Here is a 144,179-nt window from a genome sequence, read left to right on the forward strand (position 1 = left end):
TACACCAGGACAAAGAGTGTTGAACTGCAATAAAATCAAGAGTGAGTAAACAAGAAACTAACATAAAAGCTTCTGACAGGATTGAGAACTGTTATAAGATCAACCTGTAACTTCCAAAGGTGGTACATATATAACAACCAAACAATACTATGATTATTATATTTGTTTTGTTATTTTCTGTTCTATATTACTTTTAAACTTCTCTTGTTGTTAGTTTAATTGCTGAAAAATTGAAAAACTTGCTTTTACTTTTGCTACATGAATTGTTTTAAAACTTGTAATGTTTGTACTTGTACGTATCTTGTTTCAACAGCAATTTGTAAACATCTGTGTCTCTTTAGTTACTGCAACCTGTGGAAAGAATTCCTCCTGAAGGAGTAGTTTAATGAAAAGTCCATATAGATTTTCATGTGATTGTGAAATCATGTTTATATACTTATGCTTTTAAGATGCTTTCTTATCTAGTGTCATCTAGGAAGGTGTGAACGCTGAGTTTCACAGAAGAAAAGTCCTGTGTTAGGACAGAAAGGGGGGTGAGAAGGTGGCTGCAGCACTGCAACAGCACTGGTTCTGTGAACTCTCCCATGGGACCCTGAGACCTGACTTGCATCTTGCCTGCAATCTTTGAAACAACCTGGTAACATCGTTGGTGGGATAATTATTTAAATCACTTAAATGATTTGCTTAGATTACTTCCTAGCTTTATTGTAATACAACTGCTTTGTTGGTGTTCACATATCCATGAGTGCACCTAACCCAATACATGAAGATGTTTTTATCCATGGAGGCAAGAGATACCTGCACTATCACTCCATGAGATAAAGATGATCGACTGCAGTCTGGGGCAGACTGTGGCAGGATGACCTGTCCCCCCAGTAAGGCCTGGAATCTGTCCAGAGAGTATAAGCTCTCTGTGGTGAGCTACTGGCACTGCCAAGGTGCTGTTTGCATCCAGACGCAGTCTACTTCAAGTAAGCTCCTGACTGACCTATTAAATCTGTGACTGGCAGTTAATCACTTTATGTGATAAAAGCACAAGCTCCTCTCTCACATGATCAAATTGCAGGAATTCCAAGATTCAAAATTCCTGTGAAATTATCATTGGACAGAGAGTCACACTTCATTGACTTCCTGGTTGCATAGAGAAAATTTATTTGTGAAATTGTTTAATGTTTTAAGATCTGCTTTGCAGGAACTGCAGAGATTCATCGTGTCATCTAAGCCTATGAGACTGGACACTCCTGCTCATCTGTTCCAGCCCAAAAACTGAGTCTATATTAAACAATAAGACTGAAACTCCTGCAAGCCAAATAGAAAGAACTGTTTTCAAATCCAGTGGACCATCTCCATCGTGGTCAGAGTTATTATCAAGAACCCTGAATTTTACCCCAGAAGAAAAACCTCTGTTCCTGAGACGAGTAGAGCAACAAAAACTATTACAAGAACTGTTAAAATAATATTTAAGGTTTTTTTCTCTTGTTTGTATTGCTTAGTACTACCAGTAACAATGAATTGAGATTAGAACCGAAATTTACATTTGGTTTTAGCAAAATGCACCCAACATTCTTCATGAAAGTGAGTGCTGAATTTGCACTATGAATTTGGTTGAAATTTGGCAACAAGTTAAATTATATTGGATAATTCTTAGAGATGTTTCATTAAGTTTACTTCTAGAAACTTACTTCATAGTTACCAAACTAAACCTGGATGGAACAACCATTCATGTTAGTGTTAAATCTGCATAATAGCTTATTATATGATTAGTGTTATAAGTATTAGTCATCTTACTGATATAGTGTTAAGTATAAGTAGTAGAGATTAAACAAGATCTTTGAGTGTTGTTCAATTTCTAAAGGGGGGACTGATGTCGTAAAGTCCATCTGTTTTTTCTTATTTTCCTAATATTTATAAGCTTTATAAGTAGCTATATAAGTAGAAGTAGATTTTAGAAGCAGTAACCCTTATCCCTCACCTTTTAGCACAGTAGTTTACACATTCCTCAACCCTCTTACCCCATTCTATGTTCCCTATATCAATTCTACCCCTGAATTCCAGTAGAAAATGTTTAGTCTTTTGTCAAGGCAAGGCCTATGCTGTTTACAGAACACTCATATCTTAACCTGAACCACAGAACACAGACGAGAACTGGGTGACCGTGTACCCTTTGTACTCTGAAGAAGGTGAAGATGATGAAGAAAAACCCCCAGACCCAATTCCCAGAGGGTGGACCAGGGGGTGGACTAGAACAAAAACTATGGGATGGACAAAACTTGGATTGGTTGGACAGTATTATAAATTGTAACACCTGAACACGACCTGAGCACGCGTCCTGTAATCTTATGCCTAGGCACAAATTAAACCCTTTTCTTATCTCATTTCCAATTAACTGCTCTGGAGTTTTTTTTCCTTAGCACTATTAGGCATCATGAGAACAACAAGGTAGACACCAAGGTCAGTGCAGAAGGAGGGGGAGGAGGTGCTCCAGGCCCTGGAACTGTGGCCCCTGCAGCCCATGGTGAAGACCAAGGTGGAGCAGCTGTCCCCCTGCAGCCCATGGAGGACCATCGGGGTGCAGAGACCCACCTGCAGCCCATGGAGAAGCCCATACTGGAGCAGGTGGATGCATGAAGGAGGCTGTGACCCCGTGGGAGGCCCAAGATGGAGCAGGGTCCTGCCAGAGACCTGCAACCCGTGGAGAGGGAAGCCCACATTGGAGCAGGTTTTTCCTGGGTAGGACTTGTGACCCCTGTGGGGGACCCACGTCGGTACAGCTCATTCGTGAAGGACTGCACCCCATGGAGGACTGACCCATGGGACAGCAGTTTGGGAAGAACTGCTGCCCGAGGGATGGACTCATGCTGGAGAGGTCCATCAAGGACTGTCTCCTGTGGGAGGGACCCCATGGGAGCAGGGGAAGGACTCCTCTATCTGAGCAGTGGCAGAAACAACAACTGACGGCAACCCCCATTCCCCATCCCCCTTCACTGTTGGGTGGGAAGAGGGAGAACGTGGAAGGAAGGAGGGGTGGGGGGAAGGTGTTTTTAAGACTGTTTTATTTCTCACTCTTTGGTTCTTATTCTGTTAGTAATTGTAGCTGTTTACTTTGACCGAATGCCAGGTGTCCACTGAGTCTGCGCAGATTCCCCTCCCCCAAGGGGAGACGAAAGAAAAAAAACGTGAAAAACCCAGGCTTATCAAGGAAGAAAGTTTATATTTACACGGAGGAAAAAAAGAAGAGAGTAATAACACTACAAACACACAGGTAAAGGAAACTAACAGTAAAAAATTTTACCTCCCCCACGGAGTGGCGTCTCGGACAGGCACAGCTGTCTATCGGACCATCCCGGAAGGAGAAGGGCCGAGCTAATTCTCCCTTCCCTCTTATAACCGGACTGACATAACATGGTATGGAATATCCTGTTCCTCCCAGAAAAAGGAAGTTTTATTTTACTACACAAACCCATTACAGTAATAAATTTAAGTACTATCCCCACTTTGAGTCTGTTTTGCCCGTGAAGGTAATCAGTAAGTGACCTTTCCCAGCTCTTATCTCTACTCTTGAATCCTTAGCTGTTTTTTTTTTCTCTCTCCTCTGTCCAGTTGCAGAGGGAGAGTGAGAGAGCGGCTTTAGTGGGTACCTGGTATCCAGCCAGGGTCAACCCACTACACTGCACTCTTTTTGCAAGGTATATAAAGCTGTGTATGAACCTATAAGTTAACATTTGCTCCATTCTGCTCAATATCATATTCAGCAATATTTTACTCATCTTTTCTCTATCATTCTTGTAGGAGGTGTGTCCAGGGGTGCAGGGGAGGCACCCGGGTCAGGAAAGCCCAGGGGACATGCGTCGGAATCGATAATCTCATTGGTCACAAGGTCACATGGTTTTAAGGGATAAAAAGAGCACCGAGTTTGAAATAAACACTCTCTGATCACCACCTCAGTGGGGAGCTGACTCCGTTTCTTTATTATATAAAGGCCCAATGCTGACACGTGGTACCCTAACACAGGGGCTTAGAACCTACATTAGGCTAGAATAGAACACCCTGTAACAGGGGAAGATCGGTAAATTCCGGTTATCGTACTCGTTTTAGAATACGGGAATTTTTCACCGAAAAAAACTTAGACGTCTTTAAGCCATTGTCTCAACCGATTCTGAGAAACGCAAGTTAGTACAGAGAGCTCGAAAAAATTAGCGAAAGTGCACAGGAACAGAGAAGAAGAAAAAAAAGAAGAAGAAACCGAAAAACTGAGACAGCAGCTGTGGAGAAAGCGGAGCGGGGTCGACTATCCATCTGAGCAGTGAGTGGAACTGAAAGGCAGCGTCAACAACCAACACCACAACCGGGGCTGCTCCCTGAGCGACTGTGAGCGAAAACTCGAGCGGCAGAGCTCGCCGAAACCGCCGTGAGCCCCTGCCACCTGCCGCTTGCCATGGCTAAGCCGTGCCCGCAAAAGTGGCGCTGCTGCTGCCCGAACACCTCAACCCACCCGCGAGACCCCGCGAACCCCGCACCAGCACACTTTTCTGCCAAGCAAAGAAGCACCACCACTCCATGCAGCCTGCGCGCCGCTAGGAGCAACCACCGCTACGGTCAGTGGAAGCCACCCGCCGCAGCCAACCACAGGACCTGGCGCCTAGCGCCAACTACCTACCAGCTCAACATAAGCCGCAGGGACTGCGGTCCCCCTCCACACCGCTTGCAGGTGCTGGGAAGCGCCCAAGCCACTGCCACCACCACCGACTGTGAGGGAACCTCATGCCCCGTCGCCGCTGCCAGTGCTGGAGCCGCCCTGGACCCCAACACCATGCCGAGAACGACCCAGTCTCCTGCAGCCACTGGTGAAGCAACAGCACAGACCTGGACAGCAGCGAACGCCGTTGGGGATGCCGAAAAGAAAAAAAAAACCGCGAGACAGCAGCCGAACCAGAAACTGAAAGTAAACTCAACAAACAAAAGACCCTCTGCACATGTGCACGTACAGCGGCAAGAGTAAGGTAAAAAAACCATGGGGAACTTGCTTTCTACAGAGATATCACAAGACACTGAAACATTAACTCTACTGCTAAGATCTTACCACATCCAAACTACAACTACCAGAATTAGTAACGTTTATTAGGTCTTATATCCCACACTGCCACTAATAGAAGTGTTACATAGACATATGAGAAAGACTGGGACACATCCTGAACCAAAGGACCAAGGCAGGCGATCGTTGAGCCGATAACATAATTCCAGCTTACACAGTGATAATATCTGCCTTCCACAAAGCACACGAGCGAATGGAACAATTATCCCACACTAACACACAACCCCCCACCCAGGCTGCTAGTCGCAGCCCAAATCCTACGCGTAGATACACAAACACACGGGGTTTACTGGGAGGGGAGGGATACATTTGTGAGTTAAACTACGGGTCAGACGCCGGCAACCACGGGAACATGGGGCGCGGGGAGGGAATGGAACCTGTAATGCGGGATCCCAGCCCACAGGATCAACGCAGGGGACCCCGTTGCAGTGAAGGGAGGGGGAACCCAACCTATTTACCACCTCACGCTGTGGATGAACAGCGACCACGTGCACGGACCTGGGTGCAACCATATTGAGCGCCAAACGGACCGAAGGTCGATCCATCTCTTCTGGCCCCAGTGCCGCCCTGCTCCAGCAGCAGGCGTGGGGGGGGGAAGGACCCCTCCCCCGAGCCACGTCCATCATCTGCTACCACCCCCGCACAGACAACTGGGTTTACTGGGGCCACGGGGGGGAGGCATGGGGGGATGAGGAGGAGGGACCAGGGATGGTTCCACCGGAAGGGAGCGAGGGGGCAAATGGGGGAAGGACAGTTGACAAGGTGGAACAGTGTCAGGAGGAGGCATTTCGAGTGGGAGAATTGCAGGTTATACATGCATGCCCAGTCATTTTTAGCCAATGTCAACCCCCTCAATTCCAACCTCTGCCATATGGGGTGACAAAGGAATTGAGGCAATTGGTAAGGGATACTGGCTTGTCCTTAACCAATACTTTCACGTATTTGGAAACATTGAGTTCCACGTATTTTTTCACCCCACATGACTGGAAGAACCTAATGAAATTAGTTCTTACTAACACTCAGTATACAGTCTGGTTAACTGACTACCGGGAGAATTGTGCTACATATGTAACCAACACCCAAGCAGGCATAACTGCAAACCAATTAACGGGGGAGGGAAATTACAGCACAGTAGATGCCCAGTCAACCTATCCCCGGGAAGTGTACGAAGTAATAGCCAAACAAGCCCTGAAAACCATGAAGAAATTACCCACTACAGACTGAGATAGCAACCTGTCATCCACAAAAGTGTTACAAGGTTCTACTGAACCATATTCACAATCCCTAGATCGACTGCAATCCGCTTTAAACAAACAAGTTGAGTACAATGAAACCAAAGAGATGCTTTATAGGCAACTGGCTTTTGAGAATGCGAACCCAGACTGTAAAAGAGCTTTGCAGGCCCTTCCTAAAAGGGAGAGCTGTAGCATTGCTGAGCTGGTTCGACCCTGCCTAGGAGTTGGCTCCGTGGAACACCAGTCTGCCTTGTTAACCACAGCCCTAAGCGCCCAACTAGGAGTGCAGGAAGGGGCCAGAACCAGAGTGAGTTGCTTCAGATGTGGTGCCCCTGACCACTTTCAAAGGGATTGCCCTTGGAGACCCTTAGCAGCAACATCCCACAAGTACCTAAGCAGTGGGGAATGGGCCGAGTTGTACCAAGGATGCCGTGGGCAGGGTTGGGACCATGCCATGGGCACTGCACTGCTTGCTGCCGTGCTGTTCACCATCCTCCTCTTCCTTGCCACCTGCTTTCGCAAGCAAGAGGGGAAGCAGCTTGAGGCAAGTCATAATGTGCCAACAACCAGTCCCAGGAATACCCCTGTATTCTGCGTCCCCAAGAAAAGTGAGAGGTGGAGAATGCTGCAGGACTTACGGGCAGTAAACGCAGTCATAGAGCCTATTTGAGCATTGCAACCTGGACTTCCCTCTCCTGCTATGCTTCCAGCAAAGTGACCACTAATAATAATTGACTTAAAAGACCTCTTTTTTACCATTTTCCTACACCCTGAGGATGCACCAAAGTTTGCCTTTTCCATCCCCGCCTTGAACAATGCACAGCCCATGCAGAGGTATTGCTGGATTGTCCTTCCTCGGGGGATGCAAAATAACCCAACGAGAAATCAAACAACCATCATACACCATTATATAGATGACATATTTATAACCACGGCCACAGAAAATGAACTGCAATCTGTTGTTACTGCTCTAATCAAAGCTGTCCAAGATGCAGGGTTATAGGTTGCTCCAGAGAAAATTCAGCAATCGCAACCCTGGACATACCTTGGATGGAAAATCCTGCAGCAGGAAATTTCTCCACAGTCACTGCAGCTCAAGGTAAAAGACAACTTTACACGAGCTGCAAAAACTTCTGGGAGCCATCAATTGGTTAAGGCCTATTTTGGGCATAACCACAGAGGAGCTACACCCTCTATTTGAGCTGCTTAAGGGGGACTCAAACCTAATGACTAACAGGTCTCTGACAACAGAGGCAAAGCAGGCGTTAGACATTTGTGCCAAGGCAATAGAGGCCAGGCAAGGCAGAAGGAGAAATCCTGAACTGCAAATCTGCCTTGCCGTTGTTCCCAGCAGGTACCAACCATTCGCAGTTTTGTTTCAGTGGGATCAGACTGAAAAAGACCCACTGCAAATTCTAGAGTGGCTGTTTCTGCCCCACACACCACCTAAAACTGTGTGGACTACTAATGAAATGTTTGCCAAGTTTGTCATTAAAGGCAGAGAATGACTACAAGAGCTGGATGGGAGAAATCCAGCAACCATCTACATCCCGGTTACAAAGGACAACCTCAACTGGATGCTAGTCGAGGATGCAGGATTCCAGGCTGCCTTGGCAAGCTTTGATGGTGACATTTTCATTCATTTTCCCAAACACAGACTGTGGGCAGAAATCAGTAATTTACCCTTAAAAGTCACAACCAGATGCAAACATGAACCAGTGAAAGGCCTTACGGTCTTCACAGATGCATCTGGGAGGACACGAAAAACTGCAGTGGCATGGGTAAACCCTGATACAGGACAACAGGAACGAGGTACAGACCATGAACCAGGGTTCTGTACAGGTTCTGGAACTGGCTGCCATACATATTGCCTTGGGAAAGTTTTCTGAACAACCTGTTAATATTGTTAGAGATTCCTGTTATGTTGCAGGGTTAGTGTCCCGTCTTGAAAGTTCATTTCTTCAAGATGTTACTAACTCTCACCTATTGTTTGAAATGCGTTCTGTATGGTTTCTTGTCAATTGCAGAAAGTTTGATTTTTACATAATGCACACAAGGTCATACACAGAAATGCCAGGACCAATAGCTGAAGGGAACTGGGAGGCTGACAAATCAACAATGTTCAACACCGTACCTAGAGTCTTAGAGCAAGTAAAATTGTCTTATTCAGTTTTCCACCAGAACACACGTTCACTGAAGAGACAATTTCAAATAACACTCAATTAGGCTCGAGATATAATCATGTCATGCCCCGACTGTCAGCAAATAGCACCCATGCCATCTCAGGAAGGCATTAACCCCAGAGGATTAATGGCAAATGAGATTTGGCAAACAGATATCACACACATAACCGAATTTGGTACATTAAAATACGTACACATCACAGTAGATACCCATTCACAATACATAACTGCCACAGCACACACTGGGGAAAAGACCAAGGATGTAATAAGACACTGACTCAGTTGTTTTGCTACCCTGAGTACCCCAAAGTAAATCAAGACTGACAATAAACCAGCTTTCATATCAAAAAAGGTAAGAAACTTCCTGTCAGATTGGGGAATTTCTCACACCACAGGTATTCCACACACCCACTGGACAAGTAATTGTAGAAAGGGTATATCGCACCCCAAAAGACATATTAACAAACAAAAAAAGGAGGAATCAGTCTGTAGCCCGCAAGAACATCTGTGGAAAGCCACTTATGTTATAAATTTTTTAAATTGTGACAGTGCTAAAAAAAGCAGACACGAAAGGCAGCACAGATCTCAAGCTTTCGCCTCTCCCAAACCACCAGTCAGGATAAGGGATCTGATCTCGAGAGAATGGATAAGACCAATGGATCTTGTGACTTGGAGACGAGGCTACGCATATGTGGCTACAGGAAAAGAACTGAAATGGATTCCTTCCAGGTATGTTAGTCCCTACCTAGGTACACAACCACAGCAGCAGGAACCAGAGTAACGCAGAAGTTATAAAAACAGTTATGTTTCAGTGGTAATGCTTACATTTCAGGTTTACATCTTGAGGATGACCAATGTGGCAAAATGTCATCATGGCTAGGCTTCGCGAACGAAGATTTGTGAAGGCACTATCCACATTTGCTGCAGGCACGCTGGTGGTTTATGAGGCCAATACGTGATAGACATATCCGATTGCAAAAGGCGCAGCAGAAAGACTCCTTAGATGGTGTATTTTGCAAGACACGGTTCTTTCTGCGTTGCCTTTTTTCCTCGAGAGTGATCCTGCGTGAGTTCTCAAAGGAGACAGCTGCGTTGTAGATGATGTGTCTCCAGGCCTCCCGATTGGAGGCCAGAGTAGACCAGTTATGGTGATCAATATGGCCAAGGCTGAGATGTTGTTTCAGGGAGTCCTTGAATCTTTTCTTCGGGGCTCCTCTCATGCGGCAGCCAGTGGCAAGTTCACCATAGAGCAGGATCTTAGGGAGGCGGTGGTCCTTCATCCTTGAGACGTACCCTGCCCATCGCAGCTGCGTTCTCAGTAACATGGCCTCAATACTTGTGACAGCTGCTTGCTCTAGTACAGATGTATTGGTCACAAAATCTGACCAGTGGATGTTAAGGATTGTACGGAGGCAGCGCTGATGGAAGCGTTCTAGGAGACGCAGGTGGTGGCGGTAGATGACCCATGATTCAGAGCCGTATAGGAGAGTAGACAAGACTATGGCTTTGTAAACACTGATCTTGGTGCTTTTCTTTAAGTGTTTATTACGCCATACTCTCTTGTGGAGTTTTCCAAAAGCATTATATGCCTTAGCTAACCTGTTGTCTATCTCTCCGTCGATCTTACCATCTGAGGAGATGAGGCTACCAAGGTAATTAAACTGTTGGACTGATTTGAGCTCTGATTGGCCAATGGTGATGTGGGGATGATGGAAGACTTCCTGAGGTGCAGGTTGATGGAGGACCTCTGTCTTCTTTAAGCTGACTTCCAGCCCAAAGAGCTCAGCAGCACCTGCAAAGCAGGATGTTAAACGCTGCAGAGCTGCTTCTGTGTGGGCAACAAGGGCAGCATCATCAGCATAAAGCAGCTCCCGGACAAGATGGTTTAAGGTCTTGGTGTGGGCCTTCAGTCGCCTGAGATTGAATAGACTTCCATCAGTACGGTATCGAATGTAGATGCCGTCCTGATCATCGAGGTCTGCTGTGGCCCTTTGGAGCATCATGCTAAAGAAGACGGTGAATAGGGTAGGAGCGAGAACGCAACCTTGTTTCACACCATTCTTAATTAAAAAGGGCTCAGAAAGTGTGTTGCCATATCTGACTTGGCAGTGCTGATCCTCATGGAGTGAGATGATCATTTTAAGGAACTTGGGGGGACAACCTAAACGTTCCAAAATCTGCCACAGACCTTTTCTGCTCACAGTATCAAAAGCCTTGGTGAGGTCGACAAAGGTTACATAGAGACCTTTATTCTGTTCCCTACACTTGCTTACCCAAAAGGCAAAATGTAGAGTCTATACAAAACCCATGAGTGTGTGTATGATGAATGAAATGACGACCGTCAGTGAATGTGTGTGTGAATGAATAAAAGAGTTGTTTGACTGGATAAGTGCCTTAAATACCAAACACCTCACAAAAATAACACTACCTCAGCCACATGGTCACATTAAGAGAATTTAGTTTGCTAAGTTTACCCTGTTTTTGAAATAAAGTTGAATTTCCCAGTTATTTAAACCCTCAGATTAATAAAGGTTATAAGTCTATGCACAGTTGGGCTAAGGTCCCTAAGTTAATAAAGTTATTTTTCCAAGTTGCACTACTCCTTAGAAATATAAGAAGGTTTTAAAAGGTTTACAATAGATGTATAAGTTCTTAAGAAACCAAAACAAGTGATGTGCTGGGTCATTGCGAGGCTATGGTAGTTTGTAATGTACTGTTCTGTTGTTTGCACTGTTGTTTTTTGCACTGTTTTCATGACCGTCTTAATTGAGAAGGGGGTGATGTAGGAGGAGTATCCAGGGGTGCAGGGGAGGCACCCAGGGCAGGGAAGCCCAGGGGACATGCGCCAGAATCGATAATCTCATTGGTCACAAGGTCACATGGTTTTAAGGGATAAAAAGAGTGCAGAGTTTGAAATAAACACTCTCTGATCACTACCTCCGTGGGGAGCAGACTCCATTTCTTTATTATATAAAGGCCCAACACAACAATTCTCACACCAGTATTTTGGTAGAGGTAACTGTTTCTTTTGTATCATCACCCAGTTAAGCCCAGAATCTTTGAAGTAACAGGATCAATTGATGTAGAACTATGACAGAAAAACAAAGGTGGTCTTTTGGTATTTGTACTTTGGTCATTGTTGTCTGCTGTACAGTTTCTGGTACCTTACTTGAACTAAATAAATCATTAACAAAATGTGTCAAGAGAACATATCATAGAATCATAGAATATCTCAAGTTGGAAGGAACCCATAAGGATCATCAAATCCAACTCCCTGCTCCTCTCAGGATTACCTAAAACCAAACCATATGGCAAAGAGCATTGTCCAGACACTCCTCAAATGCTGACAGGCATGATGTCATTTCCCCGGGGAGCTTGTTCCATTGACCAACCACCCTCTCAGTGAAGAACCTTTTCCTGATGTCCAATCTGAATTTCCCCTGATGCAGCTTCATTCCATTTCTTCCTGTCCTGTTACTGGTCACCTGATAGAGGTCACCCCTCAACCTTCTCTAAGTAGAACAAACCAAGTGACCTCAACCACTCCTCATAAATCTTGCCCTTGAGACCTTTCACCACCTTGGTTGCCCTCCTATGGACACACTCTAATAGTTTGATGTCCTTCTTATATTGAGGTGCCCAAAACTGCATACAGTACTTGAGGTGGGGCTGCACCAGTGCAGAGTAGAGCAGGACAATCACCTCCCTTGACCAGCTATACTGTGCTCCATGCATCCAAGGACACAATTGTCCCTTTTGGTTGCCCTGGTACACTGTTGACTCCTATTCAACTTGCCATCAACTCAAACCCCCAGCTCTCTTTTTGTGGGGCTTCTCTCCAGCCTCTCATCCCCCGATTGGTATGTATAAATAGGATTAGGTCATTCCAGGCAGAGAATGTAGCACTTGTTCTTTAAAAATTCCATATGGTTGGTGATTGCCCAGTTCTCTAGTCCATCCAGATCTCTCTGTAAGGCTTCTCTACCCTCGAGGGAATCCACAGTTCATCCTAATTTAGTATCATCATTAAACTCACCTAATGTACATTTGACTCTTGTATCCAGATCATTTAAAACATTAAAAAGCCCTAAAATTGAGCCCTGGGGAACTCCACTGGTGACTGACCACCAACCTGATGTAACCCCATTTACTATAACCCTTCAAGCCCACCTTGTCAGTCAATTGTTTACCTAATGTATTATGGACTTGTTTAGTTGTATGCTGGACATTTTTTTGTTGAGGATACTGTGAGACAGTATGAAAAGCTTTGCTAAAATCCAAGAATCCCACATCTACTGGCCTCCCTTGGTCAACCAGGTGGGTGACTTTGATATAAAAGAAAATTAAATGAGTTAAGCAGGACTTTCCCCTTGTGAGCCCATGCTGGTTATGACTGCACTGTCTCTCAAGTGTTTTTCAATAGCTCCCAGAATAACCTTCTCCATAATTTTACCAGGCACTGGAATGTCTGGTAAATGGACTGACAGTCCTGTAATTACCAGGGTCTTCCTTCTTACCCTTCTCGAAAAATGGGACAACATTTGCCAGCTTCCAGTCAACTGGGACCTCCCAAGACACTTGAAATATAATGGAGAGAGGTCCCATGATAACATTGACCAACTCTTTCAATACTCTGTCATGAATTCCATCAGGCCTCATAGACTTATGTGCATCCAGCTGGAGCAGCAAGTCTCAAACAAGTTCAGAACCAACTGGGAGCTTATCATCCCCTCAGTCACAGTCTTTCAATACAGGGCTTCGGGGGTCCCAGGATCCATCACTGATGATAAAGACAGAAGCAAAGAAGACATTAAACATCTCTGCTTTGTCTACGTCCCTATTTGTGAGGTGACGGACCTCATCAAGTAGCAGACCAATCTTATCTCCTTTTGCTGTTAACATATTTAAAAAAGTCCTTTTTGGTGTCCTTCATAGTACAGACCAGTCTTGAACTCTAATCAAACTTTGACTGCACAAATTTTCTTCCTACAGTGGTAAACAGCATTTCTGTAGTCCTCTTTTGTCACCTGTCCTTGCTTCCAAGACTCTGATGCCAATTTGTGCCCCAAAGAAGGTGCGGAGGAACTGCTCAGAGACAGAATTTTCAGTCTATAAGCAGGAGGTATTTATTTATGGTCGGGGAGCAGCCAGGTCGCCCTGGACAACCTGCTCCACTCGAGTAACTTGCAACTGAGCTTTTTATACACTTTTTGGCAAGCAATTACATCACATTTTATGAATATTCATTATATTGTAACATCTACTTTTAATATTCATAACAGGTGGAGTTTGAGGCATGGTCTCTAATTTGGGGAGAACTTCGGTGGTCTATCCTGTTCTTCATCGTCATGAACTCAGTGTCCTTTCACCATCATCTTCATAAACTTTTGAACCTTCCCTAATTTGGATAGTTTCCTTGTGCCTTTGGCAGGGATTTCCAGTGTCTGGCAGAAGTTCCTGATTTCTTGACTCATCTCTTTTCTTATCTCCCTTTGTTTCCCTTCTATATGTCCTTTTTTTGTGTGTGTGCTAGTATTTTTACTTCTTTCTGTCCATGCTTATGTTCTTTCATGTCAGAGTGTCCTGTATTCTAGTGAATTTATTGCCTTCGCTATTTCTTAATACTAAGTTCTCTATGCCTTTGCTTAAGGCCTGCATTTTGTGTTTAACTCTCTAATTCTTGTAGTGCTCTACTAAATTCGCTTTCCAGGTTTTACCTGGTTTCAACTCAGAGGACTTTATCACCTCTAAGCCAGTGGTCTCCAAACTTTTTTGTTTTCACACCCCATCAGTAAAGAATTTTTGAGCGTGCAACCCACATATATATATTTATTTATTTATTTAGAAATTATATACCACTTTATTAATATATTATGTACATTATGAAACATACAGAAATAGAGAAATTAAAAAAGGAAGAGGTAGACATAAAATAAACTTTTCAATTTTTAAAAAAAATTATTTATTAATGTACAGGAAACCTTTTTACTCTTCCTAAAATATAATGCTTACTAAAAATAATGGTTTTTAGTGAGAGCAATGTGATTAAATATGCTTCAATAATTTTTAAATCTTGGTTTAACACTTTGTGATGCAGCAATTCAAAGGTCTGGTTCTAAGTTCAGTTTATTTCAATACTTACTTTTAATGGCTGTCATAGCTGAAAAAGATACATAGATCCAAATGGAAGAAATGCATCATTAACTGTGCTTACTGAATTGTGACATTCATTTTTCAATCCTATCCACCAATTATGCAAAGGTTTTGTTGAAATTCAGCTAGTAAATTTCCATCTTCCCTGATGTCAATCACTTGAAAACTAATTGGAGAGTGTTCAAAACCCATTAAAACACTTAATTTTGATTTTTTTAAATGTTTTAAGAATTCCATTTTTAAGCTTTTTAAGTGTACAGATATGAGAGTTTTTATAGGTGACTGCTGCGGTCCGAAAGGGGGATGGGGCACAGCACGGGTTCGGGACACAAAGGTAGGGTACCGGTAGAATCCTCAATTCACACGTGCACACAGTTTTTTATCAGCTCGGGAGGGGAAAGGACCAGAACATAGGGTGGAGCATGAGACAAACAAGTGGGGGGACAAACCAGGATAGGGACACGGGCAAAAGGGGGAGGAGCACAGGAGGAACTGGGGAAGGAAAGGCAAATGATAACTGTCTCCTCTCTGCAGCTTCTTCAGCCTATCAGAGAGGGGAGCAGGGGAAACAGAGAGCAGGCAAACTCATGGCAAACCTGGGCATGTCCAGGTTGTGCACTGTGTAGTGTGAATACAATGAAACCACATAATAACAGTAAAGTCCATATAATAACTGTAAGGTCCATATAATAAAGTCCTATCAATTGTTGTATGTTTTTCTCCACGCCTGGAACTGTTCCCATCACATCTCACCCTTCCTTGTTTGTTCGATGCATGGACAGCATGCTGTGACACAAGAAATAGTTAATAACAATACAAACAGAGAAAGCAAAATTTCAAAGCAAGTTAAAAAGGGTTTATTTAAATGGACTTGCGGGAGGACAGATCCCCCCCTAAAAATTTGTTTCCAGTCCGAGATGCCACTGTTCCATGGTGTCTAAAAGACTAGTGATTGTGGTCTTCTGTGGACTACAAGATCCTGAAAAGTAAACAGAACATGTTAGAAATGGTCTTTCTGCTTGTACAGCTGGAAGGGAGACAAAAATACAAAAAAACCTGTTATGTTTGTTAAGTTCAGTTAGCAATGTTGGTAATACTGTAATTCCTTTCTCGTGTGCTGCTAGGTGTGAGATGACCAGATAGGTTTCATTAGGGTTTAATTCAGGGTCAGGGTCAGGGTCATGTGGTGAGGGCACAACTTGCATAATTTGTTCATTTGATTTAAGTTGAACTGCAGGGAATGGTAGGTTTAACATGACCCATTCTAATTGTTGTGGTTTCCTGGCACCTGCTGAAAGGATGGGTTGCGGAAGATGGAACGCAACTGCGGGGGTGTTTGTGTTATCACGCTACTGCTGGTGCTTGCTGTTTTGTTTCCTGACAGCTCACAGGTGCACTGTCTGAGGCCTGGCAGTGAATTAAAAGTCACTTTTCAAGTCAGGTGATTTTTTCTGGGGCAACAGCTCTCTGTATATGTTACTGAGGAACCTGCAGTCCCTAGTCCAGTGTCTGCCTTTGCCACATTGCTTGCACGGTGTCTTTGGAAGATGAGATTTCATGGTTAGCTGAGGGCAGTGTTTTTTTAATATGCCCTGCTTCACCACAGTGAAAACAGGTTTGTGGACTGGCTAAGGCTGCAGCTATCAACCTTGCTTTGTGAGAATCAGACCCCACATTCTTACAAGCTTCTATCATCTCCAGAAGTGTGGGATCTTTTAGTATTTTTAAGGCTTGTTGGCAATCCTTGTTAGCTTTTTCAATCACAAACTTATTAAACAGAATGTCTTGGCTTTCCTTTTGCTGTGTTGCAGAATGATTCAAATTTAGTAGTAGAATGGCTAAGGCTTAGTAGGAGAGTAGGCCTAGAGAGCAGCACTCCAAAGTAGTAGGTTAGCAGCCTTGTTCGTGAGAATGGAATGTACTGAAGAGGTAGGAACAATAATCAAAAGATTTAGCCAAGCATGTATATAACGATTTGTTACCTTAGATATAGTAAGGGTCTGCTGAACAGTTTCTATGGGGTTTCTATGGAGTAAGACAACTTAAACAGATTTATGATTAAAAGTAGATGATTACCAATTGTTATCAGTATGAAATATGAGTTTGTGCTTGTAACTAAGTGTAACTGCTTACAAGTAAGAACTGCACGTAGACATGTTTGTGTGAGAATATAAAAGCTGTATGAAAAATGAGGGTCTTCGGAATCCTGACTTGGGACGCTAGTCCTCAGGTTCCCGGGCCCTAGAATAAAGCACCCATAAACCGGCACTCTGTTGGTTTGTGTTTTCGTTACGGGCAACAGTTTTCTGGCGACCCGAGATGGGGCTCCGGGGGTAGCTGGGGCGGCTCACGAGCTGATCCACTCCATGCCGGCAACCAGGTGATTTCTGGGGAGACATCGACCCGTGCCCGACCCCGCGCCCGCCGGACAACCATCCAGGTAAGCCCGGAGGTGCTTTATTCTTTCAGGTTTGTTGGTTGGGAGCCTGCCCATAAGACGGGACCGTGAGTTTACCCGCTGGGTTGGGCAAAGGTTTTATTGGGAAGCCTAGGCGCTGGTCGTAAGACGGGGCGAAAGCCGCACTGAACCAGCACTTGTCACTCATAGTGAGACTTGACAAGTTGGTATAGGAAGGTATTGGTTTATACTGTTCGTATCGTACTGTTTACTGTTTGTATTGTACTGTTTGCTGTTCGTATTGTACTGTTTATTGTGTGATTGTACAGTGTGTGTGACTATGATGCCTTTTAAAACCTTTAAGGCACTATCTTGTGCAGAAAATGATATTCCTAGCGATTCTCCGCTTGGTTGCTTGTTAAAACATTGGAAGGAAGGAAATTTCGGACAGGAGTTAAGTAAGAGACAATTGATTGATTATTGTAATAAAGTATGGCCTCAATATGAAACAGAAGGAATGCAGTGGTCTAGGAATGGTACATTAACTTCGGAAATTATAACCCCCTTGATGCAAAATTTACGAGAGAATGAGAGGTGGAATGAAATACCGTATTTAGATTTGTTTTATTATTTGGAACGTAAGACTGAATGGCAAAAGGAATGTGGTATGTTGGTGTTAAAAGAATTGGATGATAAATGTATAGGATGTCAAGAACCAGAGGAAGATGTGTTTTTGTTAGTCTCCCCCAGCATAACTCCAAGTGCGCCCCCGGGAGATAGTCTCCCTTCACATGTGAGGGCACGATCACCCACCATGCCCCCGTTAGAATCGTCCTCGGATGAGGAAGTAACGAGAGGGCGAGAATGTGGTTTTGATAGAACTCCGCTAGCAGAACGGACTCGGAGGGGGCGAAAAGAAAGGGGAAGGAGTAGAGAAAAGAGACGGGGAGGGGGAAGGGAGACAGACGTTTCGCCCTCACCCCCTAGATTGATGACCCCTTTGCGGGAAGCAGTTGGAGCGAAGGGGGGAACAGTAAATGATTTCGTGCTGCAGGAAGATCCCGAGTGGGATCGGAATGTGTCTGGAGATTATAAAAGGTTAAGAATTTACCAGGAATTATTAGTAGAGGGAGAGTTGACAGAATTTAGAATAGATATTGGAGCTAGTTTTTCGGCAATGAATAAATTGATGGGGCCATTAAGTGATTCAACTGCATGGGTAGTAGGAGTTTCAGGACAAATAGAAGAGAAGACGTTTCTAAAACCCCTAGATATCAAATTTAGAGGAAAAGAGATACCGCAGGAAATAGAACAGGCTGTAGTGCCTTGGGTATGAGAAACAGGGGTCCCTGGAAAATCCAAAACTGCTACTCCAGTTAGAATAGAATTAAAAGAAGGAGCTCAACCTGTTAGAGTGCGACAATACCCAATTAGTTTAGAAGCTAGGAAAGGAATAGCTCCAATGATCACACAATTTTTAACTTTAGGAATATTAAAAGAATGTGAGTCAGAGTTTAATACTCCCATCTTTCCAGTAAGAAAACCTAAAGGTAAGTACAGATTAGTACAAGACTTGAGAGCAGTAAACCTCATTACAAAAGATATCCACCCAGTAGTAGCAAATCCCTATACTTTGTTAACATCTGTTTCTGAGAGATTTCAGTGGTTTACAGTGATTGATCTAAAGGATGCCTTCTTCTGCATACCACTGGCACAAGAAAGTTGGAAGATTTTTGCCTTTGAATGGGAAAACCCAGAGACTGGACGGAAGCGACAGCTTACTTGGACTCAGTTACCGCAAGGATTCAAATATTCACCTACGATATTTGGTAATCAGTTAGCAAAAGAACTTGAAGAATGGAAGACTACTCAGGTAAAAGAATCTCCTTTTTCACATATAATACCACAAAATGTAGATAACATCTTTTTGGGGGCTACAGAACAAGGATTCTGTCTACCCATTGAACTGTTAAACATGCTGGGGCAAGCAGGCTACCGGGTTTCAAAAGCAAAAGCTCAACTAGTAAAGCAGAAAGTTATTTATCTGGAGTGTGAAATTTTTCAAATAATCCAGCGTTTGAGCGCAAATCGTATACAAGCAATATGTGCTATCCCGGTGCCCCGAAATAATCAAGAATTAAGATCTTTTCTAGGAATGGTCGGATGGTGCAGGCTGTGGATTCCCAACTTTGGGCTGACTGCCAGACCATTATATGAAGCAGTAAAAGAGCCCAAGCTGACCTGGGGGACGAAGCAGGAGAAAGCATTCCAGGAACTGAAAAGAGCCCTCCAGGAAGCACCTGCCCTGGGACTACCAGACCTAACCAAAGAATTCCAGCTTTATGTCTGCGAGAGACAACGAACGGCTTTAGGAGTACTCACTCAGCGGTTGGGATCCTGGAAGAGACCGGTGGGGTATTTCTCCAAACGGCTAGACGCAGTAAGTGGGGGATGGCCGGGGTGCCTCAGAGCCGTGGCAGCGACGGTTATTCTAATTCAAGAAGCACGAAAATTGACTCTGGGGAAACACATGGTGGTGTATGTGCCCCACATGGTCATAACAGTTTTGGAACAAAAAGGGGGGCATTGGCTCTCATCTAGCCGCATGTTACAGTATCAGGCTTTGCTAAGAGAGCAAGATGATATTGAACTGAAAATCACTAACCATCTCAACCCAGCAGAATTCCTTAGGTCTACACAGGAAGAAGGTACCCTGGAACATGACTGTGTAGAGACCATTGAGCAAGTCTACGCGAGTAGAAGAGACTTGAAGGATGAGCCATTGACAGATCCTGACTGGGAGTTGTATACCGATGGATCTAGCTTTGTGGAGAATGGCACCAGGTATGCTGGGTATGCAGTGGTCACTCTACAACAAGTGACAGAAGCAAACGCACTACCCCCAGGTACGTCTGCGCAAAAGGCCGAAATATGGGCGTTGGTGAGAGCTTTAATACTAAGTCAAGGAAAGAGAGTTAATATATGGACTGACTCCAAATATGCTTTTGGAGTAGCTCATATTCATGGAGCACTTTGGAAAGAGAGAGGACTTCTTACTTCTCAAGGGACATCAATTAAACATCGAGAAGAAATTTTACAATTGCTAGAGGCAATACACAAGCCTTCGGCAGTGGCAATAATGCATGTCAGAGGACATCAAACTGATCCCGGACGAGAATTTCAAGGTAATCGACAGGCTGACCAAGCGGCTAAGCAAGCCACCAGAGAGGTATGGACTCAGATGGCTCTTTTACCTGTTCGGAATAATCCAGCAATAGCATATATGGAAGAAAAACCATATTATTCACAAGAAGATGAGAAATTAGCTCAAATAACAAAAGCAAGGAAAAATATTAAAGGGTGGTACATTACTCCCATAGGACAAGTAATCTTACCTGTCAGAATAATGAAAGCAGTACTCGAGACGGAACATAACAAGTGCCACTGGGGTGCAGAAGCAATGGTAAAATTTCTGAAAAATGAGGTTCTCTCAAACCAGATGTTAACACTAGCAAAAAGGGTAAATGCAATGTGTCCCATGTGTATTAAAAATAATAACCCAGTGGTCAGAAAATAGGTACAAATGGGAAAGTTACAGATAGGACAGTTACCAGGAGACTATTGGCAAATAGATTTTTCTGAGTTGCCTAAGGCCCAATCCTATAAGTATTTGTTAGTATATGTTTGTACCTTTTCAGGATGGCCAGAAACCAGGACTAATCAAGCAAAGGAAGTAGTTAAGACTCTTCTGAGAGAAATTATTCCGAGATTTGGGGTACCTCTAGGGTTATCATCTGATCAAGGGCCACACTTACCGCAGGGATAGTGCAAGAAATATCTGCTATATTAGGAATAACATGGAATCTCCATACACCATGGAGACCACAATCTAGTGGACAAGTAGAGAGGATGAATCAGACATTGAAGGGTCAATTAAAGAAAATTTGTCAAGAAGCAAAAATCCCGTGGCCCCAAGCGCTACCTCTTGCCTTGCTGAGAATCAGGATTAAACCCAGGGAGAGAATAGGAGTAAGTCCATACGAAATATTGTATGGCAAGCCCTATCATGCAGCTACCTATCAAGGGGATCCTCATGTGGTGGGGGATCAAGCAGTGTTTAACTATGTGTTATCCTTAAATAAAACTCTCACAGCCCTCAGAGGAGCGCTGCAGTGGAATCGACCTCTGCCCCTGGAGAATCCGGTTCATGACATTTCTCCAGGAGACCAAGTCTATGTGAAAAACTGGTCAGTGGAACCGTTAAAGGAAACATGGGACGGTCCTCGCCAGGTGATAATGACCACTTACACGGCGATGAAGGTCGAGGGAATCGACAATTGGATCCATTACACCCGAATCAAGAAGGTTCCAGTCTCGTGGTCGGTAGAACCTCACTCACCTACAAGGATGGTATTTTGAGCCAACCATTGAGGATCGTAGTATTTCTGGGGTTGATGAGTTTAGTAGAGACCACCGTGAGAATTGAGACCCCAGATCCTTATTTATTTGTACCAGAGCACACTGATGTGAATTTAACCTGTTTATTTTCTGATGACCAGGGAGCTGAATTAAGAGATGTTAACGTCAGATGGAGATGGAGAGATCAAGATCAAATCATGACAGAAGGAGTGACAACAGTTTGGGATGCTACACAACAAAAGGGTTACACCGTCCTGCAGGTACCCAAAGTGTCTAAAGCTATGGAAGGAACATATATGTGTGTAGTTTGGATTTGGGAAAGTTTTGATTATGAACATATAGAAATACGGACAATAAACACGACCCAGAAAACGGTGACCAAAGTGCGAGTTATGCCCACTAGGAAACAATTTGACATGTGGGATGGTCCTCCCTTAAAAATCAATTGTGCCTTCCAATTTGATAATTGTCAGAAATCAGTTAAAGTAAAGTGGTGGAAATTGAATATGACAAATCAATCTTGGGAATCACAAAATCAAGGAATTAGCTGGTGGTCAAATAGTAAGGGAGGTAAAGGGTAGCTGAATATTTCTGATCCCAGAATAGGAAAAACAGAGGGTACATTTCTTTGTGTGGTCTTATGTGGAAAAGAAAAAGATTATGGGATAAGGACAGCAGTAGCCGTACCACATCAAGCAGTAAGAGTTAGACCAGAACACAGTGTTTACCCGGCCCAGGAAGGGAGAGATCTGATTTTAAGTTGCAAAATTTCAGAAGGACAGTATTCTGAATATGGGTGGTGGTTTAAGGGACAGAACTTGAAAGTCGGGAAGAGACATCAGATTGAAAAGAGGGCAGATGCAATAGTTTTGAAAATCAAAGAAATACGAAGAGGAGAAGATGAGGGCCAATATACTTGCTGGATAAATAGAGATGACTGGTGGGATACTGGAATTACTGTCGTCTACATAAAGACTGAAAGAACAACCCGGCAAGTAAGTAACCTGCAGATTCCAGATCGAGAAGTAGAACAAGAAAACCTAGTCGTAGGCCTAATTCGTGATTTTGGGAAAGTACAGAATGTCACAAAAATCACTGCATGTCTCCCTATGCCTCATGCTGCAGGAGACCCAATCCCATGGGGAATAATTCCAGTGCCAGAAATTCCTAAAGTGTTTAAGAACACTACATGGAATTGCAGATTTGTAACCAAAACATGGAATGAAATGACAGATGCATGTTTATTAAAAGACAAAATGACTAAAAAACAATGTGAACAGATGCCCGGATTTTTCCGATGGGTAGTAGTTGGGACATGGGTAACAAGCGAAGACATTGGCCAATTAAAGGGATCTTGTTTAGTTACAGATTCGGTAACATACCCCTGTTCTAAAGTTCCAGTTCAAATAAAACGAGAAAAACAAGAAGAAGTATGTCAAAATATTACTAGCTCTACAACTATGGAAGAGTGGCAAACGATTTGGGGACCCAACCTACTAGAGACTTATAGTTATATTGGAAAAGTACAGTGGTGTATTCACTGGAAAGGGAAAAAGAATCAAACTTATTCTGCAGGTAATAGAGGAAATCATAATTGGAGGACAGAAACACGTACAAAGGAGAATTGGAATTGTATTAGAATATACACATGCGATACCCCAGACGATGAAATAGGCTTGATACCAGTCAAAACACTCTTGCAGTTAGGATGTGAATGTCGAGGATATAATCATACTATTAAAGGATCTGTGAAAAACATTGATTGTCGTACCACCACCGTTAAGAGTCCAGGAAATTTAGTGTGGGTAATGGGGCATGGCCAGTGGACCACCCACATGCCAATAGATGGTCCTGTTGTGCCTGTCACACTAGGGATACCTACTCTCTGTCCATTCTGGAAACAGGATAAGTTAACATCAGTAGAAATACAACCACGGGGAAAAAGAGAAATTAGTAAGGACATTGATGACTTGAAGTTGGGAGATTGGCATGAACCATCAGCAGGAGTTAAATTTGGATGGGTATTAGAATCTTTGTTTGCACCAATCTCAACATACCGAAACAGAGAGATGTTGTTTAAATTAATGGGACAAACTGAAAGGTTAGCAGCGGTCACTAAGAAAGGATTTAAAGATCTAAATTTACAATTACAAGCCACCACTAGGATGACAGTACAGAATCGAATGGCTTTAGATTTAATCCTATTAAAGGAACACGGAGTCTGTGGATACCTGCATGCAAAGGACGACCATTGTTGCGTGCACATCCCAAATGTCACTCAAGAAGTAGAGAAAGATATTAGTCAATTAGAATAAATTGACGAAAATGTTCATGAATTACAAAAGGAAGCAGAACACAATTGGATAGGAGAATTATTCAGCTCCCTAGGTCTTCATGTGTCAGGATGGATATCTTCTGTTATCCAGTACGGAATATTGATTGTAATAATTATTGTCATAGCCATGATTGTTTATAAGTGTCTTTTAGGAATGATTGTAAAAGAAGGTCAACATACGAGACGCATCATGAAAACCATAACAAGAAAAGAAGTAATCTCACCGCAAGATGGATCACCTCCTGTTCATCAAGAAACTGCAGCCTGAAGATTGCTACATTTGAGCATCCTTGCAGGAAAAGCCTGAAGAATGCTCAAAAGGGGGGACATGTTGCAGAATGATTCAAATTTAGTAGTAGAATGGCTAAGGCTTAGTAGGAGAGTAGGCCTAGAGAGCAGCACTCCAAAGTAGTAGGTTAGCAGCCTTGTTCGTGAGAATGGAATGTACTGAAGAGGTAGGAACAATAATCAAAAGATTTAGCCAAGCATGTATATAACGATTTGTTACCTTAGATATAGTAAGGGTCTGCTGAACAGTTTATATGGGGTTTCTATGGAGTAAGACAACTTAAACAGATTTATGATTAAAAGTAGATGATTACCAATTGTTATCAGTATGAAATATGAGTTTGTGCTTGTAACTAAGTGTAACTGCTTACAAGTAAGAACTGCACGTAGACATGTTTGTGTGAGAATATAAAAGCTGTATGAAAAATGAGGGTCTTCGGAATCCTGACTTGGGACGCTAGTCCTCAGGTTCCTAGAATAAAGCACCCATAAACCGGCACTCTGTTGGTTTGTGTTTTCGTTACGGGCAACAGCTGGACTTGGCATGCTATAGTTTCCTTTAGCTTGGTTATAAAGTCCACAAAAGGTTCTGTTGGGCCCTGATAAATTAGGGTGAAGGAGGGTGTTTGGACATATGCATCAGCAACCTTTTTAAAGGTTTTCATTGCCAGTTCTTTTGTAATGTCCAGATATTTTAAATCCACAAGAGACTGGTCCTGTCAGCTGGCTTAGTTGCCCTCTCCATACAACATGTCAATGGCACTACTTATTGGAATACCACGCCTTTCCATCTTTTCATTGACATATTTAACTATAAACCGTTTCCATTCTGCTTCAAAAACAGATGCTTGCACAGTCAATAACAGTCCATTAATTACTGCTTTGATATCATATGGTATTAAATGGTAGGCAAGGAAAAGCAATTCAAAAAGTCCAACAGTATAAGGTGAACCTAGACCGTACTGCACAATTGCTTTTTTGATGTCTTTCGACATAGGGTATGACACCGGATGCCATTCGGGAGCACGACCCTCCTCTAGATAAATTGGAAAGGTTTTTAAAAACTCGACGTCTTTAGCCTGCGCAACCTCTGTCCTAAAGGCTTTCCAAATACCGTTATAGGGCAGGGGTGTCTTTGCTGTCTGGCAGCTGCAGGGGTCTTCGGTAACAAAGGTTTCATGCGGGAAACCATCTCCCCAGATGTTATTGTTGGAAGAGGCCCTGGCCCCACACCGGGCCCCGCACCGGGCCTGGTTCCTGCCCCTGCCGCACCTGGAACTGCCCCTTAGTTTCTGTCTACCCCGGGAGGGTGATGACGTGGGGGTAGAGGCAGTGCTGGAGGGAGAGGGTGTTCCAGTGGGAGGGTCTGTGAGCGTGCCAGGGACGTGGGGGGCTAACGCGGACACGGGCTGGGGAATGGTGCTGGTTGGGCTCGCATGGGCGGGTTGGGGGGTGGGACCAACAGAGTGGGTGTGAAATCTTTGCATGTCGTTTCTCCACACGGTACCTGATCCCATATTTGCCCCCTGCGCTCCTCGGTTTCACCTGCGCGCACACGATCGCCTAGCTCACCGATGCCATGATGCAAAATCTGTTGGTATTCCGTGCTTTGTTTCTCCCTCACGCCATCGCGGGACCTTCGGGGTTTGTCCTTTTCTGGGGATTTGGGCTTGGATTTTTTGGATTTTTGCTCGGATTCTTGGAGATTTTCATTGGAACTGGTTATTTGGTGTTGTAGCATCATCAGAACCAACCTCCAGGCGATTAATGCTTCAATAGCAACTTTATCTCCCCTCTCTTTCGCTTTCCAGATATTGTTTCCAATTTTCTCCCAGTCTTTTAGAGACATGCTGTCGGAGACTGTTTCCTCTCCATTTTCAAGCCATTTAGCAAGGGGTTTTGCAGATTTTTTGTCTAAGGGGTGTCCGTTTTCCAAAATAAAGTCTTTAAACTTGCGGTACATGAATTTTTGAGGAGTAGATAGTGAGACACCCATATTTTTGGAGTTACTTAGGCTTCTAATAGTCTGCAGTTGGTTTTAAAAAATTTTTGTGAGGGTGGGAGATGGGATTAGAGGTTTTCCCGGTGCTCACCTTTTTCCAGTGCGGTGGTCATCTTGCCATGATCTGGGGTTCAACCGGGAAGGACCAGCAGGACGAAAACGCCTCTCTCAGAGTTGTCTGAGCCCTTGTGGCATGTGGGAGGTCTTTTAAGATAAAAACCTCTACCTTTTCCGCGTGTTGGACGCCAAGTGACACACTTGTATTGTTTTGGGCAACAAAATTGCATAATGATTTGGAAACATTTTCAGACATCCATTTTCAAAACACTTCCTCCATAGCACGAGTTTCTTTCAAAAAACAGTTATTATATGTCACCTTCACCTTGAGAGGACAGATTAGTGTGTTGATTTTTTCAAAAATATCTGCTGGGTAGTACACTACTGACAGCCATTTGTCATCACAGATAAGGTCAGCAAATTTGGAACACTTGTCTTCTAGTAAAATAAAAATGTTCAACAACTCCTTTATGCACTTCTCCATGAGATAACAAGCAAACCTCTGTGTGGTTCAAAAGATTTTTGTGGACACTCCTAATATCTTTACAAAGTATTGTAAATATTCTAGTATTTAACAGTCTTGCTTTTATAAAATTAACAGTATTGATGACATTTGTGCACTTCTGGTTCCAAATTTTGTTTTGCAATAGCTTGCCTATGAATGAGACAGTGAATGAATTTCAAGTGTGGTGCAATCAACTTTTGTAAGTGTCATAGGTTTACTCGTTCTAAAAAACCAAGCAGGGAATTTTTCTTTCCCCTGTTGAATGAGGTAGGGGGAAGGGGTTTGCCTAGAGTGATTGACACACACAAAAGAACTAACTAACAGGACTGCATTCCAAGCTGATGGCCCTCCTTAGACCATGGGGAGGGGTTATGAGATTTTTTTTTAATTCACTCCTTGGAAATGGAAGACACTTCACTTTTGCCTTAACTCAGGCAAGGTGTGTGTTGGAAAGGCTCCGAGGTTGTTTTCTTTTTGACCTGGTCATCTGGTTGTTTTCTGGTCCTGGTTTGCCTCTGCTTTTTCCTGCGCCCTGTTCTACCCCCAGCCCAGACCTGCTTGGATTTCATCGGAGAGGTTTGACCCATCTGCAGAGGAACTTTTTGAGGAGGAGGTCGCCCTTTCCCTCCTCTGCTCCAGTGTTTGGCAGCGGTTTGTGCCCATCAATGAAGGGGGGGAAATCCCTGCGACAACCAGTTTCATGGGAAGAACCCCTTTTTTCCCCTTTTCCCCTTCCCCTTCTTGGGGGGGGGGGAATCTCCATATTCCTGGTCCCACGTGGCAACCGCCAGAGCCCAACAGCCACAGCGCCCCCTGCTGACCAACACCGAGCACTGCAGGTTCTGCTCCTCCAGTGATCCAACAGCGCTCCCTGCTGGCCGTGGTTAGAATTGCACCAAAAGGCAGAAAGTACGGAACTGTTTCCTTTTTGAGAGGGGTTTTTGGGTACAGGATTATTGTTTCGTTGTTTTTGTGTTCTTTTGTTGTTCTGACAATACATCATCATGACTTGGCTTCGCGAACAAAGATTTGGGAAGGCACTATCCACTTTTGCTACAGGCACGCTGGTGGCTTATGAAACCAATACGTGACAGACATATCCGATTGCAAAAGGCAGAGCAGAAAGACTCCTTAGATGGTGTATTTTGCAAGACACGGTTCTTTCTGCGTTGCCTTTTTTCCTCGAGAGTGATCCTGCGTGTGTTCTCGAAGGAGACAGTTGTGTTATAGATGGTGTGTCTCCAGGTCTCCCGATTTGAGGCCAGAGTAGACCAGTTATGGTGATCAATATGGCCAAGACTGAGATGTTGTTTCAGGGAGTCCTTGAATCTTTTCTTCGGGGTTCCTCTCATGCGGCAGTCAGTGGCAAGTTCACCATAGAGCAGGATCTTAGGAAGGCGGTGGTCCTTCATCCTTGAGACATGCCCTGCCCATCGCAGTTGTGTTCTCATCAACATGGCCTCAATACTAGTGACAGCTGTTTGCTCTAGTACAGATGTATTGGTCACATAATCTGACCAGTGGATGTTAAGGATTGTATGGAGGCAACGCTGATGGAAACGTTCTAGGAGACGCAGGTGGTGGCGGTAGATGACCCATGATTCGGAACCATATAGGAGAGTAGACAACACTATGGCTTTGTAAACACCGATCTTGGTGCTTTTCTTCAAGTGTTTATTATGCCATGCTCTTTTGTGGAGTTTTCCAAAGGCACTATATGCCTTAGCTAACCTGTTGTCTATCTCTCCGTCGATCTTACCATCTGAGGAGATGAGGTTACCAAGGTAGTTAAACTGTTGGACTGATTTGAGCTCTGATTGGCCAATGGTGATGTGGGGATGATGGAAGACTTCCTGAGGTGCAGGTTGATGGAGGACCTCTGTCTTCTTTAAGCTGACTTCCAGCCCAAAGAGCTCAGCAGCATCTGCAAAGTAGGATGTTAAACGCTGCAGGGTTGCTTCTGTGTGGGCAACAAGGGAGGCGTCATCAGCATAAAGTAGCTCCCGGACAAGATGGTTTAAGGTCTTGGTGTGGGCCTTCAGTCGCCTTAGATTGAATAGACTTCCATCAGTACGGTATCGAATGTAGATACCGTCCTGATCATCGAGGTCTGCTGAGGCCCTTTGGAGCATCATGCTGAAGAAGACGGTGAATTGAAGGCTTTACCCACATGCAAAAAGTCCTGTAGCGACGGACGAGGGTCGAAACGGCAGGTAAAAGGTGCACTGGGAGCTGCAGACCCAACCCCGCATGCAGGCGGTTCAGGATATTGGTCATTTGAGACTGAACGGAGATGACCGTCTCTTGGGGCAGCACCCTGAACGACCAAGCAGCCTTTTCAAGGACAGCACTGCTTGCTCCACTCGGAGAGGGGCCTAGAAAAGGTGACCTAAACAAAGCTCATCTCCACTTTCACCCGGTTGGTTAACCGCAGACCAACGGGCATCTTCTTCCAATGCTGTCGCACAAAGAGCAAAAGACAGAGGCATGCATCTACCTCCAAAGGTGTACCTAAATTAACTCTAGTATGTTGGAATATCAGAACCATACTCGATTCTGCGGATAGCGGACGTCCTGAGCGTCGGTCTGCCCTAATTGCCCATGAGCTGGCTCGTCTCAACATCGACATCGCCGCTCTCAGTGAAGTTCGCCTTCATGAAGAAGGCAGCCTCAGAGAACATGGTGCCGGCTACACAGTCTTTTGGTCAGGCAAGCCCAGAACCGAAAAACACCTCTCAGGAGTCGGTTTCATGATCAAAAACTCCTTTGTTCCTAAACTCGAAAATCTGCCGACAGGTCACTCTGACCGCATTATCTCCCTACGCCTTCCACTAAACAACAAGCAACATGTTGTCATCTTTAGTATATATGCCCCAACTCTCCAAGCTGACCCTGCTGAAAAAGATAAATTTTATACCGATCTGTGCCTCCTTACCCAAAAGGTTCCTGCAGACGATAAGATCATTATCCTTGGTGATTTCAACGCCAGAGTAGGCAAGAATTTTGAAGCCTGGAAAGGAGTATTAGGTAAACATGGTGTTGGAAACTGCAACGATAATGGTCGACTTCTGCTAGAATTCTGTGCAGAGCAACAACTCACCGTCACTAATACTATCTTTCAGCAGAAAGATAGTCTGAAGACAACCTGGATGCACCCCCGTTCTAAGCATTGGCACCTCATTGATTATGTCTTGGTGCGACAGAGAGATGCCCGCGATGTCCACCATACCCGCGTGATGCCCAGCGCAGAATGCCAAACAGACCATCGGCTTGTTCTGACAATGCACATATATCCTTTAATGAAGGGCTGTTGTTTTTTTTCTTTCTCCGTACTTCCTCAACTGGAGCCTCTTAATTTCAGATTTACAATTGTTTAGAGGGAGGAGTTTGGTCTACCTCATAACTCATCCTCCTTAGCAAAACACTTCAGTCTCATTAAACTGAGATAGTAACTTTACCCTGGAATCCTTTTTTTATTCCAGTCAAAGCAACAACTCCATCAGTGGTTATACAGATTTTCCATAAAACATTCCTTTTATTAATGAAGTTATTTACTGTTGAGCATATATCTCCTCTGGTGTATTTTTCCTTTAGTGTTGTCATGGTTTTACCCCAGACAGCAACTAAGCACTACACAGATGCTCACTCACTATGCCCCATTGGGATGGGAGACAAAATTGTAAAAGTGAGAAAATTCATGGGTTGAGATAAAGGCAGTTCAATAGGTAAAGCAAAAACTGCAGACACAAGCAAAGCAAAATAAGGAATTCAGTTACTACTTCCCATGAGCAGGCAACTGTTCAGTCATCTCCAGGGAAACAGGGTTCTATCACACATAGTGGGGACTTGGGAAGACAAAATGTCATAACTGAACGTCTCCCTTTCTTCTTCTTTCCCAAGTTTTACATGTTGAGCACGATATCACATGGTATGGAATATCCCCTTGATCAGTTGGAATCAGTTATCCCAGTAGTGTCCTCTCCCAACTTCTTGTGCACCCCCAGTCTACTCACTGGTGGGGCATTGTGAAAAACAGAAAAGGTCTTGACACTGAGTGCACTGCTCATCAATAACAAAAACATCCATGTATTATCAACACTGTTTGCAGCACAAATCCAAAACACAGCCCCATACCAACCAATGTGAATAAAATTAACTCTATTCTAGCCAAAATCAGCACAGTGGCTCACAAAAAAAAGTAGTTCTTCATGTTTTTCATTATTGAAATGGAACCTATCAGTTGGGCCACATTAGTAACATCTCTACTTTGATCCAACCATATAGCAAACCTACCACTCAGTGTAATTTCTTCTAATATGTGTTTCTTCAAATCTTCAGCAATGTTTTCTGTGCATTGTTGCCTAAAGAGACGGCGGAGAAAAAGACTCCAGGTCAATTTAGTGTATAAGATAAAAAAGATAAAAGGAGCAGGTCCTTTAATCAGGCCACAGGCCCAGGGGAATACACATGACGTGCGGGCACCCAGGCAGTGGTTCTATGATTTTATAATAAGGTCCATCCAATCCCAGATCTATCCATGCCCGGTTCTGCCTCCCTACACGTCCCTTCAGGAATTGGGTCTGGGGTCTTTGGGACCCCTTCTTCCTCATCTTCATCTTCTTCACAGCACACACAGTCCTTGGAGTTCCTCCAAAGTTCTGGGCTTGAAGGTTGCTTTGTCTGTGTGATATCTCCTGGTCCAGGCCTAGGGTGCGATGTTCTTAAACAGAGGTGTTTTTCTACAATTCTACCTTGAAAAGAAGACTAAACACACTAACAGAATTCAGAGGGATTGATATGAAATCGGGTAACAGGGTTGGGTATATGTAAACTGCTATGTTAAGGGTAAGGGATGTAATACAACTACATTAAAATCTACATTTACTACACAACTACTTCTAAAATCTACAAAAGTTAAAAAATCCAAAAAACTCTTAGGCATCAGCATCTTCCAAAAGCATGTGTGACAAAGAACTGCATTCTAGTTTGTTGCCATATTGCTTTCTGTGTATTATTTCAGCCATTTTTTAGTGCAGCAGGAAGAGCAAATGTTTCCCCAGTGGTATGTGGCTTTTTGTCTTTTGCTATTAAGAAACCTCAAAATAGACTTCTAAATTTTAGTGAAATTTTCTAAAGTAATGGACTAAGTATCACATCACATGACTTTATAAATCACTGATTAAACCTGATTAGATTTTCATTGGTTTTAACTCATAATGTGGTTGATGAAGAGTTTGTACTAGGAGTAGGCGAAGTGTCAGCTCTGTTGTTTTCTTGTTGTTCACTTGTACTTGCATTATTAGTGTAATCTTCAATCTATGGTTTCTTTGCAGGAATCTTTTTAAACCACTTCTCCACTAACTAGGGTTAGTTTAGTTAAAACTAGAAAATATAATCCATAAATCCACTTAACCAGGCACACATAAACTGCAGTATGTTGCAACAGACTCAAAGTGAGTGAGTAAGGGCCCCATTGTCAACCCCTCCAAGTTGTGGAACACCCTCAGGATGCCTTGCATGCTGTATGTGACATGTGACCATCTGTCACATGGACCTACTGAGTGAGGACACTAGTGTTGAGCTTAATTTCTTTCTTATTTTCTAGATAAAAAATTGAATATAAATAGAAGTTCTAATATTTTCTTCATGCACCCTAATGGATCATCTTGTGCACCCCCTAGGGTGCATGCACCCCGTTTTGGAGACAGTCTAAGCTACTGTCAGGATTTAAGGAAAAATGTCTGTCATTCCAGATTTTATATTTGAATCTGGAGGACTCCAGTTGCCCCAGTTTGGGATCTTTGGGGATGTGCTGTGCTTCAGGTTTCCTTTGCAGACACTAGAACATGAAGGGGAAGGGCATAGTTGGTGCTTTCTGGTGACTCTCTCAATACAGTACCTAGAGTGCACGTGCTAGCCTAGGATCTGGAGTTCCTCACCAAGAGATAGATAAGAGGGGTCTAATATTCCCTTAAAGGGATGCACAAAATGGCACCTATGTGAGTCAAAGAATCCTGATCAGTCAATTTCTAATGCAGAAGTACTGATTATCCTTTACTACCTTATTGAAAAAAAAAAGTTGACAATTTATGCACCTATGACCTGCTCCCATAAATTATAGGTACAATGTTATGTCACACCTTACAGATTAATGTAATTATTGACTAGACAAAGACAGTGAGTGGAAACTGAATGTTCTGCATTTTGGCTGTCTGCATGTTAGAACACAAGATAGATATAGGAAACAGAAACATTTGAGCCTGTGATTTAACGAGATCCTGTCTTGGTTTTAAAGACAATGTATGCCAGGGAGGCAGTATCTCTGATGGAATAGAAACTCCTCCCTCACAGACTTATTGTAAATTTGAAAATATGAGACTTTCGAGCAACATGTAGAATCGAATAACAGTTTTTACTAAAAAACAGAGAACAAAGCAGAACAAAACAACAACCACACAATAACAGAAAAAATGTCACCCAAAAATCACTGTTACGCTTCCACGCTGCCAAGGCAACAATGCAGTCCTGGCACAGTCACATGGTACCAGGCAGTGAAAAAGGGGCAGCAACTCCAGACACTGCAGTGTGGGAAGGTATTGCGGTCTTGATCAGCAGAGATGACTGCTGCTCTGGAGCTGGTCGCGGGCATGGTCCATGCAGGCAACTGTAGCGACTGATTTCATGGACCCAGGTTGTATGGACAAACTGAATCGTTTATTGATTACAACCTTTGGTATATATAGGATTTGGGGAAGGGGCAGGCATGCCAGTACTTTTCCATTCCGTTCATAGCTGGGGTTCGGGGGCAGGGACACACAAGGGGTATTTTTCCATTAAACAGGTAAGCAAGCAGTTTTTCATTACAGTTACAACCACTGATGGGGCAAAACAAAACCATAAAGAGAGTTATCACAGGAGGTTTGCAAGTCTGTTTGTCTTGCTTATCACAGATGAGGCAAGACTTTAAGCAGTGAGTGCAAACAGTTCTTCCTTGCTTTTGCTCAAATCCCATGGTTTCTTGCTGAAATCTCTCATCATTTCTGCAGTGTCGTGAAGAATTTGCATTCCCACAGGCAGCAGCTGGGTGGCTCCAGCTGAGAAGCGAGGGATGCGGTAAACCAGCACAGGCAGTGGCTGGCTGGATCCTTCTTGGTTGAGGTCCCAGAACAAAGAACGCGTTCCCTAGCAGGAGCGAGCAAGGCGGCAGTGGGTGGGGGAAGTTCCCAGGTCCCATTTCAGGACAAAGAGAGGTGGTTGCTCCTTCTTGACTGCCATGCCAGAACAAAGAGAGGGCATTCCTGTCCTGCCAGCTGTTCTTATCCCCTCCAAACTTCCATGTCACTTCCCATGGGAACCCCCATCTCTTCTGCAACCGGCACTCCGGGGCATGCTTCATGGTGGCATGGGGAAATTCAACAAGAGAATCTAAACTACAACAACTCCTTTAGGTTTATTTCCTTCAGAAATTAGCATCTCTATTCATTGAAAATACAAAGTGTGAGGAATTGTGTGATGTTTCATGTAAATAAAGAACAAGAAATAGAGGGTTATTCAAACTGCCAAATGTAAATATACTAAATATACTTATGTAAATATGCTTATGTAATTTGCTTTTAACAAACATATACCACTAAGACCAAAGAAGACTTAAAAATATACTGCTTATATATGCAATAAGTAAACATGCATGTGTAAGGAAAGAAGTTATCCAAAGGATAAGAAAAGGAAAACTTGAACTTTTCCCCTCAACCACTGATAAGAACCTGCACGGGCCCGAGAAATGAAACTGACATCATAATCAAGAAGCGAAACTACTGTCACAACCAGAGAAATGAAACTGCTACTACAACTGAGAAATGAAACTGACATCACAACCAAGAAACGAAACTGGGCAGTGACTTTCCTGGAACAAATGTATAAAAGACTGCGAAACACTCTGTAGGGTGTGTGTATTGGTGAGTCTAAGGCCCCCTTTCGCACCCAGTTCTGCTTTGCTCATTCATTATCGAATAAATAGCCTTACTGGTTTCATTTATAACAAAACTTGGTGACCTGGCCTGACGTGATTGTCTCTGCCTTGGTGGGTCAAAACCAACCTGATGGGATGGCGCCCCCACTTTTAGTGGTCCCTTGGAAATGTTGAGACTGACTGAGGCAGAAGAAACCATAAGGTAAAGAATGAGCAAAAGACTTGAGCTCACTCCCGAAAAACTGCAGTTTTGATACCCGTAATTCTCATGCATGAAGATCCGGGCAAGAACATCGGACTGTAAGTATTGCCTTGGTTGGATGGTGTGTGAGGTCAGAGTGTGAGTGAGACGTAACTTAGTTATGAAGCGATTGCGTAGTCCTGTTTAACCTCTGTTCCGTTATCCCACGAGGGAAACAGCAGGTGAAGGGACGAAGCGAAAGAAGGGACCCCTTTTTGGGGGTATCGGGGCATGGTTACTAAAGCAGGTGGAGACCTCAGGAATTTATATGTGAATAAAAAGGAGTCATTTAACCAAGAGGAAAGTGATTATGCTTCATGTTGGAAGGGTCATATTTGACCAACACAGATATTGAGGCTCAAAGCGAATGATGAAGGGGAAAAGGAGGATAAGAAAAAGGAGTGGGACCCCCTTGACAACCTTCCCCCCCTACCGTATCCTCCAATACCCCCACCCCCAGTTCAGGTTCCCTTGAATCCCATTCCCCCACCTTCCCCTCCTCAATCCTCCACTCCATCCCCCAGAAGGAGACGAAGAACCGGTAGGAATATCAGGGAAGCTAGAGTCATGGTTCTAAAGGAAGAAGGAAATAGTGAGGGCGAAGAACCAGCCCAATTATTCTCTCTTAGGGAAGTACCTCTGGGAGGGAATCAAGGTGGAATTGGATTTGTAAATGCACCTCTGAGTGCTGAGGAGGTTAGATCATTTAAAAAGGAAATGGGGAAGTTATTAGAGGATCCTATAGGGGTGTCCAAAAAATTGGACCAGTTTTTGGGACCTAATATTTACACTTGGGAAGAACTACAGTCTATACTAGGAATACTGTTTACCACAGAAGAGAGGCAAATGGTTAGAGTAGCAGGAATGAGAATTTGGGGCCAGGAGCACTAGGCAGGGCCACCCGGAGATCAAAAGTGGCCGATGCAGCCCCCTAACTGGAATCATAACAATGCAGTAGATCGCCAGCAAATGACGGACATGCAGGCGATAATAATACAGGGAATTAAAGAGACAGTCCCCAGGGGGTAAAATATTAATAAAGCTTTTAGTGAACATCTGGGGAAAGAAGAGTCTCCCATGGATTGGCTTGAGAGACTTAGAAAAAATTTACAGATGTATTCCGAAATTGATCCCAATACAACAGCCGGAGAAGTTTTATTAAAAACACAATTTGTAGGAAAATCTTGGGGAGATATCAGGAAGAAATTAGAAAGACTGGAAGACTGGCAGGATCAAGGGTTATAGGAACTTTTGCGGGAAGTTCAGAAAGTATATGTGAGGAGAGACGAGGAGAAGGCCAAAGTGAAAGCTATTTGCCACAACTGTGAGGGAAACTCAAGGAAAGTCTGTAAAAGGAGAAATCAGACAGGAGTCTCAAAGCAGGAAACCACCAACTAGATCTCAGAAAAAGGGGGGTTACCAGGGCCAGAATAACCAGAACACTGGATGTTATTATTGTGGACAGCGGGGGCACTTAAAAAGAGATTGCCTGAAGAGGAAAAGAGATCTAGAAATGTTTAAAGAAGAAGAGCAAGAATAGGGATGTCAGGGGTTCTACATTTTGGGGACAAAGCCATCCGATGAGCCCTTGATAAAATTGAAAGTGGGTCCCCAGGGGGATGTTTATGAGTTTCTAGTAGATACAGGAGCTGAAAAATCAACTATCATGACGTTATCTAGGGGGTGTAAAATTGGACATGAGACAACCGAAGTTGTAGGGGCAAAAGGGGAGGGATTCCAAGTCCCGGTAATAAAAAGGGTATTATTAGAATCTGATGCGAAATTTGCAGTCGGAGATTTACATTTAATCCAAGAAGCAGGGTGTAATTTAATGGGGAGAGATTTAATGACTCCCTAGGGGTGGGGGTTGTCCCGAATGAAGGTAGAATGGAAGTTAAAATATTGAAAATAACGTTAGAAGATGAGCAAGAAATCTACCCTATGGTATGGGCAGCCCCAGGCAATACAGGAAAATTACGGATTAAACCTCTGAGTGTAACCATAACTAATCCAGAGTATCCTGTAAGGGTATGTCAATATCCCATTTCACTTGAGGGTCGCAAGGGACTAAAACCAGTAATCGAAGAATTGATACAACAAGGACTTTTAGAACTATGTATGTCTCCACATAACACTCCTATCCTCCCTGTAAAAAAGAAGGATGGGACCTATAGGTTAGTTCAGGACCTAAGGGCAGTTAACCAAAGGACAATCACTAGGTTTCCAGTAGTCGCAAACCCATATACATTGCTTAGTCAAATACTCCCTTAATTTGTTTGGTATAGTGTGGCAGATATGAAAGATGCACTTTGGACCTGCCCTCTGGAAGAAGGTAGTAGAGATATATTTGCCTTTGAATGGGAAGACCCTGATACAGGACGAAGGCAACAATATAGATGGACTGTGTTACCCCAGGGATTTACCGAGTCCCCAAATTTATTTGGGCAAGTCCTTGAAAATCTACTATTGGATTTTAAACGACCGGATGGAATAAAGTTAATCCAATATTTGGACAATTTATTAATAGCAGGTAAATCAAAAGAAGTTGTTAGAGAAGCAACGATATCTTTGCTCGATTTCTTGGGAGCCCGAGGGTTGCGGGTTTCGAAAAACAAATTACAGTTCACAGAACAAGAAATAAAATATCTTGGACACTGGTTAACTAAAGGAATGAAAAATTTAGATCCCGAAAGGGTGTCCGGAATTTTTTCTCTTTCTCCACCAAGGAGTAAGAAAGAAGTCAGGAAAATCCTCGGCTTACTTGGATATTGTAGGCAATGGATACCCAATTATACTCAGAAAGTAAAATTTTTGTATGAGAAGTTAACATTAGACACTCTCAAATGGACTTCAGAAGATGAAAAACGATTTAGTCAAATTAAAGAAGTACTTGTTGAAGCTCCTGTTTTGAGTTCGCCAGACCTAAAGAGACCATTTTTACTTTTTGTGAACACGGAAGATCAGGTAACCTATGGTGTATTAGCCCAGGATTGGGGTGGGGACAAGAAACCAGTAGGTTATTTTTCAAAATTATTGGACCCAGTTAGCAGAGGATGGTCTCTGTGTTTACAAGTTGTGACTGCTACCGCTATTCTCTTGGAAGAATAACTTTTGGTGCACCTCTAAATGTATATACCCCACATAATGTAAGAAGTATATTGAACCAGAAAGTAGAAAAGTGGTTAACTGATAGTCAAATTCTAAAATATGAAGCCATTTTGCTACATGCCCAGGAATTAGAACTGAAAACAACCACAAACTTGAATCTAGCCCAATTTCTATACAGAGTCCCAGATGAAGATCATATTATAACACATGACTGTATTGAATTAATTGATTTACAGACTAAGGTTAGAGACCTAGAGGAAGTAGAACTGGACAAAGGAGAACAATATTTTGTAGATGGGTCCTCCAGTGTTAGAGAAGGGAAAAGATACTCAGGGTATGCCATAATAAACGGAAAAACTATGGAGCCCATAGAAAGTGGAAAACTAAGTGCAGGATGGTCAGCTCAGGCTCGTGAGCTATATGCACTACATAGAGCATTGTTAAGGTTACAAGGGAGAAAGGGTACTATATATACGGATTCAAAATATGCTTATGGGATAGTCCATACTTTTGGAAAAATTTGGAAAGAGAGAGGGTTAATTAATACACAAGGTAAAAACCTAATCCACGGAGAGCTAGTTGCCCTAATATTGGATACCTTGAAGGACCCAGAAGAAATAGCAGTAGTACATGTAAGAGGACACCAGAAGGGCACAACGTTACAGGTGTGAGGAAATAATTTGACAGATAAAATAGCAATTGGTGAAAGAGAGGTAGTTTCAATAAAAACGTTAAAAGAAAATAAAGATGACCCTCAGATAATTTTTGCATTGTCAGAATTAGACGCCATAAAGGGGTTGGGTGCAAAGGAAGTAGAGGGAAAATGGGTCTTGGAAGATGGTGATGAAATAATACCCAAACCCTTAGCTAGGAGAATACTGCAAGGAATACATGAGAGGACCCATTGGGGAACTCGAGACTTATGCGACCAATTTTTAAAATCTTACGGTTGTATAGGCATCTTTGAAATTGCTAAACAGATCACCCATGGGTGTTTGACCTGCCAAAAGGTCAACAAGAAAGAAATGAGACAAGTGACGTCAGGAGGGAGAAAGCTAGCCTATCGACCCTTCGAACAAATTCAAGTAGACTACACTGAATTACCAAAGGTGAATTGATGGAAATATTTACTCGTAATAGTCAACTCAATGGGTGGAAGCCTTTCCGGCAGCAAGAGCAACTGCTCGGTTCGTGGCAAAAATTTTGCTGGAACATATTGTGTCTAGGTTTGGGGTGGTGGGGTCTATTGATTCCAATAGAGGCACGCACTTTACATCTAACATTCTAAAAGACCTGGCCCAAGCACTAGGAATAAGATGGAATTATCACACTCCGTGGCATCCTCAAAGTTCAGGACAGGTAGAACGAATGAATCAGATGTTAAAACAAAACCTGACAAAATTGATAATCGAAACAAAAATTGCCTTGTTAAATTGAAACAAAAGCCTTGTTAAATGTAAGAAACCAACCAAGGTCCAATATAGGGTTATCTGCCTATGAAATGCTATACGGAATGGCTTATTCTCAATGGAGTGTGTTCCAATGTTCTGAATACAGAAGACCTTACTGTGCAAACCTATATACAAACCATAGCACGAAGAGTAGATGAAATGAGAAAGCTAGGACAATTGGTACAATCAACCCCATTGGGATTTAATATCCATAAAGTTAAACCTGGAGATTGGGTATTAATAAAAACATGGAAGGAAGAAAGTCTGATTCCAAAATGGGAGGGACCTTTCCTAGTTCTTTTGGTTACAGAAACTGCTATCCAAACCTGTGGTGGGGGAAAACAGTTTTCCCCCTGAAGTTATAATATGGTAAAACCCCAGGGGGTGGTAACCCGTGAGGTTTTACCCAATGAGCGCTTCTGCAAAATATAAACATATCACAAGCAGGACGGAAGAGAAGGTAGTTGTAGTTGTTAAAGAAGTAGTCATGTTGTAGGGTCACGAGGAGAAAGGGCAGGAGCCCCCCTGGGGGGTTATGCCCCCCCCAGCCCCGACTGGGGGGCTGCAGGGACTTGGAACAGTGTAAAACTGGGCTAAGTACCTGTAGTTAGAAAGCTAAAGAAGTTTTCTCCACCATGAGTGAGCAGAGACAGAGCAGGAGCAGCGTCCAGAGACTGTGGCTGAGAGCCAAGAGATAACGGAGAAGTAGCAGAAACAAACATGCAGCCGAGCAAGAAGACACAGAGTTGTCTGAGAGCTGAGAGAGAGCCAGCAGCAGAGAGAGTAAACCTAAGCTCTACAAAGTTTGGGTAAGAACTGAACCCAAAACCCCCAAACTCCTTGGAGACCCCTCCTAGAAAGGAGGAAGATGATGAACTCTTACTTGAAAGAGTCTTGAAGTGCTACAGCACTGCAGAAAGGAGCTGAAAAACTCAGAGAAGGAATGTGGAGGGGGTGATCTTGCCCCCCCCCCCCCCCCGCTGCTTGAGACAGAGCACGGAGCTCTGCAAAGGGAATTTGAATCCCCTGAAGATATGGACCGTCACGAAGACCCCTAAGCTTCATGGTATGACTGTGGTGAAACGACCGTGTCCAGGTGAACGTAGCCCACAGAAGATAAGACCCTCGCTTGGAGATGAGTAACTGAGAGGGTTTGGATACCCCCTCGTGTGTACTGGCAGAGATCCAGTTACAACTGCTGCATGGAAGAGAGAGAGAGATAGACTGCTACTCTGAAGAGAATGCTGCTCTGAAAGTGGAAAGGATCTTTTCCTTCTTCCCTCCTGGACTTTTATTTGGAGGGGAGAAGAGATTTGATCCATTGTAAATACTTTTATGTCATGGTACAGATAGCTAAGATTGTATATAATGTATTGTAGTATTTATTTTGTACAGTCATTGTAATATATAATCCCTTTCCCCCATTTTGAGTCTTGTGTAGTGTCTGGAAACCCATCTCACACTGGGTTGAGATGTGGGAGGGGGCTTGGACTATTATAGTAGTAAAATTACATACACAAAAATTAGTTCCATTAGTTATTTCTTTACATGTGGCAATGTTGACATTATGACAATGAGTTTTTACACATGCACATCCTTTTCCTACATAATATACTTGAGATTGTGCTTTTGGAGCTGAGATCATTTCCAAGATACAGGTACTATCTGCTGTGTCTAAACATAAATCCTCATTTTCAGTTACAATGTTCTTGCAGATGAACCCTAATTGTTCTTGTAGGATGCACGCCTCTGTACTTACCATTTGCCACCTATTCAACTGATTAATATATTTTACCCATACATTATGGTTAATTGGTCTTACTACAACATCTTCGTATATTGCTTCTAAGGCTAATACTGGAAATATCTCTCCAATAGTGGCCCTTTTGATAGTAAGCACATAAGCTTCTATTTGTTCTTGTTGTTCATTGTAGTTAAAGTTTACTAACTGCCACCAGGCTTGGTAAGTTTTTTCAAACTGAGGGGTAGTATCATTTTTTGCTATTATTTCTTTTATTTCTTGTGGCAGTCCCCCCGACATCCCTTCCCTAATGATATCTGATACTACAGACTGTAGCCATAACTGTGACTGTATACACTGAAGGGCAATGTCTTGTAATTCTCCTTCAAAGGATGCAACTGACTCAAAGTTTTCTTGGGTGTGTCTGGACAGGGTGGTCAGTAAACCTGCCATCAGCTTTTGTGTGTCTGGTAGCATCAGTAGTGATGATCTTAATGGTACTTGGAACTGGTTTAAGTCTGTAATGATGGTACTTAATTTATTAACCAGTACCTCCTGATCTATAAAGTACTCCTAATCCTGACCTGAACCATCCTGCTAAATCTCGCTTGACCTTGGTGTTCAATGTCCGTGATTTTAGCCATGCTTCCCATCCTCGTAAGCTTTGTGCTATAAATTGAGAACAGTTCTATTGTACCTTTTAAATATCTGCTTGAATCGTAACCTCCAATTTCTTTAGTGAGTACACTGGGTCTAGTAATAGTTTCTGTTCATTACTTTGTTTTACCACATAAGGCCCTGCAAATGAAAAATTATGATAGCTTACCATACACACAGAGTACAAAACAGGTTGATGAAGGAGGAATGATAAATAGAAACACTAAATTATCAGAAAAATATGATTTTTTGGACATCTTCCATACACTCTTTACGTAATAGTATTGTTCTAATTCCTTCACTTGAACTACAAGTCTACATAGCATCTTGTTTGAACAAGACACACTTTGTGTGATCTTATTCTTCTTCTACGGTACTTTTATCTCATAAAGTTCTAGTTTTCCTGAGGTTTTATGTCTTATGGTTATAGTAAAATTCTTTACTCTAGCAGAGAGGGGATAATTACATGAGATATGCGAACCTAGGCTTGTTTCATTTCCTGTATATTGGATATCCATCTGTCCTGCCACTATACGCACCATAAAGCTTCCGAATTTATCTCCTGAGGGTTTCGCAGTTGGACTAACTCCTTTGCTAATTCCTGGAGAAGTACCTGATTTACTTGGTGCCCTGTCAACATTGGTCTCTGACTGAGCCACAGGCTCAGTAACTGATCGTTCGGTCCTGCAATTTACATCTAAAGATGCTACTATCATGCAGAATGATTTTTGAAATGTATTCCCTGTTTTTATTGTTCCTAAACAGATCAACACTAAATCAATAGAGGTTTTGATCTGCAACCAACAGAAATCCTGGTAGAGGTCACAAGATGCTGAGTATATGTACTGGTTTGTATCATATACATAAAAGGTTACCATCAAAAGAGTATCAACATGTTTTTGCTTAACATCAAACTTGCAGGCCATATCAATATTACTATTAACATTTGTACAAGTCCCCCGAAACTCGACAACAAGGACCCGCCTCCCAGAGAGGGAAAAAGGGAAAGAAAAAAAAACCAAGCAGCCAAAACTATAGCAAAAATATATATATATATATATGTATATACTTTACATATGAGACAGATACACAAAAGGAGAATACCACACACCAGGGGGGGGGGGGGGGGAAGGGGGGAAAAGGGAGAAGGACAAAAAGGGCAAGGACCGAACAAGTCAAACGGCCAGCCGAAGGCAAACAAGCAAAAATCTCACCACTTCCCTTCGAACAGGCAGGATGGCCAGACACGGTCCTCGGCTCTCCCCTCACGCGTGGCAGATAACGGCAGTCACTATAGGCCTCGGCTCCAGATAAGCCCGACCGAAACAGGGACCCACCGTTCTCGAACCTCGCCGGAGAGGAAGAGAGTGAGATCCCTCCCGCTGGCTTTATTTATACCTCAAGTTACGTAAAGGAATAGCATGGAATACTTCCGTGATCACTTTTCTAGTTCCTTCCTGGCTACAAGTTGGTCTCCAGGAAGGCCTAGAGTGAAACCACCACATTCTCCACCCCTTATTCCATACTATTTCTTTACGCAACACCTATGTTTCATGTTCGCCTACATCCCGTACATATATATATACACATATATATATATATATATATAGTTCTTGTTGTCTCGTCGTTGGAAAATCAATGCCGATGTCAGTTCAGTCCAGATCTTTGGTCTCCTCAGTCACAATTACAGTTCCGATTTATAGCTGTTTCATCACTGGACTGTTTCATCGCCAGATACCAGCATCAGTTTAGTTCAGGTCTCTCTCTCATCTGGTCACTGGCTTCCTGTAAAAACACAACTTAGGACCTACAATTAGTTTTTCCCCAAGGCTAAATTTCCTTGAGGCACACACTGGATGACTCCATCCTTCTTCATTACCCACCACGTATTTCCTGGTCCTTGAGCAAAGACAATCCCACGAATGGGTTTGTCTTGGCCTGAGGCAGGGGTAACCCAAACAACTTTCCCTAGCATTCCCCTCAAATGGATCGCTGGAACTTTATCTCCATCAACAATGTGAAGGGATTCTGCCTGTGCAGGGCCAGTTCGATTGACAGAACCCCTGGTGTTAACTAGCCAGGTAGCCTTGGCTAAGTTTTTGTCCCAGTTTTTATAAGTTCCTTCACCTAATGACTTTAGAGTGGCCTTCAATAGTCCATTATATCTCTCAATCTTCCCAGCAGCTGGTGCATGATAAGGAATGTGGTACACCCATTCGATACCATGTTCCCTCGCCCAAGTGGTGACTAATTCATTTTTGAAATGAGTCCCGTTGTCTGACTCAATACGTTCTGGGGTCCCGTGTCTCCACAGGACTTGCTTTTCAAGGCCCAGAATGGTATTCCGGACCGTTGCGTGGGGTACCGAAAAAGTCTCTAACCATCCCGTTGTTGCTTCCACCATGGTAAGTACATAGCACTTACCTTGGCGAGTCTGTGGCAGTTTGATATAATCAACCTGCCATGCCTCTCCATACCTATACTTATCCCATCGTCCACCATACCATAGGGACTTCAGTCTTTTCGCCTGCTTAATAGCGGCACAAGTCTCACAATCGTGGATAACTTCAGAAATTATATCCATGGTTAAATCCACCCCTCGGTCTCGTGCCCATCTGTGGGTGGTATCTCGGCCTTGATGACCGGAAGCATCATGGGCCCATCGAGCCAGAAACAGCTCTCCCTTCTGCTGCCAGTCTAGGTCTACTTGTGACACCCCTATCTGTGCAGCTCTGTCCGCTTCTCTGTTGTTATTATGTTCTTCATTAACTCGCTTCTTGGACACATGGGCATCTACATGGTGGACTCTCACATTCAGACTCTTCGCTCTGGCAGCGATGTCCTGCCACAAGTCAGCAGCCCAAATGGGTTTTCCTCCACGCCTCCAGTTCATCTTCTTCCATCGGTCTAACCATCCCCACAGAGCATTGGCTATCATCCACGAGTCTGTGTAGAGGTAGAGTCTCGGCCATCCTTCTCGTTCGGCGATGTCCAGGGCCAATTGGATGGCTTGGAGCTCTGCAAATTGACTCGACTCGCCTTGACCCTCGGCAGCTTCTGCCACTCGTCGGGTGGGACTCCAAACGGCTGCTTTCCACTTCCGGTTCCTTCCTACAATACGGCAAGAACCATCAGTGAAAAGGGCATAACACCTTTCTTCATCTGGCAGCTGATCAAATGGTGGAGCTTCTTCAGCTCGGCTCACTGGCTCTTCTTCTTCTTCTGCCAGACTGAAGTTCCCACCTTCAGACCAATTTGTGATAACCTCCAGAATTCCAGGGCGATTTGAACTTCCCAATCGTACACGCTGCATAATCAAGGCTATCCACTTGCTCCACGTAGCATCGGTGGCATGATGCGTAGGGGGCACCTTCCCTTTGAACATCCAGCTCAAGACTGGTAATCGGGGTACCAGGAAGAGCTGTGCTTCGGTACCAATTACTTCTGAAGCTGCTCGTATACCTTCATATGCCGCTAAGATTTCCTTTTCCACAGGGGTGTAATTGGCCTCAGAACCTCTGTAGCTTCGGCTCCAGAAACCCAGTGGTCGCCCTCGCGTCTCGCCAGGCACCTTTTGCCAGAGGCTCCAGGAGGGACCTTTATCTCCAGCTGCAGAGTAGAGTACATTCTTTACATCTGGTCCCTTTCTAACTGGTCCAAGAGCCACGGCATGTGCAATTTCTTGCTTGATCTACCTGAAAGCTTGTTGTTGCTCAGGACCCCACTGGAAATTGTTCTTTTTACGGGTCACAAAGTAAAGAGGGCTCACAATCTGACTGTATTCTGGGATATGCATCCTCCAGAAACCTATTGCTCCCAGAAAAGCTTGGGTTTCTTTCTTGTTTGTGGGGGGAGTCATTGCTACAATCTTGTTGATTATGTCTGTTGGTATCTGGCGTCGTCCATCTTGCCATTTCACCCCTAGGAATTGGATCTCTCGGGCAGGTCCCTTGACTTTGCTCTTCTTGATAGCGAAACCGGCCTCGAGGAGAATCTGGATGATCGTCTGTCCTTTTTTGAAAACTTCTTCTGCTGTATCCCCCCATACAATGATGTCATCGATGTACTGGATGTGTTCGGGAGCCTTACCCTTCTCTAGCGTGACCTGGATCAGTCCATGACAGATGGTTGGACTGTGTTTCCACCCCTGGGGCAGTCGATTCCAGGTGTATTGAACGCCCCTCCAGGTGAAAGCAAACTGTGACCTGCACTCTGCCGCTAAAGGAATGGAGAAAAACGCGTTGGCTATGTCGATGGTGGCGTACCACTTTGCTGTCTTGGACTCCAACTCGTATTGGAGCTCCAACATATCTGGCACGGCAGCACTCAACGGTGGCGTAACTTCATTTAAACCACGATAGTCCACAGTCAGTCTCCACTCTCCATCGGATTTACGCACAGGCCAGATGGGGCTGTTGAAGGGTGAATGGGTTCTACTGACCACCCCTTGGCTCTCCAACTTTTGGATCATTTTGTGGATAGGGATCACAGCATCTCGGTTTGTCCGATACTGTCGTCTGTGTACAGTTGTTGTGGCTATTGGCACTTCTTGATCTTTAACTCGCAGTAATCCTACAATGGAAGGGTCTTCTGAGAGGCCAGGAAGGGCAGACAATTGCTTGGACTCCTCTTCAATCACCGAGGCTATACCAAAAGCCCACCGGTACCCTTTCGGGTCCTTGAAGTATCCTCTTCTTAGGTAGTCCATACCAAGGATGCAAGGGGCTTCTGGCCCCGTGACAATGGGACGCTTTTCCCATTGGTCTCCCGTCAAGCTCATGTCCGCCTCTACTACTGACAATTCTTGAGACCCTCCGGTCACTCCAGAAATAGTAACAGTCTCGGTACTCTTATACTCCGAAGGCATTACAGTACACTGGGCTCCAGTATCTATCAAGGCCTGGTATCTCTGAGGATCCGATGTGCCAGGCCATCGAACCCACACAGCCCAGTAAACTCGGTTATCTTCTTGGTCCCTCTCCTTCTCCTGGCAGAAGGCAGGGCCCCTCTACTGGTCTTGATCAGAGCATTCGTCGTCAGAGTTTGACTTTGACTTCTTAGACTTTTTGCCGTTGTCAAAGTGGACCTCCATCTTCTCGTGTTTCGGCGATCGCAGTTTCTCTTTTAAGAAATCTCCGTCTACTACATAGACAACTTTCTTGTCAGTCTTCTTTCACTTCAACTCCCTCACTCTAGCTTCAAGCTTAGAAGTGGGTTCACCATCCCACTTCTTCATGTTTTCTCCTTTACTACGAAGGTATGCCCATAGTTGGTTACGTGACCAACGTTTAGAGTTCTCTTTCCTTCGACGTGTGAATGACAGGGACCGTGAGCGAGATCGAGACCAGGATCGAGGTCTAGGCCGAGGTCGTCTTTGTCGGTCCCACCGTGATCTTCCCATTGGCCTTTCTTGGTAATCTCTATACCTTCTATCCTCTCTGTCTCTAAGGTCGTCCTCATATCTGGAACATTCATAATCTCTCTCCATTCTTTCCCTATCGTAGGTGCGTCGGTAGAGGGGATTGAAGGAGTCTTCCATATTTTCCTCTATGGTTCTTATCCAAGCACACATAGCGTCCACGCTTGGTTCCTCCATCTTTGGATTATATACGGATATCAAGCAGGAAATATATGGTTTGGGGGCACCTTGAATTACCTTTTTCCACATTGGTTGCGTGCATGGAACATTCTCAGGAACTTGGATGTCATAATAATCTGGATCAGAATAGATGATCTCCAGCATGGCCAATTCCCGTAGGTATTGGATACCTTCTTCTGCAGTCCTCCACCTTCTTGAAGAACTCTTCAGGGACTCCTTAAATGGGTATTTCACTCTCACCGCGTGGAGGATTCGGAGCCAAAGGCTGGACGCCATTTTCTCCCTCCCCATTTCTTGCTCTATCACAGGGTCTCGAGCAATGGATCCCAATTGTCGTACTTCATCACCTTCAATTACATGACTATCAGCTCCCTTGTCCCAGCATCGCACCAGCCAGGTGAGGACTTCTTCACCAGGCAAGCGCATATAATCTCTCCGTAAATCTCGAAGCTCTCTTGTGGTCAGTGATTGTGTAATTACGCTTTCTCGCATTATTTCTTGTCAATCTCTCCCATGTAGAATCTTTTCCACCTCTCTCTTTACTCTTCCACTCCTACGTGGGACTGCTCCCACTTCCTCCCTATATCTCTCATGTGGAGGTGGAGACTGGGCATACCGTGGGGATAAGCTTCTATATTGTTCACGCCGTGGAGATGGATTTCTACGCCGTTCATACTGTGGGGATGGACTCCTACGCCGTTCACGCCGCGGAGATGGACTTCTACGTCGTTCATACCGTGGGGATGGACTTCTATGCCATTCACACCATGGGGATGGACTCCTGTGTCGTTCGCGATACCCCGCGGGTGGAGGTAGTGAGTAATCTTCCGCGTGCTGAGATAAGGGTCTTCTCCTCCAATCATTCATACCTCCAAGAGAAGGTTGGGTCTGGAGGGGTAGGGATAATTCCCCCTCCAATTGAGGGGGATGCTTTGACTCCTTCTTTGTGTCTTTTGTAATACTGAATGTGTAGTCAGGATATAAATCATCAAGCGACAATATACCACCGACCGTTTGTACTGTTGCTTTCTTTTCTCTTGATGCTATTCTGTATTCCTTTGGGCGTGCCCCTAGTTCTTTTGGACGTGCTCCTTCCCGTGTAGCCGTTTCTTCCTCTCTGGTAGCTGCTTCTTCTCTTCTAATCGCTCCTTCCTCAGTCACAACCACTTCTTCCTCTCTCGCAGTCGCGCCTTCATCACTTGTTGTTGCTCCTTCTCCCATTGCTGCCGCTCCTTCGTTCACAACATCCTCTGTTCCTTCTTCTTCTTCTTCTTCTTCTCTTTCTTCTGTGCGTTCTGGTTGGGGAGATGGGTCCGCAAGTTCCTTGATCTCCCTTACCCACGTCTTCTTCTTCTTCACAGGGGCAATGATGACCTTCCGGTTCTTAGCTTGAGTCCCGGTTCTAGTGGACTTAGTAGAGATGGTATTGACTTCAAGTTGTGTTTGGACCCCAACTTCTGTGGACCTAATAGGGACATCACTGGTTTCAAGTGGCGTGGTTTGGGTCTCTGTGTCGACCTTAACCCTCTGGAGGTGGTCTATGGCAGCTCGATAAGCATTAGCCAGGCCCCAGCACAAAGCAGAGAATTGCATATTCGGATCTTTGTAGGAAAAACACCCTTCTGCCAAACAGTGGGCCATCTCACCAGAATCAAACATTTGTTCTGGTGTGAACTCCCAATTAATGGGGGGTGACACATGTCCTACTAATCTACCGAAATCTTCCCAAGTTCCATGCCACCCGGGGACTGGTCTGTCTGCAGCCCTTTCCAAAGTTCCAGCGAGTCCCTTTGAGGTGTGATCTTTCCTACAAGAGGGAAAGCAACGGAACCCCATTCTTCCAAGTTTAAGGAGCACTTCCAGTACCTTTATCAATGACAGTACTGTTGCAATAAGATTTATATAGTAATTAGAGCCGATTTTAACCATGGGGATCTCCTTTACCAAACCTTCGATGTCAAAATTAAAGAATGGAAGCAATTCGTTCCATCCATCCTCAAGGTCTGGACGTCTCCCTATAGAGTAGCCTAGCACAGGTGTAAAGATGGCTAGAATTATAAGACAAATTAATGAAATAGCCATTGTTTTTTGTTATTATTTCTTCCTGATCCCAAAACAAACTTTTGTTTATATAAACAAAGTTTCCTTGGCTGCTTTCCCAGACTCTGGCAGTGTTCCCAGACCTGTTCCCAAAACAATAGATTGGTTTGCAAAACAACACCGAGCTTGGCTGTCTTCCCGGAAAATGTTTATCAAAACAAGCCAAACTTAACCAAAAGAACCATCCTCTGCTACCAAAAATGTTGTACAAGTTTCGAGCTGGCTTCCCGCCAAGTCCCCCAAAACTCGACAACAAGGACCCGCCTCCCAGAGAGGGAAAAAGGGAAAGAAAAAAAAACCAAGCAGCCAAAGCTATAGCAAAAATATATATATATATATATGTATATACTTTACATATGAGACAGATACACAAAAGGAGAATACCACACACCGGGGGGGGGGGGGGGAAGGGGGGGAAAGGGAGAAGGACAAAAAGGGCAAGGACCGAACAAGTCAAACGGCCAGCCGAAGGCAAACAAGCAAAAATCTCACCACTTCCCTTCGAACAGGCAGGATGGCCAGACACGGTCCTCGGCTCTCCCCTCACGCGTGGCAGATAACGGCAGTCACTATAGGCCTCGGCTCCAGATAAGCCCGACCGAAACAGGGACCCACCGTTCTCGAACCTCGCCGGAGAGGAAGAGAGCGAGATCCCTCCCGCTGGCTTTATTTATACCTCAAGTTACGTAAAGGAATAGCATGGAATACTTCCGTGATCACTTTTCTAGTTCCTTCCTGGCTACAAGTTGGTCTCCAGGAAGGCCTAGAGTGAAACCACCACAACATTGATTTTAAAACGCTGTATCATTGTATCCTGTTTCCAGTCCTTGTTTACTCGTCCATTTATACAAAGAGTGGTGTGCACGATTTTAATATTATTGGAAATATTCAAACTTGCAGGTCCTGAGTACCCTTTTGTCATAGGTTTACTTGTTCTAAAAAACCAAGTGGGAATTTCTTTTCCCCTGCATCATTATGAAAGAGGGATGTTGAATGAGGGAGGGGGAGGGTGATTCTTTTGGTTGGGGTGATTGACACACACAAAAGAACTAACTAGCAGGTCTGCATTCCAGACCGATGGCTAGAATTGCGCCAAAAGGCGAAAAGTACTTGTTATCGTTTACTTTGGCGGAACACCTGGTGTCCACCAAGACTCTACCCAACCCCCCCACCAGAAGAGGGAAGAGGGAAGGGGGGAAAGGAAAAAAACTTGCAAAACCAAGACTGCTGAGAAAGGCAGTTTAATATTTACACAGAGAAGAAAAAGAGAACTATGAGCACTATATACACAGGGAAAACTAACAATAAAGACTACTTACCCATGAAAGGTGATTTCCTCCTCCAAAAACAGCTGTCTATCCCGTGCAACTGTCCCGTAAGAGAAGAAAGAAGTTGTTTCCTTCTCGTCTCTATATCTAAGCTGATGGAACATGGTATGGAATACCTTATTGGTAAAATATACATCAGGTGACCTATCCTAGTTCCGTTTTCCTCCCAGGGAGGGTTACAAACCCACTACAATCTCCATCCCTTATTCCATACCATTTTACATCACACTCATATCCCATATTCGCCTATATCCCGAACTTATACAGGTCGTGTCTTCTACGACTGTCTTATCATTGAGCACCAGCACCAGTTTAGTTCGGATCTTTCTCGTCTGATGACTTATTTCCTGCAACATACAACTCAGAATATGAATTAGTTTTTCCCCAAGGTTAAATCTCCTTGAGGCATACACTGGATTTCTTCGTCTTCTCTCATTATCCACCAAGTATATCCTGGTCCTTGAGCAAAGACAATCCCACAAATGGGTTTGCCTTTGCTCGAGGGAGGGTTAACCCAAACTGCTTTACCTAACATACCTCTCAAGTGAATTACTGGGACTTTGTCTCCATCCACAGTGTGAAGGGGCTCTGATTGGGCAGGGTTGGCTCGACTGACGCAGCCTCTAGTGTTGACTAGCCATGTAGCCTTTGCTAGATGCTGATCCCAATTCTTGAAAGTCCCTCCACCCAATGCCTTCAAAGTAGTTTTCAACAGTCCATTACACCGCTCAACTTTTCCAGCGGCTGGTGCATGATATGGGATGTGATATACCCATTCAATGCCATGTTCCCTTGCCCAAGTAGTAACTAAATTGTTTTTTAAATGAGTCCCATTGTCTGACTCAACTCACTGTGGGGTGCCGTGTCGCCACAGTACTTGCTTTTCAAGACCCAGAATGGTATTTCAGGTAGTTGCGTGAGGCACCGGATAAGTCTCCAACCATCCAGTGGTTGCTTCCACCATGGTGAGCACATAACTCTTACCTTGACCAGTCTGTGGCAGTGTGATATAGTCAACCCGCCAAGCCTCCCCATACCTATACTTACTCCAATGTCCACCATACCACAGGGTCTTCACTCTTTTTGCTTGTTTAATGGCAGTGCATGTCTCACAATCATGGATAACCTGGGAGATAGTGTTCATGGTTAGATCCACCCCTCGGTCTCGTGTCCATCTATATGTGGCATCTCTGCCTTGATGGTCTGAAGTATCATGGGCCCATCGAGCTAGGAACAACTATCCCTTGTGCTGCAAGTGCAGATCAACCTGTGAAACCTGGACTTGTACAACTCGGTCTGCTTGTTTGTTGTTGTGATGTTCCTCGTGAGCTCGATTTTTGGGTACATAGGCATCTACATAACAGACTCCCACAGTCAGTTTCTCAACCTGAGTGGCAGTGTCTTGCCACAAATCAGCAGCCCAGATAGGTTTTCCTCTATGCTTCCAATTAGTCTTCTTCAATCGATCCAGCCACCCCCACAGAGCATTGACTATCATCCACAAGTCGGTGTAGAGATAAAACCTTGGTCATTTCTCTTATTCAGCAATGTCCAGGGCCAATTGAATGTCTTTGAGTTCCATGAATTGACTCAATTCACCTTCTCCTTCAGTAGCTTCTGCCACTTATCGGATGGGACTCCAGAAAGCTGCTTTCCACTTCCAGTTCTCCCCTACAATACAACAATAATCATCAGTGAAAAGGGCATAACGTGTTTCCTCTTCGTGTAACTGATTGTATGGTGCAGTTTCTTCAACCCAATTCACTTGTTCTTTTTCCTCCTCATCGGGCAGACTGAAGTTTCCACCTTCAGGTCAATTTGTGATGATTTCTAGGATTCCAGGGCAATTCGAGTTTCCGATTCGGGCATGCTGTGTAATCAAAGCAATCCACTTGCTCCATGTAGCATCAGTGGCATGATGTGTAGAGGGCGCCTTTCCTTTGAACATCCAACTCAGCACCGGTAGTAGGGGTACCAAGAAGAGTTGTGCTTCTGTGCCAATCACCTCTGAGGCTGCTTGTATTCCTTCATAAGCTGCTGGGATTTCCTTCTCCGTGGGGGTGTAGTTGGCTTCAGATCCTCTGTAACTTCGGCTCCAGAAACTGAGTGGTCGACCTTGGGTCTCACCAGGTCCTTTTTGCCAGAGGCTCCAGGAGGGACCATTATCCATTTTTCACATTTGGTTCTGTCCTGACTGGTCCAACTGCCATGGCATGTGCAGTCTCCTACTTAATCTATTTAAAAGTTTGTTGTTGTTCAGGACCCCATTGGAAATCATTCTTCTTACGTGTCACTAAGTAAAGAGGACTCACGATTTGACTGCATTCAGGAATGTGCATCCTCCAAAAACCTATGGCCCCCAGGAAAGCTTGTGTTTCCTTCTTGTTAGTTGGTAGAGCCATCGCTATGATCTTGTTGATGACTTCCATTGGAATCTGACAACCTCCATTTTGCCATTTCGCCCCTAGGAAATGGATCTGTTTGGCAGGTCCCTTGACTTTACTCTTTTTGATGGTGAAACCAGCTTTGAGAAGAATCTGGATAATTTCCTTTCCTTTTTCAAAAACTTCCTCTGCTGTGCCCCCCCATACAATAATGTCATCGACATATTGTATCTCTTCTGGAGCCTTACCCTTCTCTAGTGTAGCCTGAATCAGTCCATGGCAGATGGTGGGACTGTGTTTCCACCCCTGGGGCAGTCGGTTCCAGGTGTACTGCACGCCCCTCCAAGTGAAAGCGAACTGCGACCTGCACTCTGTGGCTAAGGGAATGGAGAAAAACGCATTTGCGATGTAAGTGGTGGCGTACCACCTCACTGCCTTGGACTCCAGCTCTTACTGGAGCTCCAGCATATCTGGCACAGCGGCACTCAACGGTGGAGTGACTTCATTTAAGCCACGATAGTCCACAGTCAGTCTCCATCCTCCATCAGACTTATGTACAGACCAGATGTGGCTATTGAAAGGTTAGTGAGTCTTACTGACCACCCCTTGACTCTCCAGTTCTCGGATCATTTTATGGATGGGGATCACAGCGTCTCTATTGTTCCTGGTCAGAGTATTCACTGTCTGATCCTTGCATTGCCCAACCAGAGGTCTCCTCATCGGGATCATAGGAATTGACCTTGGTCTTTCTGCATCTCAAAGGTCGCTGATCTCTTTCTGGGACCTCTGCATCAACTACTTGGACGGCCTTCTTACTAGGTTTCTTCCCTCTTAATTCTCATACCCAGGCTTCAAGTTTATAGGTAGGTTCACCATCCCACTTCTTCATGTCTTCCCCCTGGTCACACAGAAAGAACCATAGCTCACCACATGGTCTGCCCTTGGGGTTTCCTTTCCTTCCGAGTGAGGCAGGAGAAGACCAAGACCGATCTCTTGGGCTGTCTCTGTGGCAGTTCTCACATTCGGGGCATTCGTAAAGCGTCTCCATCTTCTCCCCGGTGTGGGTGTGTCGGTGTTGGAGATCGGAGCTTTCTCTGAAATCTAACTTGCTGACCTGCGAGAGTGAGGAGTCCAGTATACTTCTGCTATACTCCATATCCAAGCACACATTGTATCCACATTTGGTTCAGTCATCCTTGGATGGTATAGTGTTATCAGACAGTTAACATATGATGCGGGGGCACCTTGAATCACTTTTCTCCACATGGGCAGCATGCAAGGAACACGTTCTGGATTTATGTAGTTGTTATCGCCTGGGTCACTGTAAATCATTTCCAGCATGGTCAATTCCCATAGGTGTGGGAAACCAAACAGATGTTCAGGCTAGGGAGCCTGAAGCAGTTGCCCAGCAAGAGGCCTCAGAGATAATGCTGGAATCCATCAAGCAACCTTGGGAAGCCTGTGAAAGTGAGAAAAGAAGCTGCTGACTCCAGCAGAAGGATACCTGTGATGAACACCTGCAACCAAAGTTAAAAATAAGAAAAAAGAGACTGTTTAAGTTAACACCAGTTATGAAATATATACTGATTTATATTTAGCAATAATTGTGTGTTGTTCAAAAGTTTGCGTAGAGTGTATAAGTTTGAAAACTGTGAGTAACAGTGTGTAAAATAGATCTATGCATGCCTCCTTCCCTGTAACCTGAAAATTCTTGCGCTAGGTGTGATAAAAATGCCTTAATGTAAACATTGCATACCACTCAGCCATTTTCTGGGTGACGAAGAGGACTGAAGAATAAAGCCTCTATTTTAGTGATGGAGTCAAATTGTCTTATTTGACAGTCAGAGATGGTTTAAAAGGTGTAGAACTGTGTCAGAAAAATTTTAGGCATTGACACATAGGTACTAGACGCCTTCCTCTGCAGTAGTCCACCTTCTTGGAGAGTTCATTAGATCTTCTTTAAATGGGTACCTTTCTCTCACAGCGAAGAGGATCCAGAGCCAAAGACTGTGAATAAATCTCTCTCTTCCAATTTCCTGTTCAGTTTCCTGATCTCTGGCAATAGATCCTAGTTACTGTGCTTCATGACCTTCTAACAGGCGACTTCTAGCCCCGTCATCCCAGCATCGGAGCATCCAAGTAAGAATTCGTTCACCAGGCTGGCGGTTGTAATCTCTCCGCAAGTCCTGAAGTTCTGATGGGGTCAGGGACCATGTAACTTCGCTCTCCTGTCTAATTTCCTCTCTGCTTTTCTCATGTGGAAGTGGAAGCGCCCCTGTTCTCTCTAATGAATCACCAACTATTTGTCCTGCCTCCCTTTCTTCTCTTGGAACAGGGTAGATGTTTCTGCTTCTCCTTCTTCCTCCCTTACTAATCACAGAGGTAGGCCTGTAGGTCCTGAAGATCTCCTTACCCATGTCTTCCTTTTCACTACACGGGCAATAGTGACTTCAGATATCGTGGTTTGGGTCCCTGTCTCAGTCATAGTCTTTTTAGAATATTGAACAGCAACTCGATAGGCACAGGTCAGGCCCCAGTACAGGGTGAGAAGTTGCTGGTTTTGATCGGGGTAGGCAAGGCAACCTTCCATCAAACGACGTCTTAGTTTGCTGGGGCTGAATACTTGTTCTGGTGTGAAGTCCCAAGCAACAGGGGATGTTAGACGCCCTAAGAACCTGCCTAAATTCATCCACATCCCTTGCCACCCAGGAACTGGCCCCTTTAGAGAACATCCCAGTAAATTCTCTCTCAAAGTTGTTTTTGTCCTGGCACAAGGCAACAAAAACAACACTACCTTCCCCACTCCCCATAATGTTTTAAGAGCATTGGTTATGAGTAGTAAATATAGCCAGACAACTCAGGTAAGGATTAGTAAGGATCGCAGGTGCTTTCATTACCCGGCCCTCTATGTCAAAATTAAGAAGAGGGAAAAAATTTATTTCTTTCCCTTCTGTGTCTTTTAAGGGATAAGTCCCACATCCTATCAAAACTGTTAGTAAAATTACAGGGATACCCCCAAGAACTGGGCAGACTGCCATGTTTTTGTTATATGTTCCTGGTTTAGCAAAAGTGAGGTAGTTGTTTTATAAACAATCTTCCCTTGGCAGTCTTCCCGGGTTTCGGCACCAGATTGTGGTTGTTTACTTTGGTTGAACACCAGGTATCTACTGAGCCTGTGCACAGTTCCTCCAGGGAGAAGGGCGGGGGGGGGGAAGAGGGGAAAGAAAATAAACTATTCCAGGGTTGCTAAGGAAAATTATTTATATTTACACAAAGATAGAAAAACACTATAAACAAAATGCATACAAAGAAGAACTAAAAATAAAGATACTTCCCACACAACCAACACTTTTCTTCCCCCAAAGGAACTGACTCGAAACTGCCTCATTCAGTGCCCAGAAGAGAAGAGAGAGTTCTCTTCCTTCTGTCTGTTTATATATCTGGGTTGACGTAACATTGTATGGAATATCCTGTGCCTCCCAGTAAAAAGAAGTGTTATTTAACTATACAAACCCACTACATATATTTATATTTGAAATGTAGTGCATTTGCTGGATAAGAAGAAGACATAACAGTTAACAGTCTCTTGTGGTTTGAAGCCCCCAAAAAAGCCAATTTCAAACCCCCCCCAGTTTTACTCAAGAGTGAGAGAAGTTTCACACAGGCACATGTATCGGGGAGGGGTTACTTTATCAGGGAAAAGGTCCGAGATGTACAGACACGAAAAACGGACACCGTTACTAGCTCAGACAAAAAATCCCAATATTTATTGCAAAAGGTGGCCAAGAAAATGAACAAACCCAAAAGGGAGGAACGAGGAGAGGAATAAGCCCCCAGTGCGAACTCCCCCGTTACCCAACTGTTGCCTATTCATGGCTAGGCTTCGCGAACGAAGATTTGGGAAGGCACTATCCACATTTGCTACAGGCACGCTGGTGGTTTATGAGGTCAATACGTGACAGACATATCCGATTGCAAAAGGTGCAGCAGAAAGACTCCTTAGATGGTGTATTCTGCAAGATACAGTTCTTTCTGCGTTACCTTTTTTCCTCGAGAGTGATCCTGCGTGTGTTCTTGAAGGAGACAGCTGTGTTATAGATGGCGTGTCTCCAGGCCTCCCGATTTGAGGTCAGAGTAGACCAGTTATGGTGATCAATATGACCAAGGTTGAGATGTTGTTTCAGGGAGTCCTTGAATCTTTTCTTCGGGGCTCCTCTCATGCGGCAGCCAGTGGTAAGTTCACCATAGAGCAGGATCTTAGGGAGGCGGTGGTCCTTCATCCTTGAGACGTGCCCTGCCCATCGCAACTGCGTTCTCAGTAACATGGCCTCAATACTAGTGACAACTGTTTGCTCTAGTACAGATGTATTGGTCACATAATCTGACCAGCGGATGTTAAGGATTGTACGGAGGCAGCGTTGATGGAAGCGTTCTAGGAGACGCAGGTGGTGGCGGTAGATGACCCATGATTCGGAGCCGTATAGGAGAGTAGACAACACTATGGTTTTGTAAACACCGATCTTGGTGCTTTTCTTCAAGTGTTTATTATGCCATGCTCTTTTGTGGAGTTTTCCAAAGGCACTATATGCCTTAGCTAACCTGTTGTCTATCTCTCCGTCGATCTTACCATCTGAGGAGATGAGGCTACCTAGGTAATTAAACTGTTGGACTGATTTGAGCTCTGATTGGCCAATGGTGATGTGGGGATGATGGGGGACTTCCTGAGGTGCAGGTTGATGGAGGACCTCTGTCTTCTTTAAGGTGACTTCCAGCCCAAAGACCTCAGCAGCATCTGCAAAGTAGGATGTTAAACGCTGCAGGGCTGCTTCTGTGTGGGCAACAAGGGCGGCGTCATCAGCATAAAGTAGTTCCCGGACAAGATGGTTTAAGGTCTTGGTGTGGGCCTTCAGTCGCCTGAGATTGAATAGACTTCCATCAGTACGGTATCGAATGTAGATACCGTCCTGATCATCGAGGTCTACTGTGGGCTTCCCTCTCCACGGGCTGCAGGTCTCCGGCAGGACCCTGCTCCATCTTGGACCTCCCACGGGGTCACAGCCTCCTTCATGCATCCACCTGCTCCAGCATGGGCTCCTCCATGGGTGCAGGTGGGTCTCTGCACCCCGATGGTCCTCCATGGGCTGCAGGGGGACAGCTGCTCCACCATGGTCTTCACCACGAACCACAGGGGCCACAGTTCTGGAGCACTCCTCCCCCTCCTTCTGCACTGACCTTGGTGTCTACTTTTGTTGTTCCCATGTTCCCACTCTGCTCTTCCTTGGTTGGAATTCTTCTGCGCAACAGTCTTCTGTCCTTAAATATGTTATCATAGAGGCATTACTATCACTCCTGATTGACTTGGCCTTGCCCAGCAGCAGGAAGCCCATCCTGGAGCCGGCTGGCATTGGTTCCACCAGACAGGGGAAGCTTCTAGCAGCTTCTAACAGAAGCCACCTCTGTAGCCCCCCTGTTACCAAAACCCAGCCACAGAAACCCACTAGACCCTTGCTATTACCAGCTTTGGGGAAAGGGGTCACAGTCTATGAAAGGAAAATATATACATTCCAAATCATAAGTCTATGAAGATTCAACTTCAGAACACTGCATATATACTTAATAATAACATGCTGGAATAAACTACAAGACCCTCCTCTGGACCCTCTCTAACATGTCCATGTCTTTCCTGTACTGGGGACCTCAGAACTTAATGCACTACTCCAGGTGTGGTCTTACAAGAGTGGAGTAGAGGGGGAGAATCATCTCCCTTGTCCTGTTGGTCATACTTTTTTTTAATGCAGCCCAGATATCAGGATGTGATTGGCTTTCTGGGCTGCAAGTGCACATTGCTGGCTCATATAAAATTTTTGATCCAACAGTATCCCCAAGTCCTTCTCTGTCAGGGGTGACAGGGGGTCTGTCAGCACCTTGGCACATACTGACGAAGCAATTGATGTTGACCAGATCAAAGTATACCCCTGAGATGGACTGAAAGACAGGACTGAGAATGGAGGCCCTGATCCTGACAACATACTGATGCATCCTGAGGAAGTTGTCCCGTGGGAACAGAGAACACTGTCTCATGAGAACAGGAGCATTGTCTCATGAGAACAGGGACCTGTTTTGAACGAGAGTGGTTGGGAAAAACATCAACATGAGAGAAAAATAAGAGCAGGTGCTTGGGACTGTTGTGGGAAAGAACTGGGTTGTTTTGAGAAAGAACAAACTTGTTGTGAGAAAGCAGAGCTTAGAAAATGCACCTATTAGATGTAAGAATTCTGGTGTGAAAGTTTGAACTGTCCTATCCGTGTGAATTACGTGTGTGCAAAAACTGTACTTAAGGGGCTGCAAAAGCAGCCCCGGCATTCCGCTTTTTCCTTGGAATAAACTTTACTGGAACCTTTTTTCGTGTCGCACGGCCGTTCCTACGGCGACACTTCTCCGCAGGGCTATTCTTAATCCATTCATCCACCAGTCTATAATGATATTGGGGCTTGCTCCAACCCAGCTGCAGGACCTTGCACTTGACCTTGTTTAACTTCATGCGGTTCACATGGGCCCACTCCTCAAGCCTGTCAAGGTCCCCCTGGATGGCATGCTTTTGTCCAGTGAATCAACTGCACCACTCAGTTTGGTGTTATCTGGAAACTTGCTGAGGGTGCATGCAAATCTCGCTATCTATGTAATTGATGAAGATATTAAATAGTATTGGTCCCACTACAGACCCTTGATGGATACCACTCTCTACTGGTTTCCACTTAGACACTGAGCTATTGACTGTAACTCTTTGAACATGGTCAGTGAGTCAATTCCTTACCTATCCAACAGTCCACTTATCAAACCCACATCTCTGCAATTTATTGGTCAAAATGTTGTGGGGAACTGTATCAAAGGCCTTACAGAAGTCCAGGTAGATGACATCTGTAACTCTTCCCTATGTGATCATTAAACCATCTAAGCTGACCTTTTGCAGAACATGGAGTATGATTATGAGTGAAAAGGCTTGTAGGAGAATACCTCCAGAAAGGGATTGTGCCAGTCTTGATTTGAAAGTCTGTGCTTTTTTTTTTTTCTCCAGATTGTTATGCTTTCAACTCCCTCACTGGTTTTTAGGAGACTGTCTCTGTTGGGGTTGACAGAGAACCTGTCAGCAACCTGACAATTAGTGACGAGGAATTTAAACAACTTTTAGAAAATATTTACTGTAATGCCAGACGGAACAAATGTAATTCAGCCCAGACCAAAGGTCACCAATCAGAATGTGTATGGTGTCACCAATAGCATGTCACAGCATGCACAGTGTCTTCAGTGTCACCAATAAGTGTGTGCAGTGTCTTCTGTATCACCAATTAAAGTGTATACAGTGTTTTATGCTTGAGACTTTTGACCAATTGTGTTGTGGCTACTACATTAAGTTGTATTTCGTGTGTTTGCCTAACACTTGTTCCGTGAGACTTTGAAAGATTTAGAAGCGTACGGGAGGCAACAATCTATGCAATAATTCATATAAGAACTAAAACTCTGAAACGCAGTTGCCCAGAAAGATAAGCAGGTTGCCGATGTAACAAATTGTCCTTGAACTACACCTCCAAGCAAAAAAATGCAGAAAAATTTAATAATTCACTCCCAGAGACAGAAAAGGAGTAAGGACCCCCCCCCCTCCATTGCCACTGCTGCAGAAAAAACATTTTTTCCACCAGATAACTCCACTGAGAAAACAACTAAGAAAAGAAATTCAAATCAAGATATATAAACCAGTGGAGAGGGACAGAGATAAATTAGAACAGTGGGGGCTGGGCAGAAAAAAGACAGCAAGGCACATCCCTGTATAAGCCTTCGAACTTAAAAGTCAGCACCTACCTTCTTTTCTTGCTTCTTCACAACCTGAGTTACTTATTTTTTGTTCATGTACTAATTGGTTGTTTCAGTCTCACAATGTGTGTAAGATAAAATACAAAAAATATGCAACAAATCAAGTTTGGTGTCATGGAAGTCTGAAGAAGACAATCTCTGCTGCGGGGGGAAGAAAAGAGGGAGTAAAAACTGCCTTCTGATATTTCTGTTAATTCTCATGTTAACTGTAGTGTCTGTTGAATGTGTTTTTGTGAGCTCACAATATTATTGTTACTGTGTGTGTGTATGTGAAGAAACAAAGTTCTTTGCCAGGAAAAATTCAAAAGCAGGAGTGAAACTCTCCTGTTTTGTAAAAATTGCAAGTTTGTAACCTTCTGATTGGAGAGAGAAATTGTCTTACAATTTCATAACATAGTCTCACTAACTGTTTTCTGAAGTTGTTCATTAAAATAACCAAAATTATTTTAAAATACATACATAAATGTAATAGAGAAATAGTTTTTAAAGTAACTGCTGACAACTGCCTGTGATAAGAAAATTCCAAGGTATGTGGGGAGAGCGATTCTCCAGCAGAGCTGCTAAGCACAACTGCTCTACCTTCCCTCTCCCCTCCCTGCTCAAACAGATCTGTAAACATTCTTTTGTTGCTTCTGTATTTTACAGATAGGTTTTTTGAGATTGTTGAGGAAGCTTTAAGGTAGACTTATTTGGTGGAATACCTAGCTCAAAAATATCTTATTTGACAGGGGCAGTTTCTGCCAGAGAAAAAAGGAAAAATAAATAAACTGTTTCTAGTTGGAAGTTTCCACCTTTGTGGAGAGATAAAATCTAAAGATATAATACAGGAAATTGCCTAACAACAGACAGTGTTTCAAGTTTAAACTGCATCTGTTTAGTCTCTGTGCTAAGCAGCAGAGGTGTGTCCCTGTTATCAGGTGACAAGCTTAAACCAGAACAGTTGCTGCTTTGCCAGGTGTGCATCCTGGATCCCCTGTTATACTCTTATAAGCAAAACCCTAGTTTAAAGCAACCTGAGTGAGTTTTACTGTGGCTTTATGCAAATTGTTAAAGTTGAAAGCTACTTTACGAGTGTTAACTTCTTAAATACATCTATGTAAGTTAAACTCTTACACCTATTTTGTTTAAATAAGATGTTTAAAGTTTTCACGCATATCCCAGAAAAATATATAAATATCAGCAAAAATTCAGAATTAGCTGTTTATAAATCCTAGTTGATCATATAGTTTCAGAGGCTGGGTGAGACTGCTTAAGTTTTAAAAGGACGTGACTGTTCTCCAGTTTCATTTTTTACATTCAGAGAGGCAGGAATCTGCCCTATGAATTTGTGAATCCTGTTCAAATCCCAAGCTATGTGTGGCTTGATAATAGAAAAGTAAAAGATGCAAAACTATATTTAATCCAATTATGCAACTAAGACCCTTATCAAAATCAGTAATCCCATCCTCTGAAAGATTTCCATATGCTGGGATTTTGAACAACCAATTGTTTCTTCATAATGAAAACTGCTATTTGCTTTTATTGAAGTTACAGTGACCTTCCTGAAATTCAGTGTGTTTTACTTTATAATAGGAGAGAATTTTTCTGCAGTACAACATGATAAAATGCTGCTCAAAATGATAAAAGCAAAGTAAAAGGAAATACAGAAGTTAGAGACGTAAAAAGATGAGTTAAAACTAAATGTGATTGTTCTAACCAATGTTATTTGAGAAGCAGGATTGAAGAATGCTCCAGGAAAAATTCAAAGAAACAAGCCATGGAACCTATCTCCAACAGAGAGAATTACACTGCAAAGAATCATCACTAGGCCTTCAGCTTCAAAGAAAAACTGCAAAATTACCCACAGTACCCACTTAAAACTGACTGAACTTGTGAGTTTTGTATTAAAGGTGAAGAACAACTAAAAGAAGCAGATGAACAAGAGTCGAGAGTTAATTACGTCCCAGACATCAGAGACAACTTGGACTGACTTCTCACAGAAGACACTGAATTTCAAACTGTATTAGCAGACTGTAATAGTGATTTACCTATTCATTTTTCTAGGTACAGACTATAGACAGAAATCATGTGTTGCTGCCAATCACACATTACTCACGTAATTCAGACATTCGTTTAACTTCTCCACAATTTAGGAAGTTTTGAAAAACTGTAAGGACAAGTAATGTTGTAATTTTCTGGTTTTCCAAAGTTAAAACAATTCTTGCAGGTTGGGGTGCATGTCACGCTGCAGACATCCAGCATAAATCTCTAAAAGTTACATTATACTCAGTGTGAGGGGGCATGAACCTCTTTAACAGAATTATTTGCAATGTACTGCATGAATTCTAATAACTGTTTTGTTTTCCTTTAGTGACTACTGCTGTAAAGCTTCTCTTAATATACCTAATGTAAACGTTCAGAAATTCTTTTTCAGTATTAACACTGTTGGGTAGATGATCCCATGATAACGTATTGTACAGGCTAATTTAATCCATATTTGATACAATATTCCTTCAGTTCAATCAAGATGCGAATTATGAGTAACTAAATTCAAGAAGTGAAATACCATTTGTATTAATTTACAACTCTTACAGTATGTTGCTAAAGGTTGAACAAAAATATAGAATTAGATGATGCGCTAATAGAATAACATAACCCTGAATTTTACACATGAATAGAGGTTGCTTTATAGAGCACTTCATTCCATACAAAATTTCTAATACCCTTTTTAATTAAGAGTGAAAGTAAGGATAATTCTTCTAATGGAAAAATAGATATTAGTGCCTTAAAGATTAAATTTCAGTAAGCTACAAACATGTCCCACCTATCTCAGGAAAAATAAGACTTTTAAGTACTGACTTTACATAAAAGATAGAATACATATGACTTGAGTATTGCAATTACAGAAATTTTCACTAAAATAACTGTCTCTTTTTAACTTTGTTTTATAGTGAAGAACATGATACAATAATATTCAACTACAGACAGAAGCTTTAACTTATACCTTTTGTTTTAACTTACAGGGACCAGCTGTAAGACTAGTAGTGCAGTACTGTTTGTTGTCTGTAAAGGGACAAAACCTTACGTTTATACTTAAATTACTGATGTTTAAAAACTCCTGAGATTTTTATTATTCAAACAGTTCTTTAACTCGTTGCAGTTAAATTCAAAGGTTTAAATTGTTGATTTTTTTCCTTTTTGCCCTTCTATATGTCTGCTTACTAAAAGAATAATGAGTATCGAGACTACATTGTCTCCACAGTGAATTGACTTAAACACTTATGCAAATAAGCCCACGGGACAAGTGGAACTAAAAATAAGATCAAGTAGCGTATATAACACATGATGTGTAATTTCTCTTGATGTTCCTTGATCTTCTCCTTTATAATGCTCTGTATGTAATACTGTCTTCTTAACTTCGACTTAACTGGAAGGTAGTACCCAAAATGAAATAGCATCAATAACAAATAATGGTTATAACACTGGAACTTGGGTTGTGAAACAAATTGCGGGCATTTCGGTTGGAAATTGAAGGTGTAGGGGCATTACTTATATTCTTTTAACTCAAATTACATTGTTTTTATTGTGCTGTTTAGAAAAATCAAATTACTGCAAGATACAAATATGCAGAGATTCCTAACTCACTCATAGGACAAATTGTTGTCAAGAAAACATCTTACACATCAAATGAACATTTTAAAATATAAAAAGGGGGGAAAGAGACTATGCAGGCGTATAAACAGATGTTAAATCAGAATAGATCTCATTTAAATTTGTTAGGTTTTATATTCCTTGTATGTATTCCTTTTCAAACCAGGTACAGTTGTTAGACGTGACTGCCAAAGATGACAAACTGAGAAGTACACAACCAATAACTACTTAAAATGTAAAATGTGTAATTAAAATGTAAAAGTATAATAGAAATTCCAGCTATGTGTGAGTGAAGAGTGACTGAGGTGGCCACCAATGAATGACTGAAGAGGGATTGTGTGAGAGAGAGAGACTGTGTAGATATATATGTGTTACAATATATGTGTGTGTGAATTTTATGCTTTTGTATTGGAGTGTTGAGCCTTTGGGGGAATGTATTACATGGATCTCTCGGACTGTAGTGAATCCTTGTTTTGAATGGTAGACAAGCTCTGGATTCTTTCTTGGTGGGATGTTGTTGTTGTGTCTCTTTTTAGCTTTGGATCAGGGGTTGCCAATGCTGGTGCCTTGCTTGATCAGCCTGTTGCAAAGGGCCCTGCAACAGACTGTCAAAGTCATCTTTGTGGTATAAAATAAAAAAAAGAGGGGGAATTGTCAGGGTTGACAAAGAACCTGTCAACAGCCTGGAAATTAGTGACGAGGAATTTAAACAACTTTTAGGAAATATTTACTGTAATGCCAGACGGAACAAATGTAATTCAGCCCAGACCAAAGGTCACCAATCAAAATGTGTATAGTGTCACCAATAGCATGTCAGCCCAGATGTCAGGATGTGATTGGCTTTCTGGGCTGCAAGTGCACATTGCTGGCTCATATAAAATTTTTGATCCAACAGTATCCCCAAGTCCTTCTCTGTCAGGGGTGACAGGGGGTCTGTCAGCACCTTGGCACATACTGACGAAGCAATTGATGTTGACCAGATCAAAGTATACCCCTGAGATGGACTGAAAGACAGGACTGAGAATGGAGGCCCTGATCCTGACAACATACTGATGCATCCTGAGGAAGTTGTCCCGTGGGAACAGAGAACACTGTCTCATGAGAACAGGAGCATTGTCTCATGAGAACAGGGACCTGTTTTGAACGAGAGTGGTTGGGAAAAACATCAACATGAGAGAAAAATAAGAGCAGGTGCTTGGGACTGTTGTGGGAAAGAACTGGGTTGTTTTGAGAAAGAACAAACTTGTTGTGAGAAAGCAGAGCTTAGAAAATGCACCTATTAGATGTAAGAATTCTGGTGTGAAAGTTTGAACTGTCCTATCCGTGTGAATTACGTGTGTGCAAAAACTGTACTTAAGGGGCTGCAAAAGCAGCCCCGGCATTCCGCTTTTTCCTTGGAATAAACTTTACTGGAACCTTTTTTCGTGTCGCACGGCCGTTCCTACGGCGACACTTCTCCGCAGGGCTATTCTTAATCCATTCATCCACCAGTCTATAATGATATTGGGGCTTGCTCCAACCCAGCTGCAGGACCTTGCACTTGACCTTGTTTAACTTCATGCGGTTCACATGGGCCCACTCCTCAAGCCTGTCAAGGTCCCCCTGGATGGCATGCTTTTGTCCAGTGAATCAACTGCACCACTCAGTTTGGTGTTATCTGGAAACTTGCTGAGGGTGCATGCAAATCTCGCTATCTATGTAATTGATGAAGATATTAAATAGTATTGGTCCCACTACAGACCCTTGATGGATACCACTCTCTACTGGTTTCCACTTAGACACTGAGCTATTGACTGTAACTCTTTGAACATGGTCAGTGAGTCAATTCCTTACCTATCCAACAGTCCACTTATCAAACCCACATCTCTGCAATTTATTGGTCAAAATGTTGTGGGGAACTGTATCAAAGGCCTTACAGAAGTCCAGGTAGATGACATCTGTAACTCTTCCCTATGTGATCATTAAACCATCTAAGCTGACCTTTTGCAGAACATGGAGTATGATTATGAGTGAAAAGGCTTGTAGGAGAATACCTCCAGAAAGGGATTGTGCCAGTCTTGATTTGAAAGTCTGTGCTTTTTTTTTTTTCTCCAGATTGTTATGCTTTCAACTCCCTCACTGGTTTTTAGGAGACTGTCTCTGTTGGGGTTGACAGAGAACCTGTCAGCAACCTGACAATTAGTGACGAGGAATTTAAACAACTTTTAGAAAATATTTACTGTAATGCCAGACGGAACAAATGTAATTCAGCCCAGACCAAAGGTCACCAATCAGAATGTGTATGGTGTCACCAATAGCATGTCACAGCATGCACAGTGTCTTCAGTGTCACCAATAAGTGTGTGCAGTGTCTTCTGTATCACCAATTAAAGTGTATACAGTGTTTTATGCTTGAGACTTTTGACCAATTGTGTTGTGGTACGATGGTGTACAAAGAGTATAAAAGAAACACTTGAGTGCAATAAACAGCTTCCTGATCACCTTACACCTGGACTATGTCTGATATCTGTGTTGTTTTGGTCGTTCCTACTTTAACAACGACATGTCTCTACTAGTTTAATCACCCCTTTTAAGGTCTTGTATTTTTTCACTGTAAAGGAATAGATATACATAATCAGTATTCTTAGTCTTCTTGTGTTGGGAGGAATGGGTTAAAAGCAGAAGGAGGATGGTAAGATCAAGTGATCTTGCAGCTGGGAATAACTCTTGATAAACTGGTGTGAACAGCAGGTCAATGATCCTCTAATGTGGACCAAGTTTAACAGTGCCCTCGTCTTCATTTGTGTACCGCTGCCCAGGTGTTGCTTCAGGGATCATCTGATTAGTGAGGTAATGGAAATAAATTTACTCTGCGTTTTAGCTATGGGTTTGTGGTTGTCCTGGATGTCTGCCTGTGCTGATTCACACATTTGGGAACAACCATGTCATAGTTAGCAAAAAGGTTGGGGACAGGGAAGCCATGATGGTGACTCCCCACATTCCAGGATGGTCCAGCACTGAGCGCTAGGCCCTCCTGAGTGCTTTCCGAACTACAATGGCTCTTCCAGAAGCATGGTCTGAAATAGATGAGGGGGTGGTGGTTACGCCCCAGATGACTGAGATGGTTGTGTGCAGATTGCCATGGAAAGCAGCACCTAAGTCTTCTCATGAGTTAGCAGGGAGATGGAGATGGCTGTTAGCTACTGGTCTTAGAGCTCTCAACTGTGAAGTTATAGCATTGCAGAGGAAAGGGAGAGAGTTGGAAAAGGAAGTCAGGACTTCACAAGATGCAAAGGTGTTCATGCTAGAAGTAATGACTACTCAGTCATAGCAGTGCTATAAGCAGCAGTGCACTGTAGAATGTCTGGTGGTAACAAATGAAGGCACAGATGTGGGAAAAATAAGCTTTCAATTTCCCAAGTTCATGCTCTTGCTATGAAATCTTCATGGGATCCCAAGGAATGGGATGGAAATATTTGAAGTGAGTCCTCAGACTCCAAGACTGAGTTTGAGCCAAATTTAGCAGATAGGGAGGTAGTAGAAGCATGACCCTTCATACAAATGGAAGGGCAATGGGATCTGCTGATTGGAGGGGTACAGATCACATGTACTTATACCCCAAAAGAGTTAAGGGAATTTTAGAGATCTATTGTCAGAAAATGGGGAAGGCATACTGGCATGTGTCGCGGGGTATCTGTCGTATCGTTAGGTTTGGTCAGTAGAGAAAGTAGACACACGCACAGGGAGAGAGATGAGACAAGGGTGTCTGCCGCCTAAGCGCAGCAGGCAGTTTTATTGAGGTAGCTAGCCCCGACTTTCCCACACACTTACTGTACATATATTTTTACAAAAACACTCAGGAATTAACACCTGCACCCTGAAACACAGTCAACAGCCCTGTCCTTGCACTGCTTATAATTTTCCAGCCAACTCCCTGATACTCAAGGTTGCTGTGTCCATGGGAACGATTAATTAGCCTCACTGTTCTCATGGGAAAGGCTTTATACCATCTAATATGTTATACTCATCCAGAGGTTCAACCTCCAGGGGATCACCGGACCTGCTGCTTCCCCCCACAGGCATGGGTTTTGCGAACTTGGGATAGTGGCACTGTGTCTATCCACTTATTAAAGGGTAAAATAAATCTATTAATCCCTATAGCCAGTGAGGATCAGACACAACAGGGATATGCTCAATTACAAAATATCAGGGGTCCTGATGGGCAGGATGTTGCTGCACCTACTCTGTATCAACAGTTGTGAGCAGTAGTTTTGACAGCATATGCAGATACTGCTCGAATTAGCGTCGTCCCTCAGAAATTGATGTACAATAGAAGAAGGTATTAGTTCACTGTGGCAGATGGGGATTGCTCATGTGCTAATTACAGAATCTAGTCCAGATGGGGCAGCAGTAATGAAAAGTACCAAAATGCAGCTTTTGAGAGGGATGCCTGTTTCATTGAAACCCTTGATTATACCAGCAGTCATGAGCGCTACTGGTAAAATTGGTGCCCTAGCAAATACCTTGAGGGAAATTTGGAACCAGCTGTGTGGGTGGTGAATGAAAATAAGCCAGCAAAACCAAAAAGAGTTATCTCATGAATGACAAGGAAACAAATGTGGAATGGTCCTGTGCAAGCTGGTGTCCCCCAATCAGAAATAAATGGGATCACAACATCAGAAATGTTTCTTCATTGGCAAAAGTTAAGACCTACACAAAAAAGTTCTCGTCCCTTCACCCCATCACTGCGAGGTACGACATTGCAAATTCCAAAACAGTAGAAATGGATTAGAAAGAAAGTTTTTTGGCAATGGACCAAGCAACAGCAAGAAGCCTCTGATGCCTGCAGAAATGCTTTGATTGAGCATACCCAATTATATAATCCTAGTGTCCTGGTTCCAGTCAGGACAGGGTTAATTCTTGCAGTAGCCAGGAGGGGCATGGCTAGGACCCAGAGGTCATTCTACACCACCTCATGTCATTTTCTGGGAACAGGGGGAAGGGTTTGCTTCTGGGTCAGGGGAGCACAGCACAGTCAGGCACCTTGGTGAGCATTTTGCATGTGAATCACTCTCTCTCTTTTGTACACTTTTGTTATTGATATTCGTGCTGTTACTGTCTGTTTTCTTATCTCATTGCTGTTTCCAATAAATTGTTCTTTTCTCAACCTGTGATCTTTGCCTTTTGTGCCTCCAGTTCTCAACTCCATCCCACCACAGGGAGGAGGGGGACCAATTGGCACATGGTTACAGTGGGAACACTAAATTGGAGAATACCAGTCCTAAACCATGATAGTCTTATTCGGCACCCAATCTGGGGTAAAAAGGGTTGAGATAACAGATCTGCTCAGAGCAGGCTGGAAACAAATTTGATCTAAGCATTTGCTGTATTAGGTACAGAGCCACTGGTCACAAGGTTCCTTGGTCTGTTCATGTGGGTGTGGTACCTAACCCTGTATATATTCCCATATGTGCTCCTCATGGGAATCTTTTTCAGAGCAGGGAGAGGGATCAGGATTGCTTTGTTGCTGTACTGTGGGATATCAGTTTATGACATGATAACATCAAGGGCAATGAGGGTCATTTAGGATGTGTATTCAGTGTTGCTCTCCTGCCCTTACCTCGGGCACTGCCTTTGGGAATTGTGCTGGTTTGAAAGTTAACCAGCAGAGGAAACCAAGCCAACTCAAACAGAGATTACAAGTCAGAATAACAATTTAATAAAATAATACAATAAGTACGACCACACAGACAAGCAACAGGCACTAACCCACAAAGCCCAAATGTACAACCCAGCACCCTGGGGCACAAACAAAGCAGTGCTACCTGGGCCCCCCCTTGAGTCCAAAGTAAAGGGAGAGGGGAAAAACCTGCTGGTGGGAGAGCTGCTGCAGTCCAACCAAAAGTGGTGATTGTAGTCCAGCCGAGGGTGGTGGTGAGCTGCAGTCTGGTTGAGAGCGATGAGCTGCAGTCCTGCTCTGGATCCCACGAGTGGTAAAAAGGTTCCGAAACTCCAGGTTTATATACTCTCCAGTTCAGGCAGGAATGTTCAGTCCTCCCCTCAGAGCGGGGAATTCCATAAAAGGGTGTTTAGTCCTTCCCTCAGAGCGGGGAATTCCATAAAAGGGTATGAGGGTGCTCATTCCATAAAAGGGTATGAGGGTGCTCAGGAACATTCCCCCCACCACCACCTTACAGGCCTCTACTGACAACAGTTTCTGGGAAATGGTATGGAGGGCTATAGAATACACAGTTTGGGCTATACCCATTCAGTGATGAATCGGTCCCAGCTGTTCTAACCAGGACATTATCCACCCCTTATTCTATGCCGTCCATGTCATGCCCAAATTAACCCCCTTAAAAACTATGTCTCCTTAAAACTATATACACTTACATATATATATATATATATATATATATATATATACAATGAAACATTACAGACCATTCTCACTCAGAATTAGGTCCCCTTGTGGTACACAACGTGTCTCCCCATCTTTTTGCATTACCCACCAGGTGGAACCAGGTCCTTGAGCAAAAAGAATCCCTCGGATGGGTTTGCCTTTGCTTGAGATGGGACTAATCCAAACAGTCTTCCCTAACATTCCTCTCATATGCACCACGGGGACTTTATCTCCATCTACAGTATGCAAAGGTTCTGATTGGGCAGGGCGAACTCGATTGATGGAGCCTCGGGTGTTGACCAACCAGGTGGCCTTTGCTAAATGCAGCTCCCAGTGTTTGAAAGTCTCCCCACACAGTGCCTTCAGGGTGGTTTTCAGCAGTCCGTTGCACCGCTCAACTTTTCCAGCCACTGGTGCATGGTAGGGGATATGATACACCCACTCAATGCCGTGCTCTTTGGCCCAGGTGTCTACGAGGCCATTCTTGAAATAGGTCCCATTATCAGACTCAATTCTCTCCGGGGTGCCATGTCACCACAGGACTTGTTTTTCAAGGCCCAGGATGGTATTCCGGGCAGTGGCATGAGGCACAGGGTATGTCTCCAGCCATCCAGTACTTCCTTCTACCATGGTCAGTACGTAGTGTTTGCCTTGGCGGGTTTTGGGGAGCGTGATGTAGTCAAATTGCCAGGCTTCCCCATACCTGTACTTTGACCACCGTCCACCATACCATAGAGGCTTCACCCTCTTGGTCTGCTTGATGGCAGCACATGTCTCACAGTCATGGATGACCTGTGAGACAATGTCCTTGGTTAAGTCCACCCCTCAGTCACGAGCCCATCTGTATGTTGCATCTCTCCCCTGGTGACCGGAGGCATCATGGGCCCATCGAGCCAGAAATAATTCTCCTTTGTGCTGCTAATCCAGATCTACCTGAGAGACTTTAATCCTGGCAGCTCGGTCCGCCTGCTTGTTGTTACGATGCTCCTCAGTAGCCCGTTTCTTGCCTACATGAGCGTCTACGTGACCGACCTTCACACTCAGCTTCTCTACCCGGCCAGCGATGTCCTGCCACATCTCTGCCGCCCAGATGGGTTTCCCTTGGCGCTGCCAGTTGACCTTTTTCCATGGCTCCAGCCATCCCCCCAGAGCATTGGCCACCATCCATGAGTCAGTGTAGAGACAGAGTCTTGGTCACTTCTCTCATTCAGCTATATCCAAAGCCAACTGAACGGTTTTAAGCTCTGCAAACTGACTTGACCCACCTTGTCCTTCAGTCGCTTCTGCAACTCGCCGTGTGGAATTCCACACGGCTGCCTTCCATTTTCAGTTTGTCCCTACCATGCGACAGGAGCCATCCGTGAAGAGCGCATATCGCCTTTCATCTGCTGGTAGTTTGTCATATGGTGGGGCCTCCTCAGCCCGTGTCACCTGTTCCTCTTCTTCTTCAGAGGATAGTCCGAAACTCTCACCTTCGGGCCAATTGGTGATAATTTCCAGAATCCCAGGGTGATTAGGATTCCCTATCCGGGTTTGCTGTGTGATCAGAGCGATCCACTTACTCCATGTGGCATTGGTGGCGTGATGTGTAGAAGGAACTCTCCCCTTGAACATCCAGCCCAGCACTGGTAGTCGGGGTGCCAGAAGGAGTTGCACTTCGGTGCCGATCACTTCTGAGGCAGCTCGAACTCCTTCATAGGCAACCAGGATCTCTTTCTCAGTTGGTGTATAGCTGGTTTCAGATCCTTTGTATCCCCGACTCCAGAATCCCAGCAGTCGTCCGCGGGTCTCCCCAGGCACCTTCTGCCAGAGGCTCCAGGAAGGGTCATTCTTCCCGGTTGCAGCATAGAGCATGTTCTTCACATCCTGTCCTGTCCTTACTGGTCCAAGGGCTACCGCATGGGCAATCTCCTGTTTAATTTGTTCAAAGGCTTGTTGTTGTTCAGGGCCCCACTGGAAATCATTTTTCTTCCGTGTCACAAGGTAGAGAGGGCTTACAATCTGGCTGTACTCGGGGATATGCATCCTCCAAAAGCCCACAGCGCCTAGGAAAGCCTGTGTTTCCTTCTTGTTGGTTGGTGGGGACATGGCTGCTATTTTGTTAATCGCCTCCATTGGAATTAGGCGGCGTCCAGCTTGCCACTTCACTCCTAGGAACTGAATTTCCTGAGCAGGTCCCTTGATCTTACTCTGTTTAATGGCAAAACCAGCTCTTAGGAGAATCTGGATTATCTTCTCTCCTTTCTCGAAGACTTCGCCCGCTGTGTTCCCCCATACAATGATGTCATCAATGTACTGTAGATGTTCTGGAGCCTCACCCTTTTCCAGTGCAGTCTGGATCAGTCCATGGCAAATGGTGGGACTGTGTTTCCACCCCTGAGGCAGTCGATTCCAAGTGTACTGCACACCTCTCCAAGTGAAAGCAAATTGTGGTCTGCACTCCGCTGCCAAAGGAATGGAGAAAAAGGCATTGGCAATGTCAATGGTGGCATACCACTTGACTGCCTTGGACTCCAACTCGTACTGGAGCTCCAGCATGTCCGGCACAGCAGCACTCAGGGGTGGTGTGACTTCATTGAGTCCACGGTAATCCACTGTCAGCCTCCACTCTCCGCTGGACTTACGCACTGGCCATATAGGGCTATTAAAGGGTGAGCGAGTCTTGCTGACCACCCCCTGGGTCTCCAGGTCACGGATCATCTTATGTATAGGGGTCACAGAGTCTCGGTCGGTGCGGTATTGCCGACGGTGCACTGTTGCTGTGGTTATCGGTACCAATTGTTCTTCAACCTTCAGCAGTCCCACAGCAGAGGGGTCCTCTGAGAGACCAGGCAAGGTATTCAACTGTCTAATTTCCTCTGTCTCCACAGTAGCTATGCCAAAAGCCCAGCAAAGTCCATTTGGGTCTTTGAAATATCCACTCCTCAGGTAATCTATGCCAAGGATGCACGGGGCCTCTGGGCCAGTCACGATGGGGTGTCTGTGCCATTCCTTCCCAGTCAGGCTCACTTCAGCTTCCAGTACAGTCAGCTGTTGGGATCCCCCTGTTACCCCAGAAATGGGGATGGATTCTGCCCCTACGTATCTTGATGGCATTAAAGTACATTGTGCACCGGTGTCCACTAAGGCCTTATATCTTTGTGACTCTGATGTGCCAGGCCACTGAATCCACACTGTCCAATAGACTCGATTGTCCCTCTCCTCTACCTGGCTAGAGGCAGGGCACCCCTAGTCCCGGTCATGGTACTCACTGAGCTCTTCTTGTGAGTATGACCTGGAGGTCCCTTCAAAAGGATCAGACGTATCATCATTCCTGTACTGTCTGGAGTCTTGCCCACGAGAGACTGGAGCAACATTTACCCTTGAAGAGTTCCTTGTGGTACTTGTTCCTCTTTTCAGTTCGCGTACCCGGGTTGCTAAGGAAGAGGTGGGTTTCCCATCCCACTTCCTCATATCTTCTCCGTGCTCACGAAGGTAAAACCATAGATTGCCACGTGGAGTGTGCTCTCTCTCCTTAACTGGGGACGCTGGTTCCGAATAGCAAAGACTCTTGTTTGTCCTGGCGTGATATGGAAGATCCCTTCCTTAATTTCTTCTCGTAGCTTCTGGTGGTAGGCAGTGGTCAGGGCCCAGCAGGTTGTTGTGAGTTGGCCATCTCTGGAGCTGCCAGAGCATTTTCCCTTCACCAGTCTTATCATGCTAACAGGATCCTGCAGTTGTTCATGGGTGAATTTCCAGACCATTGGAGGAGAAAACTTCTCCAAATACTGGCCAATGTCCTCCCACTTCCTGTGCCACTCAGCATTATCTGCTCCCAGGGCAGGCGTCCAAACAACCTCCCTAGAAGGCCCTGTTCTGACCCTAAACACGGTGTAGATGGTACAGAGCAGACAAAGCAACACTAACAATAACATTATGCTGTCCTTAACATCAAAAGGGAACTCAATATTTTCAAAAACTGTCGTAGCAGGTCTGAAGGGGAAGAAGGAGGTGAGAGGTTGGAAACAACCATTCCCTCCTGTTTCCCCAAAGGGCTGGGTACAATTTTTAATGAGGTCCCAGAGGTAGCAACCCAAACCAGGACAGGCAAACAGGAATGAATACACATTTACAATGAAACTCATTGCTTCTGATGTTATGATGACATAAATATAGTAAACTAATAAAGCAATTTGGATCCCCCTCACTGGTTTTAAAAAGAGCATCAAAACAGGCAAATAGTTCCCCATCTGTGGAAATATGAACATGCTCAGATACAACATCCACGTGAATGCATCAAAGAACATGGTGATCAGGGAGTTTCTATATCCAAATAGACAAATGCTTAAAATGAAATTGTGATTCTGACTTCTCTCTTTCTGCCCCACGTTGGGCGCCAAAATTGTGCTGGTTTGAAAGTTAACCAGCAGAGGAAACCAAGCCAACTCAAACAGAGATTACAAGTCAGAATAACAATTTAATAAAATAATACAATAAGTACGACCACGCAGACAAGCAACAGGCACTAACCCACAAAGCCCAAATGTACAACCCAACACCCTGGGGCACAAACAAAGCGGTGCTACCTGGGCCCCCCCTTGAGTCCAAAGCAAAGGGAGAGGGGAAAAACCTGTTGGTGGGAGAGCTGCTGCAGTCCAACCAAAAGTGGTGATTGTAGTCCAGCCGAGGGTGGTGGTGAGCTGCAGTCTGGTTGAGAGCGATGAGTTGCAGTCCTCCTCTGGATCCCACGAGTGGTAAAAAGGTTCCGAAACTCCAGGTTTATATACTCTCCAGTTCAGGTAGGAATGTTCAGTCCTCCCCTCAGAGCGGGGAATTCCATAAAAGGGTGTTTAGTCCTTCCCTCAGAGCGGGGAATTCCATAAAAGGGTATGAGGGTGCTCATTCCATGAAAGGGTATGAGGGTGCTCAGGAACATTCCCCCCCCCACCTCGTCGACCTCTACTGACAACAGTTTCTGGGAAATGGCATGGAGGGTTATAGAATACACAGTTTGGGCTCTACCCATTCAGTGATGAATCGGTCCCAGCTGTTCTAACCAGGACAGGAATCCACTAATAATCATACCCAGCCTGTGGGAAGAACAAGAGAGGATGATTTCCCCCATTTTTTTCACCCTCTTTTCTTTCTTCAGGTCTGGTACAACAGCTTTTGAGAATTTTGAATTCCCCTTTGGATGTTAAGGAAAGCATGTTCTTGTTGCTATGTCTAACAGGTCTCCTCAGTGTGGTCCACACCAAGTTTAGAGTCAAGAAAGAGATTTCTAGGGAGGTTATTCAGAGATCTGCCCTGAGGGTGGATAGTGTTGCCTTAAAAGATCGTGAAGAAAAAACTCCAGGCCAGTTTAGTATATAAGAAGAGCAGGTCTTTTAATTAGGCCCTCAGGCCCAGGGGAATGCACAGACATGCATGTGCACCCAGGCATTGGTTCTACAATTTTATAATATGGTCCATCCAATCCCAGAACTATCTGCCCCCAGATCCTCCCCAGTTCTGCCCCTGGCACATCTCTTCAGGAATTGAGTCTGGGGTCGAGGACCCCCCATCCTTCCTCATCTTCATCTTCTTCATGGCACGTATAGTCCTTGGAGCTCCCCCAATGTTCTGGGTTTGAAAGTTGCTATGTCTATTAATGGTATCTTGTTGTTCAGGTCTATGATGCGATGTTCTTAAACCAAGGTGTTTTCTACAATTTTACCTTGAAAAGAAGTCTAAACAAACTAAAAGAATTTAGAAAGTTCGATATGAAATGGGATAATAGGGTTGGGTATGTTCATGGTACTGTGCTAAAGGGTGGTAGATTATACAGCTACATTAAAATCTACATTTACTACACAACTACTTCTAAAATCTACAAAAAGTTAAAAATTCAAAAAGTTCAAAGTTATCAATAGTCATGAGTGGCATGGAACGAGGGAGAAAATTGGCAAGTTTTTGGAGAAATTCTCTGCCCCAATGGTTTGGAAGTTCACTCCTGAACAACTACAGGACCCTGATAAAATGGCAAAATATTTGAGAGAAAAATGCTGTGGTAGCTCCAGAGAGGCGAAAAGTTATGCAACATGCTGGGCCCTGGCTACTATTTATCGGACACTACTCGTCTATAGACTTGTCCTAAGGGAGAGGAGGAGGAAAGAAGACCAACAGGAACTGTGGCCACTCAAACTGCAGCTAAACCAGAGGATCAACCTGGGCCGGTAGCAGTCGTACCTATACACTGAAGACATGCAAGACCAAAACAATTCGCTTAGTGAGGGATGAAGAGGAAGCAGGGCCCTCACAACAGGAGGAAGAGGTAGGGTCAGAGATAATCACCCAATCCCTGGGTGAGCTGGGAGATATGCGGGTGAGCCCCTGGTGACTTGATTGCTTCAATGCTGGGTTATCGTGGGTCACGATATGAAACTAGATGGTAGTGAAACCAAGCAACTGGCATCCCTGTCCCGAGATATGGGCACTGACAAGGGGATTGGGAAGAGGACAGAAACTCTCAACCTCTGGCAGCAACTTCTGTCAAGCGTGAAGGAAAGGTATTCTCTCAAGGATGACCTAGTAGTGTGCCCAAGGAGGTGGAATGCCATGGAGAAAAGGTATCCAGTACCTGAGAGAATTAGCTGTGCTGAATGTAATCTATAGGGATTCAAATAAAGAGTAGTCCCCTGTAGATCCAGATGAGGTCCAGTGTACACAATCCATGTGGCAGAAGTCTGTATGGAGTGTGCCATCGCTCCATTGGCATTGATGACTTATTGGCATTGATGTCAATGAAAGAAGGAGAACAAACAGTGTTTCAGGTGACTACCCGACTGGCAAAATGAAGATCATCTTTTTTCCTTCCTACTGACCTGTACCTCTGCTGTGGAAAGACTGTCCAAGACTGCAGACAGATTCAAAAGACTCAAGTAAGTTAGAGAGGAACTGTCCCATGCCCCATCAGTATGGACCAGAGTCTCTGCTACCGGGAGCAAGTGCCCCCCGGTCAAGAGAGAGGGGACACACCACGAGTTAACCTGTGGTTTTTCCTGTGTGACCATGGAGAGGACACGAGGAAGTGGGATAGAAAACCCACCTCTGCCCTGCAGCACAGGTATGTGAGTTGAGAGGAAGAAGAACCATCGCAGGAAATTCTTCAAGCATAAATGCCGCTGCAATTTCCAGTGGGCAAATCCTCAGACAGAATAGGAGGGCTGATGTTGCTTCTGATCCTCTTGAAGGGACCTCCAGTTCATATTTACAAGAAGTGAACAATGAGTACTATGATCAGAACTAGAGGGGCCCTGCCTCCAGCCAGGTGGAAGAAAGGGACAATCAGATCTACTGGACTGTGTGGATCCAATGACCTGGCACATCAGACTCAAGACTATAAGGTTTTAGTTGACACCAGTGCACAATGCACCCTGATGCCATCCAGATATGTAGGGGGAGAATCCGTCTTTATTTCTGGGGTGATGGGGATCCCCACAGCTGACTGTACTGGAAGCTGAAGTGAGCCTGACTGGGAACAAATGGCAAAACCACCCCATTGTGACTGGTCCAGAGACCCTGTGCATCCTTGGCATAGATTACCTCAGGAGAGGGTATTTCAGGGATCCAAAAGGGCTTTTGGAATAGCTGCTGTGGAGACAGAGGAAACTAAAGAGATGAATACCTTGCCTAGGGTTATGGTTACAAAAGCCAGGGGAGTGGAGCTTAAGCGATGAATGTTCATACCATCTTGTCATCATGGGGAGTGTGTGCTTGACAGAAAAAAGCTGAGGATTGGAAGGGGAAGGGGCCACTTTTTCCCCCGGTTCTGGAGGGAGACACAGCCACTTTTCTCCAGACCAGCCGCAGGTAGCAGTCGCTGCCAGGGATGCCACTGCCCGGACTTACGGAGAGAGACTACTGCTGTAGCCACCCTGGGAGTCGCCACTGTCCCCCTGCTGGTTACTGTTGCTGGTTGTTGCTCCTCACTGAAGAGAGGGAGAGATCTGCTGCATTCTGGGTCTTCCCATGGACAATTGTTTGCTACACTGAGTTTTTCTTAGTTTTTTTTTCCTGAACATGTGGTCCCAGGGGGCAGGGAGAAGTCTCTCAACCATTTTGTCTCTCCCTGGAGAAACCATGTGGCAGGCACCATTTTGTCTTTGTCTGGGGATACCATGCGGCAGCAGTCATTTTGGTTTTTTGGGGGATTTTTGTCCGAGGCATGGGGGGACTAGAAAATGACTTCTGCCTTTGTTGACTTAATCCAGTTTCCTTTGTATCTTTGTAGTTACTGCTTTTTCCTTTAGTAAATTTTATTTTTTAATTATATCTCTTTGCATTGCCCCTTCATTATTGGAGGGGGTGTAGAGAGGTTAAAACAAAAGGGAGTGACTGTATCGGGACGAAGTTGGGATGTTATTTTTTGGTCTGTGTTTGACCCTAGCCACCTGCAGAAGTTTATGGTTCCTCCTGCCAAGTCTTCTGATAAAGCAGTGAACTTGGCCTTGGAGGGAGAACTTCTGTGTAAACTGTTTTAATTGGTCTGTTGTGATTGGTCAATTGCTCGTCAAGGGCATTTGGAGGACAAAGTGATGAGGAGGTGATGAAGGCACTCCCCCAACCTCAATTGGGAAAGACCCCCCTCAATTCACTGCGCCTGCATGAGGGGATTTCCCAAGTGCTCACGCATGCGCAGAAGGGGTGCACTTACATAACCTAGGGGGTGGAATTGAGAACCCCTGACGGGGCGGTACTGGCCACACCTCCCCAGGGCAGGTGCTCTCAATAAACTTTAAAAGGCAGACACATTTTCCTTGGGTGCGCCAGCTCTTCACGATGGACCAAGTTGCTTTTAGCAGGGACGCCTGCTTGAAGTGGGAGCCTGCCCCCCCTTCGGAATACGCAGGTGCCGTAGGGATACTTCATTACTGATTAGAATGGGTAAGATTATCTTATAGGTGACACCTGGGTGAGTATGGGGTGTCGAACCTTCTTTCTAGGGTCTTTTGTGCACTTTTTCCTCCGCCCTAATCCTTTTCCCTCAGGCGCCTGTTTTTCCCCTTTTCTCTGTTTGCCACCTTTCATAATAAATAGTTATTTTGCCAACTAGCAACGGTGTTTGGTTTTTCATGTTCCAGAATCCCTCGAACCTGGTTTTTTTCCCTGATATAGTTTCCCCTCCCCGTTACATTTTGGCGTCACGGACAGGATTCTGGTCATGAAAACTCACCGTTGCTAGGGGGCGGGGGGGTCCCGTAGGGACCCCGAACGGGGGAATGCGCTGCCCCTGAGTGGGCGGGGCCCCATCGGGCTAAACCGGGGGACGCGTTGCTAGTGAGTGAGGAGGGGCTCCGGGTTAGGGTGAAGCCGCGGGGAACGCGCCGCCCCTGAGTGGGCGGGGCCCCGTAGGAACAAGTTCCCTGTCGAGTCTGGTCTCCGCCGCACTCGGCCCCTCCCCTGATGAACCGGGCGTCTGTGGAGCCATGTTCCCGGCTGAACCCTGGCCTTTGCCGCGCTCGGTCCCTCCCCTGCCGAGTCGGGCCTCTGCGGAGCCCGGTTCCCGGTCGAACCCTGGTCTTTGCCGCGTTCGGTCCCTCCCCTGCCGAACCGGGCGTCTGCGGAGCCCGGTTCCCGGCCGAGTCCTGGTTTTTGCCGCGTTCGGCCCCTCCCCTGCCGAGCCGGGTCTCTGAGGAGCCCGGTTCCCGGTCAAGCCCGGCCCTTGCCACATTCGGTCCCGCCCCTGCCAAGTCCGGTCTCCGCCGCGCTCAGTTCTTGACCGAGTCCGACCTTCGCCGCGCTCGGTCGCCCCCCCCATACTCAGCCCCCTTCCCCTTTGCGTTTTATGTGCATTTTTGTTTGTTTTGCTACTGGTTTTCCTGCTTCACCCAGGAGCCCCGACTCCCAGTGAGCGGAGCCCTGGCCCCCGCTGGCTCCCGCTAGTCGGGAGGGGGTGAGGTTTTTCGGCACAGCTAGTAACCTTCCGGGATCCCCGTAGGGATAAACTCCGCCCAGAGGCTGTCACAACTGACGTGGTTGGGGGGGGAAATCGGAAGGTTGGCTGCTTACCCCAGGTCTTGCCTTCCCATCCCTATGGGATTGCCCCGGCCGTGCTACCATGCCCTCCCTGTTCCTTATTGCGCGTGAGCTGGGTTGGGAAGCGTGAGCAAGAAGCCTAAGTATGAACCGGATAGTAAAACTGTTAGCCTCCCAGAAACGGGATGTGGGGGGGGGGGGGGGGTGCTCCGTACATGGAGCGTGCTGGGTGGACCCAGGAGTCCTGGAGTGTTCTCTGGGACCGCCTAGAAACCTGTACTGGGGCTGCTCCTGTACCGTGGAGTTGCAGTAGCCCGACAAAAGTAATGAAATTGTGGGGGCAGTGAGGCAATAACTGCTAGCCTCCAAGTCATTATGAGTTTAGGTCCCTGAAAGTTTAAACATCATGTTAATCTTGGGTTCACGCGGTGGCTATTTAGTTCACGCGGTGGGCACGTGTGAACTGGGATCACAAACAGATACTACAGGTAGGTATTAAATTATCAGTATGGGAAGTATGGGGGGGTTGTGGGTTTGTGTTTTTGTCTCCCACAGGACCCCACTGGCTTCCAGCATGTTCGATAAAAGTTTATCATGAGTGGTAAGAATTCTGGATAGACATAAGTGGATGCTGAGCAGCATAAGACCAGCCCGAATATCACATAGAAGAAAGCATATCCTAAATATGGTTCATTTGTGTTCACTAACTTCTACTAACTGGTGTGATGATTCAGTCATTGTGTGCCTGTCTCTCGTGTGTCTTGTCCACACCTAATGTTGTGATCTGTGTAATGAACAATGCCTTTCAGGTGATCCTTGTCTATCATTTGTAGTTCTCAGTGGGCCTGGCCTGGGGCTGGGAGGATACGGCTACCACAGCCAATGACTACTTGAAAATGTATGTGTGTGAATGATGGATGATTGAGGTAGTCACCTCGGAGAGCATGAAGATTCTTACAAAATTGGTATTCTATTATAGCCTTATATGAAGATTATGAAATTAGAATCTCAGGTAGAGTTTTCCACTGATATTGTTCCTTAGCTGTGTGAGCTGCGCAGGAGGCCACCAGTTTTGGAGCGGGTAAAGACCATAAGCCAGCAAGTATTAATGCAGACTGCAGGGTTAGCAGAGCCTAGAGCAGGGTGCACCACTATGCATCCAGGTGCTCAGGAACCATTCTTACAATTTGTAGAAAGGTTACAAGTTGCTGTAGGAAAAGCAGGTTTTGTGACATTCCGTTACAAAACTGCTAGTTACATAACTAGCTGGAGGTTATGCTAATACAGGTTGTCAAAAGTACTATCCTTGGTGCGGTAATGCAGGTTTATGTAGGGATGGGGTCCTTAGACCATCAAAAAATTGCATTTGCATCTGCTATTGCAGTAGAGAGGGTCGTTTGAGCTTTTCTGTGTTTTCCAGGATTTAAATCAGGAGTTGTCTATGTTGCTACCTTGCTGTTTCAACCAGTCATATGGAGGGGGTCCTTGCCGACTGTCAAGGCCCTCCTGCGTGCCTTTCCAAAAAACATCTGCAGCGTTGTGGACAGGGTGTCTTCAGGCCTCCTGGCTGGAGGTCAGAGCAGATTAGTTATGTTGATCAGTGTGCTGTGTGCTCAGCAAAATAGACTGCTTGTCTCCTACCAGACTTAGTGCTTGCATAATTTGCAAGTGGTGTTGTATTGTCCACTTCCAAGTTTTTTCTCAGCATCATTTGTACTCCAAGGAGCTCCTTTGCAGAGGATTGTTCCAGCAGGTTTCCTATGCTTCAATCCAGTGCAGTTTCATAGTTTTCACCCCTTTTGGAGTTTTGGGAGAAACACACTGTGCTTGGCCAAGGGCCTCCTTTAAGCTGATGGTCTCGTGGTCCCTGTGGGAGTTGGGGGCGGAGCGCAGCTTGCAGGTGCGGACCTTGTCCTTCTCACAGTAGCATTCCAGCAATTTACCGTGCTGGGGCATTTCCTCTCAGCCAAAACCTGGGCACCACAGAGCCCCACCAGGATGTAGTTTTTTCTGAGTGTTCTTTGTGCTGTGCTTACTCAGGTGGGCTTGGCACAGGGAGGCCTTGCAGGTCAGGCAAGTCTTCACGGCTGGATGGGGATCCTGAAGGCAGAAATCACACAGGATCACCTCCGCTTGCTGCCCCAAACTTTCCTCCTTCTGTTTGCATTGCACTTCCTGCTTTTCCTCCTCTTGATGAACACAAGCGTCCAAAAGTTCTCCACTATGTTGCGGAGATGGAAGTTGGGCTTCAGCTCCCTGATGGGGCCTGTGGGGGAAAGGCAGAGTGGGCACTTGGAAGGACCCTGCTGGCATTTCTGCTCCTTCTGGATGCACTCCTTGCAAAAGCTGTGACCGCACCCCAGAGACATGAGGTTCCTGTAAATGTCCAGGCAGATAGAGCAGGTCAGCCCGTCCTTCAACCTGGTCGCAGCACCCGCCTCGGCCATGGCGACTGAGCCTCGTGACAGGGCTGCGAGCAAGGAGGAGGGCACTGGTGGGATACTGAGAGCACAGCATACAGAAACCTTCAAATGTCAATTGAGCTTCTTGTCCAGATTGTCGTCGTGCTTGTATTGTCTATTTTAGTACTAACCCTTGAGGTCTTACAGCCCATAGTTTAAAAATAGTTTGCAGATGACCAGGTGTGGTACCAAGCCCCAGGTGAAAGGAGTTCCTACCCAACACCTGAGACGGCAGAAGAGACTGTGTGTGTGTGGGGGGGGGGGGGGGTTTGACTTATAACCATCCTCCATTCCTTCCTTATTCAGGTATCTAGGTGGGTGCAGACGGATGGTCCAACCACCATGGACATGCCTACTCCTGCAATAAGCAGGTTGCATGTATTAAATAATAGTATACATTTTGTGTTTTATCTAGCAGGTCTCATTGTACTGGATCCGGGAAGTCACTCTGTCAAAGGTTACAGGAAGCCCAACGTCATGGACATGTTATTCCTTTTGCTTGTGATAAAAGTGGGATAGTTTTTCTACTGATTGTCACGCGGTACTCATATTCTATGTTTGTATCTTTGAAATTGATTGGAGCGTTCCCCTTCCCCTTGGTTTGATATAACACCCCTTTTCGGGCGAACAACTTCATGTGACTTATATGGGACTATTGACATACCCAGGCGTGCGGAAGATGAAGACAAACCACAACAAAAAGGGAAGACCTGTGCCTGGTAGGCATGATGATAACGAAAGGATTGTCGGTTGTGTACCTTCCATGGACGTCGGCTTGATCAAACCAGTAACATTGGGTGTTCTGTTTCATTTGTGCCACGGTTTCACAAACTTCCGGAACCCTCCGGTTTGGGCAACTGTCTTTTATAGCATGGAGGCAAGAGGTACCTGCACTATCACTCCATGAGGTGAAGGGGTTCGACTGCAGTCAGGGGCTCGCTATGGCAGGATGGCTTGCCCCCGATGAGGCCTTGAACTTACAAAGGGAGTGCAAACTTCCCGTGGGGGCAATGGTTAAACCAGGCGGTTGTCTGGTGCTAGATCGCATTCCAGGTGTATAGGACCTGTGATGGTTCCCCATAGGCCCATAAACTATAGTGGCTGGCAGTCGACCGCTTCATACTATAAAAGATGTATCGAAAATATTAAGTTGTTCCATGGTTTACACAGAGTTCTAAGTTCTTTCATTGCATTGCTTAAACCCATGCAAATGGACACACCGGTTCATCCGTCTGACCATGATATCTGCCAACTGGAGAACGTTCGTCCTACGGACTGCTGATTGTCCAGTAACTGATCACCAGAACACACTCGGACCTCCTTTCTGGGGATGGACATGGTTGTCGGGACAACTTTGCCTGGACTCTCCCTATTTGAAACTCTCACCGGTGCCGTGGTCCAAACACAGACTGCCACGGTCCGCAGGGGTAGGGGGGATGGGACCAGGCACTGCAATTAGGGTCCTGACACAGTTGAGGTCTCGTGCAGCAATGCCAGTTTATTCAAGAGATACAAGGGTTTAAAAAACCGCGGTTTGAGGGGTGGATTCCAAACCAGGGAGGTGCAAGAGATTGACAGCTCAGGGAAAGATGTGGTAGGGGGACAGGGGAAAGATGGGTGGAACTCCCGGGTATCTGAGGGAGCTGGCTAATGGTTGCCCTCTCTACACTGTGATAGCTACAGCTAATCAGTACCAGAGGTGCAGGAAAACAGGGGAGAGAAAGAGATAAACAACTTTCAAAGGGGAAGCTTGAGGGAGAAATGGGGACAATATGGAGGTACAGCAGGATTCATAAATTTTGACAATAACCGGGGTGCACAAGGATTCATAAGCACACAATAAACTGGGGAAAAACTGCCAGTCTGCTGGGTGGATTATCTAGTGAGTAAAAAGTCCATTCAGATTCCATTAATGCTTCTCCAGGCGACATATCTCTCCCATTCTGTCTTTTCATCCATCATACAGACCACGCGGTGGCATGTATCGGGACGAAGTTGGGATGTTATTTTTTGGTCTGTGTTTGGCCCTAGCCACCTGCAGAAGTTTATGGTTCCTCCTGCCAAGTCTTCTGATAAAGCAGTGAACTTGGCCTTGGAGGGAGAACTTCTGTGTAAACTGTTTTAATTGGTCTGTTGTGATTGGTCAATTGCTCATCAAGGGCATTTGGAGGACAAAGTGATGAGGAGGTGATGAAGGCACTCCCCCAGCCTCAATTGGGAAAGACCCCCCTCAATTCACTGCACCTGCATGAGGGGATTTCCCAAGTGCTCACGCATGCGCAGAAGGGGTGCACTTACATAACCTAGGGGGTGGGATTGAGAACCCCTGACGGGGCGGTACTGGTCACACCTCCCCGGGACAGGTGCTCTCAATAAACTTTAAAAGGCAGACACATTTTCCTTGGGTGCGCCGGCTCTTCACGATGGACCAAGTTGCTTTTAGCAGGGACGCCTGCTTGAAGTGGGAGCCTGCCCCCCCTTCGGAATACGCAGTTGCCGTAGGGAGACTTCATTACTGATTAGAATGGGTAAGATTATCTTATAGGTGACACCTGGGTGAGTATGGGGTGTCGAGCCTTCTTTCTAGGGTCTTTTGTGCACTTTTTCCTCCGCCCTAATCCTTTTCCCTCAGGCGCCTGTTTTTCCCCTTTTCTCTGTTTGCCACCTTTCATAATAAATAGTTATTTTGCCAACTAGAAATGGTGTTTGGTTTTTCACGTTCCAGAATCCCTCGAACCTGTTTTTTTTCCCTGATATAGTTTCCCCTCCCCATTACAGTGACTCGTTCGGAGTTCTATTTCTCCAGTTGGTTTGTCCAAAACTATGGTTTTATTAATATAATAAATCAATAAACCATACGATCCAGTTGGTTAGGGTTCCAGCAACCAAAACTGTTTATTGGAAGCAAACAACACTTTTTATATGCACTTCAAAATAGCACATGACTCTCTTGACCAATCACCATGGGGTATCTCACTGCCCATGTGCATGGGAGTGCATTCAGGACTTCATTTCCCAGGATGCCCCTTCTAGTATCCCTAAAAGACGTTCCCCACACAAAACCAACACACCTGGTCTTTCAGAGGATCCTTCTGCTGTGGGACTGCTGAGGGTTGAAGAACAACAGGTCCTGATCGCTACCACAACAGTGCACTGTAATGATTCATATTACAGGAAAGATGCTGCAAGGCATCATGGGAATTGTAGTCTTTGGTCCTCTGTTGGACATGCGCATTGACGTGCTCTAATGTCATTGGTTGAGAGGTCACGTGTTACAATTTAAACATTGCATTTAAGCTGCTGTTCTTTTGTAATAAAGTTAATTCAGTTACAACACTCCCGTGTGTAATTGGGTTTGTGCCAAGACAAGTGCTACAGTGCACCATCAGGAATACCAAGCCAACTGGGACTCCTTGACCCCCATCCATGAGATGATTTGGAAAGCCAGGAAGTGGTCAGTAAGACTCGCTCACCCTTTAATAGCCCTATATAGCCAGTGTATAAGTCCAATGGAGAGTGGACACCGACAGTAGACTATCATGGCCTGAATGAAGTCACACCACCACTGAGTGCTGCTGTGCCGGACATGCTGGAACTTCAGTGTGAACTGGAGTCCAAGGCAGCAAAGTGGTGCCACCATCGGCATTGCTAATGCATTCTTCCCCATTCCTTTAGCAGCAGAGTGCAGGCCACTCACCCTTTATTCACTTACCCTTTAGCACAGTAGTTTACACATTCCCCTACCCCATCACCCCATTCCATGCTCCCGTATCAATATCCCCTGAATTCTAGTAGGTCCGTTTTGTTTAGAGAACACTTGTACCTTGGCCTAAATCACAGAACACTGTCAGAAACTGGGTGACCATGTACCCTTTGTGCTCTGAAGAAGATGAAGTTGATGAAGAAAAGCCCCCAGACTCAATTCCCCAGGGGCGGGCCAGGGGTGGACCAGGGCAAAAGCTACGGGGTGGAAACATCTGAGATTAGACAGACACTATTATAAATTGTAACATCTTTACACGGCTGGGGCGCGCGTCTTGTAACCAAGTTAAACCCTTTTCTTATCTCATCCTCAATTAAACTGCTCTGGAGTTTTTCTCCTCAGCTCCTGCAGGCAAGAGTTGTTGGCCCGAACAGGGAAAAGACTGGACCCAGACTTCTTCAGATTGGACATTTCATCGTGCAGGAATTCTTCATCAAGCCGGCATTTATTTGAGACAATTTCCGCCCCGGTCTGAGAAAGCCAGCTCCACAGAACCCACAGAATCAAGCACGGAGCACAGAGGTGAGGTAAGAAAAGGTAGAATAAGGGATAAAGGTACCTTATGTGTTAGCAGCTGCAAAAGAGTTTTGTGTTTCCCGGGAAGTAGGAAAATACGGTAGGACTGGAAATAGGCTTGGACTTGGGCCCAGAAGTAGCAAGAGTCAGTTTCCAGTAGGCAAAAGGGTTCGCCGAGGCGGTTGGACCGCCCAGGTGCAGGTCAGAGCAGATTCGCATCAGCCTAGGGCTGGTAAGCTTTCGAGCTTTGGGTTTTGTTTCGGTCTGGGACCGACTGGAAAAGGGGGACGCCCCTTCTATAGTGTTCTGTTCCTGCAAGGAGCCGAGGGGGCTCTGTAGCTAAGTGGTTAAAGTACCAGCTTTGAATTCTGAAGCTGGGGTTCGAGTCTGGTAGTGAAAAGTTTTTCTTTGCCTATTAATCGGCATGGGCAGTACACAATCTAGGAGAAAAATTTCAGAGGACCCCACTTTAGCCCTAATTTTGCATCATCAGGACAGTTTAACTAAACCTTGAAACACCTTTAAAGAAGCAAGAAACTGTGTTGGTTATCTATGAATGTGTGGCCTTCATACGGGAACCAAAGGGGGGCAGCGTGGCTGAAACTTGGAACGTTCGATATAGATACTGTGATACAACTTATTATGGTGCTATATAAAGAGGAAAAATGGGAACAGATTCGGTATGCAGAATTGTTTCTATTTCTTTTAACATGGCCTCAGTGGAAAAAGCAGTACAAGAAAGCCCCCATAGGGAAAGCGGACCACACCGAGCCCGAGAAAGCGGTGGGAACGAGTCCTGTCGACGCAGACAACAGAACAGAGGCTGCCGGCTTGCCAGAGTAGGCGCAGCGGCACTGGGCAGGAGTAATACAAGCGCTGCGGGACTAGCTAGCTCGGAGGTAGTGCCTGATCCGGTAACAGCAGGAGCGACTCCTGGTCCCACAGGGGCAATGGAAGCGGGACTTCTCCCGCCTGTTCCAATAAGCTTGGGGGGAGCAGCCTGTTGCTCCGCGGCTGCCGGCGGCTTTACCAGAGTAGATGCGGTTGTCACGGTAACAACAGAGGCGAGTGCAGGCATAGCAGAGCAAGTGAGAGCTGGAGTTGTTAGCTTTACCAGTGACGTGACAGAAACTGTGAGATCTGAAAAGTCGGCTTTTACTAAGGCTGCTTTCGGCGCAGCAGCACTGGGCAGAGTTGCTACAGGCGCGGGGAGGCCAGATGATCCAATGGTGGCATTTGTTGTAAAGGCGGGGAGACCCTAGAAATCGCGACGAGAGCGCCGCGGGGACCGGTCACTGTAGTAGCGGGCGGCAGGCGTAGAGGTTGCTAGCTCTGACGGTGGCAGCGAGGTGGGAGTGTCAGCCCAAGAGTGGCGGGAGCCCCAGGGATGTCTGTGAGACCGAGTAGCCAGCACCGCAAACAGGTGCTGAGGCCGTTGTCTCTGTCGGTGGCGGTAGCAGCGTGAGAGTTGTAAGACAGGGCTGCATGCCCGATTGCAAGGGGGACCTCAGAGTTGACTGCTGCGAACACAGCAGACTGCAGCACGGGTGCTGCCGACTCTGCCCACACAGTAGGGGCCGCGGCTTTCGAAAGAGCAGCCCCGGACACGGTGGGCGGCGAGGCGATTCCAGGAACGGCCGTTGCCATGGCAACGGGGCTACCCTGCTCTAATGGCGCCGAGGGCAGGACAGAGCCTGGCCAGCGCAAGGAGTACGAAGCTTCCTGCTTCAACAGCAGAAACTGCCACCTGAGTGTGACACGTAAAAGTTGTTGGGGCACAGAGATTGCCTAGAGCGGACTCGGCAGCCCCAGCAGGGGCTGCTGACTCTACCGAGATGAAAGCAGTCACGAGAGGTTGGGAGATGACCTCCCCAGATGCTGCAGAGGCGGTCCCGAGCGTGGTGAGAGTGAGCGCGGCTACTATAGTGGTGAATACAAAGCAGGAGCCGGGACTGTAACCTTGCGAATACGGTGGACGGTGGAGCAGTTCCAAGAACAGCCGTTGCCGCGGCAACGGGACTCCCAGCTCTGAGCGCAGGGGAGGTTTCCGGAACGGCCGTTACCACGGCGACGGAGCTAGCTGGCGCAGGGAAAAGAAAGTTGCTGCCTGTTCCTAGTGCTGTAGGAGTGCGCATAACCGGACAAAAACAAGCAAAGTTTGTCCCAACTATTCTAGCAAGCGAGAAAGGAGGGGAAGACCCGGGGACGGAGAGAGCGAGGCTCGAGCAGGGAGCGGTCCCGAGGCTGCTTAAGACCGTTGCGAGCACAGTGGGGCGGGGACGGGCAGACCTGGTCCCAGTTGTTGTTTTGGCTGACGAGAAGGCTCTGGCTTTGGCCCCTGCTGGTGTGACACAGGCAGGGGCGGCAGATGTGGGTGCTGTGAAAGCTCTAAGACCGTTTGGCGTAGCGGTTCAGGGGGGTGCTGGGGCCACTGGCTTTGCGGAGGGGACGGGACCCAGCCCTGCCCCTGCTGTTCCGAGACCTGCCCTCCGTATATCATGGCTAGGCTTCGCGAACGAAGATTTGTGAAGGCACTATCCACATTTGCTGCAGGCACGCTGGTGGCTTATGAGGCCAATACGTGATAGACATATCCGATTGCAAAAGGCGCAGCAGAAAGACTCCTTAGATGGTGTATTTTGCAAGACACGGTTCTTTCTGCGTTGCCTTTTTTCCTCGAGGGTGATCCTGCGTGAGTTCTCAAAGGAGACAGCTGCGTTGTAGATGATGTGTCTCCAGGCCTCCCGATTGGAGGCCAGAGTAGACCAGTTATGGTGATCAATATGGCCAAGGCTGAGATGTTGTTTCAGGGAGTCCTTGAATCTTTTCTTCGGGGCTCCTCTCATGCGGCAGCCAGTGGCAAGTTCACCATAGAGCAGGATCTTAGGGAGGCGGTGGTCCTTCATCCTTGAGACGTACCCTGCCCATCGCAGCTGCGTTCTCAGTAACATGGCCTCAATACTTGTGACAGCTGCTTGCTCTAGTACAGATGTATTGGTCACAAAATCTGACCAGTGGATGTTAAGGATTGTACGGAGGCAGCACTGATGGAAGCGTTCTAGGAGACGCAGGTGGTGGCGGTAGATGACCCATGATTCGGAGCCGTATAGGAGAGTAGACAAGACTATGGCTTTGTAAACACTGATCTTGGTGCTTTTCTTTAAGTGTTTATTACGCCATACTCTCTTGTGGAGTTTTCCAAAAGCATTATATGCCTTAGCTAACCTGTTGTCTACCTCTCCGTCGATCTTACCATCTGAGGAGATGAGGCTACCAAGGTAATTAAACTGTTGGACTACCCTATTCACCGTCTTCTTAGCATGATGCTCCAAAAGGGCCACAGCAGACCTCGATGATCAGGACGGCATCTACATTCGATACCGTACTGATGGAAGTCTATCAATCTAAGGCGACTGAAGGCCCACACCAAGACCTTAAACATCTTGTCCGGGAGCTGCTTATGCTGATGATGCTGCCCTTGTTGCCCACACAGAAGCAGCTCTGCAGCGTTTAACATCCTGCTTTGCAGGTGCTGCTGAGCTCTTTGGGCTGGAAGTCAGCTTAAAGAAGACAGAGGTCCTCCATCAACCTGCACCTCAGGAAGTCTTCCATCATCCCCACATCACCATTGACCAATCAGAGCTCAAACCTCCATATAACAAGCGTACGAAAGCGGCACCGCTGCTGCTCGAACACCCCCAGCCCCACCGCGAGACCCCGCGAACCCCGCACCAGCACACCTTTCCGCCAAGCGGAGAAGCACCACAGCTCCATGCAGCCTGCTGCCCGCCCGCATTCGCCCGCTGCCTCTGCTGGCTCCGCGCCCACGCTAGAAACCGCGCGGGAACCGTAGAAGCCGCACCGCGAAACCCCGCCGGCACGCCGGAGCCCCCGCCGGCGTGCCGGCGATGAGGGGGCGGACCCAGCCTATTTGCCACCCCGCGTTGTAGATGACCATCGACCACATGTACCGGCATGGGCGCAGCCATCTTGCCCGCCAAACGGACTGGAAGCCGATCCATCTCTTCCAGCCCAGCGCCGCCCCGCTCCGCCCAGCCGCCGGCACGAGGAGGGAAGGGCCCCTCCCCCACACCACGTCCACCACCCACCACCACCCCTCCACAGGGAACCAGGTTTACTGGGGCCACAGGGGGGGAGGCATGGGGGGATGAGGAGGAGGGACCAGGGATGGTTTCACCGGGAGGGAGCGAGGAGGCAAACGGGGGAAAGTCGGTTGACAGGTGGGGACAGTGTCGGGAGGAGGCATTTTGAGTGGGAGATTTGCAAGTTATACAAGCATGCCCAGTCGTTTTTCGCCAACGTCAGCCCCCTCAATTCCAGCCTCTGCCACATGAACTGACAAAGGAATTGAGGCAATTGGTAAGGGAAACTGACGTGTCCTCAGCTAATACCCTTGCGTATTTAGAGACACTAAGTTCCACCTATGTCTTTATACCACATGATTGGAAAACTTCACTGAAAATAACTCTTACGAATACTCAGTACAATGTGTGGTTAACTGATTTTCGGGAGAATTGCTCTGTGTATACTAACGACCCACAAGCAGGCATAATAGCACACCAACCAACCGGGGAGGGGAATTACAGCTCAATAGATCCTCAGTCTGGGTATTGTAGAGAAATATACGAAGTGATAGCTAAACATGCCCTGAGAGCCATGAGGAAATTGCCCACTTCAGACCGGGATAGCAACCTATCACTCACAAAAATATGACAAGGTCCTACAGAACCATATTCACAATTCCTGAATCGGCTGCAATCTGTCTTAAACAGGCAGGTTGAACATGACGAAGCCAGAGAGATGCTTTACAGGCAACTGGCTTTTGAAAACACAAATCCAGACTGTAAAAGAACTTTGCAGGCCCTTCCTAAAAGGGAGAACTGCAGCATTGCTGAGCTGGTTCGTGCTTGCCTCTTTAGCAACAGCACTGAGTGCCCAACTAAGAGTGCAGGAAGGAGCCAGACCCAAAAGTGGTTGCTACATATGGGGTGCCCCTGACCACTTTCAAAAAGATTGCCCAAGGAGACCCTTAGCAGCAGCACCCCGCAAGCACCCAAACGGGAGGAGGGGACCAAAAAACGGGAAGCGAGGGGCATTGTTGTCGCGCACCCCAGTACAGCAAATAAACGCGACAAATGGGAACAAGCTCGCGATTTGTGCCCCTCCACCTCAACCAGCACTGGGTTGGATTTATCCCAACCAAGAATCAATCTTTCATAACTTCCACAGAGGTAGTACTAATCCCAACTGGGCTTTGGGGTCCCTTTAGCCCAGGGGTGCATGCACTACTGATTGGGAGATCTTCCACAACCAGAATGGGTTCATTTGTGCTGCCGGGAGTAATAGACTCGGACTCTCATACTGAGATTCAAATAATGGCCTGGACCCCTTCACCCCCTTGTTTCATCCCTAAGGGACAAAAAATTGCCCAACTAATCCCCTTCTACAGTGTGTCGCCTGCGGGGGAGGGGGAGCAGGGTTCAGGGGCCTTTGGGAGCACAGGACAGCCACAAGTTTACTGGGCAACAGCCATCACAGCCACACAGCTGCTCATGACGTGCCAGATTGATGGGCACAGAATTACAGGCCTTGTGGACTTGGGAGCTGATGTTACCATCATAAAGGACTTCGAATGACCACTTAACTATCCCACTGTTTGCCCAGCTGCAACCATTCAAGGGGTGGGAGGCACACAAAGACCCACAGTGCTCAGATACGCACTGTCTTAGGACCAGAGGGACAATTAGCCAAGATAACTCCCTTTGTTGCTCCCATTTCGTGTACACTATGGGGACAGGATATTCTCGGACAGTTTGGCACAGTCATGCAAATTACTCCTGCGAACAGCCAGGTTTTTCAATAGGGGCCATTGACAAGCCGTCCCAAGGACCGATTAAGCTGGTCTGGAAAAGCGAACAGCCAGTTTGGGTGGATCAATGGCCTGTGAAAAGGGAACGACTTGAACATTTAAGAGAACTTGTAAGGGAGCAGCTAGAAGCAGGTCACATTGTGCCAACAGCTAGTCCCTGGAATACTCCTGTGTTTCGCATCCCCAAGAAAAGTGGAAAGTGGGTGATGCTGCAGGACTTAAGGGCAGTAAATGCAGTCATAGAACCCATGGGAGCATTGCAGCCTCGACTCCCCTCACCTGCTATGCTTCCAGCAAATTGGCCACTAATGGTAATTGACTTAAAGGGACTGTTTCTTTACCATCTTTCTACACCCTGAGGATGTGCCAAGGTTTGCTTTCTCCATCCCCGCCTTGAACAATGCACAGCCCATGCAGAGGTATCACTGGGTTGTCCTTCCTCAGGGGATGAAAAATAGTCCAACAATATGTCAAACAATAGTGGCAAATGCTATTCATCCCATCAGAAGGCATTTTCCCTCAGCTATCATATATCATATGGATGACATTTAATTACCATGGTCACAGAAAATGAACTGCAAATTGTTGTTACTGCTCTAATTGATGCTGTCCAAGATGCAGGGTTATAGGTTGCTCCAGAGAAAATCCAGCGATCACAACCCTGGACATACCTTGGATGGAAAATCACGCAGCAGGAAATTTCTCCACAGCCACTGCAGCTCGAGGTAAAGGAAAATTTAACTTTACATGAGTTGCAAAAACTTCTGGGAGCCATCAATTGGTTAAGGACCTATTTTAGGCATAACCACAGAGGAGCTACACCCTCTATTTGAGCTGCTTAAGGGGGACTCTGACCTAACGTCTAGCAGAACTCTGACAACAGAGGCAAAGCAGGCATTAGACACTTGTGCCAAGGCAATAGAAGGCAGGCAAGGCAGAAGGAGAAATCCTGAACTGCAAATCTGCCTTGCCCTTGTACCCAGCAGTACCAACCTTTGCAGTTTTGTTTCAGTGGGATCAGACTGAAAAAGACCCACTGCAAATTCTAGAGTGGCTGTTTCTGCCCCACACACCACCTAAAACTGTGTGGACTACTAATGAAATGTTTTGCCAAGCTTGTCATTAAAGGCAGAGGACAGTTGCAGGAACTGGATGGGAGAGATCCTGCGACCAGCTACAAAGGGCAACCTCGACTGGATGCTAGCTGAGGATGCAGGATTCCAGGTTACCTTGGCAGGCTTTGATGGTGACATTTCAATTCACTCCCTAAACATAGATTGTGGGCAGAAAGAAAATCGGTAGTTTACCTTTAAAAGCCACAACCAGATGCAAACATGAACCAGTGAAAGGCCTTACGGTCTTCACAGATGCATCTGGGAGGACACGAAAAACTGCAGTGGCATGGGTAAACCCTGACACAGGACAATGGGAACGAGAGGTACAGACCATGAACCAAGGTTCTGTACCGGTTCTGGAACTGGCTGCCATACGTATTGCCTTGGGAAAATTTCTGAACAACCTGTTAATATTGTTTACCGATTCCTGTTATGCTGCAGGGTTAGTGTCCGTCTCGAAAGTTCGTTTCTTTGAGACGTTGCTAACCCTCACCTGTTGTTTGAAATGCGTTCTGTATGGTTTCTTGTCAATCACAGAAAGTTTGATTTTTACATAATGCCCACAAGGTCATACACAGAAATGCCAGGACCAGTAGCTGAAGGGAACTGAGAGGCTGACAAAGCAGCAATGTTTAACACCGTACCTAGAGTCTTAGAGCAAACAAAATTGTCTCATTCATTTTTCCACCAGAATGCACGTTCACTGAAGAGACAATTTCAAATAACAATCAAACTCGAGACATCATCATGTCATGCCCAGACTGTCAGAAAAATCACACCCATGCCATCTCAGGAAGGCGTTAACCCTAGAGGGTTAACGGCAAATGAGATTTGGCAAACAGATATCACACACATCCCTGAATTTGGCACATTAAAATATGTACACGTAACAGTAGATACCCACTCACAATACATAACTGCCACAGCACACACTGGGGAAAAGGCCAAGGATGTAATAAGACACTGGCTCAGTTGTTTTGCTACCCTTGGTACCCAAAAACAGATCAAGACCGAGAATGGACCAGTTTTCATCTCAGAAAAGGTAAGAAACTTCCTGTCAGATTGGGGAATTTCTCACACCACAGGTATTCCACACTCACCTACTGGGCAAGCAATTGTTGAAAGGGCACATCGCACACTGGAAGACATGTTAACTAAACAAAAAAGGGAGGAATCAGTCTGTAGCCCACAAGAGCGCCTGTGGAAAACCACGTATGTCATAAATTTTTTAAATTGTGACAGTGCTGAAAGAAGTAGGCACAAAAGGCAGCACAGGCCTCAGGCTTTCACCTTCCCCAAACCACTAGTCATAGTAAGAGGTCTGATTTCAGGGCACTGGATGGGACCGATGGAGCTTGTGACTTGGGGGTAAGGCTATGCCTGTGTGGCTACAGGAAAGCAGCTGAAATGGATTCCTTCCAGGTGTGTTAGACCCTACCTAGGTACACAACCACAGCAACAAGAACCAGAGTAACGCAGAAGTTATTAAAAAATTATGTTTATGTTTCAGGTTTACATTTAAGGATGACCAATGTGGCAAAATGCAGAGTCTATACAAAACCCATGAGTGTGTGTATGATGAATGAAATGATGGCCGTCAGTGAATGTGTGAGTGAATAAGAGAATTGTTTGACTGGACAAGTGCCTTAAACACCAAACACCTCACAAAAATAACACTACCTCTGCCACATGGTCACTTTAAGAGAAATTAGTTTGCTAAGCTTAGCCTGTTTTTGAAATAAAGTTGAACTCCCCAGTTATTTAAACCCTCAGAAATATAAGAATGTTTTAAAAGGTTTACAATAGATGTATAAGAAGCCAAAGCAAGCAATGTGCTGGGTCATTGCAAAGCTATGGTAGTTTGTAATGTATGTTCTGTGTTTGCACTGTTGGTTTTGCACTGTTTTTGTGACCTTCTTAAATAATTAAGAAGGCGGGGTGATGTAGAAGGCATGTCCAGGGGTGCAGGGGACGCACCAGGGCAGGGAAGCCCAGGGGGACATGCGCTGGAATAGGCAACCCCATTGGTCACATGGTTTTAAGGGATAAAGAGGGCGCGAGTTTTGAATAAACCACTCTATGATCACCACCTCAGCGGGGAGCAGACTCATTTCTTTATTATGAAGGGGTTTGACCTGCTTCAGAAGTGGTTGGCACCAAAACACAGCTCCTCCTGGCACCCCAGCTGCCAGTGCTGGGCTGGATGTTAAAAGGGAAAGTCCCTTCCACACATCATGGCACTGACACTACATGGACTAAGTGGGTCATGCTGATCACATAGCGAGCTCGAATAGGAAATCTCAATCACCAAGGGATTCTTGGAAGTGATGCCATTTTATGCCCCCAAGAAGGCATGAATGAGAAACTGCTCAGAGACAGAGTTATAGTCTTTAAGCAGGAGGTACTTTATTTTCGGCACGCCAGGTTGTCCTGGGAAACCACTTCGATCCAACAACCCACAGCTGACTTTTTATAAAATTTTTGGCAAGTGATTGCATAATACAATATGAATATTCATGATATTGCAACATACATTTTAATATTCATAACAGGTGGAGTCTAGGCAGAGTTAGAGGTGTGGTCTTCAATTTGGGGAGAATCTAGGAGGGTTGTTCTGGTTCTTCATCCTTATGGGCCCCCGGCCCAACCTCCATCCTCTTCATGAACTTGTGAACTTTCCTACTGTGGCTACCTTTCTAGCGTATCTGGCAGAAGTTCTTGAATCTTGGTGAGGTGTAACCTATGTTTTGACTCACTTTCCTTCTCTATCAGTCTTTTTTTCCTTCTATATACTTAATTTAGCCCCTAGTTCCTTCTGTTTTCATGAGTTACATATGCTTCTGTTCTCCTGTGTCACTGTGTTCTGCATACCAGACCAAGTTCTCTGTGCTTTTGCTTAAAATCTATATTCTGAATTTAACTCTCTACTTTTCGTATTGCTATATTACATTTGCTTTCTAGGCCTTGCCTGCTTCATTTCCCCCCCTTTTCTTAAACTTACGAAGTCTTTCATCAAGTTTTTAGTTTTGAGGATGTTGATAAGCTTGTATCATTGCCCAGATTACTTGTGTCCTTGTGATTATGGAGTTTAGTTTCACCACAGACATACATTCAGAAGGGTTAGCAAGAACATAGCTATTGATATGATCAAAATTGGGTGTATCAAATAATGAAAAACCTGGGTTGCTGTTGGGGAATATCCCGTAAAGATATCCCATCAGTGGTGTTTCCCTACTTGTTCAATTTCATTAGGATATTCTTTATTCCCACCAAGTCATGCTCTACTTGCCACAGCATGCGTTGTGTGGTTTTTTTTACTTCTTGGACTAGTTTCTCTATGTCGGGATGTGTGAGCATTGCTTTAAGAAGGTTAATATCCATACCTATTTGTAGTTTTGGTATATCATGATATAAAGTGTACTCTGCTTCAATTAGCTGTGAGTAGTTACAGGAGAGGTATAGTTAAAGTCACAACCTACAATTTTAGTGAAGTTACATATGCAAAAGTTAGTATTATGGGTTACTTCATGACAGTTATCTATGGTGATGTCACTACAAGCGGTTCTTACACATGCACATCCATTGCCTACATAAAATACTTGTGATCGAGATCTATTGTGAGGAAGCATTTCAAAAGTACATACACTGCTCTCAGCATCTAAGTATAATCTTCTGCTTCTACTATGGCATTTTCCGCAAATATATCCTAACTGTCCTCTAGGGATACCGTTTCTGTGCTAACTGATTGCCATCTATTCTTAGCATTATCATAACTAGCCCAAACATTATGATCTACAGGCTTAACAACAAATTTTGATGTATAGCTCCCAAAGTCAAGACAGGAAAGATGACTCCTCTCCTCTGCAGCACTAATAGTGAGAACATAGGCCTCAATGTGCTCGTGTTGTGGATTGTATGTAAAATTCACTAGTTGCCACCAGGCTTGGTGATCTTTCTCAAACTGACTGGTAGAGCTATTTCTTAGTATTGTTTCCCTTATTTCCTGAGATAGTGTACCTGATGCTCCTTCTCTCAAGATTCCTGCTGCCGCTGACTGTACCCATTGTTGTGTTTGGATGCACTGAATAGCAGTGCCACTTCTTTACTGATATTCCCAGCATAGTCCTGCAATTTTAAGAAAATCTTCAGCAGTATGATTAGCTACTAAGGTTAGTAATTTGACTGCTAGTAATTGAGTTTCTGCTACGGTAAGCATAGATGAACTTAAGGGAACTTTGAGTTTTCCTAGATGCGAAGTGACAGTACTTAACTTATTTATCAATACTTCTTGATCTATGGTATTTAATATGCCTAGCCCTGTGCCGGCCCAACCAGTTACATCTCTTTGAGTTCGCTTGGTGTGTGATCTAGCTGTCAGTCATGCATTCCAACCCTTAAGGTTTTCCTGTATAAAGGGCTCACAATTCTTTTGTGTGTGATGTCTGTCTGGATGTTTATTTGGACTTTCTTTAGGGAGTAGGTAGGATCCAGCAGCAATTTTAATTCATGTGACGGCCTTATCACATGAGGTCCTACAAAGGTCAAATTATGCACCCTTTTGCAACTTGGTGAAAGAGTCGTGGGAGTACTAGTGGTTCTCTCAGGTGGGTCTGTGATAATTTCAGAAGCAGGTTCATATCAAATGTCCAACCTCTGGTAGTACTCATAAATCCTGAGTTTACTAACCAACGCGCCCACCTTGTCCTCTCCCTCCCTCCATTGCAGCGTTGCTAAGTAGCGGGAATACATTTCTGGCCCGAGTCGTGCAAACTTTAACCACATCTGGGATGTGCACTGTACACCATCTGGACTTTTAGGGAATCTTTCATCCTCTGAAAAGATTATCTCCAGTACAGCTAATTCTCTTAAGCACCAGATACCTTGTTCCATCGTGTTCCACTGTCCTTGCTGTACATGGAGGTCCTCCTTACAAAGGTATCTCTCCCTCACACTGGACAACAGTCACCACCAGAGGTTGAGAGTTTCTTGCCTCCTTCCAATCCCCTGATCAATGACTACATCTCGAGACAGGGATCCCAGCTGTCTGGCTCCACTCCCATCTGGTATTGTATCGTTAGCTGCGGCATCCAAGATTCGGAGCAGCCAGGTCAGAATGGACTCATTCGCCTGTCGTGTGAACTCTCTCCGGAGCTCACGTAGCTCACCCAGGGATAGGGACCGAGTGATTATTTCTGGCTCTGTCTCCTCCGGTGGATGTGAAGGTCCTGCCTCTTCATCATCATTTGCTATACGGACTGATTTAGTCTTTGATTTCCTTTTCTGGACAGGGGCGACTGCTATTGGTTTGGGTTGTTCTTCTGGCTCCTCAATGGTTTGTGTGGACACAGTGCCGGTTGATTCATTTCTTTCTCCCTCTGACTCAGCTGTGGTTTGGGTGGACGTGGTGCCTGTGGATTTGCTCCTTCTCTCCTCCCCCTGACAGTGCTGTACCATGTCAAGTAGTGTCCGGTAGGCAGTGGCCAGGGCCCAGCAGGTTGCTGTGAGCTGACCATCTCTGGAGTTGCCAGAGCATTTTCCCTTCACCAGTCTTATCATGCTAACAGGATCCTGCAGTTGTTCAGGGGTGAATTTCCAGATCATTGGAGGAGAAAACTTCTCCAAATACTGGCAGATGTCCTCCCACTTCCCGTGCCACTCAGCATTGTCCACTCCCAGGGCAGGCGTCCAAACAACCTCCCTAGAAGGCCCTGTTCTGACCCTAAACATGGTGTAGACAGTACAGAGCAGACAAAGCAACACTAACAACATTACGATGTCTTTAACATCAAAAGGGAACTAAATATTTTCAAAGACTGTTGTAGCAGGTCTGAAGGGGAAGAAGGAGGTGAGATGCTGGAAACAACCATTCCCCCCTGTTCCCCCACAGGGCTGCATGTGATTTTTAATGAGGCCTCAAAGGTAGCAACCCAAACCAGGGCAGGCAAACAGGACTGAATACATATTTACAATGAAACTCATTGCTTCTGATGTTATGATGACATAAACATAGTATACTAATAAAGCAATTTGGATCCCTCTCCCTGGTTTTAAAGAGAGCATCAAAACAGGTAAATAGTACCCCATCTGTGGAAATATGAACAGACTTAGATACAACATCCACGTGAATGCATCAAAGAACATGGTGATCAGGGAGTTTCTATATCCAAATAGACAAATGCTTAAAATGAAATTGTGATTCTGACTTCTGTCTCTCTGCCCCACGTTGGGCGCCAAAAAATGTACTGGTTTAAAAGTTAACCAGCAGGGGAAACCAAACCAACTCAAAGGAGAGATTACAAGTCAGAATAACAATTTAATAAAATAATACAATAAGTACGACCACACAGACAAGCAACAGGCCCTAACCCACAAAGCCCAAATGTACAACCCAACACCCCGGGGCACAAACAAAGGGGTACTCCCTGGGCCCCCCCCGAGTCCAAAGCAAAGGGAGAGGGGAAAAACCTGCTGGTGGGAGAGCTGCTGCAGTCCGGCCAAAAGTGGTGATTGCAGTCCAGCCGAGGGTGGTGGTCTCAGTCTGGTTGAGAGCGGCGAGCTGCAGTCCTCCTCTGGATCCCATGAGTGGTGGAAAGGTTCCGAAACTCCAGGTTTATATATTCTCCAGTTCAGGCAGGAATGTTCAGTCCTCCCCTCAGAGTGGGGAATTCCATAAAAGGGCATGAGGACAGGAACATCCCCCCACCTCACAGGCCTCTACTGACAACAGTTTCTGGGAAATGGCATGGACGGCTATAGAATACAGTTTTGGGCTACACCCATCCAGTAATGAATCGGTCCCAACTGTTCTAACTAGGACACTGGTTGGTTCAACAAAATCCTAATCTCGCATTGTGGTTCAGGTTCTTTTTCCCTTCTTATCTCATCCCACCAACAAAAAATTGGTCCTTTTCTTATAATCCAAGCAGTGAGAGTTTCACCTGCTACGTGACCATATGTAATTGAGAGGTTTTGTTTGGATTCAATAGTTAATTTAACCCCATCTACTTTTTCAGCTGGAAATGAAATTTCACCTATTTGCTCTACTGGGGTATCAAATCCTCGGCATCCCACTTGAACACTGTCTCCCTCTTGGCCCAATAGAACATTACTCCTTTTCTATTGCCTTAGTGTGTATGGTTTGTCACTGAACATAACATAAATGGCCATAGGTGGATGTTCATATACAGCAGGTGAATAGGCATTAGACCAGGGCCACTCTGGGGCAGGGCTCCAGGGCAGAGTAGCATTTATTGCAAGTCTGATATTACTTATCGAGACTCCAATGGTCAGCACTGAGAGGATTAGAGAGAAGGTTGGATTCATTATGTCAGGTCTTCTTGCTTGTCTCCTGGAGCTTTCTTAACTCAAGAATAGTGGATCCATGTAGGTCACTCCTTTATCCGAACCGCGGTGAAGGTAGTTAACAGCACTTGGAAAGGTCCCTCCCACTTCTCTTGTAGGGGTTTTCCTAAAAGATTCTTAACATACACCCAATCACCGGGATTAAATGGATGCAGTTTACGATCAGGCTGTTTGGGCTGGTGCTCTAATACTACAGTGGCATTTTTATCAAAGTGTTTTCCTACAGCAATTACATAATCATATATATACTGATTACCTATTTGGTCTATAGCATCGCTATTTACAGTTTGCATAGCATAAGGTTGTCCATACAGAATTTCAAATGGGTTTAGTTTTTCTTTTGATCGAGGTTTAACCCTCAACCTGATCAGAGCAATAGGCAAAGCTTGATACCATTGTAAGTTGGTCTCCTGACATATTTTAGTAATTTGTTGTTTGATAAGATGATTCATCTTTTCCACTTGCCCACTTGCCATTTAATCTGCAGCGCTTTGCTTATTGCTCTCACAACTTTTGCACAGAAATGTGAACCTCTGTCTGAAGAGATACTTCTTGGTACCCCAAACCATGGTATGATTTCATTTAACAAAACTTTAGTTACCTCTCTCTCTTTGTTTGTCCTCCAGAGGAATGCTTCAGGCCACCCAGAAAATGTGTCAGTTAACATCAATAAATATCTATACCCCCCTTTTCTTGGGAGTTCAGAAAAATCAATTTGCCATACTTCACCTGGGAATTTCCCTCGGTTTATTGCTCCTTGATGTATTTTGGTTCCTGTATTTGGGTTGTCCTTCAAGTATCATTCACATCAGGATGTGACTTGCTTTATGGTGGTGAACAATTTTGGTCTGGCTATTCTGACCTGGAAATACTGATAAAGTGGATCTAAACTCCAATGGGCCTTTTCATGTTCTGTTTTTACAAATTGCCACATTAATTTCCCTGGTATTATTAGTTCTCCCCTTTCTAACTGATCCCATCCATTGTCTAACAATTTGCCTTTGTTCTTTTGAATCCATCTATGATCTGACTCCTGATAATCTGGTTGGAAGTTAGTATCAAGTTCCCCTGGTACTAAGGCTGCTATGTTCACTTCCCCAGCTCTCGCAGTAGCTAATTTAGCTTCTGCGTCAGCTTTCCTATTCCCTATTTCTGGAACAGTGTTACCTTTCAGGTGCCCCTTGCAATGCATTATGGCCACTTGTGCTGGGAGTTGGACTGCTTCTAACAATTGTAGAATTTCCTCTGCATGTTTGATGGTTTTTCCCTGGGCAATCAGCAGTCCTCTTTCTTTCCAAATTGGTCCATGAGCATGCACGACGGAGAAGGCATAATTTGAATCTCTCCAAATATTAATCCGTATGCCTTCTGCCAATTCCAGAGCTCGGGTAAGAGCTATCAGTTCTCCTTTCTGGGATGAAGTCCCTGCAGGTAAAGGATTTGATTCGATTACCTCTTCCGTTGTGGTTACTGCATAGCCTGCCATCCTTACTCCTTGTTTCACGAAGCTGTTGCCGTTGGAGAACCAGTTGTCTGCATCTTCAAGCAGTTCTTCTTTGAGATCCGGGCAGCTGGAGTAGACTGCTTCGATTGGTTCTGCTGGCATTCTTCCTTCTAGAAATGAGATTGGATTCACAATGTTAGTGACTTGAATGGTTACATCATCTGACTCAGCTAGTATTGCTTGGTACTTTAGGAATCTGGAAGGTGAAAACCAATGGCCACCCTTCTGCTCTAGTACTGCAGACACAGTGTGGGACACTAACACAGTCATCTTCTGGTCCAATGTGAGCTTTCTGGTCTCTTCTATGTTTATGATCACTGAGGTTACTGCTCTCAGACAGCTGGGCCATCCTTTGCATACTTCATCCAACTGTTTGGAGAAATAAGCCACGGCTCTTTTGTGTGGTCCCAACTGTTGTGTCAAGACTCCTAAAGCCATTCCTTGCCGTTCATGAGAGAACAGCCAGAATGGTTTTGTTACATTGGGCAGGTCCAAGGCTGGGGCTTTCATGAGTTCTTGTTTCAGTCTCTTAAAAGCTCCCTCTGGTTCGGGAGTCCAGACTAGGACACTCTTAGCCTCTTTCAGCAAATCATACAGCGGTTTAGCGAGTATCCCATATTGATAAATCCATAAACGACACCAACCTGTCATCCCTAGGAAGGTTCATAGATCTCTCACTGTTTCGGGTTTAGGCATTTGGCAGACGGCTTCTTTTCTTGCTGTTCCTAGGGATCGTTGTCCTCTGGAAATTTCATATCCCAGGTCCACCACCTTTTCTTGCACCAGTTGTGCTTTCTGTTGAGAGACTCGATATCCACTCAAACACAGGAAATTCAACAGAGAAATAGTCCAGTTAACACACTCTTCTTCTGTCTCAGTTGCTATTAGCAGATCGTCTACGTACTGTAGAAGAGTACCATCTCCCTGTGGCCTTTCCCATCGTTCTAATTCTTTGGCTAATTGGTTCCCAAAAATTGTTGGACTATTTTTATAGCCCTGAGGTAACACTGTCCAGGTTAATTGAGTCTTTCTTCCTTTGCTAACAGATTCCCATTCGAAGGTAAAAACCTTTTGGCTTTCTGGGACTAAGGGAAGGCAGAAGAATGCATCTTTTAGATCTAACACTGTGAACCAAATTAAATTGCCTTTTAATTTAGTTAGAAGTGTATAAGGGTTGGCTACCACTGGATGTAGTGTCTTTGTTATTTCATTTATGGCTCTTAAATCTTGAACTAGCCTATAAGTTCCATTTGGTTTCTTAACTGGTAAGATTGGTGTGTTATAGTCTGATTCACACTCTATTAATAACCCCAATTCTAAAAATTTTTCAATTATTGGCTCGATTCCTTTTCTGTCTTCTAACCTCAGTGGGTATTGCTTCTTCACCACTGGCCTTGCTCCAGGTACAAGTTCAATGGTGATAGGTGTTGTTTGTTTTGATTTTCCAGGTACATCAGTGGCCCATACTAATGGATATACTTCACTCATAATTCGCTCGATATTGTGACTATCAGGTTTTGGTTCTATGCAACTGATTGTCAAGCTTAAAACTGCGATCAGTCGTTCTTCGTTTACCTGGAATTCAAACTTGTCTTGGTTAAATTTTATTGTTGCTCCCAAATGTTCTAATAAATCTCTACCTAGTAGAGGCTTTGGTGAATTTGGTAAGTACAAAAATTGATGGATTCCAATTTGCTTTCCAATTTTGTATTTGATGGGTTTTAGAAAATAAACCTTTTCTGGTTGGCCTGTTGCTCCCACAACTTGTACAAACTCATCACTCTTTGGTACTAGTTCCTGATTCAAAACCGAAAATGTTGCTCCCGTGTCAATCAAAAAGTCTAGTTCCTTTTCACCTTCCCCTAGCTCCATTTTAACCAGTGGGTCTGCTAGGGAACGACTCACCAGTCCCCCTCAGTCACTGCTCTGATGTGCAATGGTAGTGTTTGCGAATCTTTCTCCTAGTTAAGGGTAGTCCCGCTTCCAGTGGCCTTTCTGCAAGCAATTGGAACATTGATTTGGTCCTATTCTAGCTGGTTGGGGATGGAATCTTCCCCTCCCTCTTACAGGGTAACCACGACCCCTACCCCTGGTATTCGCTTCTGGGAATTTTGTATTCTGAGCTGCCATTGTTACTGCTACCACTCTAGCGAATCTTTTATCTTCCTTTTTCCTTTCTTCCTTCTCCCTATTATTGTATACCTTCCAGGTCTCATTCATTAATGTTTCTAAATCTCTGTTTGCTGGGTGTTCGAGTTTCTGTAGCTTCTTTCTAATGTTTGGGGTGCACTGTCCCATCACTAATCCTAGTAGCTGTTGTCTGCCTTGCTCTGACACCGGGTCTAAAGGGGTATACTGTCTCATGGCTGTTCTAAGCCTATCTAAAAACTCTGAGGGGGTTTCATCTTTTCCCTGCCTGACATCGTACAGGGTCGCCCAGTTAATGGTTTTAGGTATTGCATTCCATAGGCCTAACGCTACCAACTTTCTGTATCGCACTAGCCATTTATAGTGAATTGGATTGTTCGGATCCCAGTTCGGATTTTTGCTTCAGAATATAGTTTCAAGGTCCCCGATCATTGCGGAAGCATGTAACCTTCCTGTTCTCACTACTAGCTCTCTCTCAGTTTCAGTTAATTCTAATAACATCACGTCGATATCTTCCCAGTCTATGTCAAGATTCTTTACCAATAGTTCAAATCTCTTAGCAACCCCTTCTGGATTTTTCCTAAAATTTTTCGCTTCTTCTCTCCAGCTGTTCAGATCACTTGTTGTGAATGGTACCTTTATCCGTCCTTGTTCTCCTGGAGCAGGTATTATTCGCCGAAGGGGGGCTATAGTGTAGCTTTCTTCAGTTTTGTCTTTTGCTTCTTCTTCCTCCTGGGTCCTAGTTCTCCATGCTAGAGACCTAGTGTAGTGTGAATGGCCAACTTCTTCTCTGGGGTCTTCCTCTGGGGCTTCGGTGTCAGTTCTATTCTTTCTCTTTTTCTTCTCTTGCTTCTGTTCCTCTTCTCCCTCTGCTCTTGGTGTGTCTCTTTTGTCATCTATCTGGATTACTATATTTAATCTTTGCGGGGTACTTTCGCTTTCTACTTGAGTTACTGTGTCACTTTCTTCTTCGTTGCACCTTGACCTGGGGGAACTATCCTCCTTTCCATTGCCCCCTGATCTTGGTGGGCTACCTTCATCCCTATAGCTCCCAACTCCCAGTGGGCTGCTTCCTGCTCTGCAACTTCCCAGGTGCTTTCCCCGTTTTCTTGATGTACTACTACCCCTATTTCTGCTACTTCTTGATCTGGATGGGCTATCTTCTTCGCAATCACTCTCTAATCTTGGTAGGTTATTCTCCTCCTGGTGACTTTCTGATTTCCACATGCTACTTGACCCCTGCGGGGTACTCTCTCCTTCACCACTTCTTGGCCCCTGAGGACTGTACCCTGTTCTGTCTTTTCCTGATTCTAGCAAAGTATCTGCTAACAAGCTGCTGTCTCTCTCACTTTCTCTTGTATTTGGCGGTGTCACCCCACATCCTGGTGCATAGGGCTGATATTCCCATAAACTTATCTCGCTTTCTTTTTTATTATCTCTTTCTTTTAGTTTAAGGCACCGTTGTCCAATACTACAGGAATCACAACAGCGTTCCTTCGGTCTGAGATTTTTCTTATCTTTTTCTAAGGCCAGGACCAAAGGATCTTGAGGTGCGATATTTACCCCACATTCTCTCTGCCATTCAGGCTTATTTCTTAGGGTGAAAAACATCTCGCAATATAACACTTCATCCCATTTGCCCAGACAATGGAGGAACAGCATAAGCTGTAAAATAGTGTTATAGTTTAACATGCCTTCAGGTGGCCATTTTTCGTCATCATCTTACTTATACAAAGGTCACCACTGAGTGCAATACCTGATGAGCATCTTTTTACTTATATTTCCCCCTGGAGCCCTTCCTAGGTCTTTCCAATGCTTCAAAATACATCCTAAGGGGGTTTTCATGTTTATATCTTTACTTTGCTGACTTCCCATTGTCACGGAGATTAAATGTCTAAGTAGGGTTTAGGTTGCGCTGGGGTTGACTTTCACAGATTTTATTTAAATATTCGCGTCCCCCCTCGGTTGCTAACACTCGATAAAGCTCAAGTGTCAGCTGGCAAGAGTGATCAATAATGTACCAACCAACCCTGGGATTGTATTCCTAGCTCGGTCTCCACCTGCGAAAGTCCTCTATCACTGCAGGGTAATACCCTAATTCCTCACTTCTTTGTTCTACTTGTCCTATGAACCTTCTTATGTAATGATTGATTATATTAAGCAATTCTTCTCTCTGGACTACTTCTTCCGATTCTAGTCCTTCCCACTGACCAAAGTCTGGTATGTCCCCAAACTTTACATCAATTTGAAACAATTTTCTTATCCTATTCCACCGCTTTAGAGCGTTCCTTATCCTATTCCACAGTCTTATGCACACAATACCCATGCACTTCGTCTGTCTCTGGCCGTTCTCCTCGCGGAGGGACGGAACAGCAGATCGAGACTCCGCACTCATTTCACAACGATGTTGCGTCTCAAACACACACACGCATACCTGCACACTTTAAATGAAGACTTTCCTACCTTCCCGTTTTATTTGGGTAGTCTGTGTTACCGAATTGGGTCACAAGATGTTGCCTCAGACCGTGAAATACAGGTTTGTTGCTGACTGGGTTGGTCTATATTACCACAAAGCCACAAGATGTCACTGTGAACTGTAAAATATACTCTTTACAGAACATGCAATCAGGAGATTATATATATACTTGTCTATGAGTGTACCGACAGAAAAACCTCATCCATCTGGTTTCTGCTAAATCCTGATTTGACCAACAGCGTATACAATAGAAACTGAGGGACCGATCTAGAGCTATTTCTTGTGTCCCTCTTGGACCTAAAATGTATTTCCCACAATTGTTACACAAAACTCTAACACATAGGGAACAACAGCAGAACGGGGACAAATTTTAATCTTAGAGTTTTGGCGCACTGATAAAATCTTATTTACTCTTATGGAATTGCAATCACTTCCCATGTAATGCTCTAAAACATTTTATAAAATATGCTTTCACAAAGTACTCTTTGATACACAAAACACTTTATGAAACGGTCTAACACACAGGAGGCAAACAGAACACTACAGCAGCAATCAAAATATCACAAATAATAGAGCTCTTCACTGTACTTTTAAATTTCAAATGGCGTGATATAGTACTGAGATTACCTCTCGTAAACAATCAGACAAACTACAATTTAACACAGACCAGAGCAGCTTGTAAAAGAAACTCAGTACATTAGCTACTGCATTCCAGGGATTCTTTGGTAGGACTAGAAGTTCCCCTGGGTCCTAAAGCCTCCTGTCCCAGGAAAATCAAAGGGAAACAGTCCAGATCTTAAACAGTTCAAAAGAAAGAGTTAAGGATCCTTAGTTTCCCAAATCTTTAGGTCAAATGCAACTTTAAATACATTACTGGACAATCTTTCACGCAGAACAGAAAGTAAACAAGAGAAGCCAGAACAAGAGCACTTTTAAGACAATACACAAAAACATAAAAGGTAAAAACAGCAACACAATAAAAACAATTTTCCACTGCAGTATGGACCTCTAACCCTTCTCGAGGACCCCTTTTTGGGTCCTTCTGGCAGGACTCTAACCTACTGTCTTTGCAGGACTCTAACCTGTTGCTTTTAATACCTGGTTGTCCTGGGAAACCACTTCGATCCAACAATGCGATGGATGAAAAGACAGAATGGGAGAGATATGTGGCCTGGAAAAGCATTAATGGAGTCTGAATGGACTTTTTACTCACTGAATAATCCACCCAGCAGACTGGCAGTTTTTCCCCAGTTTGCTGTTGTGTGCTTATGAACCCTTGTACACCCCAGTTCATTGTCAAAATTTATAGATCCTGCTGTACCTCCATATTGTCCCTATTTCTCCCTCAGGCTTCCCCTTTGAAAGCTGTTTATCTCTTCTTCTCCTCTGCTTTCCCATGCCTCTGTTACTGATTAGCTGTAGCTATCACAGTGCAGAGAGAGCTACAATTAGTCAGCCCCCTTTGATACTCGAGAGTTCCACCCATTCTTCCCCTGTCCCCCTACTACATCTTTCCCTAAGCTGTCAATCTCTTGCACCTCCCTGGCTTAGCGTCCACCCCTTAAACCGCGGTTTTTTAAACCCTTGCTTCCCTTGAATAAACCGGCATTGCATCATGAGACCTCAACTGTGTCCGAACCCTAACTGCAGTGCTCGGTCCAAATTTCCCCTATCCCTGCGGACCGAGGCAAGTGGCTCCCGGACGTGGAGCACAGTTGAGGGCTCTCATACTGAGAGAACTCCTGTGCCTGCACTCTGGTTCAGGCGACGCCGGGGAAGGCGCTCGTCCCCGCCGGTCCTCTCCAGCAGAACGGATGACTGCGGGCTTGTAGAAGCTGCGCGGGTCAACGCATCGCACAAGGTGAGCTGCTGGGGACATTCCCTGCACCCTACCCCATCACCCATACCCCGATTGGACGCTGAAAGAGAGGATTTTCCATCCGAGACTGGAGTGGGGACCTGCACCATGGGACTCACTCTCTCGACCTCTCAAAAATTTGTATACCGGCGCTTGAAAGATTTTCTTATAGAGCATGGCCATCCGCTAGACAAAAAATCAGCTAAAGCGCTTGCCAGATGGCTTGACCACAAAAGCTATAAGCTTGCCGAGGACACTGATATCGAGAAGTGGCAAGCTGTGGGATACGACCTCTGGCGGGACAGTGATAAGGGAGATAGTTTAGCCAAAGAAGCCCTTATCGGGTGGCGGCTAATTCTCATGGTGCTACAGCACCAGGTGATGAACAAGGATATCAGCCTCCCAGAAACTGAAACTAAAAGGGCGGAGATGGACACTGGGCAGACAGATACACCATGTGACAGGGAAGGGAAGAAACCATCGCGGCGATCTCAAAAGGATATCAAGGAGGAGGGACACGGGGACTGCACGGAGCAAAGGCAGAAAGGGGCGGCGCAGAAAAAACCCGCGCGGAACGGGAGAAGGCGGGCCCCCGTAGCTCTGCCCTTTAGACCGCCCCCGCCTCTGCCCGATCGCGTCAGGGATCCCTCCCCCGGCCTGCCCACGGATACGCCTACCTCCTCCAGTCCCGCCTCTTCCCCGGATCCGTCACCTGACCGGGGCGGCAGGGTAGCGAGAAGCAGGGGCAGGGCGAAAGTCAGAGCCTCTTCTCGGAAAGGTGGCCGCGCCCATAAGCCTCATAGCACCAGAGTCTGCAGCTACCCTGAACCCGGTTCAGACACAGAGGCTTACCCTGCCTGTCAGTACCTGCAGCCAGACACAGACTCCCCTGAATGGCAGCCAAAACTCCCGGACATCTGGAAGGCTTTCAGGGAAGAGGTTGCTTCAGCCAAGGATACCGAATTCCTGAAAGCGTTTCCTATTTATGTAGAAGAAGGAAAGACCCCGGAGTGGAGACCCATATCGTACCCCATGCTCAAAGACATTAAAAAAGCAATCGTTGAATATGGGCTGGGAGCACCCTTTACCATCGGGCTGCTGGAATCCTTTTTTCTTGCTTATACATTAATTCCTTATGGTATTCATGCAGTAATAGGAGGATTGTTCACCACAGTGCAGTCCTCAGTATTTGAGGCTGAATGGAAAAAACTGATTACTGTATATGTGAATGAAAAAATGGAAAGGAGAGGAATTCCTATCCAGCAGGCAATAGATATGCTTTATGGGGAAGGGAACTATTCTAGTAGGAAGGATCAAGCTAGAATTGACCCCAAATTTTTAGAAGTAATCCAAGAATTGGCATTAGAAGCTGTGAAGAGGGTAGCTAATGCCTATGTTCAGGCACCCTCCTTCACTCTTATTAACCAAGGTACAAAAGAACCTTTTGTGGAATTTATAACCAGGTTAAAAGAAGCAATCAGCCGGCAAGTCCATCAAAAGGAGAGCCAAGAAATTTTGTTTAATAAATTCGTTATTGAAAAAGCTAATGAGGACTGCCAGAAAGCATTAAAAATGTTAAAAAATCCCTCCTTACTAGAAATGATAGAAGCCTGTAAGAACATAGGCTCTAATTCCCATAAGGCACGTCTATTGGCTGCTGCTTTTACAGGGCCTCAGCATTGTTTTGAGTGTGGGGAGAAAGGACATTTTAAAAAGCACTGTCCTAAATTAATCCCTGAACCAAATTTACCTAAAACCCTATGCCGGAGGTGTGGAAAAGGCCGTCACTGGTCCTCTAGTTGCAGGTCCATAACCAACCTCAATGGTGAACCTCTGCCCCCCAGGAGATCCCCAGGGCCAAGGAAAAAAGTCACATTTCAATCCTTGCCTGATCTTCGTCCTTGCTCCTGTGAGCATCAGGGAAACGGGGAGCAGAGCGCCCGGGGGGGCGCGATGACACAAATCACCCCTGCTCTCCGCTCAATCCTGCGTCCCACACCTCACCCTGTTACCCTGTAAGCCCAAAGCCTCTGGCAGATCCTATTCCCCTGAATCCAACAGACCCTATTCCTGTTCCATGTGTTTCCCCTAATTTAGCAGACCCTGTTCCAGTTCAAAATCAATGTGTTTCCCTTAATTGGACCATTCTCTCTGTTATTCACCCCTCAACACACCTAAGCTCCTATGAGCAATTGGCCAAAGTCAGGCCATCTGCCCCAGTAGACCCTGACAAAACATATCTAATGATATCACATCTCTCAGCAGTGGCTAAGGGAATCATTGTTGTACCCACCCTCCTGACAGGACTTACAAATACCAACATTGCTATATGCCTAACTGTGCATCTCCCTCCTGTGCAGCTAGATGAACGCTTCCCCGTGGCAAAGATGATCTCCACAGATGACCTGCTCTGCGTGAAATCCTCAGACGAGGAGCAGAGGGAGGAAGCACTGAGGGAAGTCCACTGGACTACCTCAGTGAAAACCTCCCGCCCACTTCTAACATGTCTGGTTTATTTTTCACAGCCTAAGCACCCCCAGAAAATCAAAATAGAAAGCTTACTTGATACTGGTGCTGATATATCGATCTTTGCCTCCAAAGACTGGCCGTACGGCTGGCCAGTCCAGACTACTAAGGTCAGAGTCAGTGGGATAGGAGGATCACAGTATCCTGTCAGGAGCAAAGAGGTACTAACAGTCTATGGACCAGAGGGGAGACCAGTATCGCTCCAACCGTATGTACTTAACATCCCAATTACACTGTGGGGAAGGGACGCAATGGAACACTGGGAGCTCACTTTGGGAACCCTGTCTCCAGATGAAAATTTTTAGGAGGGGTCACTGAGCATTTGCAGCTCCCCAAACTGAGCTGGAAGACAGAAATGCCAGTTTGGGTGGATCAGTGGCCCCTGCCCAAACAAAAGCTGCAAATTTTGAATAAATTAGTTGATCAGGAATTAGAAAAAGGGCACTTGGAGTCTTCCAGCAGTCCCTGGAACACCCCAGTGTTTGTAATTCAAAAATCCTCAGGCTCCTGGAGATTTCTCCAGGACCTGCGGAAAGTAAACGAGGTCCTGGAACCCATGGGAGCCCTCCAGCAGGGGATGCCATCTCCATCAATGCTCCCTGCTGAATGGCCTCTGGTAATTATTGATATTAAGGACTGCTTTTTTCACATATTCCTAAATCCGGCTGATTCGGTCAAATTTGCGTTCTCTGTCCCTGCCATCAATGCTTGTGAACCTCACCGCAGGTTCCAGTGGTGAGTGCTTCCCCAGGGGATGAAAAATTCTCCAACTCTTTGCCAGATGTTTGTGGCTAAAGCGTTAGAACCAATCAGGAAAAAATTTCCGCAGTCAATCATCTTCCATTACATGGATGATGTATTGATCTGTGCCAAAACACAATTGGCTGTAGAAAAAACCCTAAATTCAACCATTGAGGCTCTAAATTCTAAAGGATTAGAGATCTCCCCTGAAAAAGTGCAGAGGGAAGCACCCTGGAAGTATCTTGGGCTCCAAATTACAGACAAGGCTATCAAGCCTCAGTCAGTGTTAATAGACAAGCGAGTCCAAACTTTGAATGACCTCCAGAAGCTGCTAGGAGCCATTAATTGGATTAGACCTGTGCTGGGGATCACAACCAGTGATCTGCACCCATTATTTGAGCTGCTGAAGGGAGATGCTGGCCTGTCCTCTCCTAGATCATTAACAACAGAAGCTGAGAAATCCCTTGCCATTGTTGAGAGAAAAATATCAGAGAGACAGTCTTTTAGGAGGATGGAGGGACTGCCATCCTCCCTTGTAATAATTAATGAACAGAGACAACCACTGGCCCTGCTGGGTCAGTTTACTACTGATAATAGAGACTTCTGCTTATGGGAGTGGGTATTCCTCCCTCATCAATTCGGCAAAACAATTACAACCCCAGCAGAAATGATTGGCAAGCTGATATTTAAAGGCCGCACCAGGTGTTTAGAGCTCAGTGGGGAAGAGCCAGATTTCATCTACCTTCCACTGACCTCTGAGCACCTGGAAAAACTGATGCAGAGTTCTATTGATTTTCAAATTGCCATCGGAAGCTACCCGGGAGAAATCAAATTCCATCTCCCGGCATGCCCGTTTTTGCAAAGATTGATTCCAATTCCTCTGAAATTAAAAATTGTGCAATCAGACTTACCAATTAATAATGCAAAAACCCTTTTCACTGATGGCTCAGGGAGAACCGGAAATGCAGTTATTGTTTGGCAGCAAAATGGCAATTGGCACCAGGATATACATAAAGTTCAAGGTTCCCCCCAAATCGTAGAACTCTCAGCAGTTGTCTGTGCCTTTCAAATTTTTAGTGAAGAACCAATTAATATCGTTTCAGATTCAGCCTATGTTGTAGGTGTGGTGAAAAGGATTGAAAATTCCTATCTAAAAAACGTGTCTAATGAAAATCTCTTTAAGCTGTTAACCAAATTGTTGTTTTTAATAGAAAACAGAAAATTCAGCTTCTACATTGTCCACACCAGATCACACACTGCTTTGCCCGGTCCTGTGGCAGAGGGAAACCAAATCGCCGACCATTTGGCAGGTATGGTGGTCACCCCTAACCTTTATCAACAGGCAAAAATTTCACACGAGTTTTTCCATCAGAATGCACGATCGTTACAAAAACAATTCGGACTAAAATTATCCCAAGCCAAAGAAATTTTGAAAGCGTGTCCTGATTGTCAAATGCTTGCACCGATGGTTCCAGAGGGGACCAATCCCAGGGGTTTGACAGCCCTAGAAATCTGGCAGTCAGATGTCACGCACGTGGCAGAATTTGGCAAACTAAAGTATGTACATGTGTCTATTGACACCTTTTCAAAAATGACTGTGGCCACTGCACATTCTAGTGAGAAGAGCCGAGATGTTAAAAAGCATTTTCTGTCCGCATTTGCAAGGATGGGTGTCCCCAAACAGGTGAAAACGGATAACGGACCGTCTTATGTATCAGCAGACACAAAAAAGTTTTTTGAAGAATGGGGGGTACACCATACCACCGGAATCCCTCACAACCCCACGGGACAAGGCATAGTAGAGCGTGCTCACCAAAACATTAAAAATTTGCTCAAAAAACAAAAGAGGGGGAGTATTGGCCTGACCCCCCAAGAAAGATTAGAAAAAGTTATGTATGTTTTAAATTTTTTAAATATGATGGAGGAACAAGACACTCACATAAACAGAAGTCCAATAGACAGACATTTCAAATCAGATTTTACTCCATCACAGCAAAAAGCAAAAGTTATGTTTAAAGATCCAATTACAGAGATGTGGACAGGCCCTTTCCCCTTAATCACCTGGGGGAAGGGGTACGCATGTATTTCAGGCAACAACGGACCAAAGTGGGTCCCCGCAAGAAGAGTGAAGATACACCAGGACTGAGACGAAGGATGCACACTCTCCAGGCCTACGCTATCCTGATCTGTCTTCTCAGATTTGTCACCAACGTCACTGCATCCCCTCTGAGGGATTGGATGAACCAGCCCTCCGAGAACCTCTGGGTAACCCTGGCCAAGGCCACAGGCACTGACACCTTGTGCCTGACCTTGTCCAGTGCTAGTAATCCATTCAAAACCTGCCTTATAGGGATTCCTGTGACTCCAGGCAGACTGGGACACATTCGTGGAAAAAACCCGGAGTCTAGGATTCTTACAGCTAAATTCAGTCACCCTAGCACAGATGGTGTCCAGGCAGGCGTTTACCACCATCCCTCCACAAGAAATAGATTTGCTTGGTTCGCTACCCACTAGCAATTGTGTTATATTCCATCGGCATACAGAGCCCCACCTATTTACCCCCCACAATGTCACCGCCAATAAATTAATTTACAAAGGGGCCACTTCGCCGTGGTGCAACAATTCAATTGCCACCACAGTGCCAACAGAGCACGTTCCTAGGAACATGAAGCTCCCCGAAGGGTTTTTCCTCCTGTGCGGGGATCGGGCGTGGCAAGGTATTCCTGCCTACCCGGAAGGGGGTCCCTATACAGTAGGGAAGCTGGCTCTGTATAACCCGGCGAAGTTTCAATTAGCAGATCAATCGATTGTTCCCAAAAATAAAGTCAAAAGGTCCCTCCGTATAAAAAGAGGAAAGTCTCCCAACCCTAAAAAAAATGTGGTCCCAAAGAACCCAATCATTCCTCCCCTTAATGCAGCACCACGTGTGGTAGGTACCATCATTACTCCACCACCGCCCCTACCCTTCCCAGCAGACTGTGATTCCAGCATTCACATTTGGTCCCGCATGAAAAACTTTTGGGCTTCCTTCCCTATCCCCGGGATAGGAACTGCCCATGCCCTTTCCTTGCTTTCCCACCTTGGTTGCTGGTTAACTAAAGAAGCGAATGCAACCACGAAAGCAATTGAGGGTCTGCTAGCAGACACTCAAAAGCTGAAAGAAATTAGTCTCCAAAATCGTGCAGCCATTGACTTCTTACTCCTGGCACACGGTCATGGGTGCCAAGATTTTGAAGGAATGTGCTGTATGAATTTTTCAGATCACTCACAATCAATTTATGAAAGCATACATCAATTAAAAAATCTTGTAAAAGATATCCACCAGTCCCGTGATGAAGGATTAGATGGACTTTTCGATTGGATAAAACTCCCCTCTTTACCCAATTGGTCCCGCAAAATCATAGTCATGCTAGTGATTTCCCTATTTGCCCTTGTGTTCTTGTGTGCCTGTTTGCCGTGCTTTGTCATTTGTGTTCGCCAGATGGTCATCCACAGTGTCTCCGTGAATGTCACCACGACTGAAAACAGAGAAGGGGGAGATGCGATAGATGAAAAGACAGAATGGGAGAGATATGTGGCCTGGAAAAGCATTAATGGAGTCTGAATGGACTTTTTACTCACTGAATAATCCACCCAGCAGACTGGCAGTTTTTCCCCAGTTTGCTGTTGTGTGCTTATGAACCCTTGTACACCCCAGTTCATTGTCAAAATTTATAGATCCTGCTGTACCTCCATATTGTCCCTATTTCTCCCTCAGGCTTCCCCTTTGAAAGCTGTTTATCTCTTCTTCTCCTCTGCTTTCCCATGCCTCTGTTACTGATTAGCTGTAGCTATCACAGTGCAGAGAGAGCTACAATTAGTCAGCCCCCTTTGATACTCGAGAGTTCCACCCATTCTTCCCCTGTCCCCCTACTACATCTTTCCCTAAGCTGTCAATCTCTTGCACCTCCCTGGCTTAGCGTCCACCCCTTAAACCGCGGTTTTTTAAACCCTTGCTTCCCTTGAATAAACCGGCATTGCATCATGAGACCTCAACTGTGTCCGAACCCTAACTGCAGTGCTCGGTCCAAATTTCCCCTATCCCTGCGGACCGAGGCAAGTGGCTCCCAGACGTGGAGCACAGTTGAGGGCTCTCATACTGAGAGAACTCCTGTGCCTGCACTCTGGTTCAGGCGACGCCGGGGAAGGCGCTCGTCCCCGCCGGTCCTCTCCAGCAGAACGGATGACTGCGGGCTTGTAGAAGCTGCGCGGGTCAACGCATCGCACAAGGTGAGCTGCTGGGGACATTCCCTGCACCCTACCCCATCACCCATACCCCGATTGGACGCTGAAAGAGAGGATTTTCCATCCGAGACTGGAGTGGGGACCTGCACCATGGGACTCACTCTCTCGACCTCTCAAAAATTTGTATACCGGCGCTTGAAAGATTTTCTTATAGAGCATGGCCATCCGCTAGACAAAAAATCAGCTAAAGCGCTTGCCAGATGGCTTGACCACAAAAGCTATAAGCTTGCCGAGGACACTGATATCGAGAAGTGGCAAGCTGTGGGATACGACCTCTGGCGGGACAGTGATAAGGGAGATAGTTTAGCCAAAGAAGCAGTGCTTGGTCCAAATTTCCCCTATCCCTGCGGACCGAGGCACAACAACCCACAGCTGGACTTTTTATACAATTTTTGGCAAGTGATTGCATAATACAATATGAATATTCATGATATTGCAACATACATTTTTAATATTCATAACAGGTGGAGTCTAGGCAGAGTTAGAGGTGTGGTCTTCAATTTGGGGAGAATCTAGGAGGGTCGTTCCGGTTCTTCATCCTTATGGGCCCCCAGCCCAGCCTCCATCCTCTTCATGAACTTTGTGAACTTTCCTACTGTGGCTACCTTTCTAGCGTATCTGGCAGAAGTTCTTGACATCTTGGTGAGGTGTACCTATGTTTTGACTCACTTTCCTTCTCTATCAGTCCTTGTTTTCCTTCTATATACTTAATTTAGCCCCTTAGTTCCTTCTGTTTTCATGAGTACATATGCTTCTGTTCTCCTGTGTCACTGTGTTCTGCATACCTTAATGAATTATTGCCTCCACTGTTTCTATGACCAAGTTCTCTGTGCTTTTGTTTAAAATCTATATTCTGAATTTAACTCTCTACTTTTCATATTGCTATATTACATTTGCTTTCTAGGCCTTACCTGGCTTCATAAGTCATCACAAACTGGCCCGAAGGTAAAAATTTCGCATTATCATCATCAGAGGAGGAGAGGTAGGTGGTACGTGCTGAGAAGGCCCCACCATATAATCAGCTACCAGAAAATGAAAAGCAATATGCTGTCTTCACTGACGGTTTCTGCCGTATTGGAGGGACAAATCAAAAATGGAAAGCTACCATATGGAGTCCTACACGGCAAGTTGCAGAAGCTACTGAGGGACAGTATGTGTATCAAGTCAGGTTACAGAGCTGAAAGCCATCCAGTTGGCTGAGAAACATCGCAGCAATGGAACAGGTGGATTGAGCTGCCAAGATTAAAGTGTCTCAGGTGAATTTGGACTGGCAACATAAGGGTGAATTATTTCTGGCTTGGTGGGCCCATGACACCTCAGGTCATCAGGGAAGAGATGCAACATACAGATGGGCTCATAATTGAGGGGTGGATCTAACCATGGACACTATTTCTCAGGTTATCCAGGAATGTGAAACATGCACTGCAATCAAACAGGCCAAGTGGGTAAAGCCCCTGTGGTATGGGGGACGATGGCTGAAATATAAATATGGGGAGGCCTGGCAGATTGATTACATCACACTCACAAACCCACCAAGGCAAGCGCTATGTGCTTACAATGGTAGAAGCAACCACTGGACGGCTGGAGACACACTGTGCCTCACACCCCTGCCTGGAAAACCATCTTGGGCCTTGAAAAGCAAGTCCTGTGGCAACGTGGGACCCCAGAAAGAATTGAGTCAGACAATGAGACTGTTAAAAAATAGCCTCATAGACACCTGGGTCAGAGAGCATGGGATTGAGTGGGTGTATCATATTCCCTATTATGAACTAGTCTCTGGGAAAACTGAACAGTACTGTGGGGAGGAAGGGGTTGAAAATGGAAGACTGGCGAGGAGAAAAGAGAATAAGTTGGTTTTAGAATAATTTTCGCTCAAGAGACTTTTGCATTTTGGAATTCTAGGCCTGGGAAAGATCAGTGTGGGAAAATCCCATGTAGTACACCTACTGATGTTTATCCTCTGTCTGTTTTGAGAAGTAGGATTCCTATGTAGAAATAACACTTTCTTACAGACATGCTTGAGGCCCCTGCTGGGAGAGAGTGAGACCATAAAAGCACAGGGGAGAACACAGCCTTGCAGTTATGCACATGCAAAAAGTGTTCTTATAAAAGCACCAGAACGGGCCTCCCACTGCTGCTCTTGTGCCCGTTGCATGATTTTTAGCAGTGTATTTAGGGTTTTTGACTTTGGAATAAACTTTTCCTTAATACCTTAGCCATGGTTTGGTCATCTGGATTTACCTGCATGCATATCACTTCTTACAGGTTCAATGGACTGTTAAAAGCCACATTGAAAGCAATGGGTGGGGGAACCTTCAAACACTGGGATCTACAGTTAGCAAAGGTCACTTGGTTAGTTAACATTAGAGGTTCTACCAATTGAGCTGGCCCTGCCCAATCAAAACCTCCACATACTGTAGAAGGGGATAAAATCCCCATGGTGCATATGAGGAATGTGTTAGGGAACACAGCTTGGATTAGTCCTGCCTCAAGCAAAGGTAAATCCATTTGTGGGATTGTTTTTGCTCAAGGACCTGGGTGCACTTGGTGGATAATGCAGAGGGACAGAGAAACACGATGTGTACCTCAAGGGGATTTGATATTTGGGTGAGAACAGTCAGTAATGTTGAATTGTATAACATTGGTTGCTGAATGACACTGCCACTGTGTGCCATAACTACCATGGACTATAAGGATGGACTGCTCCAGATACACCAGTTGTGAGCCCCCGATGCAGCTTGCAACCAGTTGACAGCCCACCAGCCCTTCTGCCCTGCAAGACATCCAGGACAGATAGAACCCACAGTCATGGACTAAATGAACTCAATAGACATTTTGCAGGGACAGCAATTGACTATGGAAATGATATATGTGTTTGTGTATATTTTTATATATATATATATATGTATGTAGTTGGAAGGTGTAGGATCTGGGCATGACATAGATGGTATAGGATAATGGTTGAATAATGTCCTGGTTTTCATCCCAGAGAGAATTAGTTTTTTTCACAGTAGCCATGAGGGGGCAGAGCCTGGAGCCCTGCAGACCTGTCTAGGTTGTTATTGTATAACACCTCATGTCACCACTGGGGGGCAGAAGTAAGAGACTCTTGCTTCCGGGAAGAAGTTGGGCATGACTTGCAGTCGAGGGAAAATGTGGGCACGGAGGGCTCTGTCTGCCATTGTTATTCATTGTCCTGGGCTTGGTGAGAATTTTGTACCCTTTTTTTATTAATATTTTTGCTGTTACTGTTTGTTTTTCTTATCTCATTGCTGTTTCCAGTAAATTGTTCTTATGTCAACCCATAATCTCTGCCTTTTTTCTCCCACCAGGGGAAGGGGGGGGAGGAGCAGCTTGTAGTTTGGAGTGCCGTTCCCAAACCACAACAGATTCCTGAAGTGGAGAAGCTTATATAATGACAGTGTCTGCACATCTTTCCCTTTTGAGTCTGTTGGACAATGTCAAATAATTTTGACACGGGAGCAATAGTATAAACACTTGGTGAAACAACCAAGTGTATTGGGACGAAGTTGGGATGATATTTTTGGTCTGTGTTTGGCCTTAGCCACCTGCAGAAGTTTATAGTTCTCCCTGCCAAGTTCACTGATAAAACAGTGAATTTAGCCTTGGAGGGAGAACTTCTGTGTAAACTGTTTTAATTGGTCTTTTGTGATTGGTCAATGGCTCGTCAAGGGCATTTGGAGGACAAAGTGACGATGACATGAGGAAGGCTCTCCCCCAGACTCAATTGGGAAAGACCCCCAGAACTCACTGCGCCTGCGTGAGGGGATTTCCAAAGCTCTCACGCATGCGCAGAAGGGGTGCACTTACATAACCAAGGGGGTGGGATTGAGAACCCCTGACAGGGAGGTACTGGCCACACCTCTCCAGGGCAGGTGTTCTCAATGAACTGTATAAAAGCAGACACATTTTCCGTGTTGGGGTTCGGCTCTTCATGAAGAACCAAGTTGCTTTTAGCGGGGACGCCTGTTGAAGTGGGAGCCTGCCAGCCCTTCGGAACACGCAGCTGCTGCAAAGAGGCTTTATTACTGGTTAGAGTGGGTAAGACTCACAGGTGACACCTGGGTGAGTAGGGTGTCGAGCCTTCTTTCTAGGGTTTTTTGTTCACTTTTCTCCTTCCTAATCCCTTTTCCTTGGGTGCCTGTGTTTACTATTAGCCACCTTTCATAATAAATAGTTGCTTTGTTAACTAGCAACGGTGTCTAGTTTTCCATGTTCCAGAATCTCTCGAACCTTTTTTTCCCTGATACAGTAACCCCCTCCCCAATACATTTTTTGGCGTCACGGACAGGATTCTGGTTGTGGAAACTCACCGTTGCTAGTGGGCTGAACTCCACCGACCTCAGGAGGGGGGATTTCGGAGGTAACGCCGCTCCAGTTAGTGGGTGGGACCTCGTCAGGCCAAACCACGGGGGTTACGCCGCTCCAGTTAGTGGGTAGGACCTTGTCTGGCCAAACAGCTGGGGTTACGCCGCCTCAGTAGTAGGCGGGACCCTGTCGACCCCAGCTCCGAGCCCGGCCCCCGCCGCGCTCGGCCCCTCCCCTGCCGAGTTCCCGGCCCCCGCCGAGCCCGGTTCCCGGCCGAGCCCGGCCCCCGCCGCGCTCGGCCCCTCCCCTGCCGAGCCCGGTTCCCGGCCGAGCCCGGCCCCCGCCGCGCTCGACCCCTCCCCTGCCGAGTCCCGGCCCCCGCCGAGCCCGGTTCCCGGCCGAGCCCGGCCCCCGCCGCGCTCGGCCCCTCCCCTGCCGAGTCCCGGCCCCCGCCGAGCCCGGTTCCCGGCCGAGCCCGGCCACCGCCGCGCTCGGCCCCTCCCCTGCCGAGTCCCGGCCCCCGCCGAGCCCGGTTCCCGGTCGAGCCCGGCCCCCGCCGCGCTCAACCCCTCCCCTGCCGAGCCCGGGGGAAGGGGGGTCCCCTTATAACCGAGTGGTTTTTTTCTGTTGTTGTTGGTTTGTCTGGTGTTGGTGGTCTTTCTTTGTGTTGTGTTCCCCTTCCCCTTTGTGTTTTGTGTGTGTTTTTGTTTGTTTCGTTTCGTTACTGGTTTTCCTGTTTCACCCAGGAACCCCGGCTCCTGCTAAGCCCCGGCTCCCGCTCGTTCTGAACCGAGCCCCGGCTCCCGCTCGTTGGGAGGGGATGAGGTCTTTCGGCATAGCTAGTAACACTCTTCCGGGATCCACGTAGGGACAAACTCCACCCAGAGGCCATCACGACTGACGTGGCTGGGCGGGGGGATCGGAAGGTTCGCCGCTAACCCTTTCACTTTTATTCCTAATAGATTTTTCCCAAGTCCTATTTTTCTATCCTTGTTGGATTGCCCCCGGCTCGGTCTGCCTGTGCCTTCCCCGTTCCCTGTTGAGCGTGAGTCGGGGGGAGGCGTGGACAAGAAGTTAAGTATGAGCCGGTTAGCGAAACTGTTAACTTCCCAGAAACGGGATGTGGGGGGCGCTCCTTTCATGGAGCGTGCTGGGTGGACCCAGGAGCCCTGGAGTGTTCTTTGGGGCCGCATAGAAACCTGTACTGGGGTTGCTCCTGAACCATGGAGTTGCAGTAGCCCGACAGAAATAATGAAGTATTGGGTGCAGTTCGAGGAAACTTCTTACACACCAAAATCACAGCGCTTAAGTCATATTGGCTGTATGACAGGAACCCTCCTGTTTGCTTATAAAATGACTATTAGTAAAATAGAGGATTTAGAGAAGCAGGTGGAGTGTGTAAAGACAGAGTTACAAGAGGTAAAAGCTGCATCTATTATACAACAGCAAGCCTTGGTGGCTGCAACTAATCAGTGCAGCATTGTGGAACAGAAATGTGCCACAGTGGCAGAAAATTTGCCGTACGTACTGCGAGACGGAGAAAGGGAAAGGCACGTAGAGAGAAAGCCACAGAACCTCGAATTAGGGCTATTGTAACTGATCCAGGGTGGGATCCAAATACTTGGGATGGCAATATCTGGAATACCAGTGAGTCTGATAGTGAAGAGGAGGATGCACAGCTATCTAGAGGGGAAATATCTTCGGGACCTGCAAAAGCAGCTCCTGTGGTTAAACGGAAAGGGACCATGGACCCGGTCACAGGGCGATGGGCACGAATCAATACCATGGAGGACTTTACACCTGAGGATGTAAAGAATTTAATCAATCATTATAGTCAATGCCCAGGAGAGAAACCCCAACTGTGGCTAGTGCGGCTAATGGAAGAGGGTGCTGACAGTGTGGTGATTAATGGGGTAGATGCCCCACGTTTTGTAGGATTGACAGGGGATCCATATGTTCACGCTACCTTACGCCGTGTTCCCGTCGGTCAGAATTTTACCTTGATATCGGTAATTGCCGCAGGATTTAGTGATAGGCACACAAACGATGGAACGTGGCCTCCCATAACAAGTCAGTGGGTTACATTACGGCAAGCTATTCTTCTACTCAAGCAGGAGGGGATGAAATTTGCTGTACAACATGGTGACCCAGGAACATACCTGGATCAACCTTTCACACCAGGCATAAGAAACATATTGCTTGAGGGATGCCCATCACAATGGAGGCCTTATCTCATACCCATTCTGATGACAGCGCAAGGTAGCCCTATTCGGATGGTGATTGAAAAATTGGGGCAGTTAGGGGATTTACCAGGGCTTCCAGGGGGTCTAGGACAAGCTGAGACTCATGGAGACACTAAACCTCTAAAAGAGACACTGGTAGGGGACAAGGGGGATACAGGAGAACGCTCCCGTCTGTTCAAGTGTCTGCTTCAGCTCGGAATTCCCAAATCCGAGATTGATGGTATGACCCTTAGTGGACTGTGACAGCTGCTGCAAACTCAGAAAAAGGGAGATCAAGTTCACAGTGTAACTCAGATAGAACCTGGGGTGGGCTCAGTCCCTGCTTTAGAAACCATGGAACCACAATATCCCTGGAAGGATTTAGATAAGACCCTTGCTAAGTTCCACACTAAAACGGAATACAGAAGTGGCCAAGTCCCAGGTCCACAAATCCGTGTAACTAGGCGTGACCGGCGCCCCTTCGTCACCTGTACCATTTGGTGGGGACCCACCAATTTGCAACGGGTGCGGGCTTTAGTGGACACTGGGGTGGAGGTCACAATTTTACACGGGAATCCTACTAAGCATAAGGGGGACTTGTCAGCGGTATGGGGGCTTGGGGAGCATCCAGTCCAGAGTGTTCAGACAAAAATAAAATTACAGGTCGGTGATTGGCAGCCACAGTTATGCCAGGTCATGATAGCGGCAATAGGAGAATATATAATCGGTATAGATCTTTTACAGGGTAACAGTCTGACAATAGGTCAGCAGTTATGGACATTTGGGACCTCGTGGTGGTTAAATGTCTGGGTGATTCAAGTTGGGCGTGTTCAAGAAGTTGCAGAGATACCCGTTGCTACACAGGTGGTAAACATCAAGCAATATCGAATACCCGGTGGGGATGAAGCTATTCAACAGACCATTGATGACCTTTTAGAGGTCCAGGTGTTACATTATGTACATTCCTCGTTTAATAGTCCAATTTGGCCAGTGAAGAAGCCTGATGGGAGTTGACGAATGACTGTGGATTACAGGGGGGTGAATCGAGTCACTCCGCCCATCACATCAGCTGTTCCTGAGGTTGCTACCTTAGTGCAGCGTATACAGCAGCACCTGGGGGAATGGTATGCCACGACAGATGTAGCAAATGCGTTCTTTGCTATTCCTATCCCTAGTGAAGCACAGGATCAGTTTACCTTTACTTGGAATGGGAATCAATATACCTTTACTTGTCTGCCCCAGGGTTATAAACATAGCCCGACCTTTTGTCACCAGACCATTCATAGGACCCTGAAGAAGGTTATAGTGCCACCGGAGGTGCAGATTACACAGTACATTGATGATATACTGATTCATGGGCAAACGTTTGAACAGACACAGAAGAACTTAGACACTGCTGTACAGATTTTAACTCAGGATGGTTGGGAAATCAACCCGAAGAAAATACAGGGTCCTGCACAAAGTGTGAAATATCTAGGCATCCTTTGGGACAGGGGAAAACAGCAGATTCCTGATAAGGTGAGGGATACCATAGCAAATTGGCCTAGACCAGAGACAAAGAAGCAAGTCCAGCAATTTGTCGGAGCTGTGGGGTTTTGGTGAGCTTATTTACCAGGGTTATCAGTATTACTCAAGCCCCTACACAAGGTAACATGGAAAAAGAGCCAATGGGAATGGGGTCCAGAACAAGAGCAAGCATTTCAGAAAACGAAAGCAACCGTGCAGGAGTATATGGAGTTACATCCCTTGGAGGATGGACCCGTTGAAGTACAAGTTACCATAGAGGCAGATGTGGCGCTGTGGAGTCTCTGGCAGTTACAAAAGAGATGGCGTCAACCACTCAGGTTTTGGTCCCGTCGGTTGACTGGAGTCGAAGTGCGCTACACAGCATTTGAGAAAGCCCTATTGACCGCATATTGGGCATTATTTGACACTGAAAGTAGAACTGTGGGGCATGAAGTCACCCTGCGTTCAGATGTACCCATTGTAACTTGGGTACTGGGACCCTCAACCACTCATAAAATAGGACATGCACAAGAGACTACTATCATGAAAATGAAGTGGTACTTGCAGGAGAGAGCCAAACCAGGACCTAAAGGGGTCCTGCATCTTCATGAAGTCGTTGGCCAGGGGGTACAAGGTAGCCCCACCACCGCTGGAACTGATATGATAAACTACCAAATAGGGTGTTGGGGATTTTCCTATGAACAATTGACGCCGGAACAACGGCAGAATGCATGGTTTACCGATGGCAGTGGGACAGGGACTGGGAAGTGGTGAGCGGTGGCTTTCAATCCTGTTATCCAAACTCGACTGGTGCTAGAAGGAACTCGGGAGCAGTCAATTGGCTGAACTAACTGCTGCATGGCAAGCAATAGATGCTACGCCATGTAATCAAATTTGTTACATCTACACTGATTCTTGGACTGTGGCCCAAGGCTTGGTAAATTGGCTAGGAAAATGGCAGTGCGATTCCTGGAAAATAGGAACAAAGGATGTGTGGGATAAGGAGTTTTGGGAACGGGTCTGGGATGCTTTGAAAGATCGTGACGTTCGTGTCTTCCATGTCGATGCCCACACGAAACAGGAGACTGAAATGGCAAGGTGGAACGCTCACGTTGACCATCTAGCCAGGGTGCAGAAAGTAGTCATAGCCAGTCCCGAGGACCATGCCCTGGCCTTATGGGCACATGACAAGTCTGGGCACGCAGGACGAGAAGCAACGTTTGCTTGGGCAAGAGCCCGGGGAATTCTTATACCTCAAGTAGCCATTCAGCAAGTGCTCAGCCTAAACCAGACAATCATTTAACCAATAGAAGATAGAATGCTAATTAATGGGAGAACTTTGCAACTTGTAGCCAATGAATATTAATGCCTTTGTTTGCCATAATGCATAAATAGTGAAAAGTTTTGTTAGTTGTACTGGCTTTTGCGGGTTTGACACTCAGCACCCCTTTCTGTAAGGACCGAAACTCGGCTGTCAGCAGAAAGGTCTGATGGGATTGAGCAACCAACCTTGGGCAACAGGGGCTGAGAGAAATCCCATCACCTGAGGACCAGACACTTCATCACAAGACCTGTTAATATTTAGCTGTGTTGATTGTCCTGACTCCTTCAGCAAGATATGGAAAGACTTTGTGATGATGTTTTCAGACCATGTAGAAACCCCTTTGTTCTCTTCCCCCCATGTGGTCCTTGCTACGGGAAAATATTAACCACTTGTGTAACTGTAGCAGAAAATTGTGTAATCCTCTAGTTAGCATAATCCATCCCCTAGTTAGCATAACCTGTCCTCCTCATTAACATGTCCTGCCCCCAAGACCCTTATATTGCGAGACGCGTGTTCAATAAATATTCCAGTTTCTACCTCTGAATTGGGATCGATTAGTTATTGACCTCTACACCTTTCTGTGCAGAACTGTAAATAAATCAAATACCTCGATTCTGTGTGGGGATTGACCTCTTGTACACTGGGTGAAAGAGCCTGTTTCAGGACAACAGCACCACCATGCCTCCATGGCTGCAGACCACCAGGCACCAGCCACCTAGTTAGCATGTAACCTGTTCAACTAGCAAGCCAAACACAGGTAAGCAGGGGACATCAGGTAGGAGCAAAGCGATTCTCAGTTCCACTGCAGCCAATTGAAATCCAGGTCTGCTGCTCAGCAAAGTTCCCTTCAGACATTTGCTGAAATTTTATATTGTTTGAAAGTAGCTAAGTGCTCAATTGACATAAGTAGCTAGAATTGTTAGTATGCAAGTTGAACTTTATCTGAACTATGTTGTGTAACTCAAAGATGGATTATAGTGAAACCTGAAGCTAATAATCTGATCATTAATAATAGTACAGATGGGTTGTAGTGAAACTTGAAGATAATCTAAACATTAATAATAGAATAGACAAAGCTAACAGCTTAAATATTACTTAAAAATTAATGGCTAGAGTGGACAGCCCATAGATTGTGGTATATGAACTGTAACAACCATATTACAACATGGACTACAAAACTGACTGAAATCCCCCCCGAAACCGATCTAAGAGGATGTGAAGATGACCACATAGCAATCACTTGGTAATGAAACAACAAACCAATGAAGAGCAAGAAGATCCCAGACCCTAATATTGTTATTGCTCCAGACTGTCATGTGAGGGATGGGGAGTTCAGATTGTAAGAGTATAACTACCCAGGGATTTCTTTGTTCAGGGTCCCTCTTTTGAGGCACCTAGCTCTACCTACTGGTTATTGTAATTGATCTGTGCCAATAAACCTATCTAATGGAGATGAGAGTCTAGTGTCAAAAATTTCATTAACACATTGATGTGTATAAATGCCCTTCCATAAGTGAATAAAACTATTTTAGTGAAGAACAAACACAGATACATTCATCGAAAGTCAACTATATATGTCATGTCAGCAGCTAATGAATAACAAAGACCTATACTCCTTTTGGGTAATGATAGCTTCCTACAGGATCCAGTATGTTAATGAACTGTAAGAGCTCCAGTACTAACAGTGAAAACACAACCAATAATGACCAAATAGGACCTTTTAAGGTTGTGGCTCATGATAAGGTGGAGGACAAGTTCAATCTCTGCCATTTGACTGTCAGGACCTACAAGCATCTTGTTTTTGAGTTGATAATTAAAGTGTGCTGAACCAAGCAGCTGTCACTAAGGAACAGGAGCTGCCCAAACACAGCAAAATGCATAGAAGTTTACTGACTGATTTTTCACACCATAATTTAACTCAGTTACAGCCTTTTCAGACATGGAAGTGAAAGACAGAAAGAGGGAGAAAAAGGAAGGGAAGAAAAGGTTCAGAGACATTTGAACATTTTGTCCCAGTCAGTTTTCAAGAAAGATGAAAACATGAGGAGAGATTTAATTGAAGAATGCTCTCCCACAGGTCACTGTTTCTGGACAAGTGGCTATTGGACAAATACTCAAGAGACCCTCCCTGAATGGCAACACGCATACAAGAGCAAACAAGAAGAATGGCAGAAAAGGCTGAATGAATTTCATTCAGGATATGACATACTATGTCAGTATAATGAACATGACAAACAAGAGTGTTATGCTCATAAGCAGGTTGAGTTTGCAGCTCTAACCAATTAGTACCTTGTTAATTTTATGGTGATAACTGCAGGCATCAGAGGCTTCTTGCTGTTGCTTGGTCCATTGCCAAAAAACTTTCTTTCTAATCCATTTCTACTGTTTTGGAATTTGCAATGTCGTACCTCGCAGTGATGGGGTGAAGGGACGAGAACTTTTTTGTGTAGGTCTTAACTTTTGCCAATGAAGAAACATTTCTGATGTTGTGATCCCATTTATTTCTGATTGGGGGACACCAGCTTGCACAGGACCATTCCACATTTGTTTCCTTGTCATTCATGAGATAACTCTTTTTGGTTTTACTGGCTTATTTTCATTCACCACCCACACAGCTGGTTCCAAATTTCCCTCAAGGTATTTGCTAGGGCACCAATTTTACCAGTAGCGCTCATGACTGCTGGTATAATCAAGGGTTTCAATGAAACAGGCATCCCTCTCAAAAGCTGCATTTTGGTACTTTTCATTACTGCTGCCCCATCTGGACTAGATTCTGTAATTAGCACATGAGCAATCCCCATCTGCCACAGTGAACTAATACCTTCTTCTATTGTACATCAATTTCTGAGGAACGACGCTAATTCGAGCAGTATCTGCATATGCTGTCAAAACTACTGCTCACAACTGTTGATACAGAGTAGGTGCAGCAACATCCTGCCCATCAGGACCCCTGATATTTTGTAATTGAGCATATCCCTGTTGTGTCTGATCCTCACTGGCTATAGGGATTAATAGATTTATTTTACCCTTTAATAAGTGGATAGACACAGTGCCACTATCCCAAGCTCGCAAAACCCATGCCTGTGGGGGGAAGCAGCAGGTCCGGTGATCCCCTGGAGGTTGAACCTCTGGATGAGTATAACATATTAGATGGTATAAAGCCTTTCCCATGAGAACAGTGAGGCTAATTAATCGTTCCCATGGACACAGCAACCTTGAGTATCAGGGAGTTGGCTGGAAAATTATAAGCAGTGCAAGGACAGGGCTGTTGACTGTGTTTCAGGGTGCAGGTGTTAATTCCTGAGTGTTTTTGTAAAAATATATGTACAGTAAGTGTGTGGGAAAGTCGGGGCTAGCTACCTCAATAAAACTGCCTGCTGCGCTTAGGCGGCAGACACCCTTGTCTCATCTCTCTCCCTGTGCGTGTGTCTACTTTCTCTACTGACCAAACCTAACGATACGACAGATACCCCGCGACACATGCCAGTATGCCTTCCCCATTTTCTGACAATAGATCTCTAAAATTCCCTTAACTCTTTTGGGGTATAAGTACATGTGATCTGTACCCCTCCAATCAGCAGATCCCATTGCCCTTCCATTTGTATGAAGGGTCATGCTTCTACTACCTCCCTATCTGCTAAATTTGGCTCAAACTCAGTCTTGGAGTCTGAGGACTCACTTCAAATATTTCCATCCCATTCCTTGGGATCCCATGAAGATTTCATAGCAAGAGCATGAACTTGGGAAATTGAAAGCTTATTTTTCCCACATCTGTGCCTTCATTTGTTACCACCAGACATTCTACAGTGCACTGCTGCTTATAGCACTGCTATGACTGAGTAGTCATTACTTCTAGCATGAACACCTTTGCATCTTGTGAAGTCCTGACTTCCTTTTCCAACTCTCTCCCTTTCCTCTGCAATGCTATAACTTCACAGTTGAGAGCTCTAAGACCAGTAGCTAACAGCCATCTCCATCTCCCTGCTAACTCATGAGAAGACTTAGGTGCTGCTTTCCATGGCAATCTGCACACAACCATCTCAGTCATCTGGGGCGTAACCACCACCCCCTCATCTATTTCAGACCATGCTTCTGGAAGAGCCATTGTAGTTCGGAAAGCACTCAGGAGGGCCTAGCGCTCAGTGCTGGACCATCCTGGAATGTGGGGAGTCACCATCATGGCTTCCCTGTCCCCAACCTTTTTGCTAACTATGACATGGTTGTTCCCAAATGTGTGAATCAGCACAGGCAGACATCCAGGACAACCACAAACCCATGGCTAAAACGCAGAGTAAATTTATTTCCATTACCTCACTAATCAGATGATCCCTGAAGCAACACCTGGGCAGCGGTACACAAATGAAGACGAGGGCACTGTTAAACTTGGTCCACATTAGAGGATCATTGACCTGCTGTTCACACCAGTTTATCAAGAGTTATTCCCAGCTGCAAGATCACTTGATCTTACCATCCTCCTTCTGCTTTTAACCCATTCCTCCCAACACAAGAAGACTAAGAATACTGATTATGTATATCTATTCCTTTACAGTGAAAAAATACAAGACCTTAAAAGGGGTGATTAAACTAGTAGAGACAGTCTCCTAAAAGCCAGTGAGGGAGTTGAAAGCATAACAATCTGGAGAAAAAAAGGAGGGAAAAAAAAGCACAGACTTTCAAATCAAGACTGGCACAATCCCTTTCTGGAGGTATTCTCCTACAAACCTTTTCACTCATAATCATGCTCCATGTTCTACAAAAGGTCAGCTTAGATGGTTTAATGATCACATAGGGAAGAGCTACAGATGTCATCTACCTGGACTTCTGTAAGGCCTTTGATACAGTTCCCCACAACATTCTGGCCAATAAATTGCAGAGATGTGGGCTTGATAAGTGGACTGTTGGATAGGTAAGGAATTGGCTCACTGACCATGTTCAAAGAGTTACAGTCAATAGCTCAATGTCCAAGTGGAAACCAGTAGAGAGTGGTATCCATCAAGGGTCTGTACTGGGACCAATACTATTTAATATCTTCATCAATTACATAGATAGCGAGATTTGCATGCACCCTCAGCAAGTTTCCAGATAACACCAAACTGAGTGGTGCAGTTGATTCACTGGACAAAAGCATGCCATCCAGGGGGACCTTGACAGGCTTGAGGAGTGGGCCCATGTGAACCGCATGAAGTTAAACAAGGCCAAGTGCAAGGTCCTGCAGCTGGGTTGGGGCAAGCCCCAATATCATTACAGACTGGTGGATGAATGGATTAAGAATAGCCCTGCGGAGAAGGACTTGGGGGTACTGTTGGATCAAAAATTTTATATGAACCAGCAATGTGCACTTGTAGCCCAGAAAGCCAATCACATCCTGACATCTGGGCTGCATAAAAAAAAGTATGGCCAACAGGACAAGGGAGATGATTCTCCCCCTCTACTCCACTCTTGTAAGACCACACCTGGAGTAGTGCATTAAGTTCTGAGGTCCCCAGTACAGGAAAGACATGGACATGTTAGAGAGGGTCCAGAGGAAGGTCTTGTAGTTTATTCCAGCATGTTATTATTAAGTATATATGCAGTGTTCTGAAGTTGAATCTTCATAGACTTATGATTTGGAATGTATATATTTTCCTTTCATAGACTGTGACCCCTTTCCCCAAAGCTGGTGATAGCAAGGGTCTAGTGGGTTTCTGTGGCTGGGTTTTGGTAACAGGGGGGCTATAGGGGTGGCTTCTGTTAGAAGCTGCTAGAAGCTTCCCCTGTCTGGTGGAGCCAATGCCAGCCGGCTCCAGGATGGGCTTCCTGCTGCTGGGCAAGGCCAAGCCAATCAGGAGTGATAGTAATGCCTCTGTGATAACATATTTAAGGACAGAAGACTGTTGCGCAGAAGAATTCCAGCCAAGGAAGAGCAGAGTGGGAACATGGGAACAACAAAAGTAGACACCAAGGTCAGTGCAGAAGGAGGGGGAGGAGTGCTCCAGAGCTGTGGCCCCTGTGGTTCGTGGTGAAGACCATGGTGGAGCAGCTGTCCCCCTGCAGCCCATGGAGGACCATCGGGGTGCAGAGACCCACCTGCACCCATGGAGGAGCCCATGCTGGAGCAGGTGGATGCATGAAGGAGGCTGTGACCCCGTGGGAGGCCCAAGATGGAGCAGGTTCCTGCCGGAGACCTGCAGCCCGTGGAGAGGGAAGCCCACGCTGGAGCAGGTTTTTCCCAGGTAGGACTTGAGGCCCCTGTGGGGGACCCACATCGGTGCAGCTCATTTATGAAGGACGGCACCCCATGGAGGAGTGACCCACGGGACAGCAGTTTGGGAAGAACTGCTGCCCAAGGGATGGACTCGCTGGAGAGGTCCATCAAGGACTGTCTCCTGTGGGAGGGACCCCATGGGAGCAGGGAAAGGACTCCAACTCCTCTCTCTGAGCAGCGGCAGAAACAACAACTGACTGTAACCCTCATTCCCTGTCCCCCTGCACCGCTGGGGGGGAGGAGGAAGAATATGGAAGGAAGGAGGGGTGGGGGAAGGTGTTTTTAAGACTGTTTTATTTCTCGTTCTTTGACTCTTATCCTGTTAGTAATAAATTTAAGTACTATCCCCACTTTGAGTCTGTTTTGCCCGTGAAGGTAATCAGTAAGTGACCTCTCCCAACTCTTAACTCATGAATCCTTAGCTGTTTTTTTTCTCTCTCCTCTGTCCAGTTGCAGAGGGCGAGAGTGGCTTTAATGGATACCTGGGATCTGGTCAGGGTCAACCCACTACGAAGGGGTACAGGCTGTGTCATTTCTCTCTGCTGTTGTTAATAGCAGCACTCCTTTTTAAATCCTTTAGTGATGGAGATAAGGTAGTTCCTAAGTAAATGGACACCCAGTTTGGAACATGCATGTGGTTCAAGCATGGAGCCTGTGGTTGGTCCACATCTGAGTGTATCCCAAACTTTGGATTCTTTATCCAACATCATTCACTGTTATGTGTTCTCTACACAGCACTCATCCAAGCACAATGATAAATAGCTTTTTCCCAGATGACTGTGTCGTGGTTTGAAAAAAAGGCTTTCCCCCTGGAGCTGGAAAGTGGCTAGTTCCAGGGGTGATGTTTTTGGTACTGAACCAATCACAGCTTATTTCGCCCCTGTGGAAATGACATATTCACCCACACCGGAAAAGAAGGGGTTAATTACGTAGCTAGAATTAGAGGCAGCCATGAGTTGAGACACCACGTGTTAGAGAAGTGGGCCAGGGGGCATTTTTCCCCAGGTCCTGACCATGGGGGCTGGGGGCTTCTTTCCTTCCCCGACCCTAACTCAGTGGGACTTGGCATGGCTTTGTAGCTGGGCCAGGATGCTGAGTTAAGATCGCACTGCCCCCCTCCACTGACAGGGAGAGACGACGACGCGGAGTCCTATCGACCAACCGGAGGGCTACAACCAGCAGGCAGACACGGTGCTGGAACGGAACCAGCGCAAGTCGAGGAGTGTCCAGAGTGGGCTGGGCTGATTAGCCATAACCCTGGAAGCGGCGACGGAGGTAACACGAAAAGGCCGGAGTCAAGACTGACTTCTGGTCAAAAAGACTGTGCAGAGGAATTCCAGAGAGCAAGAGAAGATAACCAGTGAGCAGCAAAACATGGCATGAAGCCAGCTGAGACAGAGTAGACAAAGAAAAGTCTGCTGGAGCTTTCTGGGGGTAAGAACTGAACTGAAACCCCTAAAGCGTTCTGACCCAGAGAACTTGATCCCCGGGGACAGGGACTTTCACAGAGCGGAGGATAAAGCCTTTGAGCTTTAACTCCCTGCACTCCGTGATATGACCATGGTGAGGCGAGTTTTGTCCCTGCTCGCAGTCCATGGGTGAGACCATCGACTGGAACCAAGGGGCTGAGTGGGGGTGAGAGAAACCCCTGCATTTTGATGGAAAAAGAGAGAGAGAGATTTTCCAACTACAACAAATCGGAATTGATGCCTTAAAGAGGAGAGACCGTGCTGCCCTGAAAGTGAAAAAGACTTCTTCTTCTTTCCTTCTGGACTTTATGAGGGGGAAGGAGGAGTGGTCTCTGTTTTAGCATAGGAGAGTTAGGATTGTTGTATTTATATTGTTTTATAGTATTTATTGTGTTAGTAATAAATTTTAATATAATTCCCCCATGCTGAAGTGTGCCTGTGTGAAACTTCTCTCACTCTTGAGTAAAATTGGGGGGGGGGGTTGAAATTGGCTTTTTTGGGGGCTTCAAACCACAAGAGACTGTTAACTACTATGTCTTCTTCTTATCCAACAAATGCACTACATTTCAAATATAAATATATGCAGTGGGTTTGTATAGTTAAATAACACTTCTTTTTACCGGGAGGCACAGGATATTCCATACTATGTTATGTCAACCCAGATATATAAACAGACAGAAGGAAGAGAGCTCTCTCTTCTCTTCCGGGCACTGAATGAGGCAGTTTCGAGTCAGTTCCTTTGGGGGAAGAAAAGTGTTGGTTGTGTGGGAACTACATAAATCCAGAACGTGTTCCTTGCATGCTGCCCATGTGGAGAAAAGTGATTCAAGGTGCCCCCGCATCATATGTTAACTGTCTGATAACACTATACCATCCAAGGATGACTGAACCAAATGTGGATACAATGTGTGCTTGGATATGGAGTATAGCAGAAGTATACTGGACTCCTCACTCTCGCGGGTCAGCAAGTTAGATTTCAGAGAAAGCTCCGATCTCCAACACCGACACACCCACACCGGGGAGAAGATGGAGACGCTTTACGAATGCCCCGAATATGAGAACTGCCACAGAGACAGCCCAAGAGATCGGTCTTGGTCTTCTCCTGCCTCACTCGGAAGGAAAGGAAACCCCAAGGGCAGGCCATGTGGTGAGCTATGGTTCTTTCTGTGTGACCAGGGGGAAGACATGAAGAAGTGGGATGGTGAACCTACCTATAAACTTGAAGCCTGGGTATGAGAATTAAGAGGGAAGAAACCTAGTAAGAAGGCCGTCCAAGTAGTTGATGCAGAGGTCCCAGAAAGAGATCAGCGACCTTTGAGATGCAGAAAGACCAAGGTCAATTCCTATGATCCCGATGAGGAGACCTCTGGTTGGGCAATGCAAGGATCAGACAGTGAATACTCTGACCAGGAACAATAGAGACGCTGTGATCCCCATCCATAAAATGATCCGAGAACTGGAGAGTCAAGGGGTGGTCAGTAAGACTCACTAACCTTTCAATAGCCACATCTGGTCTGTACATAAGTCTGATGGAGGATGGAGACTGACTGTGGACTATCGTGGCTTAAATGAAGTCACTCCACCGTTGAGTGCCGCTGTGCCAGATATGCTGGAGCTCCAGTAAGAGCTGGAGTCCAAGGCAGTGAGGTGGTACGCCACCACTTACATCGCAAATGCGTTTTTCTCCATTCCCTTAGCAGCAGAGTGCAGGTCGCAGTTCGCTTTCACTTGGAGGGGCGTGCAGTACACCTGGAACCGACTGCCCCAGGGGTGGAAACACAGTCCCACCATCTGCCATGGACTGATTCAGGCTACACTAGAGAAGGGTAAGGCTCCAGAAGAGATACAATATGTCGATGACATTATTGTATGGGGGGACACAGCAGAGGAAGTTTTTGAAAAAGGAAAGGAAATTATCCAGATTCTTCTCAAAGCTGGTTTCACCATCAAAAAGAGTAAAGTCAAGGGACCTGCCAAACAGATCCATTTCCTAGGGGCGAAATGGCAAGATGGAGGTTGTCAGATTCCAATGGAAGTCATCAACAAGATCATAGCGATGGCTCTACCAACTAACAAGAAGGAAACACAAGCTTTCCTGGGGGCCATAGGTTTTTGGAGGATGCACATTCCTGAATGCAGTCAAATCGTGAGTCCTCTTTACTTAGTGACACGTAAGAAGAATGATTTCCAATGGGGTCCTGAACAACAACAAGCTTTTAAATAGATTAAGCAGGAGACTGCACATGCCATGGCAGTTGGACCAGTCAGGACAGAACCAAATGTGAAAAATGGATAATGGTCCCTCCTGGAGCCTCTGGCAAAAAGGACCTGGTGAGACCCAAGGTCGACCACTCAGTTTCTGGAGCCGAAGCTACAGAGGATCTGAAACCAACTACACCCCCACGGAGAAGGAAATCCCAGCTGCTTATGAAGGAATACAAGCAACCTCAGAGGTGATTGGCACAGAAGCACAACTCTTCTTGGCACCCCTACTACCGGTGCTGAGTTGGATGTTCAAAGGAAAGGCGCCCTCTACACATCATGCCACTGATGCTACATGGAGCAAGTGGATTGCTTTGATTACACAGCATGCCCGAATCGGAAACTCGAATTGCCCTGGAATCCTAGAAATCATCACAAATTGGCCTGAAGGTGGAAACTTCAGTCTGCCCGATAAGGAGGAAAAAGAACAAGTGAATTGGGTTGAAGAAGCTCCACCATACAATCAGTTACACGAAGAGGAAACACGTTATGCCCTTTTCACTGATGATTATTGTTGTATTGTAGGGGAGAACTGGAAGTGGAAAGCAGCTTTCTGGAGTCCCATCCAATAAGTGGCAGAAGCTACTGAAGGAGAAGGTGAATTGAGTCAATTCACGGAACTCAAAGACATTCAATTGGCCCTGGACATTGCTGAATGAGAGAAATGACCAAGGTTTTATCTCTACACCGACTTGTGGATGATAGCCAATGCTCTGTGGGGGTGGCTGGATCGATTGAAGAAGACTAATTGGAAGCATAGAGGAAAACCTATCTGGGCTGCTGATTTGTGGCAAGACACTGCCACTCAGGTTGAGAAGCTGACTGTGGGAGTCCGTTATGTAGATGCCTATGTACCCAAAAATCGAGCTCATGAGGAACATCACAACAACAAACAAGCAGACCGAGCTGTACAAGTCCAGGTTTCACAGGTTGATCTGCACTTGCAGCACAAGGGATAGTTGTTCCTAGCTTGATGGGCCCATGATACTTCAGACCATCAGGGCAGAGATGCCACATATAGATGGACGTGAGACTGAGGGGTGGATCTAACCACGAACACTATCCCCCAGGTTATCCATGATTGTGAGAGAAGCTACTGAAGGAGAAGGTGAATTGAGTCAATTCACGAAACTCAAAGACATTCAATTGGCCCTGGACATTGCTGAACGAGAGAAATGGCCAAGGCTTTATCTCTACACAGACTCATGGATGATAGCCAATGCTCTGTGGGGGTGGTATGATCGGTGGAAGAAGATTAATTGGAACGTAGGAGGAAAACCTATCTGTGCTGCTGATTTATGGTAAGACATTGCTGCTTGTGTTGAGAAGTTGACCGTGAGAGTCCGTCATGTAGACATCCATGTACCCAAAAATCGAGCTAATGAAGAACATCACAACAACAAACAAGCAGGCCGAGCTGCACAAGTCAAGGTGTAGCAAGTAGGTCTAGATTGGCAGCATAAAGGGAGAGTTGTTCCTAACTTGATGGACCCATGACACCTCGGACCATCAGGGTACAGATGCTACCTATAGATGGGCATGAGACCGAGGGGTGGATCTAACCATGGACACTATCTCCCAGGTTATCCATGATTGTGAGACATGCACTGCCATTAAACAAGCAAAGAGAGTGAAACCCCTATGGTATGGTGGACGTTGGGATAAGTATAGATATGGGGAGGTTTGGCAGGTTGACTATATCACACTGCCACAGACTGGCCAAGGTAAGCACTATGTGCTCACCATGGTGGAAGCAACCACTGGATGGCTAGAGACTTATCCGGTGCCTCACGCAACTGCCCGAAATACCATTCTGGGTCTTGAAAAGCAAGTACTGTGATGACATGGCATCCCACAGTGAGTTGAGTCAGACAATGGGACTCATTTAAAAAACAGTTTAGTTACTACTTGGGCAAGGGAATATGGTTTTGAATGGGTATATCACATCCCATATGCACCAGCTGCTGGAAAAGTTGAGCAATGGATTGCTGAAAACTACTTTGAAGGCATTGGGTGGGGGGACTTTCAGAAATTGGGATCAGCATCTAGCAAAGGCTACATGATTAGTCAACACTAGAGGCTCCGTCAATCGAACCGGCCCTGCCCAATTAGAACCACTTCACACTGTGGATGGAGACAAAGTTCCAGTAATTCACTTGAGAGGTATGTTATGTAAAGCAGTTTGGGTTAACCCTCCCTCGAGCAAAGGTAAACCCATTTGTGGGATTGTCGTTGCTCAAGGACCCGGATACACCTGGTGGATAATGAGAGAAAATGGGGAAACCCAGTGTGTGCCGCAAGGAGGTTTAACCTTGGGAAAAAACTAATTTATATTCTGAGTTGTATGTTGCAGGAAATAAGTCACCAGACGAGGAAGACCCTAACTAAGTTGATGCTGGTGCTCAAAGATGAGACCACCATAGAAGACAAAAGCCATACAAGTGTGGGATGTAGGCGAATAATGGGGCTATGGGTGTGATGTAAAATGGTATGGAATAAGGGGTGGAGATTGTAGTGGGTTTGTGTAGTTAAATAACACTTCTTTTTACCGAGAGGAACAGGATATTCCATACCATGTTACGTCAACCCAGATATATAAACAGACAGAAGGAAGAGCACTCTCTCTTCTCTTCCGGGCACTGAGCGAGGTGGTTTCAGGTCAGTTCCTTTGGGGGAAGAAAAGCATCAGTTGTACGGGAAGTATCTTTATTTTTAGTTCCTCTTTGTATGCATATTGCTTGTAATGTTCTTCTATCTTTGTGTAAATATAAATAATTTTCCTTAGCAGCCCCAGAATTGTTTTTTTTCTTTTCCTCTTTCCCCTCTTCCTATCCCCCTTCTCCCTGGAGGAACTGGGCGCAGGCTCCGTAGATACCTGGTGTTCAGCCAAAGTAAACAATCACATATATTAACAAATTCTTTTTGGACAAAGTACTAATGAATGACATAGAGGCACATTGATTCTTTTCATGATATGCACTGCACTGTACAGAAAAATCTGTCTCCATGTGACCGTAAGCACAGACCCCTTCCTGTTTTGGCCTTGCAGTTAACTTTGGCCTCCATTTTGTGTTCTGTTCACAGTTGTTCAGCACATCAAGCATCACAACATTGTTCTTAAAAGAGAACTTGGAGAAGAAGTCTTTGGGAAAGTCTTTCTGGCTGAACGCTATAACCTCTGTCCCAAACAGGACAAGATCTTGGTGGCAGTGAAGGTAAAAGAGTCTAGGGTTTCCATTATTAATTCATGGTTGCAGCTAATGACATTTTAATTGTAAATGATCATGTTTGCCTATTCTGTAGCCCCATGTAACTCCTCTAAGTGGAGGGGTTCACAAGGCTAACAGAGCATTATGAGAACATGACATTTGATCTTGCTTTGGATTAGAAAATGAGAACTGAATTTTGTAAGGAAAAGGAAGAAACTGACAGTGTTACAAAGGGGCAAATTTTTTATGATCTAAGATATGATTAGTGAAAAATAACATTTAAGTAATTAAAAATACATGTGACATTTTTTTGTCTAAACTGTTGCCTAAAGAGACTGCGGAGAAAAAGACTCCAGGACAATTTAGTGTATAAGATAAAAAGAACGGGTCCTTTAATCAGACCTCAGGCCCAGGGGAATACACATGACGCACACGCACCCAGACAGTGGTTCTATGATTTTATAATAAGGTCCATCCAATCCCAGATCTATCCACCCCCTGGTCCTGCTCAGTTCTGCCCCCGACATGCCCCTTCAGGAATTGGGTCTGGGGTCTTTGGGACCCCTTCTTCCTCATCTTCATCTTCTTCACAGCACACACAGTCCTTGGAGTTCCTCCAAAGTTCTGGGCTTGAAGGTTGCTTTGTCTGTGTGATATCTCCTGGTCCAGGCCTAGGGTGCGATGTTCTTAAACAGAGGTGTTTTTCTACAATTCTACCTTGAAAAAAAGACAAAACACCCAAAGGGAATTTAGAGGGATTGATATGAAATGGGGTAATAGGGTTGGGTGTGTGTAAACTACTATGTTAAGGTAAGGAATATAATGCAGCTACATTAAAATCTACATTTACTACACAACTATTTCTAAAATCTACAAAAGTTAAAAAATCCAAAAAGCTCTGAGGCATCAAAACAAAATAATCCATAATCAGTTAAGTGAATAAACTATATGTATAACTGCTAGTCAAAGAAGGTCTATTTTTCCATGAACTGTGTAATACTTTTGTCAGCCTTTGAAATTGTCTGCGGGTAATTGTCATTAAGATGGCTACCAGGAATGTTATAAAAAAACTTGTAGATAATATTGTCGTGCTGTATGGGAGTCCAGAAGTCATGATATTTCGGACCCTGAGGAATGATTCTTGATTATTCTCCATTCGACTCTCTCAAAATACAGTCCAAATGTGAAAACAACTATAACCTTGGACTTGTCAGTATTCAGAATAATTCTCATGTTTCTGGGGGGGGGGAAGGATTTCTTTGGAAGCCTGGAAGAACACAAACTACATGGCACATTGGGAATCTAGCAAGAAGTAGAGCTTGCACATCAGACTTACTTCACCATTCCAAGCCATTTTGTTCCTCAAAATGGAATCACTGAAGTCAGTTGTCATCTTCAGCTATGCATACACACTAGAAAACGATATCAGTAAAATCATACTCTACTAGAGTTTACCAATTCTCCCTGCCAACAGTCTTCTGTCTCTATTTGTATTCTGCGGAAAGCTGAACAAGGTGTTCAACATTTAAAGTATCTCATTTAAGGCAGTAAGAATATACATTTTAGAATCTTGACTGTGCTTAGGGATCAGAAAATTGTCCATTGACAATTAGGCAACCTGTGTGTACATTTTGGATCAAACCATACAGTAAAAGAATCCCAGTAGATCATCTTTTTGAAATTGTAAACAAGTGTCTCAGTTTAATGAGACTGAAGTGTTTTGCTAAGAAGGATGAGTTATGAGGAAGACCAAACTCCTCCCTCTAAGCAATTGTAAATCCGAAATTAAGAGACTCCAATTGAGGAAGTATGGAGAAAGAAAAAAAATAACAGCCCTTTATTAAAGGATATATGTGTATTGGCAGAACAACAAAAGAACACAAAAACAACTAAACAATAATTCTGTCCCCAAAAGTCCCTTTCAAAAAGGAAACAGTTCAGTACTTTCTGCCTTTTGGTGCAATTCTAACCGCGGCCAGCGTAGGGTGCTGTTGGATCTCTGGAGGAGCAGAGTCTGCAGTGCTTGGTGTTGGCCAGCAGGGGGCGCTGTTGGGCTCTGGCAATCTTCCCCCCCCGCTGAGAAGGGGAAGGGGAAAGGGGGGATAAAAGGGGGCTCTTTCCCACTAAACTCATGCTGACTGCAACTGGCTGTGGTCGGGAATTCCCCCTTTTCGTTGATGGACACACGCCGCTGCTAACACAGGAGTGGAAGAGGGAGAGGGCAACCTCCTCTCCAAAAAGTTCCTCTGCAGATGGGTCAAACCTCTCCGATGAAGTCCAAGCAGGTCTGGGTTGGGGGCAGAACAGGGCACAGGAAAACGGAGGCAAACTGGGACCAGAAAACAGTCAGATGACCAGGTCGAAAACAGAGTGAACCTCCGACCCCTCAAACATACACCTTCCCTGAGTTAAGGCAAAAGTGAAGTCACTGCCGTTTCCCGAGGAGAGGGAAAAAAACTCACCACCCCTCCCCACAGTCTAAGGAGGGCCATCAGCTTGGAATGCAGACCTGCTAGTTAGTTCTTTTGTGTACTCTAGGCAAACCCCTTCCCCCTCCCTTGTTCAACATCTTTCTTTTACAGCGACACAGGGCAAAGAAAAATTCCCTGCTTGGTTTTTTTTAGAAGAAGTAAACCTATGACAACATGTACAAGTTTCGAGCTGGCTTCCCACCAAGTCCCCGAAACCCGACAACAAGGACCTACTTTCCCAGAGAGCGAAGGGAAAAAAACCCGACCTAAGCAGCCAAAGCTATAGCAAAATATATATATATTTTTATATGAGACAGAGATATACAATGAGAATGCTATACACCACAATAGAAATCCTAAATAGCTCCCTAAAAGGGGAGACGGGAAGGGAGAAGGGAAAAGGACAAAAAGGGACTAAGACCAAACAAGTCTACACAATCTAAAACTCAACAACCAGACAACTGAAGGTGAATTAGCAAAATCTCACCACTTCCCTTTGAACAAGCAGGATGGCTCGACACAGCCCAGTACTCTCCCCTCACGCGTGGCAGATAACAGCAGTCGCTGTAGGCCTCAGCTCCAGATAAGCCAGACCGAGACAGGGACCCACTGTTCTCGAACCTCACTGGAAAGGAAGAGAGTAAGGTCCCTCTTGCTGGCTTTATTTATACCTCCAATTACGTAAAAGAATAGCATGGAATACTTCCGTGATCACCTTCCTAGTTCCTTCCTGGTTACAAACTGGTCTCCAGGAAGGCCTAGAGTGAAACCATCACATTCTCCACCCCTTATTCCATACTATTTCTTTACGTAACACCTATATATTGTGTTCATCTATATCCCGTGCATATACATATACATATACATATAGTCCATGTTTGGTCTCTCGGTGCAGTTGTCTCGTCGTTGGAAATCAGTACTGACATCAGTTCAGTTCAGTCCAGATCTTTGGTCTCCTCAGTCAGAATTGCGGTTCTGATTTTAGGGCTGTTTTGTCATTCTGAACTGTCTCATCACTGGATATTGGCATCAGCTTAGTTCAGGTCTCTCTCTCTCTCTCTCTCATCTGGTGACTGGCTTCCTGTAAAAACACAACTCAGGACATACAATTAGTTTTTTCCTAAGGCTAAATTTCCTTGGGGCACACATTGGATCACTCCATCCTTCCTCATTATCCACCACGTATGTCCTGACCCTTGAGCAAAGACAATCCCACGAATGGGTTTGTCTTGACCTGAGGCAGGGGTAACCCAAACAGCTTTCCCTAGCATTCCCCTCAAATGGACTGCTGGAACTTTATCTCCATCAACAATGTGGAGGGATTCTGCTTGTGCAGGGCCACGTCGATTAACAGAACCCCTGGTGTTAACTAACCAG

Source organism: Chiroxiphia lanceolata, chromosome W (genome assembly GCF_009829145.1).
Source record: "Chiroxiphia lanceolata isolate bChiLan1 chromosome W, bChiLan1.pri, whole genome shotgun sequence".
NCBI classification, from domain to species: Eukaryota; Metazoa; Chordata; class Aves; order Passeriformes; family Pipridae; genus Chiroxiphia; species Chiroxiphia lanceolata.